The sequence below is a fragment of the Neltuma alba genome, unplaced genomic scaffold (genome assembly GCF_004799145.2).
Source record: "Neltuma alba isolate B1F8T4 unplaced genomic scaffold, ASM479914v2 tig00000769_pilon, whole genome shotgun sequence".
Taxonomy (NCBI): domain Eukaryota; kingdom Viridiplantae; phylum Streptophyta; class Magnoliopsida; order Fabales; family Fabaceae; genus Neltuma; species Neltuma alba.
The window spans coordinates 1-142,246 of NW_021632183.1; the positions used below are offsets into that span (position 1 = coordinate 1).

The following is a 142,246-nucleotide window of genomic DNA, read 5'->3' on the forward strand; positions in this document are numbered from 1 at the left end:
TTTTTTTACAAAATTACTCCAACTTGGGTATTTACTAACAACACATTACTGCTAGTATTTTTATTGCTTTCTATTTCCAGAATCCTTTTTCTTTTTCTTTTCTTTTTCTTTTTTTTTCAATTTTTTTTAATTTTGTTTCTTCTCTTTCTTTCTTTGTTTCTTTTTTTTTCTGTTCTGTTTTTTTTTTCTCAACACGGCATGCCTAAGTATGCTTCAAATGTTCATGATCCCAAGTATAATCCACTAAATTCAAGTTGATACACCTAACTCTTATTTAGACAAAATAAGATGCCATCAACTCAATTTGGTCAGTCATGTAGAAAGAAGGAGAATGAATGGCTCAAAGTGGTTAGCAAGGGATTAAAGTGTTTTTAGTTTGTGTTTGGGTCTGAATGGGTTTAGAAAAAGAATGCCTCTGTCATTTACACTTCATCAAATGTATATATGTGGCCTCAATCAAGAGTTGGGACAAGTTCTAGAGAAACTTAGTACTAGAGAGTGTCACTCAATATTTAAGAAGCAATTATAGGCCCAAAATTCCTTCAATGAAGGTTAATTCCTTCAGCCCATTAACAGGAGAAAATTGCACAATGGACTAACTTTCATGCTATGAATACTCACTCCTTTTGTACTAATTATACAGAATCAGACAACCAGTCAATTCTTCATATCCAAGACATGCTCACTTTGTAATAATCAATGAGAAAATGAACTCAAATGTAGCCATGTCAAAAATCAGAGTGCCCAAGCCAAAATGTGCAGAAATTTAATTCAAGTAATGCCATGATGTCCATGCAATTCACAAACTTTGCTGGTAGAACAGAATTGAATTCGCTATGCAAGACATTCACTAAGCCAATATGAGTGTTTAATAACAGCAATACATGGCAACCATCATTCAAAAAGAATTCACTCAGCTCACAAAAGACAGCAGCTATGAACATATGAAATCTGACAGCACTAATCAACTTCTCCCCCACACTTGGCTATTGTATTGTCCTCAATACAATCAATAAAGCCAAAGCCAAACAAAATCAAGAAAGGAGTTCACACAGATGTAATGATAACTATGTTACCTTCTACTAGTATTGCCTTTTCCCCCACTTATCTCCAGAAAAAAAGAAAACAAAACAAACAAAAAAAAAAAACAAAACAAAGAGCACAACAATTATAGAAATAAAGAAAAGTTAATGAGGGAAAGAAGCAACCTGATCAAGGAGGCTCCAAATTCTCATGGTACAACTTCAGCAAATGTCCATTAACTTTCATACTCCTGCCACTCTCTTCATCCAACAATTCAATCATGCCAAAATTGTGAACTTTAGTAACCTTATAAGGACCATCCCATCTTGTTTTTAATTTCCCTTGCTTAAATTTAAATCTGGCCCTAAACAAGAGAACTTTATCTCCCACAGTGAAATGTTTCCTTAGGATACCCCTATCATGAATAGCCTTAGTTTTCTCTTTATACAATCTTGAGTTTTCATAGGCTTCTAATCGAATTTCCTCTAATTCCTGCAGCTGGAGTTGTCTTTCTGTTGCAGCAGATTCAAAGTCCATGTTACAAGCTTTTACTGCCCAAAATGCCCTATGTTCAATCTCAACCGAGAGATGACAAGATTTTCCATAGATAAGCCTATATGGAGACATTCCTATAGGGGTTTTGTATGCTGTCCTATAAGCCCATAAAGCATCATTTAACTTGCTACTCCAATCTTTTCTAGAGGGTTTAACTATCTTTTCCAAAATTTGCTTCACTCCCTATTAGAAATTTCAGTTTGTCCATTAGATTAGGGATGATAAGGTGTAGACATTTTATGAACAACTCCATATTTTGCAAGTAATCCATCCACAACCTTATTACAGAAATGTGTCCCTCTATCACTTACTATGGCTCTAGGGACTCCAAACCTTGTAAATATATGAGATTTGAGGAATTTAGAAACTGTGGCTGCATCATCTTTCTTAGTTGGAATAGCTTCTACCCACCTTGAGAGGTAATCAACAGCCAATAAGATGTAGATAAAACCCATAGAAGAAGGGAATGGGCCCATGAAGTCAATTCCCCAAACCTCAAATATTTCACAAAATAACATAGGGTGAAGGGGCATTTCATGTCTTTTACTTAAACCACCAAATCTTTGGCATATATCACAAGTTTTACAATACTCATAGCAATCCTTAAAAACAGTAGGCCAATAAAAACCAGCTTCTAAAACCTTTCTGGCTGTTTTCTTACCACTGAAGTGACCACCACAAGATAGTGAGTGACATGCTGATATGATACCTTCAAACTCATCATCTGGAACGCACCTCCTGATAATCTGATCATTGCATAATCTCCACAATAAAGGAGGATCCCACACATAATATTTAGCTTCGCTTTTAATTTTTTGTACCTGAAAACGAGACAAAGAAGATGGGATCAGTCCAGTAGCTAGGTAATTAACCATGGTTGCATACCATGGTTCCTTAACTGCTAAAGCAAGCAAAACAGCATCTGGAAAATCATCACAGGTTATGTCAGGAGCATAAACTCCCTGAGTTCCAGGTGGTAAACGACTTAAATGGTCAGCAACAGTATTTTCTGCTCTACTTCTATCTCTAATGTCAACATCAAACTCTTGCAATAGAAGCATCCACCTTAACAACCTTGGTTTTGATTGTGGTTTCTTAAACAAAAATTTAATAGCAGAATGATCAGTATATATAACCACCTTAGAATTAATAAGATAAGCTCTAAACTTGTCCAAAGCAAACACAATAGCAAAAAGCTCTTTTTGGTTGTTGTATAATTCATTTGAGCATTATCTAAAGTTTTTGAAGCATAAGAAATTACTTTGGACAGTTTATCAATCTTTTGACTTAACATGGCACCTACTGCAGCATGAGAGGCATCACAAGACAACTCAAATGGAAAGTCCCAATTTGGTGCAGTGAGTATGGGTGGTGGTGAAACAAGCATATTCTTCAGATTATCAAATGCAATTTTACATTCCTCATCAAAATTGAAATCAGCATCTTTTTGCAAAAGTTTGGATAGTGGAGAGGGAATTTTACTAAAGTCTTTCACAAATCTTCTATAAAAACCACAGTGACCAAGAAAAGACCTAAGCTCTTTCAAGGTTTTAGGATATGGTAAAGATGATATAACTTCTATTTTTGCTTTATCTACTTCTATGCCATTCCTAGAAACAAGATGCCCTAACACTATGCCTTGCTCAACCATAAAATGGCACTTTTCAAAATTTAAGATGAGGTTCTTCTCTATGCATCTAGCTAAAATCTTATCCAGATTTTCTAAACAAGAATTAAAGTCATCACCATACACAGTGAAGTCATCCATGAAAACTTCCATGGATGACCCTAAAAACTCATGAAATATGGCCATCATAGCCCTTTGAAATGTTCCCGGAGCATTGCATAGCCCAAAGGGCATCCTTCGATAGGCAAAGGTCCCATAGGGACAAGTAAAAGTTGTCTTGTCTTGATCTTCAGGTGCTATAGGAATCTGGAAATAACCTGAAAATCTATCAAGAAAACAATAGTTAGTTTTTCCAGCTAGCTTTTCAAGCATTTGGTCAATAAAAGGTAAAGGAAAGTGATCTTTTCTTGTTGCATCATTTAATTTTTTGTAGTCAATACATACCCTCCATGAATTTTGCACCCTAGTGGGTATTAATTCATTTTTCTCATTTTTTATTACAGTTATGCCACTTTTTTTGGGTACTACATGTACTGGACTAACCCATTCACTATCTGAAATAGGGTATATAATTCCTGCACTAAGTAGCTTAGTCACTTCTTTTTTGACCACTTCAATAATTAAGGGTTTAATCTTCTTTGTGGCTGTCTTATAGGCTTAGCACCTTCTGTTAATAAGATTCTATGGGTACAAATGGAAGCATTTAAACCTGGAATATCAGCTAAAGACCAGCCTATAGCTCTCATATTTTTTTTCAGAACTGTGACTAATTGTTGCTCTTCAAATTCAGATAGTGAATTAGCTACTATAACAGGCAATTTATTGTTTTCAGCCAGAAACACATATTTCAAATTAGAAGGTAAAGGTTTAAGATCCAAATCTGGTGGTTTGATGACTGATGGAATAAGTTCTTGCGGTTCCAAAGCTCCTACCCAAGTCTTCATCTGTTCTGGAAACTTTTTCACCCTGTTCAGATCAGAAACAGCAAGTAAGTGATCTAGAGGAGAATCAAACTCAAATGAATGTAACCAATTTAAAACATTCAGGTCCTGTTTAGTTTTCTTATTGATGCCTCTGCTACTGATTTGCTTCTTAGAATAAACTTCATTAGAGGCAAACTCCAATTGCTCTTTAAACTGTTTTGGACCTAAAACAAATTCAGAAAGTAAATCATAAAATTGTTTAATAGTTTGAAATGAACTTTCAGAATTTAAATCAAGCATTAAATCAGATTGGGTTTTCTCTAAACACAATGCTAGAGGTAGCTACAATGTAGACTTGTCATTAACATCATCTCTTGTTGAAACAATTGCTTGCTTATCCTTATCCAAATCATCCATGACAGCATCTTTTGAAACTTCATCACAAGAGGCTTTTAAGTCTTTCAGCTCATTCTTTGCAATAGATTCAGCCTCTGCAAACTCAGCTAAAATTTGTCTTCCACAATCATCACTTGAAAGTAAAGAGTTAGTGGCACTAATAAAAGAAGTAGTATCAAAAGAAAAAGACTGCAAGATGGAAAGTGAGCTATCAACCGAGAGTTGGCTAATACTACACACGTCATCATTGCTGTCCAAAAAATAATCAGAGAAGAAGAAGGAATCAATCTCAGTTGTAGTCAATTCAGGTTCTACTATTTCCAAATTATCTTCATCACACAATGTCAATGCATGTTCAGCAGCAGATTCATCAATGAAAACATCAATAACCCTTAGATCAAGAAGAGAATAATCCTCAAAAGGGTGTCTCATAGCTTCATAGACATTAAATTTGATTACATGATCACCTACTTCCATTGTAATATACCCATCCTTCATGCTAATGACTGTATTTGCTGTTCGAAGAAATGGTCTTCCCAAGATTAAAGGTCCTTCAAAGACTGACTCACGTGACATGTCAAGGACATAAAAATCTACTGGAAAAACCAAATCTTTTACCTTTACTAATATGTCTTCTAACAGTCCAAAAGGTTTTCTAGTGGTTCTGTCTGCTAACTGAACAATCATGCTAGTATTTTTAATAGAATCAATGCCTAAAGATGTGTAGATAGACATAGGCATTACATTGATTGCTGCCCCTAAGTCTAAAAGGGCACTAGCAATGTTCAATTTACCTATGGTACAAGGAATACTAAATGCTCCAGGATCAGCACATTTTACAGGAATTTGTGGCTTGAATAAAGCTGAAACACTAGAACCAATCTGCACCATCTCATTAGGTTTACATTTTCTTTTATTAGTGCACAAATCCTTCAAGAATCTCATGTATTTAGGCATGCTTTTCAAGAAATCCAGCAATGGAACATTGACTTCTAGCTTGCTAAACAAATTCAAAGCTTCTTTTTCTAATTTTTCATTTGAAATTTTTTTATTAAGCAGAAAGGAATTAGGAAAGGGAAGTTCTGAAATTCTTACCTCTTTTTCTGGATTCTGGACAGCTCAGATGCAGTAGAGTTTAATTGCTCCTTATTTTTCCTCTTCAGTTGCTGCTCCTTTTCTTCTGTGACAGTTCCCTCATCCTTATTGAAGTGGTGATGTGTGCAAGTTTGACGTTCAGAATCTTCAACTTCATCCATATCAGATTGATTTATCATCTTTCTTGCCCTTGATCGTAATTGATTCTCCTTCCCACTTTCAGACTTTAATAAATGTCCTTGAGCACTATTCTCTTTCATACACCTTCTTCACAATCACTCTCTCCTTCATCAAAGTGGGCAGCATTTGAGAATTATAATCCTCCTTGTCATCAGTGGCAAATTTCACTTGCTTTCCACTTCTCAATGTTATAGCATTTAAGGACTTTGGATTGATTACAGTATTAGATGGCAGTACACCTCCAATTTTTGCTTGAACTTCATTGAGTGTATTAGCTATTTGTGTAACAAAAGTATTCAGATTTGATGACTTTGTCTCCCACTGCTCAAACTTATTTCCAAGGCAGCAAACCTAGAATTACTCACTGCATTTGTACAATCCAATTTAGACCCCAATTCTTCCATAGTTGACAATATCTTGGTCAAATTCTCATCATTCTTTGATGACGAAGCTCCTTGTAGAGGTACCACAGCCCTTTGATTTTCTGCAGAATTTCTACTCTCTTGAAACCTATTCAGCCCTTGAGATGCCCTTTCCCCTCCTTCTCTCCATCTCAAATTTGGATGATCTCTCCATCCTTCATTGTATGTATTGGAAAAGGGATTTCTTTGTTGAAACTGATTTGGTCTATTTGGATACATGGCTGCTAGGTCTTCATAGTGTGCAGGACAGGTCTCACTAGTATGCATAGGTGATGCACAGTGAATACAAGAAGGTCCCACTAGAGCTTGGGAAGTATTCACAGCATTACAAGCCTTCGGTTGCCTTTCATTTTCCAGCCTTTCTAGCCTTTTATCCATTTTTGACAACAGCTGAACCAACATATCTTGAGAGTTATCTGTAGTAACTTCACTAACACCTACAACATCTCTTGTGTAAAATTGTTGATTGCTGTTAGCCATAGTCTCCAATAATTCCCAGGCCTTATTAGGTGTAAGAGCAAAAATAGAGCCATTTGCAGCAGCATCTATACTCATCTTATAAGAGGGCAGTAAGCCTTCATAGAAATATTGCACAAGGTTTGACTTACTACACTGATGATTTGGACAGCGATTAATAAGAGTCAAATACCTTGTCCAATAGTCATATAAGGATTCTTGGTCTCTTTGTGAAATCCCATAAATGGCCTTTCTTAGCTTTGAGATACGTGAGGCTGGAAAATATTTGTCTAAGAAGGTTTTCTGCAATTGTTCCCATGTGAGTGTAGCATAATGTTGAGGTAGGGTATGAAGCCATTCCTTAGCTCCTCCCTCTAGTGAGAAATGAAAAACCTTCATTAGCATATCTTCCAGCTTAGCTTCAGGAGGTTTCATGGCTGAACACACTGAATATAAAGTATCCAAATGCTGATAAGCATCATTCCCAGCCAGGCCATAAAACCTTGGAAGAGCACTAATCAATGATCCCTTGATTTCAAAATTTGCAGCATTGGCGTAGAAACCTTTAGGAGTACAATGGGCAGCAGTATTGTTTATGTCTCTGATGCTTCTAGTATCATCCTCATTTGCATTGTTTCTTTGAGCCATAATGAAATGGTTGTCTATAAATTCACCTGCAGCAGAATCTGAGTCAGAAAAATTATTAGAATCACTTGATTGGCTAGTGGGTGTTATGTGAGATGTTTCCTCCCTATTTTCCAAACCTACAGTTCTTACGTGTTTGCTCTTTTTCAATTCCCTTAAAGTCTTATTAAGATCTGGATCTAAAGGTAAAAGTTCCCTATTTCTGGTCATAAACTTTTCTCCTCCTTTTTTTTTTTTTACGAAAAAAATAGCAATAAAACTAAATGACTGCAGAATCAAAATCTCCAAAATAATGCAACTCTAAGCAGAATCACAGCAAAACAGAAACAAATTTTTTTTTTAATAACAGATTGAAGAGCAAAAATTCTATATAAAAAAAAAAATTCAAGGCAGATTACAAAACACTCTAGCAACTGAGAACCAAGGAGACAAAACTCCCCGGCAACGGCGCCAGTTGATAAACTCTGTCGTAGGAGCTTATCAAAAATTCTAGTTTGCAAAAATATGTAGTAATTGTGCAAGTCCTAGGTCGATCTCTTGAGGAGCTAAGATTCCTTGAAAATCAGTTAAAAGAGTGTTCAACAAATTAAGTTGAAGAAAAGTTATCCTATGCAAATTGTTGGTTCAAAAATTCCTTTGAAGAGTAGAATAAGAAAGAAAATGATCAGAAGCAGAGTATCAAAAGAACAGAATTGAAATCAACAAGTTGAGAAACTTCCTTCGGAGAATTCCCTAGCCTTCATTGCTATTCATATTTCGTTTGCATTGATTAGAAAGATAAATCTGAATATGCCTTCACAGATTAAGAACATGAAATGCATTCAGAGCTCCTAGATGAATACTAACAGCATCCATTAAATTTTAATCAACTCAGTTACAATCTGATTTGAACAAATCGAAAATCAGAACTGAATCTACTCCGAAAAAAGAGCATTAGACACCTAAACACATAGCACATTCGAAATCCTGATTTAACAATCATAAAGAAGTACATAAACTCAGCTAATAAGATCAGAAATCACACGTTCTGAACAGAGAAGAGTATTTCCAAATCCAGAAAAAAAAAATCTGAACAAACTCCCTTTCAAGCTCCATGACTCAGGCTTCAGTTGAATCTCCAAAGGAAGAAGAGTTTCAGCTCCTCATGGCCGCAGGAATGGCTTGGGTAGATCTTTGGATTTGCTTCGCCATTGCAGAACTGATGCGAACGGGGAGGTGTGGCGGAGAAAGCGAGATAATCTGAAGTTGAGAGAGAGAAAAAGGTGCAAGCGAAAGAATGTATAATATCCCCCGTGTGTATCTCTCCTTCTTTAATAATAATATATCATTTTCATAGATCCTCCAGCCCCCCACTTCTTTCTTTAATTTCCGTCCAATTCCATTCGGTCCCCACACTTCATTTTCAACTTGAATTCTTGGTCAAAGAAGAACTACCCACGTGTCCCTCAATGCAAGTTGAATTTGTGTACAGTTGGCTAGCACAATTGGTTTCAGACTTTCTTCAAAAACTCCACATTTTGGTATTCTGAAGTTGGCTCTGTATTTTCCCAATTTGCCCCTAAAAGAAATTGCAAATCTGAAACAATATTAAGGCTCTCAAAATATCATTTTTTTCTATTAATTCCAGTTAAAATTTTTCTAAACTCCCATTTATTTTATACAAGCAAAATGTGATTAAGGAGTTTCATCAGTGAGGCTATGGGAGTCTTTGTAAGAATACCAACGTGGCTACGCAAGTTTTCATTTTAAAATAGAAAAAGGAGAAATAATTTTGGCCCAATGAATAATAAAATAAAAGTCCTTTTTTTAAATATATATGTATATATGTGTAATTTTAAAATGTTTTTTAGAGCCATGTGAGATTTTTAGAACTTCCGCAAACTTGAATGATTATTCTCCTATTTGAGGTTATAGGAACCTCCACAAGGAAAATAATCCAAAATTCTTTTCAAAAAAATATTTCATAAGTAAAAATACAAAAATATTAAAAAATACCAGCCCACAAAAATATCTTTTTTAATTGAATAAATATTTTCATAAAAAATAACAATCAAGTGACACGTATTTATCATATTTTTGAGTATGTAGAAAAAGAGGCTATTGTATAAAGTTTTCTCACTGTTTGTCATCTGCACATGCAATTCCAAGATTGAGAATGTCTCCCTGTATGTGCAGATTTGGGATACCGCTGGTCAGGAGAGGTTTTAAAGTCTTGGCGTTGCTTTCTACCGTGGTGCAGACTGCTGTGTCCTTGTTCATGATGTAAATGTTATGAAATCTTTTGATAATCTCACTGGCGTGAAAAATTTCTTATTCAGGTGGCTGTTAACTCAGGATAGTAAGAAATTTAGCTTAATGAAATAAAAATGAATGTTTCTGACAAGCTATTGATTTCACAGGCTAGTCCATCTGACCCAGAAAACTTACCGTTTGTTGTCTTGGGAACAAAATAGATGTTGATCGTGGTAATAGCCGAGTTGTAAGTTGCTTCTCCCTTCATGGCATGTTTGCTTCTTGTGATCCATGAAAATAGCCACCTAACTGAGTTATCTGGATTGGATAGACCTCCTGGCGGAGTTCTTAGAAGATTTGTGACGCTTCTTCTTCTTCGTCTTTGGAGAGTCTTGGTGGTGGTTGATTTTACTTCACAGCAATATCTTCCATATCTTTTGTTGTAGGTTTCTGAGAAGAAAGCAAAAGCATGGTGTGCTTCCAAGGGAAACATAACATATTTTGAGACCTCTGCTAATATCAGACAGAGAACCAGTGAATCAGTCATGGATTTTTCACCCTACAAACTGACTTGTCAAAAGATTAGCCATAGTAAAACAACTAATAAAATGGGTCAAAAACCTGTTTTGGTCTTCTTCATCTAATTATTGTTATGGCATTCTGTAATGAAGATTAATGATTTTTAGTTGACTCTACCCTACCATTTCATGCAGATAGATTTATTATTGTATGCAAAATGTTTTAATATTTGGTATCCAATTATTTAATATTTTGTATATGTTAATATAATTGCAAAATATGATGTATTTTTTTTTGGATACAATATGATGTATGTTTAGAAGAATGGTCCGTCCACAATTTCCTTGCTGTTGGACCATTGATCCGTGTACTGCTCCTTATCCTAGTTCAATAATCAGTCTGGTATTTTGAAACATTGAATTTTACTATGGGAGAATAACAAGAGTAAAGAGTTGGAGAAAGAGCAGACTGAGCAGGATATTTTAAGTGAGGGATTTGTTTCCTTTGAAGTACTCTGCTACTTTCAACTAGGTGATAAGGTCTGGCCTGTATATTTTTAACCGGAGCATTGGTTGTTCTAAAGGATTTTGTATAAAATCAGCTTTTCTGACGGTACTAGTTGAAGAACAAATAGCCAGACTAATATCGCCATGAACAATTGGTGGATTGCCATATTTTGGAAGTCATTAATTTGGCTTCTTCTCTGTAAATTGTGCAAATGCTCCTAATATGACCATAAAAGTCCATTTTGCCAAAAGCCGTACCAAGTTATATCCGCATTTGATTGCAAAAACATGATATTCATTTCTTTACGCCAAGAAGTTAAGGATATCAGAGTTCTTTTTATTTTTTGGGCCAAGGCATCACTGTTCAGCTTTCATTTGATAGTTGAGTGATCCAAGGTTGCAGAATAGTTACAACTCTGATGAGATGCTTCAAATGATTGCCTTTGCTGCAAATTGTGTGCGCCATTCAGCTAGGCATCAGCCTCGAATGAGCCAGGTCAGTTAACCAAGCGTAGAAATATGTTTTTAGTTCTCTGTTATTTTCTATTGATGAATTGCTTTGGACATTCTATTTCTACCAACTGTGTATGAACAAAGAATTCTCCCCAACGTTGCATCCACCTATTTCTCTGGAAAAAATGAGTCCAGTGTTGACTTGCAATATATTGTGAAGTTATTGCAAGCTACCGAGAAAAATCTGATAGAATGTCTAATGATATTTTGGAATGTAGAAATTCCGACATCCAATTTGACCGCTTGCAAATAGAATTCTAAAACCTAAAGATGCAGTGCTTGCTTGTAACGATTAAGATGTCTGGCATTGAGCAGGTAGTTCGGGCTCTAGAAGGCGATATTTCTTTGGATGATCTGAATGAGGGAAGCACACCTGGGCACAGCAGAGCACTTAGTTCCTTTGAAAGTTCAGGTTATCATACTGGCCAATACAATGAGGACCTAAAGAAGTTCAGGAAGCTGGCACTAGAGCAAGAAACTAGTGAATACAGTTGGCCCTGTAGTGATTGTGATCAATAACCGTCTGCCTCAAGCAGTTCAGGCCTGCAAAATATACAGGAGAAATAATGGGGAATGTAGAAGGGGAGATTTGCTGAGTTTTGGTCCTTGGACAGATAATTCTCATGAGTTGAAGAATGAGGATTGGTTCCTCATTTGTTGCTTCCTTCACAAAAATGAACACCTGAGTCGTTGGTAAATATAATTTGACTTTGTTGGTAGATGGTGCAGGTTCAGCGTACAAATTGGTTTGTTCGTTGATTTCAACAATCTAATTTTTTTCAGAAGTAACATTCTCTTGAACAATGTAATTCAAATAAGTGTAAGCCGGTTTCACCCTGGAAGCAAACATCTGCTGAACAAAAGAAAGCATTGACGTTGGGAGTCTTGAGACGAAAGGGTGGATCCGAATTTGGTTGGTTTATTTTGTAAGAAAGCATTTACTGATCCTAAGAGAATTACCAAATCTCACCTTCCAGCTGAAAATGCTCAAATTAGAATTGATGTCCCAGCAGGACAACTACAAAGTGCAAGTAAAACCAAATCACATCTGAAAGGGGGTAGACTAACAGATTCCAAATATAAAACTCCTTGAAAGAAAAAAGCAGCAAATAATCATGATAGTCAAATTGAGGAGGTAAGTCCTATAGGAGAGGAACGAAACATGACTAGTCAAAAGACCTCAGAAGAGGCTCAGGTACCTGAAAATAATGAAGAAATCTCGATAAGTTATGTTATTATAAGAAAAAGATGGAACCAAGAGAATACAATTGTTGACTATTTTTTCATATAATATTGTTGTCGAAATAATTAATCAATATGAGGATCTTGAACCTACATCGGCTGAAGAATGTAAACATACAGATGATTGATCAAAATGAAAAGACGCAATTCAAGCAAAATTAAATTCACTTTCAAAACGTGAAGTTTTTGGACTTGTAGTCCACATATCAAACGATGTAAAACTAGTTAGGTGCAGATGGATCTTAGTGCACAAGCGAAATGAGAAAAATGAGATTGTTAGATATAAAGCACGGCTTGTAGCACAAAGCTTTTCACAAAGACCTGGTATTAATTATGAAGAGACATATTCTCTTATGGTTGATGCAATCACTTTAAAATATATAATTAGTTTGGCAATTCATGAAAAACTTGAAATGCATCTAATGGATGTCATTACGACATATTTGTATGGTTCTTTAAATACTGAGATTTATATGAAAATCCCTAAAAGATTTAAATTGCTAGAAACATGTGAGAATTCTCAAGAAAATTATGCAATTCGTTTGCATAAATCCTTATATGGATTAAAACAATATGAAAAAATATGGTATAACCGATTTAGTGAATATTTGTTGTGAGAAGGTTATAAAAATGATCCAATTTGCCCGTGTGTTTTTATAAAAAGAAATGGATCAGAGTTTGTTATAATTACTATCTATGTGGATGATTTAAATATTATTAGAACTCCCGAAGAGCTTAAAAAAGCAGGTGATTGTTTAAAGAAATAATTTGAAATAAAAAGATCTTGTAAAAACAAAGTTTTGCCTTGGCTTACAAATTGAGCACTTAGCAAATAAAATTTTTATCAATCAATTAACTTATACTGAAAAAGTATTAAAGCGACTTTATATGGATAAGGCGCATCCATTATCTACTCCTATGATCGTAAAATCACTTGATAAGGATAAAGATCCTTTTTCGCCCTCAAGAAGATGAGAAAGAACTCCTTAGTCCAAAAGTACCAAATCTTAGTACTATAGATGCATTAATGTATCTTACCAATTCAACATGACTTGATATTGCATTTGTTGTTAATTTATCAGCAAGATTTACTTCCTCCCCAATAAGAAGGCATTGAAATGGCATTAAGCGTATATTTCGATATCTCCGAGGGACAATTGATATGAGATTATTTTACTCTAATAAATCAGAATAATAATTAATTAGTGCAGACGCAGGATTTCTATAAAATCCACATAAAGACAAGTCTCAAATAGGATTTTTCTTTATTTGTGGAGGTACAGTGATATTATGGCACTCAACAAAACAAATTTTATCAGCTATCTCATCAAATCATACAGAAATAATTGCAATTCATGAGGCAAGTCGAGAGTCTATTTGTCTGAGGTCAGTGACTCAATATATTTAAAAAAATGTGTGGTTTTTCCCTTGAACAGAAGATTCCAACAATATTATATGAAGATAATATACAACATGCATAGCTTAATTAAAGGGAGGATATATCAAAGGAGATAGAACAAAACATATTTCTCCAAAGTTCTTTTTCACTCAATCTTTTGAAAAGTGGTGATCTAGATGTTCAACAAATTCGCTCATGTGATAACCCTGGTGATTTGTTCACCAAGACATTGCTTACTAGAACATTTGAGAAGTTACTGTATGGTATTAGAATGCGCAGATTTAAAGACTTAAAATGATGCATTCATTAGGGAGAGTAAATATTATGTACTCTTTTTTTTTCCACTAGGTTTTTGTCCTAATAGATTTTTTTTAGTAAGGTTTTAATGAGGCACAATACTCGTTATGGACATCCAAGAGAGAATATTATAAATATTACATGAGTGGATGCCCATAACCCCTAACTCTTAGGATTCTCATAGGATTCCTTACTTTCAAGTGTCATAAACTACATAACCTTCCTAATGAATGACTTGGGAGGAGTTTCTGATTAATTGTTAATGTCATTATGATATTCTTTATTCCTTTGTAACCTTATTATAGGATTTTAATGATTGGAGGCCTATAAATAGAGGGCATGTACAAGGCATTTGGACCATGAAACAAAGTAAATGAAAAAAAAAGCCATTGTCTTATCTATCTCTTGTTCTCTTTTCTACTCTCTAGTCTTCTTATTTCTTGTAATTTTACAACACTTTACTTATTTTACCCTTATTTAGTTGACCTTTTTTGTTATTTTTTCCATACATTTTTTTTCTTATTTTTTTCTCACTCACTTACCTAGTTATAAATAAGAGAAACTTTGGGAAAAAAAAGTAAATTTTCTATCTATTTATTACTTTTAGGTGATTGTAAGAATTTTTTTAAATCATATAATTCAGTTAGTTAAATCTTATAATAAAAGATAGAAGAAGTAATTTTTAGTTATGTAAGGAGAAAGTAGGAGGTGAGTAATGACACTAAATCGTTGCTGTGCTTTACAGATCCATCCAAACAAATTGCCATTTCGCTAGTCAACGACCATTATCACAAAACAATTCCCAGCCATTACTCGGCACTATGCCTTTTTAAGCACAATTAGGGTGGAAACAAATTAGGAGCAGGCTAGATTTTGCTCTTAAAAAGTCAAGCCTCACTAGTAACAAGCCAACATAAGCTTGGCGTGTGATGTGTCATTAGCCTTTTTCTTGGCATGGGCCTGCTCTATACAAAAACTTGATTTAACCTAAGTCTGTTAAAAAAGTCTTTAATTTTAAAAATTTTAAAATATATAATAAAAAATACATGGACTAATGAAAAAAAAATATACATAATACATGATAATTATTTTTTAATCTTGTCTTTTATTTAATTTTTAATGTTATAAGTACTATTTTAAATCTTAATTATAGTTAATATTATTTAAAACAAGTTATAATTGTATGTAAAAATTTGGAATAAGACTAAACATAAGTATAAAATTAAAATAAAAATTAGGACAAATAAATAGGGAAAGAAAATGATTAACTTTACAACGAATAATGTGTATTATGATTTGATTAACATAACATATAAGTTAATTAATTTATCAATTCTTTCTCTTCTTTTTAGCTATTCTTCTAGAATAAATTTTTTTCACTACTATTTAATCTATATTTTTAGAATTTAAAGATCACGTTATTTATTGACACTACTATTTTAAATTATATCCTTATCTTTACATGCAGACTAGATTTCAAAATTCAATGAGACGTTAACTATGTGTAAAAAAAAAATTAAAATAGCACATTAAAAATAATGGAATAAACTAATTTTCTCATATTATTATAATTATAAACTTATAATAAACTCAAGTTGACCTAACAGGCTTATCAAAATACTTTTTAAGCTAAATAAGCTTTCAAAAAGTCCTGGGCCTATTTCTATTTTTAAACAAGTTAAGGCATAGGCTCCTAATAGGTTGTCTAGCCTGTTTCCACTTATAAGCATGATTAGTAAGGTTAAATCTTAAATTCATGAGAAAATTAGATCTTGTTTGTTTTCTTGTTTCATTAGATAACTCTTTTGCGAATATTAAAAAATTAATTAAGGTAGTTATTTATTATAAATAAGAGTAGTCTTTCTTAAAATATTTTTGTTGATAATGTGCGTTACAACACAAAGTCATTATGTAATGGATTAAGGTGCAAACTTACCTTTAAAGTTTTCACACAGGATACACGCTAGGCCCCCAAAAGTTTTTTTTTAAAAAAAAAAAACATATTTGCCCTTGAAGTTTAGAATCGTAGTAATATTGCCTCCTACTGTTAAAAAACTAACTAACCATTACAATAGTGATGTTAACAGTTAATATATTTAATGGTACAATATCGCCACGATTTTAAACTTCCGAGACAAATTTATTTCCAAAAAAAAAATTTTGAGTGGGCAGTATTTCTAAATGAAAACTTTCAAAGCAAATTTGTAACTTAACCTTTAAGCAATTCACGTAACTGATCGATTTCATTAGTGGGGATAAGTTTTTATTGTTGTTTAACAACAAATTCCTTATTACGATATGATGGATAGTAATATGTAATGGGGATAAGGTGCATTCAATAATCCAAACCAATTTTAAAGGTGTATCAGTATCTTAAACTATTTAATAGTGCGATTTTGCCCCAAAACTACTAAAAATGGAGCAGTTTTCACCCGTAACTAATGGAATCTTAACTCCGTTACTCTTCATTGTCTTCATCAGGGGACTGTCCAAGACCATGCGATTAGCAGCTGGGAAGTCGCAAAATAGTGCTTCACCACAACGACAGATCTCTGGCTTCTCGTCCCACCACTGTCGCCGACAAGCATATGGACTATAACTATGCCGTCTTCCATTTTGCGCCTTAAACTTCTCTCAAACTGTGGGTTCGAAATGCTGAGATTGCCTGAGATTGATATGGGTATAAGGGACTGTACAATTTTTCAAATTTTCATTCTCTCCAGGATCCCCAGAAAATAGAATTGTCTTGTTATAGCTATGGGGCATGCGTTTCATTGCTCTTTACATTAATTTCTTTTGGATGTTTCAACTAGGCAAGTCCATCGTAAGCAGAAGTCATCTCATTCTCTCATTTCATTTTCACTGCATAACTATCTCTTTCACCGCGCAATTTCATAGAGCTCGGGGTGGTGGTTGAGTTTCAAGCAGAGCGGTGAACAGGACTGTCTCCTGTAATCTTCTTGTCCCTCTCTGTGCTGCTCTATGAAGATGATAGTTTCCTCATTGTTCTGCAGAAGATGATGAACAATAACGGAGTTAAGGTTCTGTTAGTTAGGGGTGAAATAGCTCCATTTTTAATAGTTTATGAGCAGAATTGTACTACTAAATAGTTTAAGATACTGGATGTACTTTTAAAATTAATTCGGAGTGTTGGTTGCACCTTAACATTATATAATAACACTGATAGACCCTTCTTAAAGTGATTTCATATATCTACATGAAGAGATTACTAAATTTTGATGATATAAAGGAAAGGGAATTTATATGTTTAAGTTAAAATAATATATTTGTTAAGAAAATAATTTGGACCTTTCTAGAAATAAAAAAACGAGAAACAAAAAGAAATTATCCGTATTTTTCCTTTTCAACTGTTAATTAGCCTCTAATTTCAATACTGTTGTTGGAGAAAACAACGAAATCGCTGTTATGGCCGCCAACAACCCGCAGTCGCAAAGCCGTCCCCAGCCAGTAGACCTCGCCGTGTCTCTCAAGCTAAGGAAAATTTGATCCAAATATTTTTGAATGAGTTGTAATTTAATTCTTAAACTTTGATTCCATGTAACTTGAGCCTTAAAGTTTTAACTTGATTATAACTTAAACCCTGAACTTTAACTCAATATGAAGCAGTTTATATGGTTTAACCATTTAAGAAATTAGTTCCTGTATTTTTAAAAATAAAATGAATTTCAGTGACTAAAATTTTAAATAGTTAAACAAGAAAGCTTACCTCCAGTTAGTTGTATCAGTGCAACCAGTTTCTCAATAAAAAACTATCATATGGATTCATTAAATGACCCATTTAACGATGTTTATATTTTCTCCTCCCCTGTTCATGAGAAAATCAGTTCGTCGTCTTCTCCACCTTCGTTCAAGGGAAAATCAATTCGTGCTCTAAGATTTCACTGAAACAGAGGCGACCACTGTTACTGGACTTTCATCACGAGCCTCTGCCTCGCCTTAACCCTTAACGTAGCAAAGAGAAAAGCAGACAAAACAATCCAAGCTCTCCGACCATCTCCACCACCGAGCTCCGAGTCGACACCGCGACCTTCTTGCCTATGGCTTACATCTTAGCCGCCGCCACTTCCATCATGATCGATCTGGTCATACTTGCTCTGGTTTCGACTGCGTCCTTCTCTGTTCTGAGTCGACCATCCCTATTTCAAACGGCAATGGCTTGTCTTCAGCGAAGGTTTGATCTTGCTTTTTCTATCGGTTTGCGTGCTAATCTCATCTCCAAATAGGTCCGAATCATCTCCTTTGCCAGAATCAGACTCTTCCTTACACTCATTAGAATTCAGAACAATCAAGTTTAATTGAGCACAAACCATCCACCCTTCTAGTCTTGATTGTTGCCCTGATTCCTCTCGAGCTTCCCTTAAACTGGTGATGAACGGCGCCGTCATCTTGCTCCCTAGCGTGACCGTCTCTGGCAATATCCTATGCCTATGAGATAGAACGTAAGGCCGGCATTATGGCTCAGCATGGTGGGTTATGGCTTTTGCTAGGGATTTGTGCTCTTAAACGGAGATGGAAAAAGGAAACACCGTTAAATAATGACCTGTTTAATGAATCCAGAGGGCAGTTTTTAATTGGAAAACTGGTTGTACTGGATATAAGCAACTGGAGGTAAGTTTTCCCCATAGTCAAACTATAGGGATTACGTTGTTGTGACCTAAAGTGAAAAAATACAAGCACAAAAAAGATTAACTTTCCCAATTCAAAATTATCTGCTGCTTTTTAATTATATTCCCCCTCAAATTAGCCTGCAACTGATGATGACGCAGCACAAATGCAATCCTCTCGGGAAAACTTTACACCCAACTCGAGCTAGATTTGTTGGAATTTGTTTGCTATATCCAAAAGGAAATGAAAGTCTTGAAAAGTAACTTTTAATGAAGCAGGATAATCCCTTAGTTACAACTGTGCCTTGCAGAATCCAGTGTCGGGAATCCTTTGTCGGTCAACAAGCCACGGTTGCAAAACCTTGCAACACAGCTAGGTAAGGTTAAGTTCGAAAGTATCTGTTCCTACTGATGATGACACAGAGAAAAATTAGGAGAATACTATTGTTATTTGCGGATCGAATACTATCTTGTCCCGGAGTCCTGGACCTCCCACACTCACCAAGAATATTTGCATATGAAGTATTAGCATTGGCAACAGATGGATTCTCAGTGTCAAATAGACTCGGCCGAGGTGGTTTTGGCACAGTCTATAAAGGATCCCTCCCCCCTAATAATGATATTATTGTTGCAATTAAGAAGCTAAACTCCTGAGCCCCATCACATCAGAGGGATCGGAGGGGGAGCGGCAGCTCAAGACTGAAATCTATACCATTAGCCAAGCCAGTCACAAACATATTGTTTTGCTGGTTGGATACTACATTGATGTAGATGCAGCCCGTGGGAGAGACATGATGCTTGTTTATGAGTTCATCCCAAATGGTTCGTTAGAGTCCCACCTGCATGGTAAGACTTGGACCCATTTTTAGAAGGGAATAATTATAACATATATGGATATGTTCATCATAAATGTTCTCTAGAGGAATTGATATCTTGCCTGATCTACATATAATCACTCAGGAAGGGACACAGAAACTATAGACTGGGAAACAAGGAAGAAGATTGCTATCGGCTCCGCAAGAGGATTGGAATATCTTCATGATAGCTGTGAGTTTACCTGCTTAATTAACACTTTATTACTTTTGTAATCTTACCTTTTGAAGTCAATAATATTGGTGTTTCATTTTAGGTAAACCCAGAATCATACACCTTGACATCAAACCAGCCAACATTCTTCTTCTTGAAGATTTTCAGCCAAAGGTAGGTCTGTCTTGTAACTTTATAATTTCTGAACATGTGGAATCCACAAAAATGCAAGGAAGGTTTTCCGTTAACTGTTTGTTTCAATCTCCAAAAGGTTCTGCTATATATATCGTTGGAACTCAGATGTTTAGCTCCAGAATATACTCGAGGGAGAAAAGCCACTGAGAAGGCAGATGTGTTTGCCTTTGGTGTTGTGCTTTTGGAGTTGATCACAGGACGAAAACCCAGTGACTTCACAGATAACACGGTTAGTCTGTGTTCTTCGAATTTGTTTAGAGACGAAAGACCTGACCTCAGATATATAACAGAATTGGGCTGCATTATTATTAATGTTCATAAAACGTTCTTTCAGATTATAACTAGTTCAAGATATGTATCAAATTTTAACAAAGAAATGGTGCTCAACAAGATCATAGATAACTAATTATACTTGAAATTTCGGCACTAATACATGCATGTTACCGATCGATCACAGTCAGAACCTGAACTCTTAGCAGTCTTGAACTCGGAAGATCGAAACTTTGAGGCTCTTGCCGATCCAAGGTTGCAGAACCATTACAACCCGGAAGAGATGTTTCGAATGGTTTCTTGTGCTGCCAGTGGCATTCACCAGTCCTCCGCGCGTCGTCCTCAAATGAGCCAGGTTAGGGCACTTTGGTCTTTTATATATATATATTATATGTTATGTGTGTTATATGTATGCGCATAAAAGTGATTTTATGTCTATCCCAAAGTATCGGTGCTTTTATATATATATATATATATATATATATATATTTTTTGGGCAAAAGTAAACAGTGCTTATATGACTTGCTATAAATCTTACATATATACTGATAACTGAAACATAAATGGTTGAATTTTTTATTCAGTTTTGTTTAATTATATTTTGTTGGTTTCCGTACTAAAGAAATCTATTAGGATTGGATTTTTTCCCCTTAAATTGATTTTTTTAAAAGAAAGATACACTAAACATCCTTTTGTTTTACCTGAATTATAGAGATTTTTTTCTATTTTAAAAACATATATAAATCTCCTTTAAAATTAAAATGCATGACAAATATTTTTTTATTTATTTGACATTCCATTTCCATCAATCCAACTAGTTGATAGTCAAGATTGAGTAATTGACTTTTCAAATTTGTCTTCACTAAAATCCCTACCTTAATATGAGAATTATTTACACGTTTATATTTCAAATACCTTTTTTTTTTTTAATCATAAAGCACAAATGATGTAAGTATGAGAGATTATGTAAATCATTTAAATTTATAGTTTAAAATTTTCAAACACATTTTTTCCTACACATTTATAAACATATATTTAGTTAAGTATATTTTCATTAAGAGAACTAATTAAATTTCAAATCAAGTTTTTTATGTTCACGTTTTTTTTTTTACCCTTTTTATGTCCACTTTAACTAAATTATTTAAACTTCAACCCCTATATGATAAAAACATTATATTAAATAAATAAATATTTGCCAAAACAAATAAAATCAAGGGAATAAAAAAGAAAACTCTTAAATTATTATTTAAAATATTCTTAACGGATTTCACAGTTTGAATTTAAATATATGTTTTTAAAATAGAGATGGAGTACGATGGGGGCTAACGTATTTCCCGCTTTTTTAATATCATTTACCGTCAGTATATTTATTTTTTTAAAAAAAAATTGATTTTGGTTGATTAAAAACGAGGGAGTTGTTGAGGAAACATGGAGATAAAGATGGAGAATGTGTTAAAAATAATTTACTTGTAGATTATTTTGATAATTAATTAGATTAGCCTATCAAAATTATAAGCCAGAAGATGTGGTTATTTTCATTACACGCACCCCCAACTTTACGTCTTTACCCCCAAAAACTCCCATCAACTACCTCAATTAGTCAACCAAACGGAATCACTTTTATTTCTAATCTTAAACAAACGAAACGTAACGTGAATATCTGAGAACTGATCTTCTTGTTTTTTTTTTTTAACCCTTTGCTTCTTTTTGATAACAAAATCTTTAAAAAAAAAAAGACAAGGTTGAATATAATTAATTTGTGACTAAGCAGGTGGCTATGGCTTTAGAAGGATGGCCTGGCCTAGATAATGACCCGACCCAGAACATCGCCCCTAGACGTCAATTATCCGAGGAATCCATGTAGGGGGAACTCTAATCAGTATCACTCCCTCTAGTAGTGCTGCCTCCTAAATATTCAAATAGACATGAAACTTGAATATGAACGCCAGTCTACAATTTCATTCCAAAGGAAATAGACATGAGGTTCTGGTTAAACATTATATGTTTGAGTTGGATATTTTGCATGCGTGTGTTTCAAATAAAACCATATGGTACATTATTTATTTCAGGAGTGTAATATCTAATTGTTTTGATGGTTTCATTGAAATTCTGTAATTAATGGAATTAATGGTGGATTTGCCATAAATAATTATTGAGTAGTTTATAAGTTTAAGAAAAATTATGTAATTAATGTCCTCAGGGTGTTTGGATTTGCTTTTTGAAGACGGAAGTGTACGAGGTAAGTATGTTTAAAGAGTTTTATCTCAATTTATAAAAAAAATATTTTCTAAGGGTGTGTTTGGTATGAGGGATTTGGAAGGGAGGGGAGGGATTTTAATCATTTTTCCTTGTTTGGCAACAAACAAATTTTAGGAGGGGAAGAAAAATTTAAAAAAAATTTTCCTCCCCTCCCCTCCAAAATTGGGAGGATTTGGAGGGAAAGGGTAATATTTTGCCAGGTGTTGACCATTATGCCTATATTTTGTCATGTTGTGACCATTATGTTCATATCTTAAATAAAATGACGGCAAATTGTCTATGTCAAAATATTTTTTCCTCCCCTTCTCTCATAAACCAAACAAGGTAATATTAAAATCCTTCCACTCTCCTCCCCTCCCTTTCCCTCCATTAAAATCTCTCCCCTCCCCTTCCTCTTATTGAGCCAAACAGACCCTGAGTGTCTTTGGGTCCACCAAGAGTAGATTAGATTGGCCCGATGTGAATTTGCGTGTTTAGTGGATAGTGGGCCAATCAGCTACTTGGTCAGCAAGTTTTCTATAATGAAATTGAAACTGATAAAGTCAAGCTTGTGCATATGAGGATGCATGCTATGCATGGGTCAATTATGCATGTTGTACATATATCAAGCATCATAAGAGTTTTTTTTTTTTTTTTGATATGCAGGAAATACAAGGCAGAAAAAACAAGCAACCAATAAGAGAAAAACTGATCTCCCGTATCCGAGAGAAGAATCTGCGCCGTGGCCTCAGGGCCAAAAAATTGCAGGCCGTATCCCGCAGCTAACCCGCGCTTCGCAAGCATATCCGCTTTCCTATTGTCCTCTCTGTCGATCTGTTGAAAACTCACCTTCCAATCTCTTCGAAGCATGCTCTTGGCTTCGTCAATCAGAGAGGACTCCTCATGCAGCTCCGTTTGGGTCATCTGAATTAAGTTCAGAGCTTCTTGCGAGTCGCTCTTCAGGACGATCTGTCTGAATCCCCCTTCCCAGGCTCTCTTGAGGCCGAGGTTACCCGCTAATAATATTGTATGTGAATAAAACCATCAAGGAATATTCTCACCTTTTAATAAAAATATTGATACTCCTTTAAATATGAAGGCTAATAAGTGAGGTTTTTGCTGAACATCTTATTTGGGAGCTGATGCATACATAAAAAAAAATGTCAGCTGGAAAATCATATCTAATAGTCTATTATACAATATGAAGCAAGTATTATTTTATATAAATGGGTTCTAATAATGTTTCATGATTCCAATGTATACGTCATTACATGTTGAGGTTACATATGCAATCTGAATTGGATATATAAATTAGAATAATCTCATAATCATGATATGACTAAGGAGAGCGATTTGGTGGCCGGAGCTGCAGGGGTTCGTCAATGAGGATGTAGTTTCAACCATGGAAGGTCGAGTGGAGTTTTGATCGCAAGATTGTCTTCCTGCATAACGTTAGAATTAGTTTTGCATTTAAACTCCGTAGTAGATAAAATCAAAATTCAACTCAAGGGGCCTGCTTATACACTTTTTAATTTCAATTGAGCTCATTATATTAGGACTCAATTCTTAATTAGGAAGAATTCAAGGAAATTTGTGTTAATTTGCAAGGGGCTAATCTATGTTAGGCTTAGTTATCAATTAATTCTATTTGCATAAATTTACAGTTTACCCAAAATAATAATTATTTACATCAAATCAAATCCACACACTAATTCGTCAGAAACGCTTCGAACACACATATATAGAGCTTACGGAAGTTCAATATATAAATGAAACCATGGTCCTGTTTTCCATCACCATCAAAATAATTTACAAGCACGATTTATATTAGTCGAGATAAAACACCGTTTACATATGTACTTATTTTGTACTTCATAAATCATCATTGAAAAGTTAGTCATGAGTTTTTTCAAAGGGGCCAGATATCAAAACAACTAGAAATAACCACATACCATCTGTGCAACATTATTGTAGCAGATGTTCTGAAAAATACCAGAGCCTTAATTGATATCATTTGGACATTTTGGAGGCAGAACCCTGGAGGAGGTGATATTGATCAGACTCAGATTGTCACCAGCGCCATCTCTCTCTTAGCCTCCATGGATGCTTGCGGTTGAAGTCTTGAAGCGGCTTCCTCCGCGAGATGATTATCCAGGACAATCGCTCCTTCCAAAGCTTGAACCACCTGCTCCCTCACATTATAAGTTAATAAAAAAAACTTATTTACTAACTTATCCTTCATCATCCTACATTACTCCTAATTTTGAGTAAAACTGTTCTGAAAAATTTAAGCATTTTCTTTTTCTTCTCCTTAATCTTTTTCACAAATAGTTATTTGTTTAATATAATATTTTATCATATTGGGTAAAAATTCAAGTAATTTAGTTAATGTAGACATACAATACTTGATTGAAAATTTAATTAATTATCTTAATAACTCTTTCAATATCATATCATTTATATGATAAAGAAAAATATGGATTGGAAATAAGTTTCAATAAATATGATGAAAAATCAAAGTTATAATTATAAAAATTTATAATAAAAAAATAATAAATTAATGACAAAATATACATATTTACGACCGAAGATAGTAATATTTAAGATGAAACTCAATTCGTAACTAACTGTTAGCTTTTGCACTAGAGATGGAAGATACTTCTCCGGTTCTTAGAACCTAATTGCTAAGTTAGTCTTGATCCTAAATATAAGACCTATTTCTCATATTTATTAATTTTTTTTTAAATTATTCTTATAGATACTCCTCAACCATAATCAAATGAGTGAGGGAGAATATTAAGAAAAATGATTATAGTGTTTTTTAAAAAAACATGTCATATTTTTTATAATTGACTAACTTCATTAATCTAATCAAATTAGTCAAATAGATCTTATATTAATAACAGAAGAAGTAGTATGTAAGGTTGATAGTGAGGCAAATATATGCACCATTTAGGATAGACGTTGGAAATTTTAAAATCACGTTTATGCGCGGGACCAAAACTGTAGTTTGAAATGCGAAAACATATATATAGTACGTGCCTTGCTCATTCGTGGACGAGCCGCGGGTGAAACGCAAACGCAATTGGCAGCACAAGAAACCATCCGAAACATCTCTTCCGGGTCGTAATGATTCTGCAACCTTGGATCAGCAAGAGCCTCAAAGTTTCTCGATTCCAAGGCTGCGATGAGTCGAGGAGTTGCCTGTAATTTCAAATATTCATTATCATCAGTTATCCAAGATTTTGTTCAGCACCATTTCTACTGAAATTTGAGACAGCTATGCTTGATATCTTCATGAACTAGTTATAGTTATATTTCGTAACTAATCTGGGGAAAAAAAATATAGAAACAAAAAATCCAGAGTGAAAGAACCTTTTATGAACATTTAAAACAGCCCTATTCTGTTATCTAAGGTAAGATCGTTCGTCTCTAAACAAATTCGAACAAACCAGACTGTAAATATCGGTGAAGTACTGTACATACCCATTTAACCAAGGCCCCTCTGAAGTCACAAGGTTGTCGTCCTGTAATCATCCCTAAAAGTACAACACCAAAGGCGTAGACATCTGACTTCTCACTGAGTTTCCCTTCAAAGTACTCTGGAGCTAAATATCTGTGTTCCAACGATATATATACATATATATATAGCAGAACTTTTTACAGATTATTGAAATAATAAACACAGTTAACGGAAAACGGGGACAATCAAAAGGAAAAAAGCAGTATCCCATGGCACTCCATGTACTTCACATATATATAGTGGGATGAGATTCAAAGGTGAAGACTATAGATGACAAGACTAAGACTTACCCCACGGTTCCCTGGGCTTGCGACATAGAGACGTGGGTAACACTGTCAGATAGAAGCTGTGCAAGTCCAAAGTCTGCTATCTGATTAATTAATAGATACAAGCACAAATAATTATTTTGTTATAGACATAACATATATCGATGCTCAAAGCACCACGTTGGAATTCAAGATGAGCCAAGCCCAATAACTTTGTAGCATGTTAATATGTAATTGAATGGATTCTTTAATTTGGTGAAGGGAAAACAATTTGGAACTCCTCGTGATACTAGTTACGAAGCATCGAAACAAGACTGCGATTTCAAACCTTTTTCAATTACATTTTTTTGACCAAAAGCCATCTTCTCATCTATTTAATTTGCAATTCTATATATATTTCTATTTCATACAAAATCCAATGTGTTTGCAAGGAAAGTGAGGTTTGTTTTGATTGAAAATCTGAGGGCATAGGAACTTGCATCTGTGTGGATTCCACATATTCAGTAATTATGAAGTCACCACCAGGGAGACCTACCTTTGGCTGAAAATCATCAAGAAGAAGAATGTTATGGGGTTTGATGTCACCGTGCATGATTTTGGGTTTACCTAAAACGAAACACGCATATAATTAAAAGTAAGATTACAAAAATAATAAATTCAATTAATTAAGATTTCTACAGATTGGGAATTCCAGGTAAACTCACAGCCCTCATGAAGATATGCGAATCCTTTTGCAGATCCAATAGCAATCTTCATCCTTGTTTCCCAGTCTATAATTTTTGTGCCTTTTCCTGAATGATTTTATGTATTCTTAGTATTTTTATGACTTGTACCTAAGATCAGGCCAGATATCAATTCCTCTAGAACGGATAAACTTGCAGAAGATTTACAATATGCAACTACCATATACCAACCCACTCTTTTTTCATAACAGACACTGATGTACGTACTAAGAACATATTATAATCATGATTGCCTTTTGAAAATGGATCCAAGTCTTACCATGCAGGTGGGAGTGTAATGAACCATTTGGGATGAACTCATAAGCAAGCAACATGTCCTTCCCACGTTCTTCATCCTCATCAATGTAGTATCCGACGAGGGAAACAATATGTCTGTGACGGGCTTGGCTAATGACCTGGATTTCAGTCTGGAGCTGCTGTTTTCCCTGGTTGGCTCCAGATCTCGGCTTCTTAACTGCAACAAATTCATTATTGAGGACTCCTTGATAGACAGTGCCAAAACCACCTTCCCCGACTTTTTTTGACTTTGAGAATCCATCTGTCGCCAATTCTAATTCTTCATATGTAAATATTCTTGGTGCTGCGCGAGGGATATCCACGACTTTGGGACGAGATGGTGCCCGACCTGCAACGTGCACGTAACAAATTAAATCCAGATCGACTTAAACTGGATCCGTGTGAGAATGGGTGCAAAGTTCTTGCACTATACTAGCTCCGCTTCTTAATAATAAAGAACTGCTTAACTAATTTAAATAGACTAAAAAAATTAGTTAAGTTAGTTAGCTATTTATAACAAATATGAGTTAATTTTCTTAAAATAACTTTGTTCATCATAACTACATTGGATGGAAATCACCTTAACATATGTAATAAATAGGGATATTTTAAAGAATGAATTATAAATTTGATAGATAAAATGAATTGAGATCTTATATTTAAGACTAAATTGAACTCTCAACTAGGTAGCAGTATAAAAGTTTTCTCCCAAGGAGGATTGCATAGAAACAGATAATTTTGAATTTAACCTCACCTCGTACATTGTTTGTTGAGCGTGGGTTGTTGACCGGCAAAGGATCTCCAAAATTGGCGATTCGGTTGGATTCTGCAAGGCACACGGTAACTAACGGATTTATCATACTTCATCAAAGTTCTCCTAAGGACTACTGCATTTGTATAACCGCGCCATCATCAGCAGCAGGGTAATTTGAAGGAGCAACTTAGTTCCTACATTTTAATTCCATACAACTCAGATCCTATAGTTTTAATTAACTGTTTAAAATTTTAGCCCCTCAACTTTATGAAATATGTAATTTTATTTTTAAAAATATAGGGACTAATTTTTTAAGTAGTTAAACTTTATGATATTAAAGGTCAAGTTGCAACTGAGTTAAAACTATAAGGATTGAATTATATCAGGATAAAATTTAAAAAGTGAGTTACAATCAAGTTAAAAATGATAGGAACAAAAAAAAAATTTAATTTTTTCCCGAATTTGACCTTACCTGGTTTTGCCATGTTAACCGCGATTTGGTTGGATGGATCTGCAAAGCACAACAACCATATTGTTGAAGAGGAAAGATGATCTAACCTTATTGGTGATAATTTTTTGTTTTTCTTGTCAGGATCAAAGTTATTAAAGTTTGGATAATAATTTCGTATATACGAAGTATCCAAAGAAGGAGACGAACGAGACGGATAATTTTTATGTAAAATACGAAGTGATGATAAAAGTAAAATTAAATAAAAAAGGGGGGAGAAGAGCGGGGATATTTTCGTGTCTTTTTTTCTCTTGTGAAATCGATCCTGCACCAAACTCTCCCATGCAAAAGAAGTTCATTACCTCCGCTTTCGCTGTCCTTTTTTCCCGTCCTCCTTTTCTTCCCAAGCCATGCTAACAGCACCAATATCACCACCGAACCAATCACTGATCCTGCAATTTGCCAGATTGATGGAGACCCGGGGGATGACGGAGGTGGTTCAACAGAGAATACAAACTCCGGCATGGGTGCCGGTGAAGTTGGGGCAGGGACCAACTCTGTAGGCGGAGGTGAAGACGGCCTCCGAGAATAAGTCGGAGGCCGAGGCAGAGAAAGATGCCGAGGCCGAGGCGGAGACAGATGCCGAGGCGGAGGCGGAGGCCGTAGCGGTGAGCCATGAGCTCGAGGCCCAAATCCCGTCGGAGTTCCATCGCCACCCATATACGTTCGATTCATCGCCGGCGAGGAGTCTTGGCTTCTTAGGAGTTCGAGTATGTCAGTAAAGTAGCGTGGGCAAGAATAGAATACAAGACTAACAGAGGCTGGATATAATACAAGACGCGTTGGTTCTGTCTCAGTCAATATATTAATGAAATTTCACTAATTGCACATCAGTACAGTTATAACTAACACAGGTTGGAATTTTCTTCAACCATATGTCTGAGCTGGGCGCCACCTTCAAAGAGGAAGGACCAAAATATTATACTCCAAACCTATTTAACTAATTTGGATAAATTAAAAATATTAGTTAAATTAATTGAAATGATTTTTTTTAAAAAAACACTCTGAGTATTTTTCTTAATTCTCTGGCTCTCCCTCCTACTTGATTATTACTGGGAGAATATCAATATATTTAATTTAAAAAAATTAATAAATATGTGAAATACTGTACCTCCAGTTCTAATTATAAAATCTTGTTTATAGATTATAAACAAGGTCTTATAATTAGGACTGGAGACAATAGATCTTATATATAGAACTAATATCAACTCTCTAATTAGCTTCTATATTAAGGAAAAAAGCATTCTTAAAATGACTGTTTGATTAGTGAATAGTCATAGACATAAAAAGATCACGATGATCAGTTAGATATAGTGTAATTAAATTAAAACAATTCATAAACCAATTTTAACAGCTTGTTCATTAAATTACCCACATATAATTTATATATATATTGCACCGATGCAGGCATTCACTTGTTATGAGATTATTGTTTTTGAAATTCCTCCACCATGGTCCATGTCACCGGCGGCAATTAATAAAGAAAAAGAAAAAAAAAAAAAAAGAAACGGCAATGTGAGGGGGACGGCCCGTAAGAACGGTAATTCATACTCATAAATGCAAACTAATCCATGGTCCAGCAATAGTATTGATAACCCCACCATTAGCTAGTCTTCCGGCTGACAAAGTCGTCATTCCTCCCTTAAAATAATATGAAATATACTAATATGGGAAAAACTTTAAAAAATCAAAACTCTTTTTATCGGCTTTTTCATTGGAGCCATTGAAATTATAAAGTCCATGATGTTAATTTTTCGTACTCCATTATTTTCTTAAACCTTAAAAAATCTATCTTCATTTCACAATAACGATGGGAAGAAAAATAGCATTCCCTCTAATCCTCGTCATAAGGCATTTAAAAAAAAAATATTTTTGATGTTTTTATTAGATATTTAATAATTTCCATGAGTATTAAATTTTTTTTATATACACTCACATTTCAAATTAAATTCACACTTTCATTTTAAATATGGATTCAAAAGTCATCTTTCTAAATTGACAATTCGCACTTAAATATACAAGTGGCTATATCTCCATAATTTTTGCAGACTTTACATATGTATTTACAAGCAATTTCATCATATTTCATCAAATTCGCGTGACTCATCTATACACGATGAGCCCCTTATTTGGGACATATGAGATAAAATACAGCAATTGTTCATGCCTAACAATATAAAAGTCATTAAAAATTGGGGAAATCATTGTAAGGTTCCAACGAAAGAACGTACTATTCTTAAAAACATCTCAATAACAAGTAAGTAATATGAAGTTGTTGTTACTTCTTACACTGAAATTTGTTATTGAATGTTGTCAACTTGTTATGAGATTTTTTTTAATAATTACATTTTTTTTCAAAAAAAAACTCCATAATGATTTTTCAAATTTGAGTCATGCTTGGTCCCTCAGTTGTTAATTGTTGTCGGGGGTTTAATGTCAGGACCCCATTCGCTTTTTTTGTGCGGTCCAAGTCAAGCCATTGCACATGTTCATTCGAGCGCCCAAATTCTTTTTATTAATTGTGAAAGGAAGCCCCAAAACTATCATTTGGATCATAAGATCTAGTTAGTGAAAATATAGAAGATAGATACTGAAATTATGGGGGGCAAAAAAAGAGTAATTAAAAAAATTGACTCAAAAGATACCTTAAGATCAGTAAAATATTACATAAAAAATCACTTTAATTAGGACGCTGATCAGTGAGTGAGTGAGTGAGTGAGTGCCGTTAAGGAAACGAAAACGTATTTGAAGTTGCTCATTTCTTCAGGACAAAACCCTCATAACAGCATAATAAAAAACAAGAGACAGGACGCCTCCAGCCAGGATCCGCCAGTTGTAACCGTGCAATTAAGCAAATTTAATTAATATTCCGTAATTTTGACTGAGACAGAGTCAACATGGAGTCAATGAGTCTTGCTATATACCATGAGATTCCTTGCTTGCTGCTGCTTCACAGAGACACACTTGCACGAAGAAGCCACTACTCCTCGACGGCGATGCATCCACCGTCTCTGGAAACAACTCTCCCCTAATACAGACTCCAAGATTACGAGCCAGAGCCCCCACCTCCGCCTTACTCAGACTCACCGCCTCCGCCTTACCCAAAACATTATACTCCTTCAGTCCTAAATATAAGGCCCCTTTTGTAATATAAATTATACTATAAAATGATCTTATATTTAGGAGCTGAGGAGTAACATATTATTAATTAAAGAAACGGTAATATGAGGCCGAGGGTCAATAAGAACAGCAATTCATACTCAAATACAAATTCTTCCATGGTCCAGCTGTAGTAGTGATGACCCCACAGTTAGCCAGTCTTCAGCTACTTTGACAAAGTCCTTATTCCTCTCTTAAAATAATATGAAATATACTATATAAAAACAAACTTTAAAAATCAAAACTCTTTTTTTCGGGTTTTTCATTGGAGCCATTGAAACTATAAAGTCCATGATGTTAAATTTTCGTACTCCATTATATTCTTAAAACTTAAACAATCTATCTTCATTTCACAATAACGATGTAGGAAGAAAAAAGGTATTCCCTCTAATCCTTATTGTACGGAATTTCAAAAAAAATATTTTTAATTTAATGTTTTTATTAGATATTTAATAAGTTCAATGAATATTAAATAATTTTTTCATATACATTCATATTTAAAATTAAAGTCACACTTTTTTGGTTTTATATATGGATTCAAAAGTCATCTGTCTAAATTTACGATTCACACCTCTCAGATATACAGGTGGATAATCTCCCTAATTTTTGCAGACTTTACATACGTATTTACAAGCATTTTCATCATATTTTATCAAATTCGTGTGACTTATTTATACATGAAGAGCCCCTTATTTGGGGCATATTTAATTATTTAGATCTTAAAAAATACAGCAAAATAAGTCATTATTATATTTGCGCAATTAAATAATTATCTAGTTATAAAATATGAGATGCCCAAACGTTTTCTAATTTCTTGAGAAGAAATGTGGAGACCCAATTCGACCAATGGTTCAAACCTGACAATATAAAAGTCGTTAAAAATTGGGGAAATCATTGTAAAGTTCAAACGAAAGAATGTAGTATTCTTTTAAAAAAGATCTCAATAACAAGTAAGTAATGTGAATTTGTTATTATTTCTTACGCTGAAATTTGTTATCGAATGTTGTCAACTTGTTATGAAATTTTTTTATTATTACATTTTTTTTTGAAAAAAAAGGGTTAATTAATCTGCAAGTCTTTATTGTTTCAACTAATTTTGAATCAGGTCTCTGTAGTTTTTTTTCTTTTTATCAAGTCCTTATAATTTCACTAAATTTTTAATCAAGTCCATGTAGTTTTAATTTTTATTTATTAATTAAATATAAACTTAATTAAATACATTAATACTGAAATATAAAATATTGATAATGAAATTAAATTAACAATTATATAATAAAAATAAGTAATATAATTAATTAATTCAGGAAATTTTTTTAGAAAAATTAATATTTTCTTGCTGGCAAAAAATAAAATTATCATAATAATTCATTATTTTAGAATATTATTGTTATAAACTAATATTAAATAATATATAATATTTTATGTTAATAGGATAGTGCTATTAGAATTTATAAAATAAAGAATAAAAAATTCAGGGACTTAATTAAAAATAAGGTGAACTTATAAGGACTTGATAAAAAGAAAAATAAATACAAAAACCTAATTAAAAATAGATGAAAGTATAAGAACCTGATAAAAAGAAAAAAAACCTATAGGGACCTAATTCAAAATTGGTTGAAACTATAAGAACTTATAGATTAATTATCTCTTAAAGAATTCTATTTTATTTTATAAATTTCGGGAATGAGGGAGAAGTTTATTTTTATTTTTATTTTCTCATAGATACTAATAAAACATCACAATAATAACAAGAGGCAAAATAGTCCAAAAAAAATCTGGTTCCCTTCCAAAAATCCCTCAACTTAGGGTGAAGAAGGATAGCATCTCTCTTCCCCTCCAGCCAAACACATCCTATATATATGCTAATTAAGAAGTTTGTTTTAGTTTTAAAATGTAAGAAAAGTTAAATTCATTTTGTCTATCAAATATAAATTTTTTTTCTAAACTATCGATATTAATTGCATTATTAGAAGGGACTTCTATTAATGGGGAAATTTTCAATATAAAGAGCTAAGGTGGGTATTATAGGAGAATCAACTCATATTTTTTATAAATTACTAACTAATTAGTTTCTTCAATATACAGAAATTAGTTATTAAATCCCATATTTAGGACCTAATTGAGTACTGGTATGTTGTCATGCCCTTGATAGCACTACTATATTTATTGCAAAGTCTCATGGTACAAATTAAACCCAAATCGATGGGAAATTAAACAACACCGCTACTAATTAAACTCAATTAAAAAGAAAATGACCACGGTTAATTTGATCTGGCCTGTCAAATAGTACTATAACTGCCAAGTTAAATCTCGACGAATACCCTAAACTCATCAGATCTAGATTATCCATATATTTTTGGATGATCTGAATTTAATTTATTTTTTATTTTTATTTATTTACAATAATTATTTAATATGTATAAAATCTAAAATAGAAATAATCTCTTAACTATTATTTTTCAAAAAATAGTTTTTTCTATTTAAAAATAATTAGTTAAAAATCTAAACCGTTTAAATCAAATATAAATGATCCAGATATGATAAGTTTAGGAAGCTTATCAAAGTGATGAGCATTGAAACTGGTGTATTAATCGATAATACGAGTTCAGCGTTCTGATAATGTAACAGCGAGATGTTGGATGCACAAACTCTGTATTTATGACTTAACCATTTCACTTTATGCTAGAAAAGTTTAACCTGAATAAATATAATCTTAACAGTAGCTCGTCTAAATCTTTAAAGAATGAGAAAAAGAATTCTAACCCAACCTGAATTCATGATCTATGTACGCTTCAAAATAAGCAGGGGAATACAGCAATGCAATAAAAAAAAATATTTTAAAAATTTTAAGAGTAATTAACAAATAACAATACTCCTCCGGTCCTTAATATAAGACCCATTTAACTAATTTGATTAGATTAATGAAGTTAGGTAAGTTAGTTAATTATAAGAAAAATAACACATTTTTCCTAAAACACCATAATCACCTTTCTTAATACCTCATCTCCCTCTTCTATTTGATTATGGTTGATAGAGTATCCATAGGGGTAATTTAGAGAAAATTGATAAATATGAAAAATGGGTCTTATATTTAGGACCAAAACCAACTCAAGAATTGGGTCCTATATTAAGAACCGGAGGAGTACTATACAATGTAACACAGTTGAAACAATTATTGATGCCAGCTCTCCGCGTGATCAGGTAAAGTTGAAGTAGTTTCAAGTCCAGTGTCACGAATTGCTTCTGGCCTTGCATTAGGACCTCAAACATTTACATATCAGGAATTAACATTGGCAACAGATGGATTATCAAGGTCAAATTTTCTGGGCGAAGGCGGTTTTGGCATTGTCCATAAAGGAGTCCACCCCAGTATGAATAATAAAAGTGTTGCCATTAAGCAGCTTAAATCCACAATGGAAGAGGCAAAGAGGGATTTCCAGTCTGAGGCCGTGATCATTAGTCGAATCCATCACAAACATCTTGTTTCACTTGCTGGATACTGCGTTGATGAAGTTCACAAAAAGGTGATGCTTGTTTATGAGTATGTCCCAAATAGAACCCTAGCGCACCACCTGCATGGTAAGATTTGTAGCCTATTCCAATGCTCTACATTTCTCTGTCTACTAGGAAAAATCTCTCAGCGTTCGCTACTGCATAATTATTGATATTTGATGATTATTTTTATTCATATTTAACGGTTTAGAACCGTCGAATATGAAAGTATCATATATGGTTAGAATCATATATGGTTAGAGAAAATATTTATGTATTCAGATTCAGGAGAAGGCACAACACATGTAGACTGGGAAACAAGGATGAAAATTGCTGTTGGCTCTGCGCAAGGATTGAAATATCTGCATGAAGACGGTAACCTTTCTTGACCTGCCACTGTAGATGATTTGGTTCACTATGTGTTACTCTTTAAGATATTTGCTTCTTTCAATCCAATATTACACAAGATTAGGACACATATCCACATGTGGTCAGAGAACTTAACACAATTATTATAAGAAATTTAACCGAAGTGTTTTTCATTGTAATATACCTTAAGCTTTTCAATTAATAGGAAGACTTTCCTTGTTCAAACACCCTCTGTGTTTGTACAAGGAGAAAATTAATAATATGGTTCTTATATTTTTTTACTCAGTTAAAATTTAATCCCTAATTGAATATGATTTAATTCTTATAGTTTTGACTTGATTAAAATTATTCGGTCTCCAAATTTTGGTTTAAAGCAACTCAATCCTCATTATTTTAGCAGTTTAAAACATTAGCTCCAACAATTCAAGAAATAGCTTTAGTTCTTCTTTTCTTGTTGAAATATAGGTACTGAAACAACTATAAGGAATGGATTACATCGAGCTAGAGTTTAAGGGTTAAGTTTTAATGAAATAAAAAATTATAACGATTAAAATTTTTTGAGCCAAAGTTTAAAAATTAAATTTTAGCTGAGTTAAATCTATATGGGCCAAATGATTAATTTTTCCTTTATACTTAAAAACAAATTTTGATGTTGACTTAACAAGAAGAAAATTGTGAGAGTTCCCACTACTCTCTCTATCATTAAACCCTATCTTTAATAAGGCACATCAACTAAGTCAAATTAGTTGACTTTCTATTTATCAGATATTTTTCCTGCTCTAAAGTAGAATGAATTCAAGCATCAATATATGTAATATCGATGACGTATTAATATGTGCTTCTATCTATATATATTTATCAGGTTGCAGATTTTGGACTCGCCAGATTGCTATTAGAGGCCCATATCATGACTCAAGTGATGGGAAATCAGGGGTCAGTCTTAATCTTTTATTCTCACTAGCAATTATAAGTACATGGATTCGCACTGGATATATATATTTAGTAGTGCTTATTTCAATATTTATGAAATCCTGAAATTTCATTGAACACATGTACATTGCTCCAGAATTTGCTGTGAGCGGCAATTACTCTGAGAAGTCAGATATATTCTCCTTTGGCATTGTGCTTTTAGAGCTGATTACAGGACGACAACCTGTTAATGATCGTGAGAAGTACCCGAAATGTTTGTATGAGTGGGTCTGTACTGTACTACTTAAGAATATTTCTCTTTTATATAACATCGTACTATTATATGTTCTTTGATAGATAAGTTATTTTATTTCCTGACTACATCCAACAGCGTGATCTTATTTATGGATACACATCGAAAAAAACATGATCCTACTTTATGCGTCTTTTAATTTTTTTGTTGTGATGACTTCATTGGTAGGAGAGTGATAACTGTAGCGGACTGATACTTGCATATATGCGTTAAAAATCACAGGCGACAACGTTGTTGTCGGAAGCTTTGAGAAACAGAAACTTTGAGGAGCTTGCTGATGCCAGGTTGCGAGGAAAGTATGACCCGGGAGAGATGTTTCGAATGGTTTCTTGTGCTGCTAATTGCGTCCGCCATTCAGCCGAGCGTCGTCGTCGAATGAGCGAGGTTAGAGCACATAAATTATAAAATTTTTGTTTCCCTTTTAAAGAAATTTATTACGAAATTGATTTTTTTAAAAAAGTATGATAATATATGCTCTTCTGGTTCTATTTATAGGACAGAGAGAGAAGTTTTTTTGTCTTATTTATGGTGCAGAGAGAGAAGTTCTTTTATCCTATTTATGAGTCACTTCATTAAATTTTTACCATGAATGTACCATATTGTCCTTTATTTATTATAGTGTCGATATTTTTTTTAAAAGGTGTATATATTAAGTAGGAGTAAAGTTGGAAAGTTATTATATTTTAATAAAGAGTTAATGCAGTTTAAGATTTTTCTTAGTCTGTATGAAGCATATTGAAAGTGCCTTATAAATAGAATCAGAGGAGTATATATACAAGGGAGTCGTTGATGTAAAACAAATCGTATATGAAAATCATTAAACCAAAATACATATCCAATCCTACAATATACAGAGCAGTAGGTAGTGGATGACTTAAGTATATAAATATGTATCACCATAGTTATGTGATTGGGAGTTGTGAACCTCAAATCCCTTGTGATCTCTAATAGGGATAACTCACACATAGTTATCTTTTAGAAGGTATTCTTCATCCTTTTTACAAGGTATTTTTTTGGTTTCAAGGAGTATTAAATAGGAAAAATTGCAAAAAAAGACCTTAGAATTATAAAAACGCAGATAGGGACCCTTGATTTCACTTTGGGTTTTGACAACAATAATGTGTTATGAAGTTGTCAAAACCCAAAGTGAAGTTGTCAATGGTCCCTATCTTGCGTTTTTGCAATTCCAATGTCTTTTTTTGCAGTTTCCCCTATTAAATATGTCTTCCATACATGCCCATATTATAGAAGTAGCATGGGAGAGAATAAAAATTAATATATGATGATGGAGTTTGGTGCAGTTAAAAACTAAAATTTTTTTGTAAAGTTAAGGGACTAGATGTATAATTTAACTTTCTAGACAATATATATTTATTACAAATAATTAACAAATTTTTTTAATCTATCTAAATTAGTTAATTAGGTTTTACATTAGATATAAAATGTAGTAATAATAATATCTAACAGGTGGTTAAAGCTTTAGAAGGAGTGATTTCGCTGGATAATGATTTGACGGAGGACCCCACCGCAATACGTCAACGGGAAGCATACGCGGAGACGTTGAGGAGGATGGTAGCAGGAACAAGTGGCAATGTTAAATGTTCAAGCACAATGATGTCATAAATGACCTGGCCCACAACGGATAGATTGGTTTCAGGTTCTCCTTGTATATTTCACGACATAAAATGAGAAGAAAAGATATGACTTCTTTTCTTTCTATTTCTATTCTGTTTTAGAGGATGTTTGGTAAAGTACTTTTAAAAAATATTTTCACACAAATCGAAATAAAATTTTTCTACATATTTATTTCATATACTGTAATCATTTTTAAAATTATGGTTTGATTTTTAGTTCTCTTTATTATATATTTCACAAGATAAAATGAGGAGAAAAGATATCACTTCTTTTCTTTCTATCTTGTTTTAATTATATCTACTTTTATAATCAGTTACTTTACTTCCTTCGTTTATCCTGTTGTAGTCCGGTTTTTCCATCTGGCCATGCATATATAGTGCGGTTTCAGAAACCACCATGACTCATTTGGAGAGAGACACAGAATAGTCAACGGTAAAGTCAACGAATCTGGCCATCTAATCATCGCTTCCATGAGGCATTCTTGTAATTAAATTGAAATTTACTTGCTCTTTTCTCATTCTGAAACCCAAGAAAGACGTTCTTGAACGGAGCCACAACACTTCGCCGCCGGCCATATCGCCGCCGCGGTCTCCACTACGGATTAGACTATGATTACCCCATGCAGCCGCCTCCTCCACCTTCCCCGCCGCCACCTCTTCGAGCTTGGCCGGCGGTTCCTTCCTCGCTTGTAAAGCCGTTGCTGTATGGGAGGAGTTATTTCACAGTTCGAACTAATTACGATGACAGTGATTTGTTCGCTGCTAACTTTGGGGTTTTGCGTCATTTTCTTTGCATGAAGAAAGAAGAGAAGGCCGAGACGATCTTTGTTGAGCAATCAGTCTCCACAAGCACAGCAATCGCTAGGGAAATCATTTCTGCTTTTCTTTCTTTCAACCATTTTGCACCGAAGAGTTGGCCTAAGAAAGAAATTGTGTTATTTTTCCCAAAGCTTTTTTAAGATATATATGGACCTGTTTGTTTTTTTCTTTATTTTCTTATCCTTAAAACAATTTTATGAAATTTTTTTTTAGAACAAGTTTGAAAACCAAAAACAAAAGAATTTGTTTGGATAATAATTTTGAAAAATCATTTTGACAAAAAATTATAGAAGATTACACTTGATAGGTAATAGTTGTCACTGATAATAATAAGTGGAAAATAATAAGTAAAAAGAGAAGACAATTTCTCAAAATTGTTCAAAACAAAAAATAAAAAAACACAAAAACAAAATAAAAAAACGTGTAAAAGTTTTTTTGTTTTTTTAGTTTTTAAAAACATATTACTGTTTTTTATTTTTTAAAACAATCAACTAAAAACCAAACAAGTTTTTTTTAATTAAAAAATAAAAAATTGTTTTCAAATTTTTTTTTTCTCACCAACACTTTCCACCATGCCCGAGATTGTTGAGCATATCATCTCCACGAGTATCATCTTAATTAGCTTCTGAACGTTGGCTACCGTAACGAACACTCCCTTGACGGTATTGCCAGCTCCTCAATCCCAGCCAGCACGTGCTCATGTATCAATTGGGCCTCGAGTCTCATCTAGCCCATACACTGGGCCCTTATAGCCACTTGGGCCTGGGTCCATAACATTTCCCTCCCCATCGAATTTGACCGTCCTGTCCTCAAGGTCAAAGCTGTTGCAACAAAAGTTTCTTAAGCAAACCAACCCGTGTCACAATGTGGCAAACTAGTATTTGAATTTTTATTAGAAGATGTGCTCATACTTAGTGCTTGATAGGGCTTCGTATATGATTGCCTTCAATAAGAGAATTCTTATACTTAACTGAAAAAAAATTTTAGGAAAGAAATGTGGAGATTTGGCTTCGATCTAAAATGGGCCGTAGAACTTCATAGCCTCTGGTTTTGCCTGTTAAGTACGCTTAGCTGTCGGTAAGGTCGAAGTATCATCAACGCCTGGTCTCCAACTTCAAAATATAGATCAGTATGCTTCATATTAGCATACTTCTTTTGCTTTCAGTTAGATGAATTAAGTTTTTTTTATAACAAATGTATCTTGTCTAGAACCATTACTTGATTAGGCAAAAAAATTATAAATTTGAGAAGCTATGCAAATTTTTTTGATTCAGTAGAATTTCTCTGCTCTGCTGTGAGCTTGCACAGTCTTGCAGGTTGAAAGTGTCATTTGAGATAAAACTTCGCTATGCCCTTTAAGTTTATCTGTTTCGCCCAACTCGTGATTGTATGTTGCATTACTTCTTAAAAGTTAAACTTACTCTTTTTGATTCACTTGGTGTTCCTCAAAGAAAAGTGTTTTCAAATTCATAGTTAAATGACGTTATATGTTTGTACTCTCAATGTTTTTGGAGTGCCCGCATTTTTGATTTACTAGTGATTGGCAGCTCTGCGGATAAGAATTTCTTTGCATGACCTTTTCTATCCTTGCTGTAATGCAATCTTAAGAATGAAATTTTGGCTGGTCAGTGGTCAAAATTCTGATATAATGAAATCAGTGTTTCAAATATTGACCATTTTGTTTGATTTAGGATTCTAGGATGGGGATGCCTTGGACTGTGTAATGTGGAAAAAGAGACTACAGTATAAAGTTTTTCACTGTTTGTCATCTGCGTATAAAATTCCAAGATTGAGAATGTCTCCCTGTTTGTGTAGATTTGGGATACCGCTGGTCAGGGGAGGTTTCAAAGTCTTGGTGTTGCTTTCTACCCTGGTGCAGCCTGCTGCGTCCCTGTTCATGATGTAAATGTCATGAAATGTTTTGATAATCTGAACCACTGGCGTGAAGAATTTCTTATTCAGGTGGCTGTTAATTCAGGATAGTAGGCAATTTAGCTTAAGTAAATTAAAAATGAATGTTTCTGACAAGCTATTGATTTCACGGGATAGTCCATCTGACCCAGAAAACTTCCCATTTGTTATCTTGGGAGACAAAATGGATGTTGATGGCGGTAACAGCCAAGTTGTAAGTTGCTTCTCCGTTCATGGCATGTTTGCTTCTTGTGATCCATGAAAAATAGCCATATAACTAAGTTATCTGGATTGAATAGACCTCCTGGTGGAGTTCTTAGAAGATTTGTAACACTTGTTCTCCTCTGTCTTTGGAGAGTCATTGAATTACAAGTTGTTCTTGAAGTGTGCAAGTTTTTGACAACACTTTTCCTGCGAATACCTATTCAGGTCTTATGGACATCAAATTTGAACTGGTTAATTTTCAAACCTGACTTGACATTGAGTTACAAGATGCTACTGATTTGACTTGCAATATATTGTCAAGTTATTGCAAGCTACTGGGAAAAATCTGATAGAATGTCTGATGATATTTTGGAATATAGAAATTCCGACATCCAATTTGACCATTTGCAAATAGAATTCTGAAACCTAGAGATCCAGTTCTTGCTTGTGACAATTAAGATGTCTGGCATCAAGCAGGTAATTCGGGCTCTAGAAGGCAATATTTCTTTGGATGATCTGAATGAGGGGAGGACACCTGGGCACAGCAGAGCATTTAGATCCCGTTTGGTACGAAGCATTGAAAAGAAGAGATAGGGATTATGATTGCAATTAAAAAAAAATCTTTAGCATGAATAATTGCTTGTTATATAGAATTAGACAAACCAAAAAAAGTAGGATTGAAAATATCACTTCTCTTTATGGTATTCCTTGATCTCACATACATGAGTTTATCTAATCCTATGTAACAAGTAATCTCTTATGGTAAACATTATTTTTTTCAATCTCAGGCTCAAGTTCTATCCTTCAGTTTCAATACTTTGTATCAAACGATACCTATGTGCCTTTGAAAGTTCGGGTTATGTACAATGGTGAATACAGTGGGCCCAGTAGCGATTATGGTCAACAACATTCTGCCGCAAGCAGTTCAGGCCTGCAAAATACACGAGAAATAACGGGGAATGTGGGACGGGAGATTGGCTGAGTTTTGGTGGAAGCCTTTGAGTCTTTGGCTGATAATTTTTATGAGTTGAAGGAGGAGGAGTGGTGTCATGTGTGAATCCTAGTCATCTCGTAAAAAGAAAGAAAAGAGGAGTCATCACTAAAATTTTAAAGGATTAATTTTGAAAACTTAAAAAATATGGTCTACGAAAATCGAATAAGGTTCAGGAGTTGATTGTATATAGAGAAGATGTTAGGCATCCCATAATACCAGTTCAAGACAACAGTTACCATAAGTCAACTACTCAAAATTAATATGATCTTTTATTATATTTTAATTACCCTAAAAAATCGTTATAAAAAACATGCTATTAGCGAGGGAATTTAATGACGGAATTTTTTTATTTAGCGACAGAATTAGCAAAGGATTAGTGACAGAATTTGTTCTATTGCTAGTTCTGGATTAGCCACGGAATTGAAATTCTGTCGCTAATTAGTTACGAATTAGCTATGGAATTTTCCCTCACTAATATGATTTTTGAAAAAATAAAATAAAATGCCACGTGACGCTTCTACCAGTCGCCACATTCACGTGTTGTTGCCGCCTCACATATCACCTTGTGATGCCACGTGCTGCCACCATATAATTCCTTCCTCAAAGTGACTTCTCTATGGCTTAAACTCACAATCTCGTCTGTGTACATGTGCGGCTTTACCAGTTGAGCTACAATAAACCTATTGACTTATTATGTAAAATTAAATGTATATATAATATTCCTTTACACAAATAATTATATATACATATATATTATTAAAAACTAAAAATAAACTATATGATAATTTTAATCATAACCATTTTAACGATAAAATAATTTTTAACTATTTGTTTTACTATTTCTTTTAAAATGTTTTATTTTCTTAAAAGATATTTTTAATATAATTTTAATTTCTAATGACACTAATTTTGAATTTTAAGTCATAAATAATTTTTTAAAATTTATTTTTTAATTAACATTGATAAAATATACAATTTAATTATATACGTATTATACTACATTATATTATATTATCTATATGTGTTTTATACATTTGATGAAAACCATTTATAATGAGTCAAAAAATCTTGTTATTCATGTCACCCAAAAAAAAAATTTGTTATTCAAAAAATAGCTACTATAATAAAATCTAATAAATTATTCTACATCAAAAATTAAATGATTTGAATAGATTATGATAAACAATATTCTCCTCCTTGTATATGTATCCTATGTAATTTATTTTCTTAAAATTCTTTGTATATATCATTTATTTTTGCATTGAAGACCAAAATCAATCTATATCATGAGTATTAATTATATCATGATTAAATTTCATTGTTTAATAATTAAAATTTAAAATTCACTTTAATATTAGTTTGTTTTCATATAAATTCATTTTTCCGTTTTGAATTTCTATCATATATTATATCTTTCAATATATTATACATATGATAAAATTATTTCTTTCTTATATCAGTTTGTATAAGAAAGTTATGATATTCTTATTATATTTTTTAATTATTATTAATAATCAAGAGGAATTGATTTTCATGAAATATAAATAATTTTCTAAAAAATTGTCTTCCTATTCTCAATATATAACTAATCATGACAGGAATGATGACAATACCTTTATTGACACCAACTCCACAGATATATCAATTTATTTTGCAATTAAAAATATGTTTAAATCATTACATTCTTAATTATGTTATTATATAAATCATGTTATAAGATTATAATATAAAATAATAAAATTTAAAATTAGTAATGGATTAGTGACGGAATTAGTGACAAAAACTTCTGTGACAAACAATTTAGCGACAAAAATTTCTGATGAAAAAAATTATGTTCCTAATTCCGTCGCTAAATATTTACTGACGAAATTTTTGACTGAATTTAGCCGCTAAATTTAGCGATAAAATTTTTGTCGGTAACCTGTAAAAAATTAGTGACAGAATAATTTTCCATCACTACTTCCATCGGTCATGAACTTTTTTTTTTTTTAGTGTAGTAAAGATAGAAACAAAGAAAGAAATTTTTATTTACAAAAAGGGAAAAGATAAGTTATTTATAAAGCTAGACTTGACCTAGAATAAAAACCTAGGGCCTATGTACTCTTTAGAGGGATCAAAGCCACATAGTTCGAGAGTATCTTGGTTGGTATTTTTTAGAAAATATTTATTCAAAAAAAAGGTTTTTTTTGGGTTGGTATTTTTTAATATATGAAAATAATTTTTGTATTTTTATTTAAAAAATATTTTTTGAAAGAAAGTTTGGATTACCCTCTCTATGGAGGTTCCTGTAACCTCACGAGAGAATAATTGTTCGAGCTTGCGAAGGTTCCAAAAACCTCACACGGCTCTGAAAAACATTTTGAGATATATATATATAATATTTTTAAAAAACTTTTTGTTTTATTACTTATTTATAAACATGGGAACAAAATTATTTTCTTTCTTTTTATTTAAACAAAAATTTGAACGGTTTACCAATGAATCTAGATATCTGCGGAGGTTCTAAAAACCTCACATGATATAGATTTTAAAAAGGAAGTGCTTTTGAAAATAAAAAGAAAGAACACCCAAAAGTAATTTATCATAAATCTCAAGTTAAGCATAGTAGTAGGAATGAAAATTCATATTTGATATTCCCCTTATCAATTGGCTAAAAAAAAAAACAGAGAGAATACATTATAAAATAAGCCAATAATAAAAAAACTATATACACATATTAGCAAAATGACATGGACAAAAATAAAATAAATAAAATAAAAAGGAAGAAAGTGAGTATCGAAGTGCGTACATATGGGGATAATAGATAATGACATATTTCGAACAAAGCAAAGAGAAGGGGAGCAGTGAGGATTAACTAAAATGATGTTTGATTAAACCTTCTAGCCATCATTGGTCAAACTCACAATTTTGATAACAATCACAAGAGTATAGATTTTCTTTAGGTAGAAGAAAGAAAATAATGAACAATAGGTTTTTCTCTAGTCAGGCCTCCTGTCTCTTTCCTCAACCCAACTCATTATCATGAAATGAGATGATAGAAAAGCTCTCTATATGATGACCATTATTTTAAAACCCATTTAGATCAAAATTTTCAATTTATTCAAAAGATTAACAATGATAGAAAAAAAGAAATTTTAAAATTTTAAAATCACTATCATGGTTAAAAGAAATAAACTTATCACGAGCACATCGATACTTAACTTGGGTCTTGGACTTCCAAAGTCCAAAAATATAATTCAGCCCTCTCATCAATTAGTAGTAATCAAATGTATTAGTTTATAACATCAAGGTAGATGAGTGCTATGTGGCAATATATAATAATTTAGCACATAAAACAAATGAAGGGAGGCTATACAAGCTGTGATAGCACACTAAGCCTCCAAGCCTTCCCTGACAGATCATCACCTGAAAATGTTAAACCACGGGATGAGACAAATGCCTCAGTAACCAACTTTTCAACTCATCATACATATTAACACGTACTCATGAGGTGTCAAGTGGGATAGTTATTAATTCTCGAAAAACATATATATATCCATAGAAATATAATTTTAATAATACAAACCCTCACTATGGGGGCCAACACACAAGCCACATAAGTCTATCCCTTACTGTGGGGGATCAATCAGACATATAGGCTTATCCCTCACTTTGGGAGACGAATAAGAAGCTACAAAGGCTTATCCCTCACTATAGGGGAAGAAGGAAGAAGCCAACCAATGTGCACCAATGGCGGTCTTACCACGTGGTAGGATAGCGTTCAATCCAAAATCTAAATAACAACTAATCATTCACAGTATTACTAAAAATATCTCAATCTTTTCTTAGTATAATCCATAAGAGATAAATTATATATCTTTTCCAAACTTCTCAATCACAATTCCAAAAATCCCACGAGACAATTTTCATAGCTCAAAAGATATAATATATCTACTCGAATTCCAAATAACAAATATTATTCAAAAATAGGAAAATACTCACAAACAACATATTAACATATATAATAAGTGGAAAGTGGTCACCTCTCGCCAAAGTAATAGAATGATTACTGCGAGGTCAATTCTTTGCTCAACCAATAACTAATTTACACAATTAATATAACCACATATTAATATAAACTAATTAATTAATTAATTAATTAAGCTTATATATTAGTTAAATTCATAATTTAATTTAATTTTCATTCTAAATTCTTACAACTCTTATAACCTAAAATTAAGTACTTTAGAACTAATTGATAATTTTCTAACAAGCCAAATTATTTACTTTAATAAAAAGAATTTTTCAAAATTTCTAAATATGAAATTAGTATATTCTAAATTCTAAAAATCTCATTTGAAATTTAAACCTTAAAACTGAACCATTAAAAATTTAATAGTGTCTCAAATATTTCTATATATATATATATATAAATGATCTAATCAAAATTTTAATGGCATATATATTTTTTCATAAATAATAAACTTTAACTACAATAATTATTTTAAAACCTTCAGCCACCCAATAAATAAAACTAAACCAATTAAAATTTTAATAATATGTCAAAACAATCCAAATAAATTATTTAACTTAATTTTAATCGGTATAAATATGATATATCTCATAAATAACATATTTTCTTAATTAAAAATTAATTTTTAAATACTAAAATCAACAAATGGACAAATCTAAACTGGTAGAAATGATCTACTATAACAGATCTACAATACTGTGGTTAACACTTATCAAAACTAAATACTTGCTCCAAACTCTATACCAAAAATTTTTTTCTTAGCAACACAAAATTACTATTGTTAGATAGATCTGACTGAGTAGAACAATTTTCATGAAGGAAGTTTTGTAATTAAAAATAGTTTTACTTACCAAAATAGTCTGTAACGATGGAGAAAGAAACAGGAGGGAGAGAGCGATGCTGCAAGCCACAATGCCAACACCGAGAGAGAAAGGAGAAGGAGAAAAAAGGACGGGGGAGAAGGTAAAAGGAAAATACTCAGGATAAACTGAAATTAAAAACTTTAGGTAAAACGGAAAAAATAACAGTTTGAACCCCCTTTTTTTTAGTTTTTAAATATTTAAATCCTTGGAGTAGAATTTAAGATGTTACACTCTACCTTGCCTCCTTTGTTACTAAAAAATTCTGATTGTCTTCCTCCAACCCTTACTTTTTTATTTATAGGCTCAACTTAGGGTTTTCTAATTTTTCTCTAATTTTTATTTTTTAATTTTCTTCAATTATGACTTATAATGTAACTTCCTATTTAAACACCAAATCCTCATGAAATTGTAATTTTTTATTTTAATTTTAATTTTTTAAATTTTCACAATTATGACCCCAAAAGATATTTATGAATTGAGAAGTCAATCATCTTAAATAGGAAATTTTGATTTTGATTTTTGAATTTTCTTATTTTTCCTTTTTAAAGAGTCCACCCTGTATTTTCTAATTGGAAGTCAATTCACTTTTATTCTTATCTTTTATTTTATTGCCATTTATTGTAAGAGGAATATTCTTATTTAATTTTTCTTTTTTAATTTGCCATATAGAGGATTTCTCAAACCTATCTTTCAAAAAAGAATCAAGGAGGATATTAATCTTTTTTTTATTTGTTTCATTTACATTTAATATTTCTTGTGGGGTCCGGAAAAAATTGGGTGTTTACAATTAGTAATTCATTTGTTGCTTCCTTCACAAAAACGAACACCTGAGTCGTTGGTAAATATAATTTGTTGGTAGATTTTGCAGGTTCAGCGTACAAATTGGTTTGTTCGTTGATTTCAACAATCTAAATTTTTTCAGAAGTAAGATTCTCTTGAGCAATGTAATTCAAATGAGTGCAAGCTGGTTTCACCCTGGAAGCAGACATCTGCTGAACAAAAGAAAGCATTGACATTGGGAGTCTTGAGGCGAACGGGTGGATCCGAATTTGGTTGGTTTATTTTGTAATGATGCATTATACAATTAGATTAGGGGCATTGATTGTTCTTGTATTTATTGATGTTAATATTACGAGGAATGTTGGCTGCACGTGTTTATGATACTACGAATCCGCCTGCTACTTTTCATCGTATTTGTACATTTATGGAATTGCCAAAATTCTTGTTTCTTGTTGGAAATTACTCCTGACGTTATCATTTGGTGTTATTATGTCTAGACTCTGAATAGAAACCGAGATGAATTATTGCTATTTAATTTCTTGCTATACTAAGCTTGGTTTCTCTATTAAGCATGGGGGGCTATTTGTTTTATCTCTAATTAATTATATATTTCTTTCGTCTCTATTTTTTCACCTCATTTTTCCTCATATTTTTTTTTACTCATTCTCTCACACTCACACCCTCTATAAATAAGGATATTTTGAGAAAATAAGTTGCATTTTTTGCTTACATATATATTGTTTTTAATCATTTTAAACCTATTTTTTTTTTACTTTGTGTAATTTAATTATTTTGAAGCTTATTAAAAGGGCTGGAGCAATCAGTAAAGAAGCCTGAGGTGGAGGGCTCACAATAATAAGTAATGTTTTAAAGTTGGACCAAACCCCGAACCAAAGAGACTAATAGATCATGGTTTAAATAGTTAGATAGCGGTCAAACCAATAAGACAATAATTAAATAAGTAAAATACATTAATTGTCCTTTCAATTGACCTAAATCACAGAAATATTCCCCTTATTTTCAAAACATATATAAATCTTCCCAAAAATAGAAATGCATGTTGTACAAATCTCTCTCATATAGATTTGGGATTCTGTTTTTATTTATTAAAATTGTTAGTTAACTGTTAAATTTGACTTTTTAACTTTTATCTTCAGCAAAATACTCCTCTTTAACGCAAGAGTTATTGAAACATTTATATTACCCAAAAAATAAATTTTTATACAATATAAAACTAACTCTAATACATATATTTTCAAAATTTTCATATGTTATAAAATTTATTGATTTTGATTATATTATAAAATTTTATACTCTCTCCGTTCCTTATTATAAGAGACATTTGATGCTTATGGCATGTTCCTATATATAAGAGACACTTAAAAGTTGTCTCTAGTTTTTTGTATTGATTTCCTATTTTACCCCTATTTATTTTGTCTCCAACTCATACTCTCTCTCCCTCTCACTTCTCTTTCTTTTAATAATTTAATTGTTTTCTCTTATACTCTCTCCTTATTAATGGGGGCATTGTTGGAAAAAAACATTATACTTTTTACACATTAATTGTCCTCAACTAATTTTAACTGTTTTTTTGATCAACGTAATTTGGTTATTTGTCTCTTATAATAAGGAACGGAGGGAGTAATATTTAAAATTTTTAAATACAGAACTTGAGAATAAAAATGAACAAGCTCATATATAATAAGCCATTCCAACTCCCAACATATTTCATTGAAATAAATTTCTTTAATACCATTTCACCGCAACAACTACATGTTTTGGTTTTCTTTTCAATTTTCACTTCCCAAGGGCGCATAAAAAGTGTAGTCTTTTGTTTAAAATTTTTGATGCTGCTGCATTGGGTGTTGCTCAAAAATCCAAATACAGGGCGGCGGTTTGGACGACAACTCTTGCAAAACCAAAAGCGAAGACCAGGCTCCTGTCTCTCTTCTTCTTTTTTGTTTAGCTAACGAGCATATCTCTAGCCATGGTCACGTTCTAATTTTAATGGATTTTCCCTTTTTTTTTTATAAGAAGGCAAAATGAAATTAAAATTAAAATAAAGGAGGTTTTACTGACTACAAAAGCAGCTAGGAAAAAAAAAAGAGAATCTAAGAAACCAGATAAGTCTTCAAAAGAAAGAAGAAAAATAGGATTAACATAAAAATTATGAAGTAATGCAAGAATTTCCTGCCAAGTCAGTGAGGAAATAAGATGATTTTGCAGCCGCAATGTTGATGAATAGTTTGCCCCCAAATAATGTTCAGGGCAGGATGTGATCTTGAACTGCGAGTGGCTGAAGTTGATACCCAAAGCAAAGAAACTCTCAGATGGCTAGATAAGAAAGGATGTCCAGGCTTGGAAACGCATTTCCAATGAAATTCCATTAGTGGAGAGCCTTGCCAGCAAACAAGACAAAGACAAAAACATGTTTCTTGGACCTTTTTGAATTTATGCATGATGATGCTCCACCTATCTAAGATTCTGAGAAGATTGGCTGAAAAGATTGCTTGACAAGAGATCTTGAACTAGCAAAAGCTAACACAGAAAAAGAGAGTAGCACTATTTCATTTATAGTTGAACAAGGATCTTCCAATTTACCCTGATGATTTCCTCCAGATAGTACTCCCTCCGTTCCTTATTATAAGAGACGAATAACTGAATTACGTTGATAAAAAAAAACAGTTAAAATTAGTTAAGAACAATTAATATGTAAAAAGTATAATTTTTTTTCCAAAAATACCCTCATTAATAAGGAGAGAGAACATGAGAGAGAACAATGGTAATTTATTAAAAGAAAGAGAAGTGGGAAGGAGAGAGAGTGTGAGTTGGAGACAATAAATATGGGTAAAATAGGAAATCAACACAAAAAAATAGAGACAACTTTTAAGTGTCTCTTATATAGAGGAACATGCCATAAGCACTAAATGTCTTTTATAATAAGGAACGGAGGGAGTATAAATTAAGTTCCACAAGCCGTGTCCAAGAAATTGTCCTGATGAAAGCTGTGGAAAAATATTGGACTTTTTCCTTTCATTCTCTCTAATAATATAAGTTTCGATCCTATTGTTAGATTTTATTTTCTTTTATGATAGCTTCTTCCTCTTCTTTTCTTTTATTGTTTTTTTTGGCCTGACTTCTTTTCTCTTCTTCAATATTATTCGTTGTATTTTCATCTTTGCATCTGGCGGACACATCTTGAGTGGGCTTGCGAGAACATAGATTAATTTTTGAGAGAATTACAATAAGATCCCAAACAAGAAAAACAATTAAAAAACAAATCCCAGAGGTTGTCATTCTCACCATAGAACTTGTTATTATAGGCTGTTGAGGTTATTATTGAAACCTTTTGATAATTATTTCTTTTACATGAAACTTGAGTGTAATTCCTCCTTAATTTTTTTCCCTAGCTTTAGTGGGTGAGACTGTTTGACCGTTTGGTTTTTTAATAACGGTCTTGACTCGCGAGTTAGTGCCGGGATCCAGTCCAAAAGGGTGGCTGGAAGGAGCTGGATGCCACTCGAATGATAAAATTTGACTGACTTCTCATTGACGAAAAACTGGTATATATAACTGAAAATATAACAAACTATACAACTATTATTTTACTATAAAAACTAATTTAACTTTGATTTTTTACTTTGTTTCTTATTTATCTATTTTTTTTAAATTATTCTTTGTAATAGTTTATAAACAACATTTCAATTATAATTTACCCTATATGAGATAAATACCTAAGAACAAGAGTTTTGTTTAAAATATGCTTATAAATAGTTACGTGAATGATTCCAAAGGAGCATTAACAAATAATTTGTGACGACCGGTGGAAAAGCGGGGCATTTTCGTGGAAAAGCAAGCTTGAGCCGAGTGAGGACAAAAAAGAAAGGCTGTAAAATGGTTGTAGGGAGATCGACGTCTCCTTTGTTGGTTGCTGCCTTGCTGGAGCACTAGTTCAGCAATTCCTCGCTCTCGGCCTCCGGCTACAGAGTATTGCTTGCGCCGGGATAGTCTCCGTTCCAACATGTATTCTTGGGAACTGGCGCCCCTTACTCTCGTTCTCGCACTCGCTGCTTCGGATCACCTCATTCTCCTTCACAGTCAAGAAGTACCTCCGTACCAGACCGAGCCGCCGCCGACTCCGTCCAGTTCTTCTAAGTACGGAGCAATTGGAGCAAGTGTCTTTCTTTCGGTGATCGTGGTGGTGCTTTGTGCGATTTATTTTAAATGTAGAAAGAGAAGGACCAGATCACTCAGAGGTAAAGCCTTCTTTGCTTTTCTTTCTTTTAAGGATTTAGCTTGAGGTTTTTGTTGCAGGATCTATTTCACAAGAGAGAGAAAGACAAGAAAATATCTCTACTACTCTTGCCTCTTCTTCGTGTTACTTAATTTTACTTTTACAATCAGTATTTTACATAAAAATGACCCATACCCTTTCCTTTCCTTCTTGGATCATTTTAAAGACCAGCACCACTCTCGGTATCTCCTTCAAGTATAATGCTCTATAATACATGATTATTTCAGAAGAGGGAGGTTGCAAGTTCTACCTTGATAAAGGTGAGTACCTCGTGGAGGGTAAAGGTTGGACTGATAGCGTGGAAATGGGTGGCTATGAAATTGGGGCCTGGCGCTTGCGGAGTTGTAATGTGGGAGCACATTTCGGAAAGATTTTGGAGTTCCGCATTTAATTTAATCTCATTTTATATTTTGAGATTACTATTTTGCATAAAAATTATCCATACCCCTTCGTCTCATTCTTCGATAACTTCTTAGGTTCTAAGAACCAGGCCAGCACTGCTATGAGTATCTCCTTCAATTAGAATGCCATATAATTCATGATTATTGCATTCGTTGGCCTGATTGTGTGAAATAATGTATCTGCATGCGGAAATATTTTTTCCCCTTAATTGAAGGCAGGGGGTTATAATGTAACCTTCCTCTGTCCCTGGTTCATCAGATCGATGGCTAATGGACATATAGGTTGGGTCTGTTCGGGTTGGCCCACTAGCTCATTGAAATAGGTGGAATGGGCTGAACAAAATCCTTGTTCCGATCTATATATATAACTGATCCTGATTTGAACAGAGATACTCAGTGTTTAACAGTGCATGGAATATGATTATGTCTATCTGAATGGCTGTGCATTGCAAAACATGTTTTTGTTGTTTACGCCACACTACAATTGATCTATGTAATATATAACAACAGTGATGGACCCTTCTTAAAGATTATATATATCTACGTAAAGAAATTGCTAAATCTTAATTAAAAAGGGAAAAAAAAGAAAAAATGGGTTAATGACCAAGTTTGCCTCGAAATTTTGTGTGTAGGAATTGTGGATTATTTGGAAGTTTTTTCAGATTAATATTACCCTAGCAGTGTTAAAAAAAAAAAAAAGCTGTGCCACCCTTGGCCGTTAAAAGTTGTTAACTGTAAACGTTAATTTTTAATAGTCAAGGAAAATTTGCTCCTTCTTTTAACACTTATTCCAAACACCCACAAATTTTATGTGAAAAATTTCTTGAAAAAATTAGACCTTAACCCAAAATCAAAAGCATTTACGTTTTGAAATAAAAAAACTATACTTATTAAGAATATAATTTGTACCTTGCAAGAAATAAAAAACTAAACAAGTAAAGAATGAAAAACATGAAAATTAACTTTCAATAAAGCAAGATAAATTTGTTAGCCTCCTTCAATATGGTTGTTACTGTGCCTTGCAGACTCCCACCAAATCGTCAATGATAGGAATCTTTTGCCGGTCAGCAAGCCACCCTCAAGAAGCCGAGGACAACCAGGTAAGGTTAAATTTAAAGTTATCTGTTACTATGAATTGTGAGACGCCGTGGCAAGCCATTAGCTAGTATTGTGCCTTCTCAAGCACAACTAGGTCAAGTTAAATTCAAAATTCTATTGATTGTGACATATTCAAATGCATTCCAACAATAGCCTTTGGATAGACTAGATCTATATTTGTTGGTCCAAAAGATTTCATGGTTTATTGCCACCTAATGTGAAATTTCTGAAAAGTAACTTTTAATGATGTACGATAAATCCCTTAGCTTCTTTCAATATGGTTGTTACGTTGCCTTGTAGAATCAATCCAAAATGCCAATAATGGAAATCAATTGCCTGGCAAAAATCAACACTCAAGAGGCCAAGACACGCGATCAGCCCGCACCGTGCCTCCTCAAGCACCACTCAGTAAGATTGAATTCAAAATTATTTATTGACCATGACACAATTCAAATGCAATAGAGAGGATACCATTTCACCTAGCTTGATCTAGATTTATCATATTTGCTTGCTATGTGCTAAAGAATTCACTGTTTATTGCTATCCAAAATGAAATTCTTCAAAAGGAACTTTTAATGAGGTGTGATAAATCTGTTAGCCCCTCTATGGACGGTTGTTATTAAGCCTTTTGAGAAGCTATGTTAAGACTTTAGCTTGCATTGTGCCTTCTGAAGAGTAAGTAGGTTAGGTTAAATTCAAAATTCTGTTGAGTTTGACACATTCAAATGCATTCCCAATGATAACCTTTGGACTGACTAAATCTAGATTTGTTGGTCCAAAAGAATACATGGTTTATTGCCACCTAAAGTAAAATTCCTAAAAAGTAACTTTTAATGATGTACGATAAATCTCTTAGCTTCTTTCAATATGGTTGTTACATTGCCTTGTAGAATCAATCCAAAATGCCAATGATGGAAATCAATTGTCTCACAAAAATGAAAACTCAAGAGCCCGAGACAAGCAATTAGCCCACACAGTGCCTCCTCAACCACCACTAGGTAAGGTTGAATTCAAAATCATCTGTTGATCCTGACACAATTCAAATGCAAAAGAGAGGACACCATTTCATCTACCTTGATCTAGATTTATCAGTATTTGCTTGCTATCTGCAATAGAATTCACTGTTTATTGCTATCCAAAATGAAATTCTTGAAAAGTAACTGTTAATGAGGTGTGATAAATCTATTAGCCCCTCCATGGATGGCTGTCATTGTGCCTTTGAGAAGCTATGTTAAGACGTTAGCTTGCATTATGTCTTCTCAAGTGCAAGCAGGTCAGGTTAAATTCAAAATTCTGTTGATTGTGACACATTCAAATGCATTCTCAAAGAATTTGTGGTTTATTGCTACCCAAAATGAAATTTCTGAAAAGAAACTTTTAATGATGTATGATAAATCTCTTAGCTTCTTTCAATATGGTTGTTACATTGCCTTGCAGAATCAATCCAAAATACCAATGATAGAAATCAATTGGCTGGCAAAACTGAACACTCAAGAGGTCGAGACAAGCGATCAACCCACACCATTCCTCCTCAAGCACCGCTAGGTAAGGTTGAATTGAAACTCATCTGTTGATCTTGACGCAATTCAAATGCAAAAGAGCGGACATCATTTCACCTACCTTGATCTAGATTTATCAATATTCGCTTGCTATGTGCAAAAGAATTTACTATTTGTTGCTATCCAAAATGAATTCTAGAAAAGTAACTTTTAATGATGTACGATAAATCTCTTAGCTTCTTTCAATATGGTTGTTACATTGCCATGTAGAATCAATCCAAAATGCCAATGATAGAAATCAATTGCCTCATGAAAATGAAAACTCAAGAGGCCGAGACAAGCACCTAGCCCACACAGTGCCTCCTCAACCACCACTAGGTAAGGTTGAATTCAAAATCATTTGTTGATCCTGACGCAATTCAAATGCAAAAAAGAGTATATTATTTCACCTACCTTAATCTAGATTTATCAGTCTTTGCTTGCTATGTGCAAAAGAATTCAATGTTCACTGCTATCCAAGATGAAATTCTTGAAAGGTAACTTTTAATGAGGTGTGATAAATCTGTTACCCTCTCTATAGATGGTTGTTATTATGCCTTTTGAGAAGCTGTGTTAAGATGTTAGCTTGCGTTGTGCCTTCTTAAGCACAAGAAGGTCAAATTAAATTCAAAATTTTATTGATTGTGACACATTCAAATACATTCCCAACGATAACCTTTGGACTGACTAAATCTAGATTTGTTGGTCCAGAAGAATTTATGGTTTATTGCGACCCAAAGTGAAATTACTGAAAAGTAAATTTTAATGATGTACAGTAAATCTCTTAGCTTCTTTTAATATGGTTATTACATCGCCTTACAGAATCAATCCAAAATGCCAATGATGGAAATCAATTGCCTGGTAAAAATGAACACTCAAGAGGCCAAGACAAGCGATCAACCCGCACCGTGCCTCCTCAAGAACCACTAGGTAAGATTGAATTCACAATTATTTAGTGATCGTGACCCAATTCAAATGCAATAGAGAAAACACCATTTTACCTACCTTGATCTAGATTTATCAGTATTTACTTGCAATGGGCAAAAGAATTCACTGTTTATATCTATCCAAAATAAAATTTTTGAAAAGTAACTTTTAATGCGATGTGATAAATCTGTTAGCCTCTTTAGGGATGGTTGTCATTGTGCCTTTTGAGAAGCTGTGTTAAGAAGTTATCTTGCATTGTGCCTTCTCAAGCACAAGTAGGTTAGCTTAGATTCAAAATGATGTTGATTGTGAGACATTCAAATGCATTCCCAATGATAACCTTTGGACTGACTGAATCTAGATTTGCTAGTCCAAATGATAAATCTCTTAGCTTCTTTCAATATGGTTGTTACATTGCCATGTAGAATCAATCCAAAATGCCAATGATAGAAATCAATTGCTTGGCAAAAATGAACACTCAAGAGGACGAGACAAGCGATCAGCCCATACTGTGCCTCCACAAGCTCCACTAGGTAAGGTTGAATTGAAACTCATCTGTTGATCTTGATGCAATTCAAAAGCAAAAGAACGGACACCATTTCAACTACCTTGATCTAAATTTATCAATATTTGCTTGCTATGGGTAAAAGAATTCACTGGTTATTGCTATCCAAAATGAAATTCTTTAAAAGAAACTTTTAATGAGGTGTGACAAATCCGTTAGCCCCTTTATGAACGGCTGTCATTAAGCCTTTTGAGAAGTTGTGTTGAGGCTTTAGCTTGCATTATACCTTCTCAAGTGCAAGCAGGTTAGGTTAAATTCAAAATTCAGTTGATTATGACACATTCAAATGCATTCCCAATGATAAACTTTGGACTGACTGAATCTAGATTTGTTGGTCCAAACGATAAATCTCTTAGCTTCTTTCAATATGATGTTACATTGCCATGTAGGATCAATCCAAAATGCAAATGATGGAAATCAGTTGCCTCGTGAAAATGAAAACTCAAGAGGCCAAGACAAGCGATCAACTCGCACAGTGCTTCCTAAACCACCAGTAGGTAAGGTTGAATTCAAAATCATCTGTTGATCCTGACGCAATTCAAATGCAAAAGAGAGGACACCATTTCACCTACCTTGATCGAGATTTATCAGTATTTGCTTGCTATGTGCAAAAGAATTCACTGTTTATTGCTATTCAAAATGAAATTCTTGAAAGGTAACTTTTAATGAGATGCGATACGTCTGTTAACCCCTCTATGGAAGGTTGTCATTGTGCCTTTTGAGAAGCTGTGTTAAGACGTTAGCTTACATTATGCCTTCTCAAGCGCAACTAGGTCAGGTTAAATTCAAAATATTGTTGATTGTGACACATTCAAATGCATTCCCAACAATAACCTTTAGACTGATTGAATCTAGCTTTGTTGCTCCAAAAGTATTCAAGGTTTATTGGCCCCCTAAAGTGAAATTTTTGAAAAGTAACTTTTAATGGTATACAAAAAATCTCTTAGCTTCTTTCAATATGGTTGCTACATTACCTTGTAGAATCAATCCAAAATGCCAATGATGGAAATCAATTGCTTGGTAAAAATGAACACTGTAGAGGCCGAGACAAGCGATCAACCCGCACCATGCCTCCACAAGCACCACTAGGTATAGTTGAATTCAAAATCATTTGTTGATCATGACCCAATTCAAATGCAAAAGAGAGTACACTATTTCACCTACCTTGATCTAGATTTATCAGTATTTGCTTGCTATATGCAAAAGAATTCATTGTTCATTGCTATCCAAGATGAAATTCTTGAAAGGTAACTTTTAATGAGGTGTGATAAATCCTTTAGCCTCTATATAGATGGTTGTTATTATGCCTTTTAAGAAGCTGTGTTAAGATGTTAGCTTGCATTGTGCCTTCTTAAGCACAAGTAGGTTAGGTTAAATTCAAAATTTAGTTGATTGCGACACATTTAAATGCATTCCCAACAATAACCTTTAGACTGATTGAATCTAGATTTGTTGGTCTAAAAGTATTCATGGTTTAATACCCCTCAAAGTGAAATTTCTGAAAAGTAACTTTTAATTATGTACAGTAACTCTCTTAGCTTCTTTTAATATGGTTATTACATCGCCTTACAGAATCAATCCAAAATGCCAATGATGGAAATCAATTGCCTGGTAAAAATGAACACTCAAGAGGCCAAGACAAGCGATCAGCCCGCACCAAGCCTCCTCACGAACCACTAGGTAAGATTAAATTCACAATTATTTGGTGATCATGACGCAGTTCAAATGCAATAGAGAAAACACCATTTTACCGACCTTGATCTAGATTTATCAGTATTTGCTTCGAATGTGCAATAAAATTCACTATTTATATCTATCCAAAATAAAATTCTTTAAAGGTAACTTTTAATGCGGTGTAATAAATCTGTTAGCCTCTTTAAGGATGATTGTCATTGTCCCTTTTGAGAAGCTATGCTAAGATGTTAGCTTGCATTGTGCCTTCTCAAGTGCAAGTAGGTCAGCTTAGATTCAAAATTCTGTTAATTGTGAGACATTCAAATGAATTCGCAATGATAACCTTTGCACTGACTGAATCTAGATTTTTTGGTCTAAATGATAAATCTCTTAGCTTCTTTCAATATTGTTGTTACTTTGCCATGCAGAATCAATCCAAAATGCCAATGATGGAAATCAATTGCCAGGCGAAAATGAACACTCAAGTGGTCGAGATAGGCGATCAGCCCGTACCGTGCCTCTACAAGCTCCACTAGGTAAGGGTGAATTCAAAAGCATCTCTTGATCATGACGCAATTCAAATGCAAAAGAGAGGACACCATTTCACGTACCTTGATCTAGATTTATCAGTATTTGCTTGCAATGTACAAAAGAATTCACTATTTATATCTATCCAAAATGAAATTCTTGAAAAGTAACTTTTAATGCGGTGTGATAAATCTGTTAGCCTCTTTAAGGATACTTGTCATTATGCCTTTTGAGAAGCTTTGTTAAGATGTTAGCTTGCATTGTGCCTTCTCAGGCGCAAGCAAGTCAGCTTAGATTCAAAATTCTATTGATTGTGAGACATTCAAATGCATTCCCAATCATAACCTTTGGATTGACTGAATCTAGATTTCTTAGTCCAAAAGAATTTATGGTTTATTGCTACCCAAAGTGAAATTTCTGAAAAGTAACTTTTAATTATGTATGGTAAATCTCTTAGCTTCTTTCAATATGGCTGTTACATTGCTGTGCAGAATCAATCCGAAATGCCAATGATGGAAATCAATTGCATGGTACAAATGAACACTCAAGAGCCCTAGACAAACGATCAGCCCGCACCAAGCCTCCTTATGAACCACGAGGTAAGATTGAATTCACAATTATTTAGTGATCGTGACCCAATTCAAATGCAATAGTGAAAACACCATTTTGCCTACCTTGATCTAGATTTATCACTATTTGCTTGCAATGTGCTAAAGAATTCACTGTTTATATCTATCCAAAATGAAATTCTTGAAAAGTAACTTTTAATGTGGTGTGATAAATTGATTAGCCTCTTTAAGGATAGTTGTCATTGTGTCTTTTGAGAAGCTTTGTTAAGATGTTAGCTTGCCTTGTGCCTTCTTAGGTGCAAGTAGGTCGGCTTAGATTCAAAATTCTATTGATTGTGAGACATTCAAATACATTCCCAATGATAACCTTTGGGCTGACTAAATCTAGATTTGCTGGTCCAGAAGAATTTATGGTTTATTGCTATCCAAAGTGAAATTTTTGAAAAGTAACTTTTAATGATGTATGGTAAATCTCTTAGCTTCTTTCAATATGGTTGTTACATTGCCCTACAGAATCAATTCGAAATGCCAATGATGGAAATCAATTGCCTAGTACAAGTGAACACTCAAGAGACCTAGACAAGCGATCAGCCCGCACCAAGCCTCCTCACAAACCACTAGGTAAGCTTGAATTCACAATTATTTGGTGATCATGACCCGATTCAAATGTAATAGAGAAAACACCATTTTACCTACCTTGATGTGGATTTATCAGTATTTGCTTCGAATGTGCAATAAAATTCACTGATTATATTTATCCAAAATAAAATTCTTTAAAAGTAACTTTTAATGCGGTGTGATAAATCTGTTAGCCTCTTTAAGGATGGTTGTCATTGTGCCTTTTGAGAAGCTATGCTAAGATGTCAGCTTGCATTGTGCCTTCTCAAGCACAAGTAGGTCAGCGTAGATTCAAAATTCTGTTGATTGTTAGACATTCAAATGCATTCCTAATGATAACCTAATGACTGACTGAGTCTAGATTTGTTGGTCCAAACGATAAATCTCTTTGCTTGTTTCAATATGATTGTTACATTGCCATGCAGAATCAATCAAAAATGCTAATGATGGAAATCAATTGTCTAGCAAAAATGAACACTCAAGAGGCCGAGACAAACCATCAGCCTGCACCGTGCCTCCGCAAGCTCCACTAGGTAAGGTTGAATTCAAAATCATCTTTTGATCATAACGTAATTCAAATGCAAAAGAGAGGACACCATTTCACCTACCTTGATCTAGATTTATCATATTATCTTGCTATGGGCAAAAGAATTCACTGTTTATTGCTATCCAAAATGAAATTCTTCAAAAGTAACTTTTAATGAGGTGTGATAAATCTGTTAGCCACTCTATGGATGATTGTCATTAAGCCTTTTGAGAAGCTGTGTTAAGACTTTAGCTTGCATTGTGCCTTCTCAAGTGCAAGTAAGTCAAGTTAAATTCAAAATTCAGTTGATTGTGACACATTCAAATGCATTTCCAATGATAAGCTTTGTACTGACTAAATTTAGATTTGTTGGTCCAAACGATAAATCTCTTAGCTTCTTTCAATATGGTTGTTACATTACCATGTAGAATCAATCCAAAATGCCAATGATGGAAATCAATTGCCTTGCGAAAATGAAAACTCAAGAAGCCGAGACAAGCGATCGGTCCGCACAGTACCACCTCAACCACCACTAGGTAAGTTTGAATTCAAAATAATTTGTTTATCTTGACGCAATTCAAATACAAAAGAGAGGACACCATTTCACCTACCTTGATCTAGATTTATCAGTATTTGATTGCTATGTGCAAAAGAATTCAGTGTTTATTGCTATCCAAAATGAAATTCTTGAAAGGTAACTTTTAATACGGTGGGATATATCCGTTAGCCCCTCTTTGGATGGTTGTCATTATGCCTTTTGAGAAGGTGTGTTAAGACGTTAGCATGCATTGTGCTTTCTCAAGCGCAAGTAGGTTAGGTTAAATTCAAAATTTAGTTGATTGTGACACATTTAAATGCATTCGCAACAATAACCTTTAGACTGACTGAATCTAGATTTGTTGGTCTAAAAGTATTCATGGTTTAATACCCCCTAAAGTGAAATTTCTAAAAAGTAACTTTTAATGATGTACAATAAATCTCTTAGCTTCTTTCAATATGGTTGTTACATTGCCTTGCAGAATCAATCCGAAATGCCAATGATGGAAATCAATTGCCTGGTAAAAATGAACACTCAAGAGGTCTAGACAAGCAATCAGCTCGCATCGTGCCTCCTCAAGAACCACTAGGTAAGATTGAATTCACAATTATTTAGTGATCGTGACCTAATTCAAATGCAATAGAGAAAACACCATTTTACCTAACTTGATATAGATTTATCAGTATTTGCTTGCAATGTGCAAAAGAATTCACTGTTTATATCTATCCAAAATGAAATTCTTGAAAAGTAACTTTTAATGCAGTGTGATGAATCTGTTAGCCTCTTTAAGGATAATTGTCATTATGCCTTTCGAGAAGCTTTGTTAAGATGGTATCTTGCATTGTGCCTTCTCAGGCGTAAGCAGGTCAGCTTAGATTCAAAATTCTATTGATTGTGGGACATTCAAATGCATTCCAAATCATAACCTTTGGACTGACTGAATCTAGATTTGTTAGTCTAGAAGAATTTATGGTTTATTGCTACCCAAAGTGAAATTTCTGAAAAGTAACTTTTATGATGTATGGTAAATCTCTTAGCTTCTTTCAACATGGCCGTTACATTACCTTGCAGAATCAATCCGAAATGCCAATGATGGAAATCAATTGCCTCATGAAAATGAACACTCGAGAGGCCTAGGCAAGCGATCTGCCCGCACCGTGCCTCCACAAGCTCCACTAGGTAAGGTTGAATTCAAAATCATCTATTGATCATGACGCAATTCAAATGCAAAGAAGAGGACACCATTTCACCTACCTTGATCTATATTTATCAGTATTTGCTTGGTATGTGTAAAAGAATTCATTGTTTATTGCTATTCAAAATGAAATTCTTGGAAAGTAACTTTTAATGAGGTGTGATAAATCCATTAGCCCCTCTATGGATTGTTGTCATTGTGCCTTTTGAGAAGCTGTGTTAAGAGGTTAGCTTGCATTATGCCTTCTCAAGTGCAAATAGGTCAGGTTAAATTCAAAATTCTATTGATTGTGAAACATTCAAATGCATTCCCAATGATAACCTTTAGACTCACTAAATCTATATTTGTCAGTCCAAAAGAATTCATGGTTTATTGCCACCCAAAGTGAAATTTCTGAAAAGTAACTTTTAATGTTGTGCTATAGGTCTCTTAGCTTCTTTCAATATGGTTGCTACATTGCCTTGCAGAATCAATCGAAAATGCCAATGACATAAATCAATTGCCTAGGAAAAATGAACACTTAAGAGGCCGAGGCAAGCGATCATCCCGCGCCGTGCCTTCTCAAGAACCACCAGGTAAGATTGAATTCAAAATCATCTATTGATCATGACGCAATTCAAATGCATTGCCGAGAAAAAATTTTCCCCAAACTTGATTTATACATATCAATATTTGTTGGGAAAATTGCATTCAAGTCCTAAGGAAGGGATTTAATTATCCTAAAGTCAGTTAACAACTGAAGAGCATGCAATGACAAGTTCTAGTATAGGAAATGATAACTAGTGTATACTTCTCACTTGTCATCAAGGCTTTAGAGTAATTAAATCCCTTCGCTGGGACCTAATTGTAATTCTCCCATATGTGTTTGCTATATCCAAAAGAATTTGTTGTTTATTTGTTTCAAAAATAAAATTCATGAAAAGTTACTTGTAGTGAGGTGTGATAAATTTGATAGCCTCTCTATAGGGCTATTGTTGCGCCTTGTGAGAGGCCGTGGCAAGCCATTAGCCCACATTGTGCATTCGCTAGCATAACTAGGTCAAGTTAAATTCAAAATTTTCTGTTGATCATGTTACAATTCATAATAACTTTTGGAATAATTCAATCTAGATTTGTTGGAATTTGTTTACTATATCTAAAAGATATCATGGTTTATTGCCATCAAAAACAAAATTTTTGAAAGTGTCTTATTTTTTTCAGTGAAAAAGCAACTTTTATAAAATATAATAAATCTCTTAGCTTCTTTGAATATTGCTATTACTGTACCTTGCAAAATCCATCCAAAAAGCCATTGATAGAAATCAATTGTTAGGTGAAAATAAATGCTCGAGAAGCCAAGACACCCCATCAACCTGCGCTGTGGCTCCTCAAGCACCACAAGGTAACATTAAATTCAAAGTTTTCTATTGATCATGAAGCAATTCAAATGCAATACAAAGGACAACTTTTCCCCTAACTTGATCTCGATTTATCAATATTTGTATCCTGTATGCAAAAGACTTCATTGTTTATTTCTATCAAAAATGAAATTGTTGAAAAGTAACTTTTAATGAAGCATGATAAATCTGTTAGCCTCCCTATACGGTTGTCATTGTGTTACAAAATCCAATGAAATTGCTAATGATGGATATCATTTGCCTGTCAAAAAGTCACGCTCACAAAGCCTAGCCTAGCCATTAGCCCCTAATGAGCCATCTCAAGAACAACTAGGTGAGGTTGAGTTCAAAGTTATCTCAAGTAGCCAAGCCTAGCCCTTAGCCTCCGTTGTGCCTTCTAAAGCACAAGTTGGTATGGTTAAATTCAAAATTATCTGTTGCTACTGATGATGATGCAAAACAAATGCAATCCTTTCAAAAAATTTATTATTGGGAGAACTTTATACTCATCCTATATGATTCAATATAACTTGATCTTGATTTGTTATGCTTCTCTTTAACCCATCGCAGCTTTACCATCTTTCTCCAAAGTCTTGGAACTCAAACACATACCAAGAATATTTACCTATGATGAATTACACTCAGCAACGAAAGGATTTGGTGATTCAAATTGTCTTGGCAAAGGTGGGTTTGGCACCGTCTATAAAGGAGTGCTCCCTTCTAATAGTAAGACTGTTGCGGTTAAGAAGCTAGAAGCTTGTGCCAGAGAAGGAATACAACAATTCCTCACTGAAGTAAATGTCATTAGCCAAGCCCATCACAAGCATATTGTTTCCCTGGTTGGATACTACTGTGGTCAAGATGAAGCCCCTGTGCCGGCCATGATGCTTGTTTATGATTTCATCCCAAATAATTCCCTAGGCTACCAGTTGCATGGTAAGACTTGGACCCATTTTTAAAAATGAGACATTCTATTATGTTGGCATTCTCACAAAGTAGTTGTGAAAAACACTCTTTTTTGGGTAGTGAGAGATTAATCTTTTTCCGTTTAATCTCTTAAATTTGTTCTTTTAAGTTACTACATGTAATGGTTTCTGATGTGATTTGCTTCCACATGAATTAATGCATCAGTGTCTATTATAGAAAAAGAGTAGATATAGTAGTTGCGTAGTATAAATCTTCTTTAAGTTTATCCGTTCAAGAGAATTTGATATCTTCTTGCTTGATCTTTCGTCTAAGTCATAAAAATACTATGGATACATATCATTCAGGAACAAGTACAAAAACTATAAACTGGGAAACAAGAATGAAGATTGCTATTGGCTCTGCAAAAGGATTGATATATCTTCATGAAGACTGTGAGTTTACCTGATATAACTAATTTCCACAGTATGGAAATCTTAATTAGTTGATTTTATTACTTTTGTAATCTTTCTTTTTCACTCCAATATTGATGTTTCGTTTTAGGTGAACCCAAGATCATACACTGTGACATCAAATCAGCTAACATTCTTCTAACTGATGATTTTCAGCCAAAGGTAGGTCTCTCTTGTAACTTTACAATTACTAATTAAATATGTAAATCCCCAAATGCAACTTTTAATGCCTTTAGATTTTCAATTGAAGAAATCGGTTGAGTAATTAATTCTCTGGTTCTCAGCTTCCAATTTTGTTGGAAGCTTTTAGTTCATACATATAGGAAGGGAAATAACAAAAAAAAAATCAAATCTAGATACAATCAATTGAAAACTAGATATAATGAGATTATATTTGATTTGATTTTATTATCCTAAATATTCTAAGAATAATAATAATAATAATAATAATAATAATAAAACTTTAATTAACAATAGATTAGTGAGCCTTAATGGGCTTGGGCTTATGGCATCATTCAACTCTCCCCTTAAGCTAGAGAATAGATATTCATCATTCCCAATTTGCTTGTGAAGCCATTGAACTTTGTTATAGATAAGGCTTTGATCAGTACATGAGCAACTTATGTATTTGATGGTGTATACACGACCTCAACTTTCTTGTCCTCTATATTTTCATTAATAAATTGCGATCTATCTCAACATGTTTCATCCTCATATGATGTACGGGATTTTTCAAAATCTTAATACTAGAAGTATTGTGGTAAAGACTTCCACTGGACCGTCTCTAGTGATTTTTAGCTCCTTGAAGAGTCTATCTAGCCATATGCCTTCACATATTCCTTGACTCAATGCTCTGCTTCAGTGCTACTTCGTGAAATATCATATTGTTTTTTCCTCCTCCAAATCACCCAATCACTCCATATAAATGAGCAATAACCAAAGGTGGATTGTCTATCTTCAACAGAACCTGCCCAATCAATATCTGAATAGACTTTTCCCCTCTAACTTCTTTTCCCAAAGAATAGGCCTCTTCATGGTGTAGCTTCATATGATCCTTGTCGGGATTACTAGAGAATTGACTCACTACTCCCACTTTATAGGAAATGTCTGGCCTTGGCTAAGTAAATTAACTCACCCACTAATCATTAATATCTCTTATTATTAACAAGTGCACAGTCTTTCTTACACCCAATTTAAGATTCATTTCCACGGGCATCACTACTAGACAACAACCTAACACACTTGTTTCTTTCGACAGATCAAGTGTGTAGTTCCTCTGTGATACAACTATACCTTGTTCAAATCTAGCAGCTTCCATCCCCAAGAAGTATTGTAGGGATCAAAGATCCTTGATTCCAAATTTTATAGTTTAAGTTTTTCAAGTTCTCCAATTTGTCAACGTCATCCTCTGTAATAATGATATTATCAGCATACATTATAACCCTTCTTTTTGACCTCATTAATAAACTTTTCAGACCAATTGCGTGGAGATAATTTAAGGCCATACAATGGCTTTTTTTTTTTGGCAATTTGCAAACTCTATTCTTATTTTCGCCATCACTGACTTTAGGGAATCATCTATATAGATCTCTTCCAAATCACTATGGAGAAATGCGTTCTTCACATCAAGTTAATGCAAAGGCCAATTAAGATTGGCCACTAATGAGAATAGTACCTTAATTGTATTAAATTTTGCTACTGGAGCAAAGGTCTCTTCATAGTTGATTCCACATTGTTGAGTCAAGCCCTTGGTAACCAATCTTGCTTTATACTTACCGACTGAACCATCTGGATTGTATTTCTTTGTCAATACCAATCTACATCCCACTGTTGACTTTCCTTTAGGAAGCTTAGTTAACTCACAAGTACCATTCTTAGCCAGTGCTACCATTTCTTCATCAATGGCCTCTCTCTGTTATGAAATTTCCAAGGATTCATGCACAATTTTAGGAATATCATCATTTGAAACTCTAGGCATAAAAGCTCTCAAAGCAGGGAATAATCTTTCATAAGACACAAAATTACCAATAAGATGCTTAGTAGTGCAAGATCTTTCCTCTTTCCTCAATGTGAAAGGCCAACATAGGTCATCATGTAATGGATATGAGGTTGGGTAGATGATTAGAGTGAGGTATGTGTCTCCTCAACTCTGTGCTGATTCTTTGGTATAGTGATAGGATTTGATTGTTCTTATACTTCTTTGGACAACATGATTTGTCCCCTAAAATTCATTATTTATGTTCTTCTCACTACTAGAACCATTGCCAAATTAGGTGTGATCTCTGTTGCTTGTCCTATAGTTCACCAAGGTTCAAATTTATGGTCAGCTGAGTAATTGATTCTTAACTTTATATTTCATTAGAGGCTTTCAGTTTATACATATAGGAAGGAAAATAATAGAAAAATCAAATCTAGATACGATCAATCAAAAACTAGATAAAATCATATTATATTTGATCTGATTTTATTTTCCTGAATATTCCAATAATAATAATAACTTTAATTAAGAACAGATTAGTGAGCTCTAATGGGATTGGGCCTCAGGTGTCGTTCGACGTTAATCAAAACAAACTTCACTTTCCTTGCAAACCCCTCTGGATATTGTATGAAATAGAAGTATAGAATTGCAATTGCTCTAATATCATATAGGGAAACAGAAGGAAATAATATGAATTTTTTATATCTATTCATGATTAGACAATGGGTATATATACAGGAGGGATGAGCCTCAGTATTAATGGCTCTTAATGACATAATAATATCCCCAGAAATAATATCCGAATCTATACTATTGCAACTAGTACTATTTATAAGTTTCAAATTTAGGGAGGGGTGTGATTCATTTTATAAATTTCAATTTAGATTTGTCTTAACATTTAATGTGTTTTTTTCCAACTTTATCCTTAATTATTTATTCTCTTTCCTTTGCCATAATCTCTCTCATTAGATTTTTCTATACATTCTTTTTCATTCTTTTTCTCATTAATTATAAAGACATATTTGAAAACAAAAGTATATTTCTTGCCTATTTATTGTTTGAACTAATTTTAATTGATTTTTCATTATGATCAAATTAGTTATTTGAAGCTCATATATAGTAAGGATTGGAGGGAGTATTTATATCAAGGGAGAATTGCAACAAAGTCCCAAGAAACAAACATAATTGCTAAAAAGCCTTGATAACAACTGAACAACTTGTAATGATAAGTTTTAGAGTAGGAAGTGACAACTTCTAACTTGTTATTGGGACTCTTGGATAATTATGTTTTTTACTTGGGACCTAATTGTAATTTTTCCTTATATCAATGATAGAATATCCTAATATCTAATAGACGGCTTTGCATCAAAATGATGTTATTGAAAAAGGTTTGAACTCACATTCCTGTTTCCATATTTGGTAAAATAGCATTGCGAGGAATTCCAAATTGTTTTTTCTGCGCCAAAGAATCCATTCAATTACCATATAACGAATTGCAAAGTTGCTGGGCTTCGCTCATCTTGATTTCCAACATGGCACTCTGAATACCAACATACGTTATCTATAACAAAATAATTATGTGTGCTTGTATCTGTTAATCAGATAGCAGATTTTGGACTTGCAAAACTTTTGCCAGACACTGCTACCCACCTCTCTGTGCAACAATTCATGGGAACCTTTGGGTAAGTCTTAGTCGTATGTTCTTTTATAATCTTCTCTTTTGAATCTTATCTCACTGCATATAAAGTATATGAATTGCCATTGGACTGTACTTTTTCTTTGTTGTTATTTTTTTAATTGCCCCCGTTTTCAGTGAACTGTTTATTTCAATCTCTAAGAAGTTCTGCCATCGTTGGAATACAGATATTTAGCTCCAGAGTGTTTAGTTGGTGGGAAAATCAGTGAGAAGTCGGATGTCTTCGCCTTTGGTGTTGTGCTTTTGGAGTTGATTACAGGACAAAAAGCTTGTGGGTCTTTCTCAGAGGGCATGGTTAAGTGGGTGTGTACAGTATTCATCAATGTTTTCTCTAGTATATAGTCTGTGATTTGGTGGCAAGAAGATCAGTATTGTTCTGGATTTTTTCGTTTCTATTTTTTCTTCAATAGGGATTTTTGTTCCAAAAGGAAAAAATATCGACTGTTGATCTAATGGTTTTCATATTAGTCACGAAAGACAGCTAGTTCAAGATATGTCAAGCATGCATTCACCGAAATGGGCAAACCTTACTCGTCTATCAGCTATTTGAAATTTTAACAGAAATAATGCTGAACAAAATCTTAGATAACTAATAATGAATACCTGAAATTTCTGCACTGATACATGTTACAAATTACAGGCAAGACCTAAACTCTTCGCAGCTTTAAAATCGGAAGATCCGAACTTTGAGGCTCTTGCTGATCGAAGCTTGCAGAATAATTACAACTCCGAAGAGATGTTCCGAATGGCTTCTTGTGCTGCAAATTGCGTGCGAGATTCAGCCAATCTTCGTCCTACAATGAGAGAGGTTAGCGAACCATTTGTTAAAATGTGTGTCTGTTTTTGTGTGTTTTTCCCCCCAAACTAGTTCTTTGATTTTTTATTTTTTTTTAAAAGGAGTCAAATTATTTAGGCCACTCGTAATTCTAACAGGTGTGAAGCCCCAAGCCTCTATAACAGTTGATTTACCTATTTCTGCAAAAGAAAAATTTGTTTGTTGAAATTGGTCATGCTGTATTAAGACTGAAAAAACGGTTGGGAATTTCGACATCGATGAAAAGTTTTAAGTGCATTTTAATTTAATAATAGTTAAACACAACATCAACAAATCTTATTCCATTAAATGATATCCACTATATGGATCGCAGGTGCACAATGCCATTACACTGTATCCCTAATTAACTCTTTAAGTATTATTAACTCGGATATCTTGTTTGATAATTTTCTAAGGGTGTTTCTTGAATTACCTTGGCTTCCTTTTATAGGGCTAAAACTTTTCTGCCCAACTCTCCTCACTAACACCTCTAGTAGCTTTGTTTGCGTACGTCTATGTTAGAAACTAGATGGAAAAGGATAGAATAAGTAGAAGAAATAATAGGGCCATACAAGGGAGATGAGGATCCTCTAGAATCAGAAGCTAATCCTAGAAGTGGGAGAATCTAGAAAATAGTAGTAGAAATAGAGGAAAGGGGAATAAAGAGAAGCGAAAGTGTTAGACAAGGAGAGGAACTCTAGAACCAGGATTTGAATCTTACAAAGTAAGGGGGAAGAAATACATTTACTGAATAATACTCCTTTCGATCCTTCACATAAGACCTAGTTTGACTTTCAATATATTTTTAAATATAAGATGCCAATCCATCCCATCTCTCATGGTTATCTATTTTTTTTAAAGTAGTTTTGTAGTACTACCTTCGGTCTTATAATTAGGACCAGAGGTAGTAATTATACATGTTAAAAATTCTATCAAATAGTAGTTCCAGCTAATACATATGATTAGCAAAAGTATTAGAAAAAACATCACCTATTTATTACAAATAATTAACTTAACAAACTTTCTTAATATATTCAAATTAATCAACTATCTTTTATATAAAAGATAGGAGGTAGTACTTTTCTTGCCCACATAATAAGTACACGAGCTACACATGGTCTAGCACGATAACTGATTATAACCACCCTATTTCATGATAAAAACTGAAGAGTACCTTTGTACCCCAAAAAAAAAAACTGAGAGTAACTGATTATAATCACCCTAATTCCTGATAAAACTAAAGACAACAACCTCCATATGTTTCTCCTTTTCAACCATCCAACTAGTATCTTATGCACAATGCTTCCATCAATTTCAATGTTATTTTGCATCGTATACCGATCTCAGGTGCCTGAACGTTGACTTTTTTGGTATGGTGAATTCTCCAACGTTTGCTTCTAAATTATTTCTAACTTGCCTCTACTCGAACAAAAACGTTTTGATTTCAAAGTCTGACTCCATAGCTCAAGTTTAGATTTGACCTCCTGTTTTGACTTGTCAATCAAAACTATATTATCTACAAAGAGTATACACTTCAGGATTTTCTCTTGTTTGTGCTTGATCATAATGTCAACAATCACATCAAGCAAGTGAGGACTCAGATAATCTCTAATGTTGAATCATCCTTATATTGAAATATTTTGTCTTGCTCTAGGAGGCGTCACTAATCTCTCCTTGTTTCTTTTTCTTTTTTTTTTCTTTTTTGGTTCACTCGAATATATCAACACAAACCCCCTTTTCTTCCCAGGGCTTTCCAGAATAATCTTAGTATTTGATTTGATTATAAGTTATTTTCAAGTCAATGATTTTCATATATAAGTCTCTTTCTCCACTAACATATTTGTATCAATTCCCATGGAAGTCAAATAATCATTCTTGCACTGTATTAGCATAGATTTTAATTGTTCTTTTTTTTTTTTTTAAATACAAGCCTTGTTTCTTATCTGCACTACTTTTTGCGGCAGTTTCATAGGATGGCTCATAAGTTTTATCTGTCTTTTTCCCGTAAGTTGTGCACAATTCTATATGCATGTGCTGCTTGTTCTTGCATCCCACTAGAATTTTATCGAACCTTAAAATCTAGTTAAATTGCTTAGTGAGAAAAGAGGGAAAACTTTTTCTCCTAAAATACTTCCAAGCTTCAAAAATAAAACCATATGGATAAATAGCTATACCATTATCCATGTTCTTAATATAGCTTCTTTTTTACCTCTCCATCCGGAATCCTGCGATAAAATACAAATTTTTTCACCTTCTTGGATTGTTAATTCTTCCATCTCACTAATCATTTCCCATTCATAGTTGAAAAGCTTGTAAAAGTAGTCATCCATCTATCTTTGATATCTTCATCTAAATACAAGACTTTATCATTCTTAATACATATCTTAGTCCAAAAATCTTTCATTTCCTTTCCCTATGCTTGGCAATCTTGAATCTCTCTCTGAATTTGAGATTTTTACGAGCTCATTGTTGTGATGATATTGTTCTAGGATTTCCAGTGGCTCCTTGGAATTTGGCAATTCCTTGACCATTTAGGGAATTGATTTTCTAAAACAAAATAGCCCGCGCGCGGGCACATATAAGGTTTAATTTAATGACATGAAGCTGCAGGTACTTGATGCTTTAGAAGGAAAGATTCGTCTGGATAATGAGGCCGAGGTGAGCCCACAACTTGACGGGTACATGATGAAGGCGTGGGAAAGACTACAAAACGGAGTTTATGACTGGTCAAGCTCCCTAAATGCTTGAGAGGACTTGGACTGTGAAGACTGATTGGTGATTTAAACTATGTAAATTTTTTTCAGAGTGGGTGCATTTATCAATTGTTTTAATTCCGGGAAACTTAACATTGTTGGGTGTATGGCTACGAACCCTGGAATTAAGAAAATGCAAAATATTGGGATTCTAGCCTGGGACTTGTAATTATTTATTAAAACCCAACTCGGTTGGAATAATGTTTGGTTTATACATGAATATTCTATTTATTTGTGAATTAATATTTTTTTATTTAAATATTTTTTAAGAGTCGTATTTGAATATTTTATATATTTTAACTAAATTATTTTATTTAATATCTTCATTGCCTTTCCCTCAAACACAAGCCTTTTCTTCCTTTCTTTTTTTTTTTTTGATCAGCAGCGTTTTCTTCCTGTATCTTCCACACACATATTATTTAATCACAACTGACTATGACTTGAACCACTGTTTCTGATGACGAAGGGCACTCTGAATATCTTGTACTGATGTATTGTATGAGCTTCCCCATAATACTGCGGATTCAAAGGACTTTTTCTTTTTCCTTTCCGCTTCTATAATTATTTTTGTTTTAAAAAATTCTTATTTCGTGTGGGATCAAATGAGTGTCAAGTATATATATCATTATTTTTTCAAACTAAAATTACTTCTTGAAATAATTATACCTTTTAATCCATGTAATTTTTTTAAAAATATAACTTGATCAAGGAAATGTATAAGATGCCGTGATAAAGATTCCAGGGATATAAATATTTTCTTATCCTTTGTGTAACATCCCGAATTTTCTGACTCAGGATGAGCAGAAAAGAGAAAGTTCATTAAAATTATTTAATAGCTCAATCAATTGGGAAAAATTATGGAATATTGATTTTCAAGGTTTAGAAATATTTTGGAAAGGTTCATTCCCCAAAAACTGGCTTAAATGATTTTAAAGCTATTTTCATAGCAAAATGGGTTATTTTCTTAGGAAATTTATTTTATGGGTCAAAGAAGCTAATGGATAAGAAAAATCCATTTATGATATTTTGGTTTAATTTCTGGATATATCTTATATTTCAGAAAAATAGGAGAAGGGATAGGATTGGAGGAGTAATTATTTAGAAGGGCAAAATGGTACAGCAATTATACAATATACGTGCTGCCTTCTCCTCAAGACATCTGAATTATTTCTCCATTCAACAGCCGGTCATCCACGTGTCTGATTCACTCCCTCAATTAACAACTGATCACCCATGCGTTTTATTTTACTTCATTCGGTGTCCGTAGAGAAAAGAGAGATAGAGACGGAGAGCGAGAGAGGGAGAGCACGGGAGAAACAGTGTTCGGCGGAACTGGAGGAGTGACCCGAGGTGGTATCCAGTGCATGCAAACCGATCAAACAATCCAGGTGAGCTCCCTAATCCTTCTCGCACCTTTATTGTCATTGAATAGGGGCTGTTTGAGGTGTTGATGAAGATAGAAGTTTGGCTTTAGTGAGAGAAAGTTAAGGAAAGGAGAGAAGGATCGGTGGGTTCATGTTATATGGCAATATTGAAGTATATGATGCTGGTTTTTGAGCTTGCATGTCATTAATGCCTCTGTTTCATGGATCTCCGAACAGGGCATGATATTTTTAGTTGATAGGCGTCGGGTTCACGGATAAAAGGAAGGAAATATGTGTGTGTGTCTCTTTCGGTCTGAAGGTTTTCCCTCTTTGTCTCTGTTTATGATTACCGAAACAGGGGTTAAGTTTTGAAGCCTAGGACATCGGGTTCTAATGAAAAAGAGGGGAAATAATGTGATTTGCCATTGCATGTCGGTTTTGGGGTGTTAGCCACTGGTTTTACGTGAAGTTTTTGCTGTTGAGTGTATGGAAAATTGATCTGTTTTTGTTGACTGAAACAGGGACCGTAGTTGCTGCTATAATGCTGTCGGGTTTATGCGTCAACGAAGGATTGATAATATAAACATATATATGCTGGACTTTTGCGGGTTAGCTTGTTGGTGCTCATAAACACTAAAACCGTAGGAGTTAACTAGTGATACTTTAAATGTGAAGTAATGGTTATAAGCTAATAACAAGTGCAAAGTATTCAAGGATTGGATGGTTAGAGCATGTATTAAAGATGGAGGAATTTTTCAGATTATCAGTAAGGATGCTAGTAGCTTGGCATTTGTTGTTTAGAAGGTTGTAAGGAGTTGAATAGGGAAGTAATAGAAGGATTACATAAAGTTTTATATTAATGGGAATGAGAGTGTGATGCTAGCCGAAAGAATAAGGGAAAAATTAATGTTTGAAGTTTGGGGCTTTGAGTCTAAGATTGATTGAAATTGAAATTTAGAATCAAGTTGATTACACAAGAATTAAAGATGAAGAAACAAAGTTGTCGATATACCTATATACTTATGCATATCTTTTGGTCAAGCTTGTTAAGAAAGAGGTTGAGCTTCTTGATTTAAATCCAAATAATTGGGGCTAAGGGTTAATGATGGAAGGTAGTTAAGTGTTTAAATGAATTCTGAATGATTTAGTGGGGATTCAAATGATTGAGTTATTGACTAAATTTCTAACAAGGGAGATTGAATGTGTATTTATAAATGGGTACGTGTAAATCAAAGTCATTCGGACTTTTTACTGAATTGAAACTCAAGTAAGTAGACTTGAAAGCAAACGCATGTGAGACATGACATTGTCCAAATAGTATTTTTGACCAAGATGACTAGTTACTAGCAAAGTAACTATATGGGTTGAGATAAGGAAGGAAACCCTCCAAAGAGAATAGTTTAAATAAGAAAAATTATCCAAGATGACCAACTATTATGTAAGGGTAGAGATTAAAGAAGATTTGGGATTTAAAGAGAATTATTTAATTTATGAATTACAGTTGGATCAAATATTGATCTACCCTTACAAACATGATAGGTTTTGATCTATTCTCAAGCTCACCAAGAAGAAGAAAGAATGGAGAACGGTAAGGTTTGGTTTGGAGGGAAGCAGACCAGGTAGTAGTTCTTTCCTCCCTTACACTTGTGTATGATTGCTGCATGTCTGTTTGTGCCATATTGCTATTCAAAAAGCATGAGAACATGTAATCCTTAATTCCTTGCATGGATTATTTAGCCGTGATCATGTGCAGCTGATAGACATGGGGCAGTGATTGCCAATTATTTGCGCGGCAGTGATTGCCAATTATTTGCGCATTATTTATTCAGCTTGTCTATCTGTCATTGCGCATAAATGCTTAATTGCATTAGCTTGCAAGGTTATGTTCCACTTTGGCTTGTTTTGCATGCTTTATGTAATCTGCACATTTGTTTGATGGAAATTACTACTACGGGGATTCTTCGGAATCTCACCCTCCAATTTATGATAAACAGTGAAAGCTAGTAGCCCGAAGGACAAGGAGGTTGTTTAAGAAGAAGGTGAGCTGGTTGAAGAGTAGAGATACCTGTTATAATTCTGTAAATTTTATAGCAAAATATTTGGGCAAGTAACTTTACTTGCTTTATGGAAATATTATTTTGTATCCTCTAGAAGAAAGAGGTGAGCATTGCCAGGTGCACGTATATGCTGTCAACCAAAAGCGTTGCCTTATTTTTAATATATTATTATAAGATGGTATAATATGAAATTATTTTAGGTGATAATAGATTAAGTTGAAAGTAGGGTTGATATTGGATCACTCATCAGTTATCTGAAGGTTTGAAATATTTGATCAACGGATTCCAATGTTAAAAGGGAAAAAAAAATTCCCTGTCTTTTCCCAGGACGGAAACCTGGCGTTAGTGATTCACAGACGTTAAAATGATCCTATTAGTATATAAAAGTGAGGTGCTGCACTTCGCAAATTAGACGAAAATTTTGTTTGACTACTTTGATGATTTTAGGCCTTTAGTTATAATCAGAAAAGTTTAGAGCGGATTTTTATAGCTTTTAGGACAACTATTCTAATATTAATTTGCATTTTAACCAAAAGGGTTTCCAAACACATTGCACATTCTATACTCATCAAAAAGATAAATATGGAATGCTTATATTATCTTAGACCATTCAAATTAATTTTGAATGGTTCAAATTCAATTTAACTTTTTTTCTCAATTTTTTAAATAATATGTGTGTGGAAGATACAGGAAGAAAAGGCTTGTGTGTGAGGGAAGGATTGAGCTTCGATTGTGAATTTTGTTTTAGTTTTATGCAGTTTTTTCTTCTTTTAACAGTTATTTTCATCTACACACACACAAACACAAACACACATGGTTAGTAAACCACCAAACCAACCAGCGGTTAAACCTTTTCTGCTTTCCTGTCTTCTAAGCATTTCGCTTTCCAATCCAAAGAGGGTCAGGTTCCACTTCCACAATTCTAATATTCTCCATTATTGGTTTTATTTAATTTTACATTTACAGCTAGTTAGTAGTATTATACTACCTCTAATCTTTAACATAAGATTCAATTGACTAATTTGAAGGGATTAAGAAAGTTACTAAATTACTTTAAGGTGTTTTCATTTGTCATTTTTCTCCCAACTAATTAATTTGCTTTACTTATAAATTAATATATAATCTAATTTTATATATATAACACATTAGTTTGTCACTTTGTTGGATCATTTTTGGACAATCATAAAGAAATCATTGGACGCTAATTACAAAATGTTCATGGATGGTAAAGCTATAAGCCTATAACGAACATGACTCTCGGACAACACCTGGACGGAAAATACATACGACATAAATCATAATCAAGTAACAAGAATAATTCATCCTCATAATTAAATCATGGGTTCTCTGGATAAGGATTTTTTTTTTGGTTCACAAATAATCATGTATGGTTAGAGGCCTAATTAACCTTGGAGATTTAATTTTCAGATCGTGTGTGCGTGTGTTGCACAGACTGTAAGGCCGACGCCTTTTTTTGGGGGGGGGGGGGGAGGATGAGGAATCAATTATTTTTTGCTTTTTAGGTAGATGTTGGGTCGATATTAGAAAAGGAGAGGATGAGCATGGGTAAAGGCTAGAGAAGTTTGTTTCTCTTTTTAAAGGAAAAACCCTAATATATCTATATTTTTAGATTTTTTTTTGTCGTTGTTGCTCCTTGCTTCACGTTTTTTTCCCCTCATCACTTTCTTTTTATCATATGGTTCAGGGAAATAACTGGTTAATTTTTATTTGCTTTTTATTGCCCAACATTGTTTAATGAGCTTTACAACATGAACACAATTTTATAATGTGCTTTTTAACTTTTTTAACATTATTTTTAACCATATCAAATTATATGCGCATATATTTCGGACAAAACTTATGCCCATCTACTTATATCCACTAGGTCCAATTGCTTTGTGTAATTTTTACTGTTAATAATATTTGACCAGAATTTTGAAAATTTCTCCACGTGAATTTTGTTATTAGAAAACAAGTCATATGCTATGATTTGATTAGAGAATTGGACATATAAACAAACGGACCCAAATTTTATGTCTATTTTAGTCATTGTTCATTTAAACCAACCGATAACTTATATCAGACAAATTTCAGTGAGAAAATGACATTGAGATCTCATGAAAGATAAAATACTGCAAAAAGATCCCTTAAAACGTGCTAATTGCATTGGAATCCCAAAAGGACTTAATTGCGGTAATAAAAAAATGAATAGACTATGATACACTTGCCAAGGAAGATAGAAACATCGCTGAAAAGAAATTTGGAGCCCTACTGTGTTGGCTTCTTCACTCTTCACAACCCCGCCAAAAAACAACAAATTAAAAATCTCCTACCATCGCCAGAGTTGAAGTCGTCCTCATCAACGGAGTAGTTGCAATGGAGAAAGTGTCATAAAGTTTTGTTTGGACCTTGAAATACCTGATACAAATTTATATATCATGCTACTGCATCCGGTTCTTAATATAAGATTTTGTTTGATTTTTATTTTGGTCCTAAATATGAGATTCCAATCCACTTTGTATCTCATATTTATTCATTTTTTTCTAAAATAGTCTTTCTAATAATGATAATTTTAACTAATATATTTGATTAGCAAGGATATTAGAAATATAACACCTATTTATAACAAATAACTAATTTAACTTATTTCTTTAATATACTCAAATTAGTCAATTATCTCTTATATTTAGCACTGAAGGTACTATAATACTACCTCTAATCCTAATTATAAGAGCTAGTTGACTAATTTGAAAAGATTAAGAACATGAGTTAAGTTAGTTGTTTGTAATAAATAGGTGTTGTCTTTCCTAAAATATCCTTGCTAATCAAATGTATTGGTTAGAACTACTATTATTAGAAAGATTACCTTAGAAAAAAATACATAAATATAAGAGACAAAGTGGATTGGGGTCTTATATTTAGGACTAAAATAAAAGTCAAATAAAGTCTTATATTAAGGACTGGCAGTATAATGTGCGATTTCATTACAAGCACCATCAACCTCGTTGCAGCTACAAACTTGAAAACAATGTACGTTTGCTTCTCCAATAAGGTACAAAGAAGTTCATTCCTAGTTACAAGACTTTAATACAATTCGCTGTTGCCTTTGACCTTTATATATTGGCCTTTTATTCATTTTCCTTAAAAGGATTCATGAACCCAGATTTAAGGAAAAGAGCCTCCTCTTTGTTCATTTTCCTTCTCAGAAATTGTTCATCTCCCACTCTGAAGAACACCATCAAATTAGTCAGGATCCAAAGATGTATGGTTCAACATCAAAAACTCTAGACCGTGAATTTAAACAATATGAAATTACAAAATTTAAGCACTGTCAAATTACAAAACTCATTTGCAAGATGTTAGCTGTATTTAATAAATAAATTAGACCACAGGCAAAATATAATTAGAAGTAATAAAATCTATTTTCATGCCCATAGTGGAAGCCAAGTATAAAAGATATATAAGACAAAATCTAACACCTAACAATAGATCAATTATTGATAATGTCTGGAAGAATCAATACCAAACCAATAATGACCAAAATGGCCACAAAATCATTAGTTGTATAATCAGAAAATTACATGGCTTACCAAAGCTTTTGAAAATCAAGTTTCTAAGGATATATATAAAATAATGTTTTAGGAAGGTCATTTAAAAATTCAAGCTTCACGTTACAGCAAGTATCTTATGGCTGCAATTACCTCCAATTATGGGCCAATAAAAACTTGACAAAGTTGGTGCTGAAGAATGTCGTATGCATATGTGTGTCCTATGAAAGAATCTTTTTAAACTTATCTTCGCTAGTTGATGCCAATGATAAAATCAATCAGTTCTAGTGCTTCTCTATTTTAAGGTTTTATGAGACACATCTTCTCTGAAGCTGGTCTCAATCGTTCTGATGCAGCAGCTAGCATTTGACACTCTTTATCATAATATTTAAATATAGGAAACCATGAATTTTTTAGGGTCAGCACAACAGCATGTTCAAGTCAGTGATACTTAGATGCATGCTTTTTTAAAAGGAATATTTGCTTCCCTTAAAAAAAAAAAGGAACTTACGATCTTGAGAGTACTGAAATTGTCCAGGTTTGCAAAAAGAAATAGACCAAACCCACATCCAAAAACCACAACCAACAAATCAATGAAATTCGGATGAACAGAGCCAGGACAAGCATGGATAGAGACAGAAACGAGCACCAAAAGAAGATTAACACGAAAATGGAGTGTCCAACTACTCACCGTGACAAAGATCACAAGCCCACTTCGCTTTGAACGCCATGAACAGAGATGAGGAGCTTCGTTCCAATCACTTCAACGACGCTTTCAACGACTTCGACTATATTCTTCACTGCAACCACTCTGAACTCCACGCGACGAGGAAGACTTCGATGACTTTGGCAATGGCAGGAGATTTTAGGTAAGTTTGTGAGTGGATTTCAAATGTAAACTCACAAATTTCTTGGTTCCAGTTAGAGAGAGAAGCAGTCGATGGGTTTCAAATGGAATAGGGTTTCAAACTTCTTCTCGGCGATTTTCGCGTCTTAATAGCAGGGGTAATAGAGTCGATTCACCTTTTTATTACTGCAATTAGGTTTCTTTGAGGCTCTTATGCACTCACCAAAGTTTCAAGGAATTTTTTTATAGTATTTTGTTTTTCATGGGACTCCAGTACAATTTTCCCAATTTCAAGTTGTAAAATTAATTTTTTAAAAAATATATATATACTCGTATTACATTATAGTAATTGATTCATACTCTAATTTCAATGCGTAGAAATTGTAATTTTACTGACGTTAATCGAAACATACATTAAGTTGGATGATTAGGTTGGACAAATTATAAAGATAAGATGGGTCTGCCCTTCTAATAAATAAATAAATAAATAAAATGTTAACATCCTGCATTTTTGCGTGAAAATAATTATTTATTTTGATGTTTCTTTTTCACAACTAATGGAAATGATAATAGTTTGATTTGGTGAGCTAATACCAAAAAAAAGCCAAATTAAATCCACAACGTTAAGAGATGTTGGAGACTCAAACTCTTTTAACCTCATGCTTTATGATTAATGACAAACAATTACTCTTCTAATCCTATTTATAAAACATTCAATTTGTAACAACGAAACTACTACACTTATAAAGTAATCAATATCAAAAAGTTAACCATGATAGAAAAGAAACTTTGTAAAAATATTTAGAAATACTATCATGGTTATATAAACATCCTAAATCATATGAGATTAATCATAATAGAAAAAGAGTTAAACCAATCCATAAATATGTCTATCATGGTTAAAAGAACTTTCCTAAATTAACTACATGCAAAAAGATATTCATAATGGATAGGGCTTTGGGTATTATAAATCTAGAATATCATTTTCAACCATAAGCCCATAACACGATTTTACTAAATAGTACCTTTCATAACTTTCAACAAAATCAAAAGTCATTTCATGTCAAAGATCACTGTGGATTCACCACTCATATCAAACAAAAGAAATCACATGCAAATGCCTAAAGGCCTCCGGCCTTCTACCAGCATACAGTCCAGTAACAGTTCTCAAAAGTACATTGTCAAAATAATCAATCTCAAACATATCAGAGTATGTGGAATGGGCCCTATCATGGCAATATACATCTATCCAACACAATCAAAAGAGTGGAAGCGCTACAATTTTGCAATAGCAGCTCAAGCTTCCGGAGCCTTCCCTGACTGACCCGAACGGGAACTATCACCTGGAAAAGTGTTAAATCAACGGGGTGAGACAAAAGTCTCAGTAACCAACAATCCTACTCATCAAGCATACAAGTAAGTGCTCGTGACGTGTCAAGTGAGACAATTGCAAATTCATAGTATTCCAACAAATTCCATATTGTCAAAGCATATAAAAAGTACAATCAATATTCTTTTCACCTCCCTTATATCCACCCACCTTATATCCTCTAATTAAACCCATGGGCTAAATCCTCATCCATGTGACAGGTAATTAGACAAGCTCACCGATCAAGTGATATGGACCGGCTAAAATCCACAGAGCACAAGACCGGACCATGGGTTCCCCCTCTAGTCTACTAGTAGGGTGTCAATGCCCTATAATGAATAATTGGGCCAAAGGACCAATCAGTGTACACCTGATAGCCCTACCACCTTATATCCTCAAATATACATAATTCACCCCCTTATATCCTCTTTGTTATAGTACCCATCATTAACATCTGCCACCCCTCATATATCAACACTCAAAATATTGCATTCATAAACAATCATCAACATGTAAAAATCAATTGGGATTTTCCATTTTTCAATTAACTCATAATACCTGAGATCATCATAATAGTAAACATATATCTTTTGCAACAAAAGTCTCACAAGACAATTTCAATAACAACATACTTTCATAGCTCACATCGTAATTCAATAATATTTCATAAATTTCTTATAATTCAAAATCAATCACAAACAACCTACGAGCATGAATAATAAGTGGAAAGTGGTTACCTCTTGTCTAGAACAAGTATTACCACAAGGTTAACCCCGTGCTCATACCAATAGCCCAAATTTAATCTACACAACCAATACACAAGCTATTTAATTAATTACTTAAACTAAAACATATATATATAAGTTAAAGTTTCTAATTCTATGCTAAACCCAAACCTCTCATAACCCATAATTAAGTCTTTTAGCACAAAATTTATATATCCTCACAATCCAAAATTTTCATTTAAACATTTCAAAGTATTTACTTTAATACAGATTTTTCTCAAATTTTTAAATCTGAAATTATCATATTTAAAATTCAAAAATCCTATTTTAACTTTAAATCTCAAAAACCAACCATTAGAAATTCACTATACATCAAATGCATCTAAGTAAATAATTTAATCAACAGTTTCATGGTATAAATATCATATTTTTCATAAATAAATATCTGTTTAACTAAAATAATTCATTTAAAAATATTAGGTCAGTCAATAAATAAAACTAAACTGATATAAATGATCTATTAAAATAGCTCTACAATACTATGCTTACCTATCATCAAAACTCAACACTTGCTTCAAACCCTAAACCCAAAAATTATCTCTAAACAGTACACAACTACCATCATTAGATAGATTTAGATGAGTGGAAAAACTTTCATGAAGAGAGTTTAATGAAAAGAAGTCATTTGGCTTACCAAAATGATCTGCAAAGTTGAAACCCTACTGGAAAAATGAGAGAAGGCGCCGGAGAAGGTGAAAAAGAAAGACGTCGAAATGTTTCTCTCTCTTGCCCCCCGACGGTTAAAATAATATTTTGGCATAAATTCCAGTTAAAGACCCCATATTAAAATGGGACAAAATTATAGTTTGGTACCCCTTTTTTTTCCATTTTTTTTAATCCGTTTTATTATTATTATTATTCAGTAATTTCCATATACATATTTTATAAATCTTATTTTCAATAATTCTCTTTTCTTAAATAAATAGAGAATAAAACTCATTTATCAAGCATTAAACTCCTTCTAAACTTAACTAAACACTAGGAATAATAATAAAAAAAATTGGGATTTTACATCTAGCATGTTTCATATAAACTAAGAAAAACTTTAAAATTTATTAACTCTCATTTAAAATTTAATAAATTTTTAATTTTATCCCTATTTAATATAAATTATACCTCACGCAAAGAAAGTCAACACAATAATAAATTAGAAGTAAAATTATACACCCATATAAAAAATTTCTCTCAGTGCCGGCCCTATAAATAAAAACAAAAAATGTCTTCTCTCTTTACCCCATAAATAGAACCAGAGGAGTAAATAAGTGGTGCAGGCTATATATTCCGTGATACCTTAAATATGCTATCAGGGTCATTTAAAATAATTACAAACCACTGAAAGTCATGTTTCATCTTGAGAATTTTTTTCTTTTTTAAAACATTAAAAATATTTTCTAAATACAGAGTTCGATTTTGTAAAAAGAATGAGATTTTGTGAAAGATTTCAAACTTTTCAATGAAACTGTTTAGAGCATGTTTAGATCACCGTTTAAAGACCCAAACATGCCTAGGAATTTGTGAAACGAAGGTTTAAAGCTCATTTGTGATTTTTTGCTCGTTTGGATCAACATTAGTAGAAAAGCTCAAAACCAACTTATCACCTGATAAAGCCAACGCTACTTTTTGCTACTTTTCCCACGTTAGCGTCACCATCCGGTGTTAAGAATTTTCACATGCCCATCTTCTCCTTCACACATATCATTTCTCTCTCCCCCTCTCTTCATGAATAATAAAGTTCCTGTTACTATTTTTATTTCATTTTTAGTCACTATTATTTTTATAATTAATATTCTATCCCCAAAAAAAATAAAACAATTCACTAATTAAAAGTTATAATTTTATTTTCATTTTGATTTTTATGCTTGACTCATCAAAATAAAAAATTATTAAAATTAGCTTTTTAATTAAAATATGACAAGTTATATTTTACAAATTTTTCAATAATACTTGGACTCCTTTTAAGTCATTCTCACAATTAATTTTAGTATTTCTCTTAAAATTATTACATTATATACATATAATATAAATATGTATTATTTAATATAATTCATATCCTTTTAAATCATTTTACATCTAAACTTACTTTTTCATTAATCATCCAAACAACTTTTAACTTTTCCAACTGACTTTTTATAAGCACCTATCCAAACATAAATAGCATTACACTAATCGACTTTTACTCTAATTTCAGTTATAAAAGTCAGTTAGATTAGAAGTCAGTTTTACCCACCGTCAATCCAAACATACCCTTAGACATCACTTCCACAGCTAGAATGAATGAGTAAGTTGAGAAATCTGCTGTTGCTCAAACTTAAAACTTCAATTAATTATTTAATATTTAACTTTTATATTAAGAACGGGTTGTATGTAATATTATGACAACTCAACACGTGGTCCTATCTATTAATCAGGGTGCAGATATTGGACTCGCCAGATTTTCATTAGAGTCAAGGTCATGACTCGAATAACGTGAAGTTATTATAAGGTAAATCTTAGTCTTTTATAATATTTGGTTTTGAATCTCACCGTTAAGTACATTGATACTTCCATTTAACATATTCACTGTTTATTTCAATCTACAACGAATTTGTGAAATTTCATTGAACACATACTTAGCTCCAGCATATGCAGCTAGTGGTACACCCACAGAGAAAGCAGACGTCTTCTCCTTTGGTGTTGTGCTCTTGGAGTTGATTACTGGACGAAAACCTGTTGGTACTACTGAAACTTTTCCAAACGGCGGTATGGTGGAGTGGATCTGTACTTTATACTTTATGGCGCTATTTTCTAACTTTAATATAAGAACTAGCTGAGTAATTTAAGTATATTAATAAAATAAGTTAAGTTAGTTATTTGTAATAAATATGTATTGTCTTTTCTAAAATATTCTTAACAATTATATGTATTAGCTAGAACTATCATTTGATAAAACTTTTAGTATGTACAACTACTATAAAGACTATTTTAGGGAAAAAATATATAAATATAAGAGACAAAGTAAATTGAGGTCTTATATTTGAAACTAAATTAAATATCAAACTAGCTCTTATATTAAGAACTGGAGGTAGTATTTCTCTTTGATATAATTCCATCTTTCTTTAATTTTCCCTCTTACAGAAACTGACCTCATTGATACCCAAGTAACCTGTGCTGCATTAATGTTCATTAAAAACTCTTGGGACAAGCATAGTTTTTGGTCAATTTGGATCAAGGGTATGTAGTTTTTTCACACCGCTACAAAAGCTTTATCTGACGCCTCAGCGATTAACTGAAAAAACATCATTTAAATTATTATCAACTTTGATTAAATTTCATAGTACGTAGCAGGTCATTATGAAATACGAACCCATGAAGTTTGAGGCTTTGAGAATACAGTTGGGCCAACTTACAGTATGGTTGGGGCTAATTCATGTCGACCAATCACATACACTTTTCAAATGAGTCCCAACACCTTCGCTTAAGTGCAAATGGCAAGTCATTCGTGGCTCTACTATACAAAAACATGGCTCATCATTAATAAAGAGTGAGAAGGTGATTTCACAAGGCATTTCTCTTCGTCAAGCCAAGGAAGATGCCACCTACGAAGATTTTTATGAATCTTGGCCAAAGTTACCATAATTTTCGAGTTTTAATTCATTAATAATATAAAACCACAGGACCTTGATCCAAATTAACCAAAACTTTAGGGAACAAAAACCTTGTTTTCCCCGAATTTTTCACTCTTCAAAATTGGAATTTTTTTTTTTCTTCGGCTTCTATGCTTTCCTGTAATAGAATTTTTTGTTCATAAGCAGAACCATATCCAGAGGAGGATGTTTACCGCTAACTAATGATTATAACAAGTTGAGATAGATTTCAAATGATAACTGGTTGAAGATACCAATTATGCATAGACAGATCGAAGTTGGCAAACCTTACTTGCCGAGCTATCAGCTGTGTCTCAAAATTTAACAGATAAATCTGATATAACTGTGGTGTAGTACACTGAAAGATATAAACGCTATAAATCACAGGCAACGCCCTTAGTTTCCAAAGCTCCAGAAAACAGAAGCTTTGAAAGTATTGCTGATTTAAAGTTACATAATGATTACGAGGTTGAAGGAATGTTTGGAATGGTTTCTTGTGCTGCAAATTGCGTCCGCCATTAAGCCACGAGTGGTCCTCGAATGAGCCAAGTTAGTGATACACACACACACACACACACACACACACACACATATATATGCTTTCAAGCTAGTATAGTTAAATTCATATAGAAATTAATTAGAATGCCTTATAACTTTTGGGATTCAGTGATTCCAACATAGAAGCTGACCATCCGAGAATTTTTTTTTTTTAATTCTGAAAAGAAAAGAACAAAGTTGAATGTAATTAATGTGACGAAGCAGATGGTTCAAGCTTTAGAAGGAGTTATTTGACTGGATAACAATGATCTGACGGAGAACACAGCGAAGACCTGAAGAAGGTGCATGAGGAAGATGGCCGGAGAGAAAATTACAATAAGGTCTCACTTAAGAAAATTAAATATAAAAAAATCTCTTAAAATCATTAAATTAATGTGAAGTCCAAGGGACCTCATTGTAAGAATTTCATTTATTTAATTAGCAAATTGTCTTTATCTTTTTTTTTTTTTTTTTAAAAAGTATGTCTTGAAAACTAAAAGTGTAGTCATTTACAACTTAAGGCATAACAATTAACAACTATCGCTAGCTATTGACAACTCACGCATTATATTTTTATGATGTGCTAAGAAAATATGTTGTTAATACTTATCACAATAATTGTTAATTATTATACCTTAAATTATTAATGATTGCTCTTTCAATTGTCAATACATACGTAAAAAAAAAAGATAATTTGATAATTAAACAAATAAATCTTTTGTAATAAGATCCCTTGAGATTTTAGAATAATTTGATAATTTCAAAAAAAAAATATTTAATTTTTTTAGATGAGACCTTATTATAATTTTTTTCTAATATTATATGTGCGTGTAGACCAGTGAGTATCAGCAACTTCACTCCACCTCCACTAGTTCTGCCACCAGAATATTCAAATACGCATGAAACTTGAATGAATAGATCTAATGTACAGGTTTCCTTTTCAAACATGAGGTTCTGACATAAACATTATATTTGAGTGCTACCTCCACCCAGTAATTTAAGAGTTAATTTATCATTGAATTTGGTTTTAAGTACTACCTTCAATTATTAATATAAAAACTAATTGAAAGTTAAGTTTAGTTCTAAATATTAGATCTCAATTTACTTTATCTCCCATCTAATGCACATGATTGAAGATGATAGTTTAGGGAGATCAACACATATTTGTAACAAATAACCAACTTAACTAATTTTCTTAATATTCCCAAATTTATTATCTAGCTCTTATATTAAGAATTGGAAATAATATATCATTTTGTGCCTCATGTGCCTCATACTTATCATTCCTATTGATTGCACTGTTTGCACATGTTAAGAGAGTTTGTATCTAGGGATATCAATAATATCTTTTTTACAAATAACTGATTTAATTAATTTTTTAATCTATCTAAATTAGTTAAGCAAATTTTATATTAAAGACAATAATTAGTAATATATAACTGATATATATATATAATTTGTTTGGAAGATTTTCGCTGGTCCATTGTACAAGTGTGATTTTTTAATTGTTTTGGTTTTCTATGAAACTATGAATCCTGAAAACTCACCAAAGAAAATATTACTCCATAAAAATAGTCTTATCCTTTCTGAATAAAAATTAGTTTCAAATCCAAAATGAATTGGAGAGACTCTGGATATACCCAAAAAAAAAAGTCTTGCCCTTTGTAATATAATTTTCAAATATAAAATGAGAAATAGATTGATGTCCCTTTTTTTTCCGCCAATACGAAATAGATTAATGCTTTGTCTTGTTAATCAATAATTATATTATGAATAAAACGATCAAGGATTTTTTTTTTTTTTTTGACCTTGAACGGTCAAGGAATATATTGTCACCTCACAACTATTTAAAATGTTAATTTTGAATGAGATACGGTGATTCTGATTCTAGGCATATACAGGTATGCTTGCCGACATTATTACTTCAAATAAATTTATCCTCGACAAAAGCACTTTGAGTAGATTAAATATGATTAAGTCAAACTACAATTTCAATTATACTACTTGATACTTATAAGAGCCGTTTGACTTTAATTTTGATCCTAGATATAAGAATTCAGTTTATTTTGCCTCTCATATTCATCTATTTTTTTCATAGTAGCCCTTATAATAATAATAATAATTGTAGCTAATACACTTAATCAATAAAGATATTTTAGAAAAGACGACAGTTATTTATTACAAATAACTAACTTAAGTAATTTCTTTAATCTATTCAAATTAGTCAACTAGCTCTTGCTATCTCCAGTCCTCATTATAAGAACTAGTTAACTAATTTAAGAAAATTAAGGAAAGAAGTTAAGTTAATTATTTATAATAAATATGTGTTGTCTTTTCTAAAATATCCTTGCTAATCAAGTGTATTGGCTAGAACTACCATTGTTAGAAGGATTATTTTAAGAAAAAAATGCATAAATATAAGAGACAAAGTGAATTGTGATCTTATATTTAGGACCAAAACAAAAATCAAACAAGATCTTATATTAAGGACCGGAGGTAATATATTAAAAATCAGATATACTAATTACTAATTAAAATTTGTTTAGATAGTTCAACACCTATTTCAAATAAATAAGGTGTGAACTGTGAAGTATAGGCCTTGTGAATGTTAAAAAATTACGCTTATAAAAACTTTACCCTTATGGGAACTGGTCTGGCTTAATCCGATTAGCCAGAGCCTAAGCTAGTGTCACTTTTTGAATTAAAGTAGTAAACTTAAAAAAATAAAATTATAATTGGGTTAGCAAAACGAACCAAATTCTTAATTTAAAGATATTTTTCTATCCTATCCACTAGAAGAATCCAATATATAACAATAAAATAATTTAACAAGATTAATTTACTATTAATTTATTATTTAATTTCAAAGCATATTTTTTTTATAAAATGAATGCTATTGGGAAATCAATGAATGAATGACAAAAATGTAACAATTGAATATAAAAAAGTATATATAATTGTCTAAAAAAAGCATACATACTCTCAAACTTAATTAGAAAAACATTTTAACCATATGTAGAAATTAAAATTAAAAATTATACCCGAGAACATTTTGATTATAAATAAAAACTAGCTAAAAGGAAATTACGTTTTTTCCCCCTTGGTGGAAACAAAAAGGTCGTCAAAAGCGTGATTATACTCAAAACGGTGGGCATTTTGGGGAACGAACAGTCCTGCTAGGTCGTGGCGTGGCTGGCAATGCATAGATTGTTTGGTACAATGATTTCCATTTAAATTCATCTGCTCCCCCTGTCCATCAAAAGATTTCTTCTGAGGCACAAATCCCAATTTCTGTCTTCCAATTTTTCGGAGTAATTTATTCTTCTTCAGGTAAAATTTCCACTCATCGTTTTGATCCATGGCGTCTCGCCGGCGAATGTTATTGAAGGTCATAATCCTCGGAGACAGCGGGTAAGCCTCTGTTGTATCTTTCAATTTAAATGTCATTTTGAATTTGGTCGACAAATGGGTGGTTGCATGAGCGATAAAGAAAAATGATTATTACAATTATTTTGTTTTCCTGGGGTGCATAATGTTATTGAATCCTCTGATATGGTTTGTTTTGGCAAGTTTGTGCTTGTTGCTCATTTGTGAGCAAAACTTAATCGAATTTGCTAGACTGCACCTTCTTATCGTTTGCGATTCCATTTGAATTGTGATAAAACAATGAGTAAATACTTGAAGATCCTGAAATTATAAGAACTTCTCATTGGAAACCAGTTTGTGTTTGGCTTATAAAATTTTGTTTGAGGAAATATCTTCTAGGATTTAGTGGATATATAATATCAGAAAAACGGTTTATTATATATCATTGGCGGTAAGGTGCTGCATACCGATGTTTTATAACTGACGACCTTAGTGGGATTCGATTGTTTGTTGAGGTAATCACCTCGCTTTCTTTGCTAATTGGGATTTCCTTGACTTTGGCAGGGTTGGTAAAACATCACTGATGAACCAGTATGCCCGAAACCCTTTTTCCTAACTGTTGGAAGTATTTGATTAGTATTCCTTTTATTTGAATTGTACTTGTATTGGTACGATCATTATTTGTTTTTGTATCTAGGTATGTGAATCGTAAGTTCAGCAATCAATATAAGGCCACCATTGGTGCTGATTTTCTCACCAAGGAAGTTCAATTTGAAGATAGGCTGTTCACATTGCAGGTGAGGAACATGGAAATGCAAATACCTTTTTGAATAACAATATGAGAAACTTTCTTGACTCAGTAGAATTTTTCTTGCTGGGAGCTTGCACAGTCTTGCAGGGTGAATGTGTCATTTGGGAAAAAATGTTACTATGCCCTTTAAGTTTATCTATTTGACTCAGCTTGTGGTCGTATGTTGAGTTAGTTCTTAAAAGTTAAAATTACTCTTTTTGATTCACTGCGTGTTTCTCAAGGAAAATTGTTTTCTCATTCAAAGTTAAACAACTATATGTTTGTGCTCTCAATGTTTCGACTTTTTCCTCCTTTGTTCACGTTCTTTTATCTTGCAATTGTTTGTGGAGCACCCACATTAGTGATTTACTAGTGATTGGCAGCTCTGCAGATAAGAATTTATTTGCATGACCTTTTCTATCCTTGTTGTAATACAAGCTTGAGGATGAAATCGTTTGGCTTGTCAATGGTCACAATTCTGGTATGATGAAATCAATGTTTCAAATATTGACTATTTTGTTTGATCTAGGATTCTTGGATGTATGTAACTTGGACTGTGTAATGTATTAATGACTTGTCGTATTCTGACCTATGATGTATTTTTAATCATATTTTGGAGTATGTAGAAAAAGAGACTATTGTATGAAGTTTTCTCACTGTTTGTCATCTGCATATAAAATTCCAAGATTGAGAATGTCTCTGTACGTGCAGATTTGGGATACTGCTGGTCAAGAGAGGTTTCAGAGTCTTGGTGTTGCTTTCTACCGCGGTGCAGACTGCTGTGTCCTTGTTTATGATGTAAATGTCATGAAATCTTTTGATAATCTCAACCACTGGCGTGAAGAATTTCTTATTCAGGTGGCTGCTAATCTTCGGGCTTCAGGATAGTGAGAAATTTAGCATAATTAAATTAACAATGAATGGTTCTGACGAGCAATTGATTTCGCAGGCTAGTCCATCTGACCCAGAAAACTTCCCATTTGTTGTCTTGGGAAACAAAATAGATGTTGATGGTGGTAATAGCCGAGTTGTAAGTTGCTTCTCCCTTCATGGCATGTTTGCTTCTTTTGATTCATGAAAATAGCCATATAACTAAGTTATCCGGATTGGATAGACCTCCTGATGGAGTTCTTAGAAGATTTGTAGCACTTTTTCTCCTCGGTTTTTGGAGAGTCTTGGTGGTTGTTGATTTTACTTGACTGCAATATCTTCCATATCTGTTGCAGGTTTCTGAGAAGAAAGCAAAGGCATGGTGTGCTTCCAAGGGAAACATACCATATTTTGAGACCTCTGCTAAAGAAGGATTTAATGTAGAGGCTGCTTTCCAGTGTATAGCCAAAAATGCACTCAAGAATGAACCTGAAGAAGAAGTGTGAGTATTTCTGATATTTGAATCTTTATGTTTTGCATGTGATTATTTTGTGACATGCGCATAACTTTACCATGGTTAAAAAATCAGACAGAGAACCAGTGAATCAGTCATGGTTTTATCACGCTAAAAACTGACTTGTCAAAAGATTAGCGAGAGTAAAACAACTAACAAAATGAGTAAAAAATCAGTTTTGATCTTCTTCATCTGATTACTGTTTTGGCATTCTGTAATGGAGTTTAATGATTTTTAGTGGACTCTACCCAACCCATTTCGTGTAGATTTATTATTATATGCAAAATGTTTTAATATCTGGTATCCAATTATTTAATATTTTGTATCTGCTAATGTATATGCAAAGTATGATATATATTTAAAAGAATGGTCCGTCCCCAGTTTCCTTGCCGTTGGACCATTGCATCCGTGTACTGGTCCTTATCCTAATTCAATAATGAGTCTGGTGTTTAGAAACATTGAACTTTACTATGGGAAGAATAATAAGAGTAAAGAGTAGGAGAAAGAGAAGAGTGAACAGGACATTTTTAAGTGAGGGATTTGTTCTCTTTGAAGTATACTTTCTTACTTTCAACTAGGTAATAAGGTATGACCAGTATATTTTTACCGGAACATTAATTGGTCTGAAGGTGCTGCATAATATCAGCTTTTCTGAGGGTGCTAGTTGAAGAACAAATAGCCATACTAATATGGCTATGATAAAGTGGAAATCATCAATTTGGTTTCTTCTCTGTAAATTATGCAAATGCTCCTAATATATGACTACAAAAATCCATTTTGTCAAAAGCCGTACCAATCTATGGCACGGTGTTGGCAAGGAGTTGGCATTTCCGCATTTAATTGCAAAAATGTGATGCCCATTTCTTTATGCCAATAAGTTAAGGATGTCAGGGTTCTAATCTTTTTTGGCCTGAAGACATCAGGGTTCAACTTTCATTTAATTGTTGAGTGATTTAATGGAGACTTTTATCTCCGTAGAACTCTAGCTTTCTCACTATCATACCAGAATTTTCCGGAGGGAGAAAGATTGGGGTGGATTTCACTTTTGTGGGATCTAGAAGGGTAGAGGTGGGACCTACATCAGCCGCTCCTGTCCTTTCGTTATTTTAGTTGAAGCGATATCTTAGAAGCTCTGGGTCGCACGTCGTCAAAAGCACTTTAATTCCCGCTCTTATGTTTTGATTATTAAAGTGAGAATCTGCAAGTGCATATAATGGCAAGAGAACTTAACCATTCAAAACAGTAGCACTCTGCATAAAATTACTCTCGACAGTTTTAATTTACTCATTATTGGGGTCCAACTTATTTGAAGATTTAAATGGATGTTCTAAATAATAGGGGTAGTGAATGCCATTGCTGGGTACTCGTTTTGATATGTTGTTGATGATTGTGACAGATACTTGCCTGATACAATTGATGTTGGCGTTGGTGGACGACAACAAAGGTCTACAGGCTGTGAATGTTGAATTGAGAGCTCTTGGACCTGCTCCCTCTACCTGCTTCCCTTGAATTTATTCAATCATTAGTCAGCTACATTGTTTACTGTGGAAAAATTTAGGACAAGTTACAATTTCTACTTTTGTGTTTTTAAATCATTAGTGATCTAAATTTTTGTGTTGTTCAGTTTTCTAGTATCAAACTTGATATTTGTACTAAATCCCTTCTCTACCACATTCCATCTATTTATATACCGAGAATTCTGTGGAGTTGGGCTTGCTTATTATAATAGATTCGAGTATATATGTTCCTAACTGGTGCTGAAGCAGGATGTTCCATATTGTCGTGTGCCTTTTTTTTTTTTTTTGAAAAAAAAAAAAAATTTCTTTTTCGCCTTTTGGTTGTTCATAATATTTTCTTTTTTTAAAAAAGAGTTCTTGACTGGAAACTGTTTGGTGAAAATGATAAGACTAAATTAATGGGAAATATTTGTTTAAAAAAAGGTTCTTAGGCGGAGATTGTTTAATAAAAATAATTAGACTAAATTATTGGAAAATACTACTGAAGTGGGAATATATTTTTAAAAGGATTAATTTAAATTTTGGTCCATCAAATTATTTCTTATTTTGGTTTTGGTCTCTCAAATTTTAAACTATAGGTTTTGATCTCTCAAATGGTAAAATAGTCTATATTTTTATTGAATTATAGGAACCATATTTTAAATGAAAAGAAACTTGAGAGACCAAAATCTCTTGTTTAAAATTTGAGGAATCAAAATCAAAATGAGAATAAATTTAAAGGACAAAAAATTATACTCCTCCGGTCCTTATTATAAGACCCCATTTGACTTTTTATTTGGTCCTAATTATAAGACCCCAATCCATTTTGTCTCTTATATTTATGCATTTTTTTCCAAGATAATCCTTCTAATAATGATGGTTTTAGTCAATATACTTAATTAGCAAGGATATTTTAGGAATGACAACACTTATTTATTATAAATAACCAACTTAACTTACTTCCTTAATCTCCTCAAATAAGTTAATTGGGTCTTATAATTAGGACCGGAGGAGTACTAATTCTTTTCAGAAGAATACTTCTTCCGACCTAACGGATGAAACATTGAGGAGAGCCTTCAGCCTTTCACAGAGGAACCAACTGGGTATTAAAAGAAGATGGCCCTTTGTGTATGGGCTGGATCAAGCTGGGTCCAATTTATTTTAGAGATCAAAACCCAGTAGGCCTAATGTATGCAGTCCAAGCCCAACATACAGCCCATGACATACACAGCACCGACCCGGATCGCCCTCATGACCGCACCGTCTTTTTCTGGAATGACCACACCGTCTTTGGAAAATCAAGGGTTTTCAGCAACGAGCTCTGATTATGGAATCTGCCCAAGAAAACGCCGGCCTGCTGCACCAAATCCTACCGCCACGGCTAGAAGATGCTGGTCTCGAAGAATGTGCTCTTCCACCGGAATCCATCAAAGAAGCCTTCTTCAAAGCCGCCTCCGCCGTGAAATTGCAAGCGAGCTCCGTTTTATTTGCTGACGACGAAGATAACGATGCAACTTGTGTCAAGGATCCTTGGCCCACCGCGAAGGATTCCTCCGACGTGATAATCGGAATCAAGCCAGAGAGCGAGCCAGAGGGACCCTGCGCTGTCGATAAGGGGAGTGAAGCTGGTGCTGACGAAGTTAAGATTGGTGGTGGTGACGAGGCTGATGAAGAGGAGTTGAGAGACAAGCTAATCGATGGGGAAGAGGGAGAGAAATTGGGAGAGGAGGGGAAAGCTTGTGTGGATGGTTTGAAAGGATTGGATATTGAAGGCGATAAAAAGAGCGGTGATGACGTTGATGAGGAAGAGAAAGAGAAGGAAGGTAAAAGACCAACTCTGGTTGAAGGTTTTGTTTGAAATCCGTGATCTTAGTTTGTTCTTGGTCTGTATACTTCCCACTTCAATGTGATGCATAACTGTAAGTTTCAAATTTCACTTTTGATGAGGAAGCAGTGTATTTCTGGGTTCTGAATCCTGCGTTGTACAAAATACAAAGGAGTTGGTTATGCAATGTAATAGTTTTTCTCTAAAGTGCCTGTGATTTTTAAGTTCAAGATAAACCCTCTAATTTTCATGATTATTATCAACGGAAGAGTTTCTTCTGTGATTGAGGTAGGCTGGTAAGAATCCCATAACTTGTTGATGAATCGAGAGAGTGGGTACTAAATCCCAGTTCTGTTAAGGCTATTACAGAATAATATTTACTGTCCTAAGAGGTGTCCCTTTCACTACTTTTACTCCATGTTTTGGTACGGGATTTTTGTTGGGGACTCTCCTTCCTTGTTTGGCTGGTGTAATTTTTTAGAAGGGAAGGGGAGCCCTCCCTTTCTCTCGTTTGGTTAAGATGTTTTTTAAAGAGGGGAGGGATTTTTCTCTCCTCCCCTTCCTTTCTAGCCTCCCCTCCAAAAGTGGGGGTTTTTGGAGGGGAGATGAGAGATAACATTTCAATTCTTTATATACCCTTTTGATTTGTTAACCTCTAATCAGTCGTAAACATTTCTACATAAGAGAGTTTTTTTGAGCATTTAACAAGAGGTTATTAAGATAATTGTCTTTAAAATTAGTGAGCATTTGTAAACTTTTTTTTTTCTCTTCTTCTAATTCCAAGAGGTTGATGGTATTTTCTTTCACTTTCAAGGTCTTTTCTCTGATTGAAATCTATCACTCGTGACTTTTTATCTTGATATTCTATAAATGTGTGACTATGTCTTGTAAATCAAAATTGGTGAATTGTATTATATATATAGTTATATCTTAACAAAATAAAAAAGTGAGAAAATTCATTTAAATTTTATGAGGCTAAAATAGTTAATTTTTTATTAGAACAAAATAAGGTATTATTAAAATTGCTCCCTCCCCTCCCTTTCAATCAATCCAAACAGGAGATCATTAAAATCCCTCCCCTTCCTTCCCCCTCCCTCCCCTCCCCTCCCCTCCCCTTTGTAACTACCCTCCCCTCCCCTCCCCTTGATTAAAATCCCTCCCCTCCCCTTCCCTCTATCGAGCCAAACACAGCATTAAACGCCGTGTTATTTAATTCTCATATAAAACTTGACACACAGAAACTTCCACACTGCTTCTAAATCACTTCTAATTTGAAATCTCTTTCCTTTTGGTAAAGATTTGTGGAAAAAGAAAAATAAGATGGTTGAATCCCGCATAAGTACGAGACGATACGTAGAAACTCTCCCCTTTTGTCCTGATGGTTTATTGATGAAAAATGAGACAATGGATTAATTTATTAGATTCAATTTTGAGAAATCAGCCTTCCAATATTTCGTCACATCGTTACAAGAACGCAAAATGGTTCAAGCCTAAGGCCACTTATATGGACTTCGACAGAAGCTAGATGATAATGACATCGTATTAACGCTCAGTTCTTAAATATATGTATTCTTGAAACAGTCTAGCTTCTGCATTTTGGCAATAAGCTAATTCTTACAATAGATTGAATGTTACATCGGACCTAATCACACAGAACTCAGGGTGAAAAGGGAAAAAAAAAATTTTTTTTTAAAAAAAAAAGACTTAAGCAAGAGCCTTAAATTGTCTAAGTAAATTTCCATCATTTCCTCCTTTTGCTTGAGTTTTTCATGCAACTACTTCCCCCTTTTTGAGGGAAACTTCCTCGTACAAAAATATTTGCTATCTTCTATAATTCATCCTTGACGGTTTGATCCTTGACTTTTAAATGCTTGTTGATGGATGCAGCCAATTCTTTCAAACTAGATTTTGTAGAAAGTTTAATCTGCAGAAAAGAACAGAATTATTTTAAGTCACAGATCTTCAATTCATGAACAAAAATTCTAACTCTAATAAACGAAATAATTACCGGCTTGGTCTTATCACTCGCTTTGTAAAGTAAGAGTGTTGGATAATCATTCACCTAACATGCCAAACAAATGAACAATCCATTTTCGGTAAAGATAGCCTTTGCATTGTATTAATCATCTGTCTTAGATCAAAACGAATTGCCCAACCAGCATTGTAGATTTCCATCAGAAGTTCTTCATTGTCTTTTCATGTCATCAAATAAACTGAGAACAAAAGAAGTTTTGTTGATACTTACCTGCAGTTTTGGGTGTTCATTAGCGGAAGCATCTATTCTTGCAAAAATTAGATTACTTGATCCTTTGTAGTGCTTAGCCAACTTCTCTACGTGTTTGGTTGTGGTCTCACATTTGATGCACCAAGGGGTAAATACCTATTTTACAGTCATAATAAGTGAGTACAAGTTCCATCAAGAAGCCGATTAGTACGGGCCTTATTATATTGTGGGGAAACCAAAACTCTTAAGAATTCTGAATTTTTGACCATCAAATTGAAAGTCCTGTTCTTATTGAGCATCAAGTCAGGCATATAACTTAGCACATCAAAGAATAGGGTAGTTGGTTTCATCAGCACCAGTAGAATTGCATGAGTTAAAAGTCACATATGGCTTACAGAAAATGACACCTCTTAGTTTACAGCAAGTATTTACTTTTTCTTGTTTTCTGAAAACATCTGAAGCTTAATCATAAGTAGAGAGTATAAGTATGAGGGTAAGACTTTGCAAACCTCTAGAAGCACACTTTTGTCACTGCTCAGAACTATGTCATCAAAAGTTTTCCCCACAACAGCATGGACGCTAGCGTTTGTCTGCAATTTTCAACAGCATGGGCAAGGAGATTAGTTAAAGAGATCGACCCAGAGTAAGTCTTGGGATAAAACTGACCAAGTTTTCAATACGCTTAATATTTATAATCACAGGAATAGAAACATTTTACATACAACACAAGGAACACCCTTATTTGTTTAAAGGAACTACAAGGTTATAAATGATGTTAATTGCTTCACTAACGCACCCGAATTGTTTATAAAACAAAACTAGGAAGGACAAATGAGATGCAGATAGAAAATCATCTAATAAACGTACGTTATCTGGTATTGGCTGTGATTTGAAGTAGAGTGACAGAGAACCATCCACAAGTTTGTTGCAGAACTCCTGAGAAGAGACAAGAGAAAGAAGGGGAAGCCATTTTGGCATGTAGCTTAGGCTCCCTAGAAGTTAATCATGGAAAGGAAAAATCATATTGACAGAAACTTACTTCAATATTGCTTCTCGTTGGTTTTGATTCCAACAAAAATTTTGAAGTCCCTCCATTTTCAAATGCAGCAATCTATCGGGCACATGAGAAACAAATTGCATAAATTTTAAGTCGCTAGAGCATACCTAAAACAGTATTCCCAACAAATACTTGTTTTCAACATGCAAACTAACCACTGTTTGTTTTGATTCTTCTAGACCAAGCAACGTTAGGAAGGGCTTAGCAAGATTCTCATTGTTAATATCCACATGTATAAACATGACCTGCATTTGGAAGACAAATTAGACACCAAAAGATTCATAACCAAGATGAAGGAAATTGTTTCAGGATTCAAATATGGGTCAGAGCAATTACCTTTGACTTGAAAGTCCTTGCAACATCTTGAAGAGGCTCAAGAAGATTCTTGAAGTCATCAATGTCCGAGAAGACATAAACCTAGACAATAACAGAAACTAAGTTTGACTCTTCTTAAGCTTGGACAACAATATTGTGATTAAATATAACAAGCTGCATCCAATACAGACTCCGCCGAAATGAAGTTACTATGCGTCAGCTGCAGCACTATACAGATGCATTGGTAAATGTTTCATAAAAGTTTCACCACATCCCTGAGTGCCTCAAAATTTTCCTAAACTTCACTGTAGGCATTTATCCAGATGTTAAGAGACTTCTTGAACTTTGAGGGGAATAAACAATTTTGATCTGTATTTGGTTGTTCAGACTAATCTTGCTTCTAAGAAGTTCGTCCCAACAAGTTATCAAAATTGCATTCATCCTTTTCACCCACTGTTAGAATCCTTTATTACCTATCAAGCATCCTAAGGCCAAATCCGTAGCAACAAATTAACATGAGAATTTTCTATTTTCACGGGGGCAAATAGCTCTCGTCTACTTTTTGCATTGTTATTTAGGCTACGTTTTCCTTTCTATTAATGTCTCTATTCTTATATGGAACTAAGAAGACAAAATTTGTTTGCATCTTGGGGTCTTGAGTTGTTCAATTTATTGCTCCAACTAGTATGCTACATGCTCACAGATTAATTTAGAGAAAAGGTAGCCAAAACATAAAAATAGAGGCAGCTTCACTGGCTACCAGTCAGCAAAGAAAATTCACTTGCAAAAGAACCTGAAAGAGATTATAATAGCTAATTATCATGATAGTTGAAGGCAAAAAATCTTAGTCCATATGTAATGCAATGTCCAAATAATGGAGTGCTTAATATCATATGAAAATTGCATTACATGACTATCAACATGAAATTCTAGCGAAAAGAAGAAAATGCCCAAAATCGAATGTGAAAAAAAAAAACGAAAAAATGATGAAAAAATCCATGTTAAAAGGGAATTTAATGATAATTGCAACCTGAAGCTTGACTGGGCTCGAGTAGATTCTCATAGAATTCATCTCTGTCAGTTTTGTAACTAATGGAAACTTATTGTAGTCCAAAAACTCCAATATTTTGTCCACGCTGAAGGTTCCATCTACAGAGTTAGAATGCCTCACTGTTAAAGTAAGTTCTGAAGAATAACTCGCAGCAAAAATTGCAAGCATTAAATATCTAGTACTTCTGATTCTCAATATAAGAGCTAGTTTAACATTCAATTTAGTTCTAAATATAAATCCCAATCCACTTTGTCTCTCATATTTATCTATTTTTTCCCAAAACAATCCTTATAATAATTGTACATGTTAAATGTTTCATCCAATAATAGTTTTAACTAATACACATAATTAACAAGAGTATTATAGAGAAGACAACGCCTATTTATTACAAATAACTAACTTAACTAATTTTCTTAATCTATTTAAATTAGTCAACTAGCTTATATTAAGGACTAGAGGTAGCATATGCTTCTCAAGAGAACCAGAATATCTGCGCTTCTACTTTTTTATGCAAAGACACCAGAACCAATTTGGAAAACAATCATTGAAACCATTACAAACTCACCATATGCGGTATATCTTTCAGGCTCACTTTTAACAATGCCAAGAAAAAGATCAGAATGTTTGAGATCTGGAAAAAGTACTTTGGCTAGCTCGGCCTTATTCACTTCAACAAACTGGGTTTCATTATCAGACTTCGCAGCTTTCACAAATTCTTCATAGTGAGGTCCCTGAGATTTTTAATAAAAAAGATTAATTATTGCAGTACAGCAATTTTTTTTTTTTGGGTGAAAGAAAAACAGCTTCTTCTGATCGACACACTGAGCCAACAATAAAATGATACGAGGCTCCATATGATATGGAAAATCCATGAAATGACTAAATATAAGGATTAACGATATAATACTAGTTCTTTATTAGTTTATTTGCATCAGCAAAACAACTATTAATTAGACTAGAAGCCATCAAAATTTAAATTCCATAGCTGATGTTGACCAAAGAAAATGTGAAGAAATAAACACCACTAAATTCATCCTGCATATATTTAAATGATACGGTAAGCTATTGCATCTACAAGCAACAAGAAAAATAGAAAAATAATTGAATGTAGACCATGAAAACATCCTCAGTGCAACCTAGGGCTATTCTGTTTGCAGAATGAAAAGGAATGGAAAAGGGAACAGAATGTAAAATGTAACTTTTTTAATGTGAAATGTCAAATGTGTCCTAGATTAAAATTAACAGTAAAAAGAAATAATTGTTATTCCTCCGGTCCTTAATATAAGACACATTTAACTAATTTAATTAGATTAAGAAAGTTAGATAAGTTAGTTAATCATAAAAAATATGACACTTTTTCCTAAAATACTATAATCATCTATCTTAATACCCCCTCTTCCTCTTCTACTTGATTATGGTTGAGGGAGTATCCATAGGGGTAATTTAGAGAAAATTGATAAATATGAAAAATAGGTCTTATATTTATGACCAAAACCAATTCAACAATTGGGTTCTATATTAAGGACCGGAGGAGTATTACGTAATAATTGCAAGGATATAATTCATATTTTACATCTTGCTTGTCATGCAACGGAGAAGGCTTCCTTCCTTAGTGCTAACCAAACAGGGCCCTAGAGAAGCAACCCAACAACAACAGTTAGAGACCATGTGAATACAAAATTTTGGCATTTCTTTGTCATCTTCGTTCATTTTTCACCCTTTATGATCTGAATCTTTTCCCGCTCAACCCAGGCAAAACTGTAATTTAACTTCTTTCCCTTTTTTTGCTTGCTCCTATTATTTACAATATAGAAATAACCAACAGATTTGGTCCTCATGGACATGGTAAGCCCATGAAGATTTTATTGGAGTTCCCGAACTCAACTGCTAGTTCAAGCAAAAGATATAGAAATGACAGAGTAACTCATATAAATGATTAATGCGGTATTAGAAATACTAGCCAAGTTATTCCCATTCTTGGAGCAAACAAGATTTACAATATTTCATTGGTTATTACTAAGTTGAATAAATTATTCAATTATATACAATTTTCAATTACTTTATCCTCTTCTTAATCAGTGTCACTAATCTGTTAGCCTCAGAATACTTCATAAATTGTTGGCAAAAAAAAAAAAAAGAATACTTCATAAATTGTTTCACTTACCTCAAATTTATCAAACAGACCAATAACAAATGCATGATACTTCTTCAGAAATTCTTCCGCCTCTGCCACAGAACTTATTCTAATAACAGGTGTGCCAGTCTTCTTTCTCGTCCATAACACTATATCATCCCTGAAAGCATCACCAAAAAATCACTAGATATATATTTTGAGTTATACAAGCAATTTGATTGACCAATAATTATGTGTGTGTGCGTGCGCTTTGAGAATATCATTCCGCATAAATTGACCAGTCTACATTGGAGAAGCTTCTAGATGATTATGATTGTGTAATTCAGAATAAAGACCTGTATGGACACACCAATTTGAAACATTGGGGGGGGGGGGATACTAGATACACATTTCAAGCGGCATAAGTAATTTGATAGGCCAAGCAATATATAGTTATTAATGCTTTGAGAACATCATTCCAGATGAATTGATCAGTCCGCATGGCAGATAACAGGTATAATAAACCACAAAGATACCGGGCTGATATTTCCAGCACAGCCTATTATTACAATGGTATAATTAAGAACAAAGACCTGACTGAAATATGCAGATCCAGAGCTTAAAAACATGTAGTTTCAGTTAGCTTATTTAAGTGACAAGGTTAGTATCTTGCACAGTAAAACCACCGGAGTACAAGTGGGAATGACCAATGGCAAAGAGAAGCCATGCATCCCAGGCATATTTTCCCAACCCAAATCACTCTTAAAAATATATAATTCATCATTCATAATAAAAATAAAACCTGTTTATACACCTAACCATCGAAATATGCAGATTCAAAGTTCACGAACACAATGGGTACAGCAAGCTTATAATGATAAAATTAACATCTTGTCCTGTAACACTCCGGGAAGAGGCATTGACACAGGAAGCAGACATAAATTTTCTAAATTGGTTAAGCTTAAAGATTACATAAAGCGCACAGATACCAGGCAAAAACCTTCAGAACAAACCATAGTTAAAAGGGTTAAATCCAGAATAAAGACTTGTCTGTACAGCTAACTAACTGAAATTAGCAGACCCTGTGTTTAGGGGAGATATTGATACAATGAGCCTAACTTAAATGATAAGGCAAGCATCTTACGTTGTGAAACCACCAGAGTACAGTTGGGAGCTGCCATTGACAAACAGAAGCATAGTGGGAAAACCTTTGATCCCAAGGAACGAAGCAGACTTGGGATACCTATCAGCATCAAGCTTCGCCATTTGAAGAGGGCTTCCCGATTCCTTCAGTGAAGTCGCAGCCTCTGCAAACTGGGGCATTAACTCAGCACTCCTAGGACACCAAGGCGCATAGCCCAGAACCAGGACGAACTCAAATCCATCAATAACCCTCTTGGTGTTGTCATTGTTGAGCTCAATAACGATTCTTTGAGCCTTGGTTAAAACGTCTGCTTCCGACGACTTCACTCCATTACCCCCTTCTGCTTCCTTCTCTACTTCCTCGTCCACTGCTAGTAATTCTTCAATGCCCTCTAAATCTTCGGTGTCCTCGGCATCTGGGGCAACCTCGGAGGCCTTTACAACATCGTTGAAACTTAGTACGAGGAGGATGGTGACAGCCAAATAGATGAGTTTTAAAGTGGGTTTCTTGGTAATCATACTGCTAATCCAATATTGATGATCGAAGAAGATATGAGACCAGAATATATATGGGGTTTCGCGACTTTTTGTGAAGATCTAGTTCTTAACAGTAGAGCAGTGTGAAATGAGGACAGAAATGAAGCCCTGACGTTTGCAGAGTGATAGTAAAGAAAGGAAACGTGGGCATGTCGCACGAACTTTAAACACGCCGAGATTTCAGGGCCCCGATGGAATAAGATGTGGGGGAGTGATCCGTTGAGCCGGTTGAGGAAGTAGACGGGTGCCACTATCTTTGACCGACCGACCATGATTATAAATTTACGATGAATTAATGAGCACTTAAGCACAAATGACAATATGCTTTTTTCCCATCAAAAAGGCAAAAGCGCAATTTATTTTTAATTTTGCACCAAATTTTATTTTAATTTTATAAAATATCTTTTAAAAACCTATTAACGTTAATTTCATTAATAAAAATATCAATATTAAAATTTTAAATGTTGATAAATTATTATTCTTTTTAATGTTCAAGAATTTTTATAATTAAAAGAATACAAGTAAGATGTATTTTTTGTTTCTTTAATTCTTTTTCAAATTTAAAAAAATGAAAATTTTATATCAAAAGGTTTGATAAAGTGGTCATGATGCTTGACAAAATTGAGAAAATAAATTACATAATTCTTTAACTTGATGAAATTTTTCTCATTTTAATTTTGATTTTGACTGGATGAACATTCTTAATAATAAGTATCATTAGCAGAAAATTAGAAGGAAAAATGCTTTTACCTTTGCAAATAATGAATTTTCCAATTATTGGATTATCATGTCAAAATAGACTATACGGTCATTTATCTTTCCTTTTTTTAGGGGGCTGTTTGCTACTAACAAGGTATTCCTCTAAAGATTCAGTATTATTTATTCAACAGATATTTTATTCCATGTGATTAATGAGGTAGATCATAACTTGATGCTCTCAAAATTACTTGAAAATTTACTTGAAACTAGACAAGAGTCACGCATTGCACAAACTATGAGTAAATTATCCATAACTTATAAAATGAACGCCTTCATAAAATACTCAATTTTGGGTCAGCTTTTTAATCCAGACAAATATTGAGAATTGACGTGAATCCAAATTCAACTAACTCATGGTTTTTTTTTAGCTGCAAATTTTGTTGTATTTCTGCACACGTACAACATATTCACATTTACACGCATGCATTTGCACAAAGCTCACAAGAATAAATTAACATCAACAAACAGAGAAAACAGAGGAAGGCCAAGCATTTTCTGTATCCACATTGTAGCTTCTTCCCCTGTAAATAAGCTTCACCGTCATTTATATATATATGCGCATGAATTCTTCTTGAACTTGATTGGTTTTGATGTGGAAGAATCAATTATGAGAGGGCAAGTTATTTCCTTGTGGTTCTTGGCCCTTACCAGTTTGCCCACCACATTTCCCACTGAAAGGATTTCAAATTTCAATGTCAATGAAACTTCAACACCGGTTTGGGATTGTTTTATTGTTGAACCAGCCCCATATAGAGGAACCTTGTTGCCTTCCAAGTTCACTGATACTACTCGGTGGCTCTTTCTTGGCTGATAGTGTTTCTTAAGCTGCACAAATCAAACGCATAAATGATGGTCATGCTTATGAATTTGGATTCCTTTCTCTCTTTTTTTCTCTTTTATACAATTTAAGCACACACACACACAAATATGTCAATGTCAAACTTGAGTTTGAAACCTCATCCAAATATGACAGGTGACGCTGTCACTAGGACAACTTGCTGTTGATAAATGGATTCATAATTAATTAAGTGGTAAAGCAAATTTTTAACATTCAAATCTTAGAGACAATCTTGTACTAGGCTAAGCTAAGTTAATGTGAATTCTTAGTAAGTTTTTGAAGTAAATATTGCAAAAAAATCAAATCATACAATATAATCATAGATGAAATCAAGTTAAATTGAGCCCAACCGTGCATGTTTCTATGTTGCATTACTGATTATGTTATTTCATATGGTAAAATCCAAAGTCAAGTCAATTCAATTCAGCTTGATCACCTTTGACGTTTGCATGCATTCCCACACATGTAAATGCCAAAACAAACACACTTTTAAGTTTAGCGTTATATAAAAGCTCTAATGAACGTTTAATGCCTTTTAAATATTAGATTTAGGATAAGGCCCAAAGCCAACCCTCTTACAGAAAAAGTTTAGGAATAAACTGAGAGTTTAAGCTACTAATTTGAGCAAAGTACGCTTATGAACTGAGCTTTAAGTCATGAGCACTTGAAGTGAAGATGAATGGGTTATTACCTGACCAGAAGCAACAATGATGTCGGAGAATACAAGGTTGATGGGCTTGGAGTGTACATGGATGCCAAAAAAAGTGGCAGGGTTATATATGTTCATTCTCAATGTGCCATTCACAGTCATCAACTTTGTTGGCACACCTGAGAAGTCTGATCCCTCTCCCACATACAGATTTTGTACTTTGAAGCTCTGCAAGAATCACCATATCAAAAAAGCACAATATAATGACTTTACACAGTAACAATTTATTTGCTTAATCACTTGAGACAAGTAGCTTTAATACTTTTAAACATTAGTCTAATTTCCAATGTGATGTGACACAATTTGTTAAATCGAAACAGACATTAACGTTTAACCTAGAAGCCAAACATACTGATATTCTTTGTTCAATTTATTGCATATACTACTGTGTCCTCATTACCACTGTTGTTCTGCATTTGACATGGATAGGTTTGTCTTTTTGGTTTTCTCATTTTTCTATGTCGTTATGTATACTAAAACGTGACGACTGACGAGAAACCATATCAAGCAATCCTAAAATCCTTCAGAATGACTGCATCATTTCATTCCAAACATAAGAAGTCAACAACATAGACTATGAAAATAGACGAACATTAGGCCCCAAAACAATCCAACATAGCAGAAACAACCAATTCACATTTGACTGGGAGAATAACAGAAAAGAGTAACAAGAATTTTTACGAAACACCTAAGCTTAGCTTACCTTGACTGTAATTTCTGGCTTGAAAGGCCTGCTAGCACCCCAAATGATCAAGCAAAACACAGTGAAGAGAACCACAAAACTCAAGATACCAATAAATACTTGGCAACTCTTGATGAAAGCTTGTTCTCCATCATAAGACCCTTCTTCTAAAATCACATCACACTCAGGCCAGCCTTTCTCGTTCCTCCTTCTGTTACTATTACCCTTCCTTCCTGAAAATGACCTGAAAATACCAGAAAACCTGCTTGCTGAAGAATTCCTCGAATGGCGTCCAAATAATGAAGGATGTGAAGGTGACTCCATAGGGCTGTTCGATATTGGAGTCGCTTGCATCGATGATGACTTGTATCCATCGTGAGAGTCCCTTGAAGGGCTCTGTACGTAGTACACTGGTCGCTTTGGAGACCTCGAAGGTGAAGATGGAGCTAAGCTCGTGGTGTCCGATTCAGATTTTGCAGAAAGCATCATGGGTATGTATGGAATCCTTACAAGAAGATAAACTTTGAAACTTTATGAGAATTCAAAAGTACCCAGGAAAAAAAAAAGGTCTGTCAAAAATCTCAGTTCATATTTTCTATACTACTGCTTCTAGACTATCCTTAAAATGAAGCAGATTTTGCAGAGACGGATGACTTTGAACTAGAGGAGAATTCAGAGCTGCCTAGAAAATGTTGGGTGCTGAAACTGTATTAGAGGACAATCTTGAGAACTTGTGCCCCTTAGTTCTGAGAGAAGAGAACCACAGAAAAGGAGGGTGGGCTGTGTTTTAACCAGCAAAATGAGAATGTAAAGCACCCAAAAAGTGAAAAAACATATAAGATGCCAAGTTCCAACAAAGATAATGGTATTCCAAAAGAGCTGGTTTGATGAGGAAAAAGCACGCTATGTTTAGTGTGTGCGCGCGCGCGCGTTATAGCATAGTGATAGTGGCTGGAACCACACCTATGGCTATAAGCATACATTAATAGAGTAGGTTCAAGGATTGCATGTCGGCAGAGTTGTCATAGTTGGGGAAAAGATCGCAATATATAACAATGTAACCTTACATCGCATCTTATTATTGAGGACACAACAAAGAAAATTAATGGTTGGACGTCTTTATATATTCCATCAACTTGACAAGCTATCCAATTAGATTCTGGGTGTTCATGTCCTTGTCCCTGATAGCCAACATTTCATTTTATTCATACACCACAAAAATTTCTGGGTACACCAACTGCGTCAATAGTTCAACATCCCCAAATATATCATATTTGACTTTGTGGAAGGGCTTGGTTTTGTTGTTCCTTTTTTCACCCCTTCACGAGGATGCATGAAATTACGGCAATGGCATGGCACAGATATGATTTTCCGCAATTTAGGATGCCAACCAGTGCCTTTTAACGTCTTGAAGATGATAATATACTACCTCCGTCTTTAATATAAGACTCTGTTTGATTTTATTCTAATTTTAAATATAAGACCCAAATCCACTGTGTCTCTCATATTTATACATTTTTTTTCAAAGTAATCTTTCTAATAATAATAGTTCTAATCAATATACTTGATTAGTAAGGATATTTTAAAAAAAAACAACACATATTTAGGACAAATAACTAACTTAACTTACTTCCTTAATTTCTTCAAATTCGTCAGTTGGCTCTTATAATTGAGACCGGAGGTAGTACCAAACAATCAAAATTTAGTGTATAAAACATTTCTTGAATTTTAAGTTTGGCTCCTCAAATAAAGACTACCTTATCCATGATGAGCTTTTTAAGGTCACTCTTAAACTTACGGGTGCTACTTGCTGGAAAGCAACCTTCATGTGAGTGGTGAGAAAATTTTCAGAACAGGGAAAATTCGGAAAAGGTTGATGCGAAAATTTCAAGCCGATCATGATGGTTCAAAATATTTGGAGCAAATTGGATGTAAGATTGGGCCTCAACTCAGATCGTCCACAGAAGTTAGCTAGCCCGTACTCATAGTAAAGCCCATTGACTCCTCTTACATGCAGATCCACAACACAATTTAAAGAAACCCAAAAAAATAGCCCAAATACAAGTAAGGGGGAAAAAAATTGCGGAAAGCCTTCTCTACATATCAGAGCCAGGTTTCGATCCTGGGACCTGTGGGTTATGGGCCCACCACGCTTCCGCTGCGCCACTCTGATTGTTGAAATGCATTTCTCATATTTGCGTATTTGACAGTAACCGTAGCTTGGCACGACTGGTATTATTATTGGAATTCTATTCGAGAAAATGATATCTGTCCCTATTGCAGGAGATATTCCCATTTTTAGGTAGGGTTCTTCACAAGGTTACTTTTATTCTCATTCTCCTTCCATCCTAAGTTGAGCTCATCTCCTGCAAAAAAAAATTTTAATTTTAAAGAGCAAAAAAATAAAAAGGGAGTGAATATGATCCGAAACAGGTTGAGCATGGGGGAATGAAAGAAAAATGAAAAAGGGAGATATGTGGGGTCCACAGAGTATGGTGAGGGAGGGGGCATACGTGGGATAAGAAAGGATATGGTGTGGAAGGCTTATCTGTTCCCATTGTTGAAATTAGTTTACTTTGTCAAAGGCACCCATGATATTCAAATTTCAAAAAAAACTCATAATTAATTGCTTTGAAACTGAGCTTTGTATCTGAATATGATTGTTTACTTGTGCTTGCTTTAACAATAAGATTCTTCGGCGTTAATCAGAGATGTATCAGACCGACACATTTGGCCTTCACCGTCTCGTGTCTCAGACAGACTCAGAGGATGCTGCGTTAATTACTAGTCAGCATAACACGGCAAGGCAACCTAAATATGGAGATAGATAGAAGAAATTGACGTGGATACAAATCCTCGCCAACCTGGATAGTGCCTCCCATCATTATTTGTTTATATTCTTCTTTTGTCTTTCTCCAGTTTTTGCTCTTTTTCACTTTATCTTTTTGCATACGTCTTCCTCAGGCTAAAAATCGTAGCTTGACTATATTTTCAAGCCCTTTATCTTCATTTTTTTTTTTTTTTTTTTCTAAGCATTTATTTGCCAATCTTCTGCTCTTCTTCCAAGTGATTAATAGGAAAATGGCATATAAACTGAGTTTACAATTACATGCATTTGCTCATTATACTACTTGTTCTTTCTTGTAATTTTGCAGTCTCATTCAAGCATGTTAGGCACATATTGATTCTAGTTTTGTCGCCTTCTAAATTTGAGCTCTTCAGCCTGTTGCCTTTTTTTTGGGTAATTGTTTTTCTTAAATTTATTGAAGAAAGATAATAGAGCTTTTATAACAACAATTCAGCTAGTAGCTTCAATTTATGAGTTGTATAAAATACTAAAGTGAGAATCTATACCTACTTTATTTATAAAAGTACTACAGTTTATTTTTGAGACAATATACAGCACAGTATTTCTGAAAATAATATCTATTTCGATATAAATATATAAGTCTTTATTTCCATCGGGGGAAAAAAATCCCATTAAGAGATCTTTTTCCCCAATGTGAGTACGAAAAAGGGAAATTCAGTGAAGTGGCGGAGGCAGAAATTGGAAAGGCAGATAAATTCAGGGAATAGATGATGCGAGAGGGAACTCTCTGTCCTGTTCCTATATAAAGCCTTATGTCTTCCTCGTTGCTAGAGCTTGAGATCCTTGTGGTTGGCCAAAAGTAAAGGAAGAGGAGAGAGAGAGAGCTTGAGATCCTTCTGGATTCTGCAGGTAGGCCGTGAGGTGTATCAGGGGAAGAAATGTTGGAAGGTAAAGCCTTGATAGAGGACACAGACATGCCTGTGAAGATGCAGATCCAAGCCATGGCTTCTGCTTCTGAGGCTCTGGATCTCTTTGATGTTGTTGATTGCAAATCCATCGCTGCCCATATCAAAAGGTATTAACTTTCTCTTTCTCTTCTCTGTCTTTTTCTGAACCTGAAGAATTTGATAAAATTATTGTGTTTTGTGAGTTGCAGGAGTTTGATGCCAGATTTGGGTGTGGATGGCAGTGCGTGGTGGGTTCCAGTTTTGGGTGTTTCTTCACTCATTCACAGGGAACTTTCATTTACTTCACACTGGAGACTCTCAATTTCCTCATCTTCAAAGGAGCTTCTTCTTTCCCTTTCTGAAAATGACCTAAGCTTGCGTTTCCTTGTTAAAAAGGTTCCATCAAATTACCTGAGAAAAAGTGCTGTTCTTTTTCTTGTCTTTTCTTCCCCACCCCCTTTTTCTCTTCCCTATGTTGAGGGAAAACTTATGCTGAGGAAAATCTCAGAGGAAGAGGGCAGAAGCACCAACTTTTCCTGCGATTGGGATCTTAATGGTTTGAAGTATGAGATGAAGTTGCAGTGTCCGTTTGTACATATAAATTAGTGCTTAGCCCAGTACATATTTTCTTCTCCAGATCATTCATTCTTCATGTTCCTTTTTTCTCTGGTTCATGCTTTGATTGATTATGGTACCCTTATCCCGTTTCCTGGACATGATCTGTTTTGTGGGTCGCCTTTGGTTGCTCAGTCAACATTATCTAGAAGAGTATCAGAAGGGGGGAGAAAAAGAAAAAAATGCCCATTATCACCGTAAATGAATAAACAATGTTAGTGGGTCTGACAGCGGATGTTATCATAATCATAATTATTTTGTGTTTAAGAAAATAAAATTAATTTGTATTACACACTGAAATATTTTAAAAGAACTGAATGTGATATTTGAAAATAAATATACATCCAACATGCATGCATGGCTAACGACATTATATGTAACTGACAGTGTAACTCAATTTTTCAATTTTTTTTTTTCCAAATTTTAAATGGACGCAAGGATTGCATTAGTTTCGTATTATTCTTGTCTTTCCGGCAGAGGATCATCACTGTTAGAATCAATATTAGGTAAATCAGATACGATAAGATCTGCGATTTGATTGCATCACACCAATTTATTGCATACAAGAAAAGCAGAGAAGTGAACTTGGTTTCGCTTGAGAAGATACAACAAATACTAGAAATAATGATCTCAATTAGATGTAACCTCTTCTACAAATCTATGATGAGCACAAATTAAACCAATGGAGTTAACAGTGGCTTGCCCTGGAAGTACGCCTCTAGATTTCCAAGGACAAGGTCAGCCATGGCAGTGCGAGTTTCAACAGTGGCGCTTCCAATATGAGGTAATAACACGACGTTTTCTAGCCCAAACAACTCTTCTGGTACGTTAGGTTCATCTTCAAACACGTCTAGTCCGGCACCACCCACTCTGCCTTCAAGAAGTGCAGAGACCAGTTCTGGTTCATCAACATGCTTACCTCGACCAATGTTAATAAGAATACCCTTGGGACCAAGAGCGTTGAGCACCTCGCGGTTGATTATATGATAGGTTTCCTCTGTAAGAGGACAGGCAACAACCAGAATATTACAGTTGGATGCTAACTCTACAACGCTTGGATAGTACTTGTAATTTGAGCCTGATTTCTCTGTTCTAGAGTAGTAGCTTATTTTACAGTTAAATCCTTCAGCTCTCTGGGCTACAGCCTGGCCAATCCTTCCCAAACCAATAATCCCAACTGTTTTCCCGGAGAACTGCAAGGGGAAAAAATAAAAAGAAAAATCATATGGCAGTTGACAGAGATTTTCGTGAGCAGAATTTGATAGACTTGCATCAGAAAGAATCATAATCACTTCACATGGGATGTGAATGAAAAATGACAAGTCCAAGTTTAATTTAATTTAGTGTTCATCTGTATGTTTCAAGTCTTTTGGCCAAAACAAGTTTCGGACCCAGCGATTTTAGTATGTCCATGTAAATTGATAGAGAAGAGAAAACACAGAGTACTACTAGGTTCACCTCAATGGAGATTGAAGTCTTAAAGAACTTGTGTTATACAGGGTAACGTCGAATGTGTAATGAAGTCTAAAAAACATCACTCCAAATGAAACGTAATCCGGATTGTGACAGGCCAAAGATCCATATAAAATAAACGGTAATCACAAAAGATGAATCGAACATAGAAGTGGTGTGAGATAAATGAATGAATAGACCAGGCAATGAACATTACATGTCACTTTGGGGAATGGGAAAAATTAGATGTCTAAACTCTGAAGCCATTCATAAAGCTCAAATTCTCAAATTCTTTTTGGGCCATTGCAAGTGTAGCAACTCAACAATCAAATATAAAGGTTTAGCACTTAGGGAAACAAGCTATCTGCCAGGGCTGCAACTGAAAGGGAAATAGGATGTTTTATACAGAAATAAACAGAGGGAAGTAGGATGAAAAGCATCTTATTCAAAAACAAGACAAGACGCTCCTGTTCAGACAGGAGACAAGAAAGCTCATCATGCTCAAACATAAGTAGTTCACATTTCATTCCTTTTCTTCTTGTTTTCTAAGGGACTCATAAATTATAACGAACTACTGTACAATGACCAAATTTTATCCAGATAAGGGAACTGATAAGGTTCAGAATCTGACCAAAAGAGAAGATAAATCATTCCAGCTCCAACAAAAAGGTTCAGAAATCAGAATAACTTGAGAAATTATACATTCATCAAAACCAATGGTGGATCCAAGGGAGCATAAGGGAGTGTTTGTCCCCTATGAATCCCACCTCCTCCTGTGAAAATTACTTGAGTTCCTTGGTAGAAAATGCTAAAATAACTCCCCCCCCCCCAAAAAAAAAGTAATATTTCTTATAGTTTCAGCGCCAGTAAGTATTGGCCTGATCCGTCAGTGATCAAAACCAAAGGCTATACAGATTTTCACAAGTCAACCATAGACGCGACTACGCTGCAACAAAAGCGGATGACAAAAATAGTGTCCGACTTTCAAATGTATAGTGCAACAGAGCATATAGAACATCAATAAAGGAACTGACCTCCGAAGGAGAAGAGTTACTGTGGCGTGTAGAGTGCAAGTTATGAACTCAATTTCCCAACAAATGGTTCGAGAGCATGTCATTAAATTACACACTACACTAAGCATCAACCATTTGACACGACAACATTAACATGTCTAAAGGGGGTCACCCGCAACAACTCAGGACACTTACAAAAACAAAAGCATTAGATTAAAATATAATAAAGTTAACGTCAATCATTGAAAATCCACAAACATCAGAAAAGGTAACTTCAATTGCTAGCAGTGCAAAAGTCAACAAACAAAATCACACTTGCCTTAGTGGTCAACTTGTAGTCACCCCTCTTCCATTTCCCGCTCCTCACATACCGATCACACTCACAGAGCCTCCTCAACACAGCCAGAATCAAGCCGATCGTCAGGTCGGCGACTTCATCGGTCAACACATCAGGTGTATTTGTAACCCGAATCCCCTTTTCCCTGCACTTGTTCAAGTCAATCTTATCGACTCCAACGCTGAAGCTAGACACGATTTCCAACTTGGGTAAGGCGTCGATGCGCAGCGTCGGCGCCGTAGTTGGAGTTACCAACGACGGCGCGAATGGAATTGGCGTGTTCCTTGAGGAACTGAGCGCTTTGCGGGTAATTCCAGTACCGGTAGAGCTTGTAGCGCTTATCGAGCTCTTGCTCCAGGTAGGAGAACGCTGGGCAGAGCATGAGGACACCGATGGATTCCATGTCAGAGGAATTAGGGTTACGGATCTGAAGAGAATGCGGCTCGTGAAGTGAGTCACCCGACAAGGACGGAGCGCTTCGAGGATTTAAGCAGGGCTGGCCAGCTGGGTATGTGGCGTGCAGTGATCTTCAGAGAACGCTGAATGTGTTTTCCAGATAAATCAGCAAATTAAAAGGGGAAGAAATGAAATTTCCTTGGGCTAAGGTGCGCCAGCATCCTAAACTATTTAACCAGATGTATTCAGTGGTCTAAAGTAATTTTATATGTATTTAATATCCTAAACTAATTAAAATAATGCGTCTATATCTCAAGCTAACAAAAATTTTATGTTTAACTGTTACTTTCCTGACTTAGCTTAAAGTTGACTCCAGATTTTCTAAATGGTAGACATATAAACATTTGATATGTATTATTCTTACTCAAAATTGAATTTATTTCCTTCCTCTTCTTCTAAATAAATTGACTTTTGAAAAGAATATACATATCGGGTGCCCATGTGTTTACCATGTAGAATATCTGGGGTTAACTTTAAATTGAGCCATGAAAGTAACAGTTAAACATAACATTTCTGTTAGCCTAGGGTATGGACGCACCATTTTAATTAGTTTAGAACACTGGATGCATCCAAAATTACTTTAGGCCACTGAACGCATCTGGATAAATAATTCGGGGTGCTGGGCGCATCTTAACCCAATTTGCTTTTTAACTTTTCATGGTTGCCTCATCTTTTTTGTCTTCCTTCGACGTGGAGTGGCGCCAGGATAGTAAAAAAAAAAAAACAGCTTTTTTTGGGTATTGAAAGGATTAGAAAACACAAAACTGTGGCAGCCAGTCGTTGACAATGATATACTAACAGAAACAAAAGCCTTACATGCTTCATGCTTGTTTGGCCCAAAAAAACCCCGCTTCATGCTTGCAAGAAGATTAAAAAAAAAAAAAAGTACTAGCTCTCAGATTTAATAACACTTTTTGTTAATATAATAACTAAATAACTAATACTACTTCCAGTCTTAATTATAAAAGTTAGTCAACTAATTTGAGAAGATTAAAAAAATAAGTTAAATTAGTTATTTGTAATAAATATGTATTGTCTTTCATAAAATGTCCTTGCTAATCAAGTAGATTGTGGCTACAACTAACATTATTATTAAAAGGACTACTAACATTATTAAAAGGACTAATATGTGGTTTTATATTTATGACTAAAATAAAAATCAAACGAAGTCTTATATATTGGCAAAAAAAACTAATCTGATATTGATAAAAAAGAATAATTAATTTAAAAAAAATAGTATAATTCGTTAATTGTAACAAAGTGCTCGTACTTTAAAACTATCCCTGAAAACCCTTAATAATTAATAGGAATATTTTTAAAAAAATTATAAATTTGAGAAATAAATTGAATTGATGTTTTATATTTAGGATCAATTTTAATCTCTCAACTAACTTTTATACTAAGGATAAAAAGTTGCATAAGTTTGAGATTGAATTTGATCTTACATATAACTTTTTTATCCACTTTTCATATTTATTATTTTTCTCTAAATCAACCGACTAAACTTATTGTTTTCCTTTCTAATTTATTTAATTTATAAACTACTCCTCCGGTCCTTAATATAAGACCCATTTAACTAATTTGATTAGATTAATGAAGTTAGGTAAGTTAGTTAATTGTAAGAAAAGTGACACATTTTTCCTAAAACACCATAATCATCTTCGTTAATACCCCATCTCCCTCTTCTACTTGATTATTGGTTGAGGGAGTATCCACAAGGGTAATTTAGAGAAAGTTGATAATATGAAAAATGGGTCTTATATTTAGAATCAAAACCAACTCAAGAAGTGAGTCCTATATTAAAGACCGAAGGAGTATTATATAATAATCTAACATTGTAGTAGGATATTTTTAGAAAAATTACATTACATTAATTATAATTAAATAATTTATTAATTTATCAGGATTAATTAATACTTTTATATTAATAATCCGAGGGAATTCACTTTTGTTTTGACTATTAGGAATATAATGATGCGAATTAACTGGCTCATCAAATGTATTATCTGGAAACCAACATAGGAAATTCTTTTCGGATGAGTTCTGCATTGGGCTACATGCATGTTTATCTCCTTATTTCTTTTCGTGCTGTTTGTATTTTTCAAAAAAAATTCATTGCATCTTTTATAATATTCTCGAGTATTTTTGTAAAAAGGGTTTTTCTTTTAGTGTTTTTCTCAAAAATCATGCAAGAGACGGCGATCACATTTGGATTGAATAAAACAAGATAATGAAGATATGATAACAGCAAATAATAAAGGACTTAAATTGTAGTAATTACATTACATTTGCATTCTAAAGTAGCAAATGAAATTTTGCAGGACGTCATTCTAAAAATATTTTGTGGTGAATTTAATAACTTAAAAATATTTTTAGGTGTGTCTAAATTTTTTTGATATATCAATTGTCAAGTGTAAAATGGTACTAAAAATATTTTATAAGTGTTAGAACACTTCAAAAACTGTTAGATTTGCTGATTAAGCATGAGATTTTGAGGTAGAGTCTATATGACTAAAAAATGGCTTTGACAAAACTACCTCTAATATACTACTTGAATTCAACCCAATCATCAAATAAACATACTCCTCTGATCCTAAATATAGAATCTTTATATACACTAGTATAAGAGTCTTATATTTAGAACCACAGGAGTATTAAAATATGAAAATAATAATTAGAGAAAATAGCAAAAAAATCTTAGAAATAGAAAATTTGCAAATAAAACCCATTACAATCTAAATATTGGTTTTGACAACAACTGATAAACAAATAATAACAATTTATGTAAATGAACTGCTCTACTCAATTTTTTTTTTAATTTTTAAAGTTTTTTTTTTTGCTATTTTCACTAATAATTATCCCCAATGAACAAGGTTACCGTTGAATTTTATGGAGCATATTATTGAACTTAGAACATTTATAATATAAATTTAAAACATAACAATTGTATATAAAAGAAGAGTGACGGGGATATGAAGATGCGGCGCAGAGGCCTCTTTGTTTCTGAGACACATTGGCCTGTATTTTTGACAACTCGTGGGGGTAATGAAACCGCAGATCACTTAAATTGTTAAAAAAAAATAATTAGTAGGATTTGTTTAAAAAAACCCCACAAATAAAAATGGTTAAACTGTGGGATTTCATTCCATTCAAATACTACATGAGAAGGACAAAACTGCTATGAATAACCTTTTTATTTTTAAGTCAGGGATTGGAGATAATAAAACTATATGAAGATACTCATATTCTTTTTCACCCAATAACACCTTGAATTATATCATATACAAAACTGATTTTTAAGCAAAAAGCTTTTTTTTTTTTTTTAATGCCAGATAACCTAAAAGTTATTATTAACATAATCTATATTTTAATCAATGGATCTATCTATAAGTTAATGTGCTAGGCATTACATGTCTGTCATCCTGATCTTTAGCTACGTTTGACCTGGGAATTACAACCTCAACCATCCAATATCTTACATCATAATTCATGTACCACAACAGATTCTTCCCCCAAAATTATTAAAATAAAATGCAAAAAAAAAAAAAATTTGTTTTTCTCTAGTTTCTCACAACATGCACCCCACGTTCTAAGAAACCCAGCTCAAAATTGGAAAAAACTGACACAATCCCATCAAACAATTGCCTCCACACTTTCTCTCAATCTCCTAAAAAAGATTTTCATTCCTCATTATCCTTCTCTTTCTCTCTCTCTCTCTCTCGATCTCTTGCACCACAAGCAACGAACGAAAGTTTAGTTTCTTTCTGAAACCCATGCTTGTTCTGTTCTTCCTTGTTCATCTTCCGTAGGTAGGAGAGCTTCTTCTTCTTCATTTGGACATGGTGGAGCAGGAAGGTTACATGTCGAAGCTTTTCAATTTCAAAGGGAGGCACAAGAAGAGCTTCAGCGTTGAGACTGGATGCAATTTAGAATCTTCAAAAGAGGAAGAGCCATTGTCTTCAACAAGCCAATCAAACCCTCAGAATGAAGAGTCTGCTTCTGATCAAAATGGATGTCCTGATAAGTCAAGCTCAATCATTGAAGAAGCTGCAGCAGTCAAAGAAGTTAGAGAGAAACTGCACCAAGGTAATTACGAAGATATAATAAATATCATCATTTGTAATTGTAATGCAAATCCATTTGGTTTGAATCAAAGGATCAAATTGAAATCCATGTTTGTTTGGTTTGGTTGACACTCAGAAATAGAACAGATGAAGGAGAGATTTGCAAAACTGCTCCTGGGTGAAGATATGTCTGGTAAAGGAACTGGTGTTTCCTCTGCTTTGGCTCTGTCTAATGCATTTACAAATTTAGCTGGTAAGTTCAGTTTTTTCTTTCACCTTCCTTCACACATTGATGAAATAAATAATAATAACAAAATTAAGGGTTCAGTTTTCTTATGTTTTAATCCTAACAATATTGGATGTACAAATCATAATAAGATTGCACTTAAGTCTTTTTTGGCCCCTGAGGATGCAGCTGCTGTGTTTGGTGAACAAAAACGACTAGAACCAATGCCACCAGAGAGAAAAGCAAGATGGAGAAAAGAAATTAACTGGCTTCTTTCTGTTACTGATTACATCGTTGAAATGGTCCCATCACATCAAACAGCTGATGATGGCTCCCAAATGGAGGTAAATTTTTCTCTCTCTGAGCCTCTCTGAGAATTTGAGTAAGATTATTCCTGACACTGAACTTCATTAAACTTGATCTTTGATTGAATAGATTATGACGACGAGACAAAGAATTGATCTCCTCATGAACGTACCTGCATTGAGAAAACTTGATGCTATGCTTATTGTAAGAATACTGAGCTAAAACTTTGAGTGACCATCATTAGTTTTCTTTACGAGGCAACACCTGATTAGAATTTTCTGAAACAAATGGGGATGATGATCAGGATTGTCTGGACAATTTTGAAGGCCCAAGTGAGTTCTACTATGTATCAAAAGATTCAGAGGACTCGAATGAAAACTCCAAGAGAAAAGATGATGATAAGTGGTGGTTGCCAATACCAAAGGTTCCCCCGGAAGGTCTATCTGAAAACGCAAGAAAATTTCTGCAGCATCAGAAAGATTGTGTCAACCAAGTTCTTAAAGCAGCCATGGCCATAAATGCTCAAGTTCTATCAGAAATGGAGATCCCAGAAAATTACATTGAATCGCTTCCAAAGGTAAGAGGAAAACAACTACTAGGATCAGTTTGCTCTCTCAATTCTTTGTTTGAGTATTGAAATGATGGTGATCATTTACAGAATGGGAGGGCGAGTCTAGGGGATTCAAACTACAGAAGTATTACAGTAGAATATTTTGATCCTGATCAGTTTCTGGTGACCATGGACTTGTCATCAGAGCATAAAATCTTAGACCTCAAGAACAGAATAGAGGCATCCATAGTGATTTGGAAGAGAAAAATGAACCAGAAAGATGGGAAATCAGCCTGGGGTTCTGCTGTGAGTTTTGAAAAAAGAGAACTTTTTGAAGAGAGGGCAGAAAACATCCTGCTTCTCTTGAAGCAGCGTTTTCCTGGCCTTCCTCAATCTTCTTTAGATATCAGCAAAATCCAGTACAACAGGGTAAGGCACTAATCTATTTTCTTACTTATTCCTAACCCCTTCATTAGACATAATATAAGCAAAATCCAGTTCCAGTGACAAGGTTTCATGAAGAACAACATATTTTGATTGTTAATGCGTTTCATCAGCTTAAATTAAGGATCTCTTCTGCACTTGGCAGGATGTAGGGCAAGCAGTTCTTGAGAGCTATTCAAGAATACTAGAAAGTTTGGCATTCACAGTTCTCTCAAGAATAGAAGATGTACTCCATGCAGATTATCAAACTCAAAACCCATCAAAGAATGCGAGAAAAAGCGCACTAAGAGGCATTCCTAAGTCACCGAGTCCGACTCCTATCAAACAAGACTCGGATATGAGTGCAGAAGAAACAACTGTTTCAATGACACTTTCAGATTTCATGGGTTGGGAAGGTGATACAGGTGACTCAGACATGAAGAAGGACCCTCAAGCTGTTACAGATGACTTATGCAAAGACACGGATGGAAAAATGCAGAAACTTCCCAACATAGACACCAACAAGAAGGTGTCTTACCTTGAGAATTTGGGTGGCATGAGGAGCCCAACATCACGCCATTGAACTGAAAAACAGAAGATGACGCCGAAGATTGAACATGAGAATAGCTGAGTGACTTTTTTAATCCTTGGTCTATTCTTGCCTTTTGTAGATAGGATGAATATGCAGAATCAGCCCGTTTGAAACATTGTTTGATATGATATCCCCTGTACAATAAGGATTTGTAGTCTAGTAGCTACCATAATTTGACTTTTTTATGAATTCAGACATCGCTCTTATGCCCTCTTCATCTTTATTTTCCCTCTACGCAGTGATCAGCTAAGCAAGGTAATATCTTGTTCAAGCCATAAAGTCTTCTACAGCGTGCACAAAAACTTGGGGTTGATTCAATTTCGATTTAAACAAAACCTTCTTTTCCCTTCTCTTGGGGTTGATTGAAGTCACACATGCTCTGTGGTAAGACGAGATTGATAGAAAAGACAAGAGCATCATAATCAAATAGGCCAAACATATTGGTATCTGCCTCAGTTTACATACTTACACAATATACACATAGAGGATTGAGATATATTCAATTTTATACATTAACAAAACCCCAATTATGGATCTCCAAAATTAGACCAGATTTTGCCACGAGGACCAGGCTTCGGAGGCTGTTGTGGGCCCTTAACAATGGGAAGAATATCTCCTGAAGCTGTGGCACTGAAGTAAGCAAGTGTGGAGCCACCTCCCAGTATCAAGTACTCGAGGAGCAATCCTCTCTTTGTGAATGAAGCAGCAAGTGTCTCAAAGAACTTGCTCTGCAAATCCACATCACTTCAAGAGTTATTAACTTTTTGTGCTATTAGAGAGATAAAGAACAAAGAGTACAGATGACTAACATGTTATAGCTGCTACTTTTGACTCGCTGCTGACACATTGACAGGTCAAAGTTTAAAAAACATAGGACAATTCTTGTTAAGGATGGTGCAATTATACCATACCCAAAATTCCAAATGTTTCTTACAGTCTCCTATGATTAATACTGCAGTTATCACTACTGTTATCGATACATCTACCGCAGAGTCATAATGGATACCACAAAACGATTTGACAACCTTGACATGGTTGCTTTCATAGCTCAGTTGGTTAGAGCACCCGTTTAGTAAGCGGGAGGTCTTGAGTTCGACTCTCAATGAAAGCAGTCTTTTTCTTTCCTTAATTTTTCTTACTTTTCTTTTGTTTCAATATGATCCTTAATTTCAATTAGCATTAAATTAAAATAAAAAAGAGGAAGCTAGGGCCCAAAGAGATCAGAGAAAAGAACCTGAAGAGGGTTATAAGGTGAGGGTGCATCAGAACCATATAAATCCCACTGGCCCGTAGTGTTGCCCAGATCTTCCAAATCAAAGTACACACTCTTGTCACCGTACTTTGCCACCACAGCCCCACTTCTTCACAATAACATATTCAAAATGCATCAAGCAACCTCATAATAACAAAACATCGTAATATACAACGAAAGGAAAACAGAGGAAACATGATAGGCACCTTAATTTTTTGAGTCTGAAACTGAGGCGGACGGAGAGCTTAGTTCCGGTGAGCGAACTTCCGGCGAGGCACTTCGGGCACCCGGCTGAGCAGCAGCTACGGCTGCCAGAGAAGCCATGATTTCTCAGTTTTCGGCTGTCGGTTTGCGTTGGTGTGCGTCGGTTTTTGTCTTTTTGATCTGTTAATTGCATCTGTGAGAGCCACGTGTCCTTTTGGGAAGGATAAGCCTATCTGAATTGATATTAAAGAATAGGGCAAACCATAGTGGAGGTACCTATACTTTTTTCAATTTTCAATTTGATACCTATGTGTTTTTTGTTCTTAACTAAATCTTTATTTTTCCTCTATTAACATCATTAATCCTTATGTAGAGACTAAAATATCAATAGAACAAAGTTATAAGAGCTAATGTTGCTAAAAAGATAAAATTAAATGTTTAATAATGAGAAAAAAACACATAGATACCAAATTAAAAATTGAGAGAAAGTATAGGTACTTTAATATGGTTTTCCCTAAAGAATATAAACTCTAAAAACTAAAATGCATTTTCTCATCATTAGTTTTTTTCCAATTGACATTAATACTTTATCAACTAAATTGTATTCCTTGTAAGTTATTTTCTTATTCAGCTCATTCTAGCGGTTATTGAGATACTACCTCATCTTATAAGCACTAGTTAATTAATTTAATAGATTAAAAAATTAGTTATATTATTTATTTGTAATAAATATATTATTTCTTAAAATATCATTGCTAATCAAGTGTATTGGTTATAACTACCATTATTATAAATACTACTTTAAAATAAATGAATAAATATGAAAGACATAGTATATTAAGGGTGTTATATTTAGAACAAAATAAAAATTAAACGAATAATAAATTTTTAGAAATAATTTTATGATATTTAAAATAAATATGCAACAAAAAATTTTAGCACAACTTATGTAAAGACATTTTTTAAAGGAGTATTTGGGAACAACAACAAAAACATTAAAAAATATTTTTATATAAATTGAGATGGCTCCTCTTGTATTTTCAGAATATGCAAAAGCTAATCCAAATAACAGTACACCACTATGAGAGTTCTCAAACACCTCTAGCCACTTTTTTTTTAATAATAATTTTACGAGTGTTTGACTGTCTGCAAATATAATTTGTGCAAAAAATGATTAAAAAATGTATTTTCCCCTCCAAAAAATTGAAACTGTATTTGCAGCCTCAGGGCAAGGGGCGTCCAAAATTGGGATAGAGTAGCTGGGTGTTATTTATCTGCTTCGCCTTATCCTTTTGCTTCGGCTCCATAGTCCCAATCCTCAATGTCACTTCTGCAACTTCCTCCTTTACACTCCCTCAAGCTCTCCACCCCTTCCTCAATGGCTCCTCTTCTCTCTCCAAAACTGCGCCACCGTCGCCGTCGAAGACCGTCGCCGTCGAAGTGGTTCGATTGGCGCCTCACCCCAAGTACAAGAGGCGTGTCAGGAAGAAGAAGAAGTACCAGGCTCATGACCCTGAGAATCAGTTCAAGGTAGGGGACCTCGTTCAGCTTGAGAAAAGCAGACCTCTTAGTAAGACCAAGACTTTCGTTGCTGTCGCCGTTCCACCCAGGGGTTCCAAGAAGGATGAAGCTTCCGGGGAGATTGGAATTCCATTGGAATCGCAGCAGGAGCAGCAGCCAGTCGCTTAGGGTGATGTGTCAATTTTCTGTTTAATTTGTTGATTGTGCTTTACCTTCGTTGAAATTGTTTCGGATTTAGAGTTCTCATGATGTGTCCTTGATGGATATGTATGGCATACATTTATTTGAGCTTGTTCAATATTCAATATTTTGAATCATAACGCTTCTGAACTTCTTTAGTAAGGGTTTTAAGTAGAGCTCAATAAATACACTTTTGAAAGTTTTTTTTTTCCTTTCCATTTTATATATTATAAAGAGAATGTCAGTTATTTGTCAATTTTTGTGTAAGTTGTAGTTGTCTGGCACAGAGTGGTAAATTGAGATGTTCATGAATTGAAAGGATGACTAAAATTTGGTCCAGCCAAATTTTGTTCTTTGTGGTTATAAGTGTTACCCTGAGATGTTTAGGGTATCATTGGTGCTGGACAAAATATCAGTGAAATTGGTCTTCGTATGTGATTGCTCCAAATGCTTAGTTACAGCACTGGTTTTCAAAGCTCTGTGTCAGGTGTTTGATGAAATGCTTGTGGAGGTTCTTAATGCTCCTCTGAGCCATTTTGGATTCCATGTTTATGTAATATGTTCATGATAAAAGGAAATTACTTCTGCATAAAGTATTCACTTCTTATTTTATTTTCAAATTTCTTCTAGGTTGCAATTGTATGACCCTGAGAGAGGAATTTAGATTCTCATGATTTTGAGGATTGTGAATCCCGCCAAATTTTTATTTTGTCTCTCCGAAGTCAGAACTCTTTAGACGAGAAGTTTTTTTAGTGACAGACAAAAGTTGAAGAAATTAGAGTGGGCTGTTGATAACGTTCGAATGCAGTGTTATGTGACAGTGAATTGCACTTTCAATGCTTATTGTGCCAGACAAGTCTGGTGAAATCGTTGGTGCTGATAGCAAGATTTATTCATAAAATCTTTTGGCTTACTTACCTTTTTCGATTTACCTCTTTATTTTTTCTTATCCTTTGTGTGTTTTCTCGTCAGTGGCAAGGGCTCAACGCACATGGTCCAGAATTTTTTTTTTCCCCATCAAAAAAAGTTTAGACGAGTTGAATTCCAAAATTAACTAAGAAAGGTCGTATAACTTAGAGTACTTGCAAAAGTACTTAGAGAACATTCACTAATGAAGTACTCATGTCCATGGTAAGATCTTAACCCACATCTTTGTGGGGGTATATAGTATATTATCACCAATTGGAACGAACAGTTTTTATTGGTCCATAAGATCTATTATTTTTGTCTCACTGCCATATTTATTTTTCAAGCACGAAAGAATTGCTATTTCAAGATTTTAATTGTTGATCATAACTTTGTTTCTTCTTCTCTTTACCTTTTTATTCATGATTGGTGCCTTTCGCCTTTCTCACATTTCTGTCCACCCCCCTAAGATCTAAATGCGCTTGACCTTAGTCTATAATCACAGGTAAATAAATCCCTGTATTACTATTACTATAGCGGGAATATGATGATAGTTCTTGGTGATTACAAATTCTGCATCTTTTTAATGAAATTGACAGAATTAATTTGAGAGGTGAGAAAGGCATAACTTAAACATACTAATGAATTAGTGAAGTTTCATTTTCCTAAGATATGTGTTCTTTTTGTATGTGCGTGCAAGTGTATAGGCGAAATTGACACAGTACACAGTGCACATGCATAAAATTGCATACTTCGATGCCGTGAAAACTTTGGCTGATGTAAAAATGTGTAGAATTTTCTGAAAGCTGAGCCTAAACATTCGTTTTCTTAGCCCTACCCTTGAAACATGATCTGTGTTTGTCAACTTCAAACAGCTCGAATTGTTTTTTGGATATCAGTTTGGATGCCTAAACTCAATTTTTCTGACCCGGTTTTCACCGAATGCTGGTTTTTTTTGCTTTACTAAAATGAACAGGGGTTATCTGTTTGCTCCTATTTTGATACGTGTCCGAGTAGTCTGCGAAGTGCAGTGGACAAGGATTGCTTGGGATTTAATCCCACTCTAGTTTAGCTTCCTTTGGACTAAGCCCTGTTCTGTACCCAAAAAAAAAAAAACAAAGTAGAGTTTTGCTCCTCAATTCCAATGGAAATAGTGTTACTTTTACTGAACTGCATTTTCTTGAGTTAGTTTTCAAAATACCATTTTCTACAAACTGATATCTGAACATGCACTTAATGGGCACGTTTAAAATTTTTGTTGCAAAGCATTGCAATCTTGCTTTATGCATTGTACTGTACACATGCGGTTCACAATGAGTAGACCATGGAATAAAAGATAAGAAACTTGCTGAAATCATACTTGAAGTATTGTTAAACAATACTCATCCGTCCATTAAAGCAACCGCGCGAGACATTGTAGAGTTAGGTCTATCAAAAGAGATAACATCTCTCCGTGTCGATAAGTACAAGCATCGAATTTAATTTTGGTACACTTTGAAACAATAAAAAGCCACATTTCATTAATAAAATAATAATGCTATACATGAGACATCCTTAAATATCTTGGTTCTAAAAGCTTTGGTGGCTCCTCTCTATTGAACGCCAGATTCAGATGTACATTTACTGCAAGACCTCCTTTCAACAAGAACAATGAATGAAAAAACCCAGAATAAGGGATGACTGAAACGCAGTTAAGCTATATTTTTGCTGAACCAAACACTAGCTCTAACTAGGAAGAAAGCCTATGAGTATGAAAGCTAACTTAAGTCTACCTATCTAGCTAATATTATTAATAATATGAATTTCATGTTTGATCAACCATCCTCACATTGTAAACTGGTTCTGATATTTCTTAATGTACAAGATACAAGAGTGTTGACAGATTCCACAGACTCCATTGTTAGCTTAGCTGTAGGAGATGTATTAGTAAGGGCCTGGAAACCCACTGTGAGCAAAGATCCTCCTTCTGTGTTTCTCTCTTCCTCCCTCGAAGTTATGACCAATGGCCTAGCGTCCAACCCATCAGGTAGAATTGAGAAGCCTGAGGGAAGTACGGCTAGATTGCTAGAGTCACATCCTGTCATCACAGACTGAATCCCAGTGATATCAACTGGAGCATAAACTACCATTGATTCGTATGCATTTGTGCAGCTATCTTGTAGTACCCACATGCTGTTTTCTTTAGATTTAATTGTCTGCAAGATGTGAAGAATCCACAATTCAGGATTAGAGCTTGTTAGGAGCCAGATTATGTGTGATCTGCTATTTAACAGAGGACTTACTTGGATGGTCACTGAATTGCCTCGATCTTGTCCTTTGGCTAAGTTCGCTATAGATTGCACTGAGGCACCATTGGACATGATATCCCACTAGAACAAAGAGGATGAAGAGTTAATCCCTAGTTCTTGTTGTCGTGATAACTTACCAAATAGGCTAAAGAATTTTCAGGGTTGTTACCTCAGATCTGCGAGCTTCATCCCTCAAGAAATCGAACAGAACATTAGGAGAAACTGGCAGCCACACAGAAGAAACTGCACATAAGATCACCCCTAGAGGTTCCCCAGGATCATTCAAATTCTTCCTAGAACTTATTCTGATGTCTTCCCCTGTTTTGCTGGTGACCTTAGTCCATGTATGGAAGCTCGAAGCTCCAATGGCATGGCAGAAACTACATGTCATTCTCTGTGCTAGCTTCAAAATGCTCTTCCTTCCTGCTAACGTTGCAACACCTGAACAAGTACAAATCATCATATCTGGTTAGTATCATCCGGGACAATCTTGAGATATACTTTCATACAGCAAATTTCTAAAAGGCCTTTAGAGTAATAAAATTCATGTTGATAAAGAGAGCTATACTGTCTTCTTTGAATGCTTACTACTAAGTCTCACCAGTTGAATCCTTCATGGGAACATTGGTGGCCATGAAGAAAACCAGACGTTCACATTGAAGTTGGAGGGTGGCAACCCAGTGCCTTGCACCAAAAGCCATGCCACTGTTCACAATGGTGCGGTACATTGTGTGGACTGCGCTCTTCTGGCATTCCAAGTGCTCCACCCACGTTACCTGATAACAACAATCAGTGGGTCTTAGCTTCCTTCTACTAAACTAACAACTTAGCATTTCTATCCTTGAAAAACAGAAATCTATTTCGGGTCAATCTTTCTGGATCAACATTACTTTGGTACTATAGTTATGGTATTAGTATATGCTTAAATTTTGCTTTAATCTTAATTTCAAGTTATTTAAATATATTATTTTCCTTCTTATAGTTCAAACTAACTCCTTTGATCAAATTTTGCAAATTGCATTAAGAAAGTCACTACTAGTTTTTCTTTAAAAGAAAACCTTACTTAAAGTTAAAGCGATAGTAACTTTCCTAAAATAAGGTAGGAGGACACCAAAAGTTTGTTTTCAACTTGAATCATTAAAAATGATTATAATTTGACAATGGTAGGAGTAAAACCAACCAAGAAAATTAAAAAAGTCAAGATATTTAACCTAAATTTCGAATGATCTAGGCCCCTATATGTAATTTTGACAAAGAAGCCTGTGAAAGTCTGAAACTTGATGATGGGGATTGTAGAAAGAAATGAAAGGAAGAAAGAATCTTATGATGCTGCGTGCGGTGTTAGTTAAGGAAATACCTTGCAATGGCCATTAGACTTGTCTTCAATAATGCAGCCAGAGGGTCTTTTTCGACATTTGACAAGTGAGGCATCTATGTTGTCTTCAACCTTGTCCACTGACACATCCACAATTGCCCACTGCTCTGCACTGAGTTGCTTGCAGTACCTCACGAAATAAACTTCTCTTGTGGCCACCATTGGCGTTAGCATTTGTAGCTCAGCGAACATCTGCAGATTTTGAAATTACATCCGTTCATTTCATTGTTCACGTTTCGTCTTTATCACTGTTTATTAACTACTCTGTCCCCTTCCCTTCTTTTCATTTCCAAAACGACAATGCACATGTGAATGTCACCATTCTCTTTTACTTTTCAAAGGTTAGAAATTGGGTTCTCAATTTGAAAACAGACAAACAGACCACTCATAATATAGATTTTTTTTTTTTTTTGAGAAAACTACTGTAAATTTCAAAGTTACGAATAGTGCAAAATTTCATCTACTGATGTTGATTTTAATGGAAGGAATTTGAACCACTTAAATACAAGATCTCGAGTTTGTACGAATGTAAAGTGCTACTCCTAATTAAACTCAACAATGCTCAGATTTCTAAAGTGTTATTAGAACTAACTCTCTTAATGCGATTTTTTTTTTCATTCACACTATTCAAAATGATCTTAACCTTGTTTTGAAAGGAATTAAGTTCCTTTCACTCAGTCGATTCAATCACTATTAGTAAATTCTAGTTTTTGAAATGTGTGACTCAAAATTGATGTTATTTTCTTTTTTCTTTTTCTTTTTTTTAACACCCTCCCAATTTAATTCTTACAGAGAAAGTGATGTAAAACAGGAAGAAAAAGAAGGGAGAGAAGAGAGAATGGAGAGGAAGCTGAGAAAATTGGAATTCAATTCAATACTCAAATCTGATTATAATTTATAATTAGAACATAATCAATTAGATATTGTTCAAACATAAAGTTAATTATTTCGAGTAAAATCATGTGTTTGGACCAACTAATTTACATATATTAAGAAAACCACTCTATGAGTCCTAACAAGATGTGATGACAAAAGTAATGTATATAGTACAGCCAAAGAAATAAAGAGAATGCGGATAAAGTCATGTAGTCATTTTTACACATAATTAATCATTATTTTTATCCATTTTAATACTACCTTCGGTCATTAATATAAGACCTTGTTTGACTTTTATTTTGATCCTAAATATAAGACATCAATCCACTTTATCTCTCATATTTATACTTTTTTTTTCAAAATAATTCTTTTAACAATAGTAGTTCTAGTCAATACATTTGATTAGCAAGGATATTTTAAGAAAAACAACACATATTTAGGACAAATAACTAATTCAATTTACTTTCTTAATCTCTTCAAATTAGTTAACTAACTTTTATAATTAGAACCGGAGGTAGTATATAATTGCATGACTGAAAAAATTAACTTAAAGTCTGATATAATATGTAGTAGAGATATGGGAAAGGGAAAGGAAACTGCTGAAAAAGAGTCGGTGAATGGGATTGGAACTTTTGTAAATATTCTCTTTAATGCTTTTTTTGTATCTTTATATCATCACTTTCTGATATCCAAACAAAAGGCTGTTTTAAAGTCACAAGCACCCTTTTATTTTTTTTCAAAGAAAAAAAATTAGAAAACAAATGGCTTATTATAAACCACGTATAACTTCTATTATAGTAGTAAAATTCGGCAAAAAGAATATCTACTCTGAAATTAAACTTCAAGCCATCTTTTTTCTCAATCAACCACGTGGAAAGTTTGACATTTCAAAAAAGGCCATCATTTTCTCATGGATGGACCACAACGCTAGGGAAATACAAAATACCTTAATATATTAAAAATAATGAATATATCTATGATTAGGTTGAAACATGAAGCTGATATTGAAGATAATTGAAACGTTTTTTTTAATTAAAAATTTTTTAAAGCTTTTGATTATATATGTGGGCCCCACAGACTTTAATTAGTGTCACCGGGGGTAAAAAAAACTAGCAAAAAGTGATAATGATTCTTTGTTAATTTAGTTGTTTTGTTTGGTAACTCACCAGATGAACGGCACCGTTTCTGTTAGCTCCTTCTCCACTGCATATCACATCCACAGTTGCTGCTTTTGATATCAAGCATGGAAACATTTCCTTCCATTGATTCTGCATATATCACACAAAAATATATTTTAGATTTGAGTTTTGTTAAGTCTAATTTTTTTTTCTCATTCACAAACAAACTTTGAGACAAAACTCTTATCACATATTTAATCGTCAAATTGATTAGCTAATGGAAATATCCACTAAGCTTAGAGGTGATTGAGTCAATTATTCCTCTCAACATAATCATATTTTAATTCTGTCCTGCAACTTTATTATGCTCTTATTTAAGTTTTCTACTATCCTCTTGTGGATATCTAGTACTATAAATTTGACTTTTAATTAAGATTTGCTAGAACTCGAAATATTTTTTCTCCTCATTTATGGGAAATTGAATTCTTTCCATTTAACTTAATTGTGGCTTTTCTCCATATAGCATATCCTCTGCAAAATTTATGTGTGTGCCTGTTTCTCCAACACATAAAGGAAGAAAATGTGATATATTGCAGAGAAAAAGTGATTCGTATCTGCAGATTTGTTATGTGTAACGTAAAAACAGTTAGCTTGAATATGTATTGTAATTAATCAAACCAAAGTGGCTTACCACATCTAAGAATCTGTGAACGAGACGAGGGAGATCAACAAAAACAAGGCCAGTTTCTCTGGAAGCTTCAATGGATCTTTTGGGTCTTCCTCCACGGCTGCTTGAACTTTCAACTTTGTTGTTCCCAAACTCCTTCACATACTCATCATAGTTCAGAATTTCCCGATCAGTCTCTAAACTCCGAACCCACAATGGTTCTCCCACGGTCGCCATTTTCACCAGCTCCTCCACGGCTTGATTCACAATCTCCATTATTCTGGACTTGTCAAGCCCAAATATACCAGTGTAGAAATCCAACGAGCTCCTGCACTCTTGTTCATTCCCTCCCGAACACGACGGCGACGCTGTCCCTTGTGGGTACTTCCCTATCACCGCTCTTAACTTCTCCACCTGCACAAGATGGTCTCAAGTTTCAATCTTTAAACATATAGAGAGAGAGAGAGAGAGAGTTTAATTACTGTAACTGTAATAACTGATTCAACTGCATGCATGCATGCATTCACAAAGGCTCGCAACAGTGTTGTGTGTGGAGGCGAATTACCTCGGCTTTGAGTTTGGCATTTTCGATACGAAGTTGTTGTTCTTCGGTGGACATGAGGGTGTCTCTGCTGGTGGTGGCCATGCCACAGTTTGGGCAGCAAGCTTTGTTGATGGTCTCTCTCATTTGCTTGTTTTCGTCCCTCAGTTTGTCGATTTCTGTCTTTAACAATGAATTCTCATGACGCTCTTGGATTGCCTGCAAATGTTCATTATTAAACACTGACAAATTAAAATGCAAGCTTGACAATGAAACTCCCTAGAACTCTATAAATATATATATATATATATATATTAATAATTTTGGATTATTGTCTTTGTCTTGGAAAAAAGAAAGAAAAGAAAAGAGAGAATGTAATTATGATACCTTGATTTGGGTTCGACGATTCTGGAACCAGAACTTGACTTGTCGAGGAGCAAGGCCTAATTGTTTGCTAAGTTGTTGCCTTTGCTTTTCATCAGGGTGGGGTGACTCTTTGAAAAGCCTGAAATATTTGTACCTTCTTTTCAGTCCCTTTATTTTCCATTTTTTGCCATCAAACATTTGCTAAAATCTCCTGTAACTAGTAATAAGAAACTGCAGTGGACTAAAATAAATAAATAATGGGGTTCACTTAAAAATAGAGTTTATCGCTTATATATCTCATTACAGCTAATTGTCTTTATATAGTTTTAAAAAAATTGAAAAAAGGAAAGCTACTCGGGCCTGTGAAAAATGGCGCTTATTTCCTTCTTTCTTTCTATTATATAGGCTTTTACTTATCTAAACTTGTTACTCCTCCGGTCCTAAATAGAAAACCCTTATATTAGTGTGTATAAGGATCTTATATTTAGGATCAGAGGAGTATATAGATTTTATTTGGAGCACTTATATTTTGTTAATTATTTAATTTTCCCCATAATTTTGATTAAAATAAACATTTTATTGCGTAAGAATCTATAGTCAAAAAATAATCTGACAACAAAAAAGAGAGTAATTACTAATTAGTTCCTTTATGCAAAACCGCAATCATATAAAGCTCAATATAATCCAAATGGGTATCCTCCCAACCAAATTGCAAAGCTGTACTCAAAATTAAAGATCCATCATCACATATCACTATTTTTTTACACATAACTAGACCTCACTATTCACAACTTTGTGAATAAGGCGGCTTTCAGTGATTCCCTACATATATAGCCAGCTACTTTGATGTTAATATTTTTCCTTTTAATTTAATAACGTTGGCATGCAAATTACTCTTTTTTTTCTTTCTTATAAGTTTCAAATAACTAATTCATAAATAATGAACCATTAGTTAAAACTGGTCAAACATAATAAATAGGTTAAAAATATAGTTTTTTTTCAAATATGCCAGTAAAAGAAAATGTATGAAAAAAATGTAACAAGAGATATTACGATAAGAAGAAAGAATAAATAATTAAAGACAAAATTAAAAAAATATATTAAATATTAAAACAAACATTAAATTAAACCTTGGACTGCGTCTCTTCCCAAATTTAAAGCTTATAAATAGTAGTGGAGGAGTATATATATATATTAACTTCACAAAGACCCATTTTCATTTCGTTGGTTTAAATTCTCTCCTCATTAGTGAGTGACGACTAGTTGACACCTAACATGCATGTGAAAACATAAAAATTGAAAGCCTAAAAAGAAAAAAAAAAAAACTTTACCTCAACTTTAACAATGCCAATATAATACTCTTGACAAACTTCAAAAGAAAAGGTGCTTAAAAAAGTAGATTTTATGCTCAGCTAATCGCCTAGGATCAATGACACAATGTATAGCATTCTAATTTAATCAACCCCTTTGGAATACATTAATATATTGTTTTGTTTGGTGTTATCTTCATAATGTATTTGAAACATTATTTTTGAAAAAAGGGGGAAAAAAACAATGAAAACCGAAATTGATAATAAGCAGAGATGAGTATTAAAAAATGAATTTAAACCAAAAAAACAAGGAAAAATGATTGACGTACGCTTCCATTTCTCTGATTTGTTCAGCAGTGTGTCTGTGATACTTCTTCCTTTTCTTCTTCTTGTTCTTATCTCCGTCGCCGCCGTCATCGTCGTCATGCTCTCCTTCTCCTTCAAAATCAATATCGTCCGATCTGGATCTCGTGTGGCCGGAGTTCTCGCTGCTAATCTCCACTGTTTCATCTCGTCGGCCCCCGCCACTCCCTTCATCCCCCTCCTCCACCTCTCTGCTGGACGTGGCGGCCCCCGCCACCGCAGCCGTTTCCCCAGCATGCCGGAAAATCCCAGCCTTGATTCACGGCACAGAAAAAATCAATCAGAGAATCGGAAATATAAAAAATAGACGAAGTTCAGAAGCTGGGGATGAAGAAAGGTGAGAACTTTAATGGAATATTTCACTTACGAGACTGAGAGAAAGAGCCGGAGAAGCGAAGAAGTCTTTAGTGTGAGAAGATGGAGGTGGGTTATTGGACATGTCCACGCCCATTTGCTTCAAAAACAACAACGTTGGATGTTGTGTGTGACGACGAATGCTCAAGTTTTTTAAGGAGCAAAAATGGTGGATGAGAGAGAGAGAGAGACAGACAGACAGAGGGAGGGAGGGGTAAAGGACTGCTCAATTTAAGAATATAAAAACAAAAGGAAGGAACTCGCCAAGGATTATTTTAACTATTTTTTATTCTATTTTGGTTTTGTTTATGAATTTTGAGTTTAATTGCTTTTGGAACGTAATGGAAAATGAGGTAAAAATAAATATACAGGGGGAAAAAAAAAAGGAGGGAAGGCTGGTAGGGTTGACTGTTAGATATTGGCGATGAGAGAGAGAGGGAGAGCCAACTAACGTTAAAAGCAGTTGAATTTATGATTCCAACGGTTTTTTAAAAAAAATAAATAAAGAGAAAAATTTAAGGATTCTTTTGTTCGGGGCTTAGCCAGCTTATACGGCTTAACGGCTCTGCTGATAAGGCTTTGTTTGGATAGTTTGAGTTAAAAAAAATCTTTTTTCAGTTGACCCATTAACTCGCTTTTTCTAGTGGCTGTGGACTCTCTGGTTTTCCGTCTGCTTCTGCCTGCGGACCCAGTCCCAAGTCATAACTTGTGCTGGTCTTCCTTTGGATTTATTACCGTGTCATAAATTTTACACAGAATCGGAGTTTATAAATAAAAAATAATTTAAAATTGATTAATTATATCTAAATAAATATAATATTTATGTTTATCATTGGATACGTTTAACTTAGCTTTAAAATTCGTTGGCAAAAAAAAAACTTAGCTCTCATATTCAACATATATTTTGTTGTGCGCTACAAAGTATCTTCAAAATCAAGTGCATTTACGAATTAAAAATAACAGACTACATTCGATCCTTAATATAAAGCATAGATAACTAATTTTGAAATATTACAAAAATTAAGAAAAAGTAATTAAATTAATTATTTGTGACAAATATATGTTAACTTCTGTAAATTATCACATTTAATCATGTACAGTAGAGCTATCCTTTATTGGAATTCCCTATAATCAATATAAATATTTTGAAAAAATAATAAATTCGAGAGACAGACTGAAATTTTATATTGAAAACCAAATGCAATTCCAACTTGTTTTTATATTAAACATCAAATGTAGTCATGTAAAAAGGGGAAAAAAAGTTAATTATTTTGTCATTATAGTTTTGACGATTCATAACTCAGTTATTAAAATTAATGGACTCATATCCAACTCAATTCCTTAATCTCTAGTCTTTTAATGATTTGATTCCCACAATAAAGAGAGAAATAGGGGAAATAGGCCGTGAGAAATGAAGAGGGTGGAAACAATAATGTTAGATAGATGGAGTGGTTAGTTGAATTCACAAGAATGAATACACCTAACACTTATAACACAACATATTAATACTTAATATTACTGCCCCCACTGCCCCATATATAGTGCAATTAATAAGGCACTCCTATCACTCCACTAATCCAAGTTGCTGGGAGAGTTTGGTAAATCTAGTTGCACAATGTAGTTGGACATGTGTTCCTTCTTCCTTGTCATTTCTACTACTTTTTGATAAGGAGGCACACTTTGAATTTCATGTGTAATTTCGGCTTTTTTTTTTATCATAAGTCACATGTAATTTATTCTCAATATTAAAAAATATATTAAAGTGATACAATTTTTTTATTAATTTTATTTTCTCTCCAAATTTACAAATCATCCTCACATATCTCTTTTTCATCTTTTTTTTCTCTTCAGGGTAAAATTGGAAAATGATCATTAATAACCATACAAATTGCTTATATTTAAAACAAAACTTTTCTCATGTAAGTAACTTATAACAAGGAACAGAGTGGTAATATAAAAAAAAATGCATGTGGTTTTTTATATATAAATTTTAAAAAAATGATCATATGGGATTTTTTCATAAACTTTGTTAACATTATATATTTTTAATTATTTTTCATTTTAATCTTTAATTTTTAATAAAATATGTTTCATGGTTTCAGAGTGGTCGATAGAGGACCAAAAAGATGTTAATTAGATTCAAACGTTTGCACTGCTTTGAATTATTATATTTGAATTTAAAAATGAGGCTTTTCATATAAATTAATTCTTAAGGCATTTGTATAACATTTTTTTTCACCTGAATTTGTATAACATGTTTAAAACATGTGCCATCAATATATTCCCCCTTTTTTATCACGCAACATCATACCAAAGGCAAAGGCAGCTCCTATTATTTTTTTGTTTTTTTTATAAAAGAGAAACCGCTAAACATGGCATTTCTTTGTAACAATGAAGTGCCAAGAGCCGTTTAGTATGAAGAAGTGTTTTGGAAGGAAAAGGAAACTAAAGAGTAGAAATAAAAATAAAGAAGGAAATGAAAATGAAAATAAGATTTTTTTTTTTGAAAAGGGGAATAAAATTTTAAAACATACTCATCTGGTCCTTAATATAAAACCTAATTAAATAATTTAAGTAGATTGATAATATTATTTAAATTAGTAAATGATATGTTTTTTCTAAAATATTCTAATAATTTTTCTTAATTTCTTCCATTCCTCTCTCATTTGATTATTGTTGAAGGAATATCAATAAGATTAATTTGCAAAAAAATTGATAAACATACATATAAGACTAACATCAATTCTCAAATTAAATCATATATTAACAACTAGAAGAGTATTTAATATGTTTACGAATATTTGGTAAAATTGACTTGGCTCTGACGGAGTCATTTGTACTTCTGGCTATAGTTGTATAAACTCATGTCAACACTCCTCGTTATTGTTGAATTGTTTGAGGTCATTAATGGGTTCCAATTAAATTATGTTGGTCTAAAAGATTATAGGAATATAATTATTTTTTTCCTATTGTATATAAAGGCAAATTAAACTAATTTATGGGATACGGAATAAAGATCATCTCTTCCTGATCACACTTATGTTTTACCAATTATTTAGCTAAGCTTGGAGGAGACAACTTTTATATCCTTATCATTCCCTATCTATTTAGATAAAGGTGAAGTTTGATGATATTCTTCTTAAAAAAAAAAAGATATTCAACATTATTAAAAAAATTGGTAAATTTTTTTATTACTTTTTATTAATGGGTTGAGAGAGTGAGAGAAAATGAGAAGAAAAAAATTTAATTTCATATAAATTTGAAAATTCCATAGTCACCTTAGAACCCTAATTAATTTAAGCATATAAAATAGGAAAAGAATGAATTTATTTAATTCTATTTTTCATTTCCATCTGTAAAATTCCAGCACGTCAAACAGGCTCTAATGGTCTCAATCTTGCATTGAATTTTAGTTATGAATTCAGCTTCCACAAAGCTCCACCATAAAACAAAATCCAGACACATGACACGCGCTATAATCGTATAAGCCTAAATAAATGCTGAAAACTACAGGTCTCTTGCATACACAAATTATAATTAATTGCCTCCTGTCACTAAATTTATTGCAATAATTCCCCCATCTTGTGTTTATTATAAGTCATTTTTAATTAATTTATATGTATTAATAAAAACAGTTAAAAACATTAAATTTATCATAAAAATTTAATTAATTTTTATATTTTTCTTATTAATTATATCAAGTTCCATCATCATATATTATCTGTTATTCTCCCACTACCTTTATTAAATATGGGCATATACAGTTAAAAAAAAAAGTATTTAATGCTTCTTGAAGCTTAGCAAATGCCTTATAAAAAAGACAAAAAATACTGGTTAGTTAATACACCCTTTGATTTTATTTATAAGCTTTAAATTTGTGAAGGGGTGTAATCCATTTCATAAGCTTTAATTTGAATTTATCTTAAAATTTAATGCATTTTTTCAATGTTACTCTTAATTATTTTTTTCTTATCACATTTTTCCACACATTTTCTTTTATCTTTTTTCTCTTATGTTATGAGAGCATATTTGAAAACAAAAATATATTTATAACCTATTTATTATTTTTAACTAATTATTTGCTATCTGCAAATTAGTTATTTAAAGTTTATAATAAGAATCAAATAGATATCTTATAATAAGGATTAGAGTGAATAAGTTTATTGGAGATTTTTTTCCTCTAGTTGCCTGCCATCAAAATTTTAAGGGAAAATGACACAAAAATGATACTTGAACTTGAAAATACCAAAATGGTCACTTAAATTTACAAAATCCTAATTTTGTCACAAATGACCAATTTGACATTTTTAAATTTGCTGAAATGACCATATTGTCTTTTATTTTATTTATTGTTTCTTAAAAAACCAAATGCCCCCACTGGCCGGCCGGTCCCTGGAGCTCCGGTGCCAACAGCGGCCGCTAGAGCTTAGGTAGCCACCGTTACTGGAGCTCCGGCGACCACCACCAATTAGTCCCCAGAATTCTGGCGACCAGTAACAATTTTTTTTGAAAATTTTCACAACTTAAGTAAAATGGTTAACAACTTTTATAACGCTATTAATAAGTTCTATATAGCAATTATAGCAGTTAATAACATTTTCAGTTCAACAAAACTCTTTTTCATAATTTAGCAATTTTCAAAAATTCAAAAAAAATGACATTTTTATAACTTTAGTAACTATTTTTTTAAAAAAAATTTACAACTTCAGTAAAACGGTTAACAAGTTTTATAACGCTATTAACAAGTTCAGTATAGTAGTTAATAACAGGTTTTTCATAAAATCCAAAAAGTAGCATTTTCACAACTTTAGCAATGATGTTAACAAGTTTCGTAACTCTATTAACAACTTCGGTATAGCATTTAATAAAAAATTTTCTGAAAAATTAAAAAAAAACATTTTTACAACTTTAACTACTTTTTTTTTTGAAGATTTTTACAATTTCAGTAAAGCATTTAACAAGTTTTGTAACGTTATTAACAAGTTCAGTATAACAGTTAATAATAGGTTTTTCAGAAAATTTAAAAAGTAGTATTTTTACAACTTTAGTAATGCCGTTAACAAGTTCCATAACTCTATTAACAATAAATTTTCTGACAAATTCAAAAAGTGACATTTTTACAACTTTAATAACGTTGTTAACAAGTCATATAACGATATTAACAACTTTTATGATTATAATAGCTGCCTAATAAGTGAAAATTTTTTATTGTACAACTTTCATAAAAAAACTAATATAAAAAAATCAACCTTTATGAGAATTGTTAATATCATTACATAACTTGTTAACCTTTTTACTAAAGTTGTAAAATGTTATTTTTGAATTTTCAAAAAACCTATTTTAAATGCTATACCGAAGTTGTTAATAGAGTAAGACTTGTTAACGATATTATTAAAGTTGTAAAAATGCTACTTTTTGAATTTTCTGAAAAACCTATTGTTTTTTATTCAACCCCAATGATTAGATTAGCTTGGCTGAGGCTATTCTATCTTAACCACGGGCCTCATGTTCGAGACGTGGGAACACAACATCTTAGGGGCCAGGAGCTGCTATACTGAACTTGTTAATAATGTTGTAAGAAGTTGTTAACTATTTTACTAAAGTTGTAAACACTTTTAAAAAAAAAACAGTTGCTAAAGTTGTAAAAATGCCATTTTTTTGAATTTTTTAAAAAACCAGTTGTTAATAGAGTTACATAACTTGTTAACGGCATTATTAAAGTTGTAAAAAATGCTATTTTTTGAATTCTCTGAAAAACCTGTTGTTAACTACTGTATTGAACTTGTTAATAACATTATAAAAATTGTTAATCGTTTTTATTGAAACTGTAAAAATTTTCAAAAAAATTGTTGCCAGCCGCCGAAGCTCTAGTGACGGCAGCCACCTGAGCTCCAGTGGCCGCCACTGACACTAGAGCTCCAGCAATCGCCGGCTAGTGGGGACATTTGGTTTTTTTTAAAAATTAAATAAAATAAAAGGTAATACGGTCATTTCAGCAAATTTATAAATATCAAATTGGTCACTTGTGACTAAATTAGAATTTTGCAAATTCAAGTGACTATTTTGACATTTTCAAGTTCAAGTGTCACTTTTCCAAATTTCAATCACCTCCAGTTTCAAATATTTACGCATTGACAAGACACTTTTAATATGTCTGCAAAAGTAAAAATATCTTAAATTCTTTTAATTCTATCTTAAAATTTGATAACCTTTTTATTTTATCTCTATTTAATATGAATATTTAAAAAACCATTTATTGAATAATAAAATCTTAGTAAAATTGTACTTTATATAATAAAGTTAATGAGACAATTTATATTAAAGATAAAAGAAATCAAATGAGTCATTAGTTTGAGACCGTTAAGCTAATTAGTTTTGTAAAAAGCATACCACTTTGCTTCTTATTATTTGTTACTTGTAATGAGAAATTTTAGTCCTTTTTATCTATCACTTATATCTTTTTTAATGTTTTATTTTCAATTCTTCCCTACTAATTATAGAAAAGGTAAAAAGAAAAAATGTGTGAGAAAAAAATATATTATTATTTTATCACTTTTTTTTCTCAATATCCACATCTCTTTAACAACGGTAAAAGTAAAAGATTTTATTTATGCAATACTCTTCTTGGTATGTCATGAACTCCTACAAGTAACAAATAATAAAGACCAGAGTAGTACTCACTCCGATCCTATTTAAAAACTTTAAATTTGAAGAGAAGTGTAATTCGTTTTATAAGTTTCAATTTGGAGTTTTTATAAATATTTAATGCATATTTTTCAGTTTTCCTTAATTATTTATTCTCTTGCCTTTGTCATATTTTCTTATCACATTTTTCCATACATTCTCTTTTATCCTTTTTCTCACTTATTATAAAGGTGTATTTAAAAACAAAACTATATTTTAATATTTATTGTTTTAACTAATTTTAACTAATTGTTCGTTGTTTATGAATTAATTATTTGAAGTTTATAATAAGGACCAGAAGGAATATTTCATTATTTCTTTAGATTTGCCTTTAATAAATACCAGGATATAGGCAAATTTAAAACAAAGGTTTTGTTGTCCCAAATATAAGAAAAAATGAGTATATTTTCATTTAATTACCATATACTCATTTGATTCTATGTATAAGTAATTTTTAACATGTTTGGCACATATAAAAAAATTAAATTTCATTTACTCTCATTTAAAATTTAACAACTTTTCAATTTTATCTCTATTTAATATACATTATACCATATATAATAACAAAGTCAGTATAATAATAAATAAGAGGTAAAATTATACATTTATATGAAAAGAAAGATGTGTAAACGTAAGTCACTTATAGGAAAAAGTCTTGATTCTAAATGTGTGTCACTTAGGATATATTTAATGCTTTGATTCGATTTTATCCTTATTTAGATTAAAAAAACTTCAATAATAATAATGATAATAAATTTTTTTGTTAATTTAATATATTTTTAATTATGTGAGAATATGATTACAATTTATAGGTGACTTAATTATATGGTATTAAAGACATTCTTCTTAATTTGCCTTTTATCGAACACTAGTTGTTGCGTCGGACAGTTCTATAATAAATGAGTATATCATCATTTAATGAGTAAACATAATAGCACCAAGAATATTTTAAGCGAAAAAAATCAAATTACTAACACAGTTACGATAAATAATCACTTTTATATGAGACTTGAAGGAGTACTTTATTTAATGAAAATCATTTTAATTTAAAAAAATATTTAATGACCCAAAGAAATAATAAAAACTTTCATGAATGTCCAAAGTTATTTTTAACAAAATATCCAATGTTAAAAACTAAAATATTTTATTAATATTTGAGTATAACTTTTTTTTTAATACAATTTGCGTGCACAACTTTAATTATCTTTTTTGCTATGCATATGTATCCTCCTATTAGAAACAATCTTATTTAAGGCATTGTCAGCTACTAAATATCAGTACCTCTCCTAATAAAAATTTGTTCTTTAATTCGTCACTTTGTATGGAACTAACCTCTTATGTTAAACGTAATCCTGTTGGTTGTGCGTAACTCTAATTATTGTTTATGAGTATTTGGTATTTAGTAGAGTGCTAGTAGCGTGCAGTTTCCTTTTTATAAGAAATAACTACTCCTCCGATCCTTAATATAATACTTATTTAACTAATTTGATTAGATTAAAGAAGTTAATTATAAAAAATGTAACACATTTTTCTTAAAATACTATAATCATCTTTCTTAATACCCTATCTTCCTCTTCTACTTGATTATGATTGAGGGAGTATCCATATAGGTAATTTAGAAAAAATTGATAAATATAAAAAATGAATATTATATT

At 33.5% G+C, this 142,246-nt stretch overlaps 15 protein-coding genes, 1 long non-coding RNA gene, 2 other non-coding genes and 2 pseudogenes across 19 annotated transcripts; 10 read left to right on the forward strand and 10 right to left on the reverse strand.

Annotated features, from left to right (window-relative positions):
- Positions 1-5,865: 5,865 nt before the first annotated feature.
- On the reverse strand, positions 5,866-7,325 carry LOC114745071 (uncharacterized). The gene is made up of 2 exons (XM_028933211.1): positions 6,161-7,325; positions 5,866-6,074 (listed from the first exon to the last, which is right to left on the reverse strand). The coding sequence occupies exons 1-2, from the start codon at positions 7,323-7,325 to the stop codon at positions 5,866-5,868; spliced, it is 1,374 nt and encodes a 457-aa protein (XP_028789044.1).
- A 1,090-nt stretch (positions 7,326-8,415) lies between these two features.
- On the forward strand, positions 8,416-11,611 carry LOC114745080 (ras-related protein Rab-7a-like; annotated as a pseudogene).
- Positions 11,612-18,504: 6,893 nt separating this feature from the next.
- On the forward strand, positions 18,505-23,361 carry LOC114745088 (putative proline-rich receptor-like protein kinase PERK6). The gene is made up of 10 exons (XM_028933227.1): positions 18,505-18,517; positions 18,967-19,032; positions 19,427-19,501; positions 19,616-19,702; positions 19,785-19,855; positions 19,953-20,105; positions 20,334-20,501; positions 21,918-21,984; positions 22,347-22,385; positions 23,051-23,361. Exons 1-10 carry the CDS (start codon positions 18,505-18,507, stop codon positions 23,359-23,361), a joined length of 1,050 nt encoding a protein of 349 aa, XP_028789060.1.
- Positions 23,362-24,446: 1,085 nt separating this feature from the next.
- Positions 24,447-28,054, reverse strand: LOC114745096 (proline-rich receptor-like protein kinase PERK3). Its single transcript, XM_028933240.1, has 8 exons — positions 27,947-28,054; positions 27,176-27,541; positions 26,878-26,964; positions 26,709-26,779; positions 26,198-26,277; positions 25,871-26,000; positions 25,427-25,588; positions 24,447-24,569 (listed from the first exon to the last, which is right to left on the reverse strand). The coding sequence occupies exons 1-8, from the start codon at positions 28,050-28,052 to the stop codon at positions 24,447-24,449; spliced, it is 1,125 nt and encodes a 374-aa protein (XP_028789073.1). The 5' UTR covers positions 28,053-28,054.
- A 226-nt stretch (positions 28,055-28,280) lies between these two features.
- LOC114745103 (leucine-rich repeat extensin-like protein 3) lies at positions 28,281-29,114 on the reverse strand. The gene is made up of 3 exons (XM_028933248.1): positions 28,757-29,114; positions 28,419-28,457; positions 28,281-28,309 (listed from the first exon to the last, which is right to left on the reverse strand). The coding sequence occupies exons 1-3, from the start codon at positions 29,112-29,114 to the stop codon at positions 28,281-28,283; spliced, it is 426 nt and encodes a 141-aa protein (XP_028789081.1).
- Positions 29,115-34,179: 5,065 nt separating this feature from the next.
- Positions 34,180-42,246, forward strand: LOC114745113 (proline-rich receptor-like protein kinase PERK1). The gene is made up of 9 exons (XM_028933258.1): positions 34,180-34,195; positions 34,815-35,192; positions 35,394-35,480; positions 35,680-35,738; positions 36,337-36,407; positions 36,527-36,671; positions 36,919-37,080; positions 41,742-41,826; positions 42,053-42,246. The coding sequence occupies exons 1-9, from the start codon at positions 34,180-34,182 to the stop codon at positions 42,244-42,246; spliced, it is 1,197 nt and encodes a 398-aa protein (XP_028789091.1).
- Positions 42,247-51,934: 9,688 nt separating this feature from the next.
- LOC114745121 (putative proline-rich receptor-like protein kinase PERK6) lies at positions 51,935-69,988 on the forward strand. Its single transcript, XM_028933268.1, has 26 exons — positions 51,935-52,169; positions 52,435-52,551; positions 53,634-53,708; positions 54,007-54,114; positions 54,597-54,704; positions 54,896-54,979; positions 55,144-55,251; positions 56,067-56,174; positions 57,126-57,233; positions 57,718-57,825; positions 58,309-58,416; positions 58,839-58,946; positions 59,430-59,537; positions 60,021-60,128; positions 60,551-60,658; positions 61,080-61,187; positions 61,671-61,778; positions 62,261-62,368; positions 62,852-62,959; positions 64,331-64,696; positions 65,032-65,118; positions 65,228-65,298; positions 68,717-68,796; positions 68,978-69,113; positions 69,451-69,618; positions 69,959-69,988. The coding sequence occupies exons 1-26, from the start codon at positions 51,935-51,937 to the stop codon at positions 69,986-69,988; spliced, it is 3,069 nt and encodes a 1,022-aa protein (XP_028789101.1).
- A 16,810-nt stretch (positions 69,989-86,798) lies between these two features.
- On the forward strand, positions 86,799-93,805 carry LOC114745395 (ras-related protein Rab7). 2 transcript variants are annotated; one of them, XM_028933558.1, is made up of 8 exons: positions 86,799-86,809; positions 89,838-89,918; positions 90,438-90,464; positions 90,571-90,670; positions 91,375-91,521; positions 91,613-91,693; positions 91,890-92,035; positions 93,444-93,805. In XM_028933558.1, exons 2-8 carry the CDS (start codon positions 89,866-89,868, stop codon positions 93,511-93,513), a joined length of 624 nt encoding a protein of 207 aa, XP_028789391.1. In that variant the 5' UTR covers positions 86,799-86,809; positions 89,838-89,865; the 3' UTR covers positions 93,514-93,805. The 2 variants fall into 2 exon arrangements, with proteins under 2 accessions (XP_028789391.1, XP_028789382.1); XM_028933549.1 differs by lacking the exon at positions 86,799-86,809 and having other exon boundaries at positions 89,739-89,918.
- A 1,020-nt stretch (positions 93,806-94,825) lies between these two features.
- LOC114745412 (uncharacterized) lies at positions 94,826-95,570 on the forward strand. The gene has a single exon (XM_028933569.1). The coding sequence runs from the start codon at positions 94,871-94,873 to the stop codon at positions 95,399-95,401; it is 531 nt and encodes a 176-aa protein (XP_028789402.1). The 5' UTR covers positions 94,826-94,870; the 3' UTR covers positions 95,402-95,570.
- A 1,351-nt stretch (positions 95,571-96,921) lies between these two features.
- Positions 96,922-103,919, reverse strand: LOC114745302 (protein disulfide isomerase-like 1-6). Its single transcript, XM_028933459.1, has 12 exons — positions 103,273-103,919; positions 102,180-102,309; positions 100,581-100,746; positions 99,995-100,113; positions 98,986-99,066; positions 98,805-98,894; positions 98,632-98,703; positions 98,460-98,528; positions 98,102-98,182; positions 97,614-97,748; positions 97,377-97,430; positions 96,922-97,292 (listed from the first exon to the last, which is right to left on the reverse strand). The coding sequence occupies exons 1-12, from the start codon at positions 103,788-103,790 to the stop codon at positions 97,197-97,199; spliced, it is 1,611 nt and encodes a 536-aa protein (XP_028789292.1). The 5' UTR covers positions 103,791-103,919; the 3' UTR covers positions 96,922-97,196.
- Positions 103,920-104,883: 964 nt separating this feature from the next.
- Positions 104,884-107,668, reverse strand: LOC114745316 (uncharacterized). The gene is made up of 3 exons (XM_028933479.1): positions 106,818-107,668; positions 106,097-106,282; positions 104,884-105,392 (listed from the first exon to the last, which is right to left on the reverse strand). Exons 1-3 carry the CDS (start codon positions 107,283-107,285, stop codon positions 105,108-105,110), a joined length of 939 nt encoding a protein of 312 aa, XP_028789312.1. The 5' UTR covers positions 107,286-107,668; the 3' UTR covers positions 104,884-105,107.
- A 1,229-nt stretch (positions 107,669-108,897) lies between these two features.
- TRNAM-CAU (transfer RNA methionine (anticodon CAU)) lies at positions 108,898-108,969 on the reverse strand. Its single transcript has one exon. It is a non-coding gene; the product is annotated as a tRNA-Met (tRNA).
- A 1,380-nt stretch (positions 108,970-110,349) lies between these two features.
- Positions 110,350-111,266, forward strand: LOC114745334 (dynein light chain 1, cytoplasmic). Its single transcript, XM_028933496.1, has 2 exons — positions 110,350-110,679; positions 110,760-111,266. The coding sequence occupies exons 1-2, from the start codon at positions 110,544-110,546 to the stop codon at positions 110,912-110,914; spliced, it is 291 nt and encodes a 96-aa protein (XP_028789329.1). The 5' UTR covers positions 110,350-110,543; the 3' UTR covers positions 110,915-111,266.
- Positions 111,267-111,683: 417 nt separating this feature from the next.
- On the reverse strand, positions 111,684-114,519 carry LOC114745308 (hydroxyphenylpyruvate reductase). The gene is given in 3 exon segments (XM_028933468.1): positions 111,684-112,360; positions 113,952-114,192; positions 114,194-114,519. Coding segments are annotated over 3 exon segments (939 nt in total). The 5' UTR covers positions 114,373-114,519; the 3' UTR covers positions 111,684-111,841.
- A 3,357-nt stretch (positions 114,520-117,876) lies between these two features.
- On the reverse strand, positions 117,877-119,277 carry LOC114745356 (uncharacterized). Its single transcript, XR_003740195.1, has 2 exons — positions 119,194-119,277; positions 117,877-118,472 (listed from the first exon to the last, which is right to left on the reverse strand). It is a non-coding gene; the product is annotated as an uncharacterized LOC114745356 (long non-coding RNA).
- On the forward strand, positions 118,433-137,196 carry LOC114745346 (rop guanine nucleotide exchange factor 11-like). Its single transcript, XM_028933503.1, has 6 exons — positions 118,433-119,059; positions 119,151-119,225; positions 119,326-119,598; positions 119,680-120,000; positions 120,161-120,691; positions 137,182-137,196. The coding sequence occupies exons 1-5, from the start codon at positions 118,637-118,639 to the stop codon at positions 120,575-120,577; spliced, it is 1,509 nt and encodes a 502-aa protein (XP_028789336.1). The 5' UTR covers positions 118,433-118,636; the 3' UTR covers positions 120,578-120,691; positions 137,182-137,196.
- On the reverse strand, positions 120,991-122,162 carry LOC114745325 (photosystem I reaction center subunit VI, chloroplastic-like; annotated as a pseudogene).
- TRNAT-AGU (transfer RNA threonine (anticodon AGU)) lies at positions 121,624-121,697 on the forward strand. Its single transcript has one exon. It is a non-coding gene; the product is annotated as a tRNA-Thr (tRNA).
- Positions 123,065-123,943, forward strand: LOC114745131 (30S ribosomal protein S17, chloroplastic). Its single transcript, XM_028933279.1, has 2 exons — positions 123,065-123,076; positions 123,297-123,943. The coding sequence occupies exons 1-2, from the start codon at positions 123,065-123,067 to the stop codon at positions 123,729-123,731; spliced, it is 447 nt and encodes a 148-aa protein (XP_028789112.1). The 3' UTR covers positions 123,732-123,943.
- Positions 126,147-134,004, reverse strand: LOC114745292 (homeobox-leucine zipper protein GLABRA 2). The gene is made up of 11 exons (XM_028933448.1): positions 133,921-134,004; positions 133,520-133,806; positions 131,902-132,019; positions 131,539-131,733; positions 130,998-131,387; positions 130,355-130,456; positions 128,295-128,504; positions 127,539-127,713; positions 127,107-127,378; positions 126,932-127,018; positions 126,147-126,844 (listed from the first exon to the last, which is right to left on the reverse strand). Exons 1-11 carry the CDS (start codon positions 134,002-134,004, stop codon positions 126,464-126,466), a joined length of 2,301 nt encoding a protein of 766 aa, XP_028789281.1. The 3' UTR covers positions 126,147-126,463.
- Positions 137,197-142,246: the final 5,050 nt, after the last annotated feature.

What these genes read in the sequence shown, in the direction of transcription:
- LOC114745071 (XM_028933211.1), bottom strand. Translation starts at nt 7,325, where the DNA reads ATGGCTCAAAGAAACAATGCAAATGAGGATGATACTAGAAGCATCAGA. An exon ending in GGATTGTACAAATGCAGTGA is followed by an intron (nt 6,075 to 6,160) that starts GTAATTCTAGGT and finishes TTACACAAATAG; the next exon opens with CTAATACACTCAATGAAGTT.
- LOC114745088 (XM_028933227.1), top strand. An exon ending in AAACCTTGCAACACAGCTAG is followed by an intron (nt 19,033 to 19,426) that starts GTAAGGTTAAGT and finishes ACATTGATGTAG; the next exon opens with ATGCAGCCCGTGGGAGAGAC. An exon ending in GTTAGAGTCCCACCTGCATG is followed by an intron (nt 19,502 to 19,615) that starts GTAAGACTTGGA and finishes ATAATCACTCAG; the next exon opens with GAAGGGACACAGAAACTATA.
- LOC114745096 (XM_028933240.1), bottom strand. Translation starts at nt 28,052, where the DNA reads ATGATAAATCCGTTAGTTACCGTGTGCCTTGCAGAATCCAACCGAATC. An exon ending in ATTACACTCCCACCTGCATG is followed by an intron (nt 26,965 to 27,175) that starts GTAAGACTTGGA and finishes AAAATCATTCAG; the next exon opens with GAAAAGGCACAAAAATTATA. An exon ending in CAAGCCCAGGGAACCGTGGG is followed by an intron (nt 26,001 to 26,197) that starts GTAAGTCTTAGT and finishes GTTGGAACACAG; the next exon opens with ATATTTAGCTCCAGAGTACT.
- LOC114745103 (XM_028933248.1), bottom strand. Translation starts at nt 29,114, where the DNA reads ATGGGTGGCGATGGAACTCCGACGGGATTTGGGCCTCGAGCTCATGGC. An exon ending in AAAGGACAGCGAAAGCGGAG is followed by an intron (nt 28,458 to 28,756) that starts GTAATGAACTTC and finishes TGTGCTTTGCAG; the next exon opens with ATCCATCCAACCAAATCGCG. An exon ending in GGTTAACATGGCAAAACCAG is followed by an intron (nt 28,310 to 28,418) that starts GTAAGGTCAAAT and finishes CAATCCTTATAG; the next exon opens with TTTTAACTCAGTTGCAACTT.
- LOC114745113 (XM_028933258.1), top strand. An exon ending in AGGAGAAAATTAATAATATG is followed by an intron (nt 35,739 to 36,336) that starts GTTCTTATATTT and finishes TATATTTATCAG; the next exon opens with GTTGCAGATTTTGGACTCGC. An exon ending in GTCGTCGTCGAATGAGCGAG is followed by an intron (nt 37,081 to 41,741) that starts GTTAGAGCACAT and finishes GGCATCAAGCAG; the next exon opens with GTAATTCGGGCTCTAGAAGG.
- LOC114745121 (XM_028933268.1), top strand. Translation starts at nt 51,935, where the DNA reads ATGTATTCTTGGGAACTGGCGCCCCTTACTCTCGTTCTCGCACTCGCT. An exon ending in GCCTCCTCACAAACCACTAG is followed by an intron (nt 60,129 to 60,550) that starts GTAAGCTTGAAT and finishes ATTGCCATGCAG; the next exon opens with AATCAATCAAAAATGCTAAT. An exon ending in ACCACCTCAACCACCACTAG is followed by an intron (nt 61,188 to 61,670) that starts GTAAGTTTGAAT and finishes ATTGCCTTGCAG; the next exon opens with AATCAATCCGAAATGCCAAT.
- LOC114745395 (XM_028933558.1), top strand. Translation starts at nt 89,866, where the DNA reads ATGGCGTCTCGCCGGCGAATGTTATTGAAGGTCATAATCCTCGGAGAC. An exon ending in ATAATCCTCGGAGACAGCGG is followed by an intron (nt 89,919 to 90,437) that starts GTAAGCCTCTGT and finishes TGACTTTGGCAG; the next exon opens with GGTTGGTAAAACATCACTGA. An exon ending in ATGGTGGTAATAGCCGAGTT is followed by an intron (nt 91,694 to 91,889) that starts GTAAGTTGCTTC and finishes TATCTGTTGCAG; the next exon opens with GTTTCTGAGAAGAAAGCAAA.
- LOC114745412 (XM_028933569.1), top strand. Translation starts at nt 94,871, where the DNA reads ATGGAATCTGCCCAAGAAAACGCCGGCCTGCTGCACCAAATCCTACCG.
- LOC114745302 (XM_028933459.1), bottom strand. Translation starts at nt 103,790, where the DNA reads ATGATTACCAAGAAACCCACTTTAAAACTCATCTATTTGGCTGTCACC. An exon ending in CACAGCCAATACCAGATAAC is followed by an intron (nt 98,183 to 98,459) that starts GTACGTTTATTA and finishes TGAAAATTGCAG; the next exon opens with ACAAACGCTAGCGTCCATGC. An exon ending in ATGAACACCCAAAACTGCAG is followed by an intron (nt 97,431 to 97,613) that starts GTAAGTATCAAC and finishes TTGGCATGTTAG; the next exon opens with GTGAATGATTATCCAACACT.
- LOC114745316 (XM_028933479.1), bottom strand. Translation starts at nt 107,285, where the DNA reads ATGATGCTTTCTGCAAAATCTGAATCGGACACCACGAGCTTAGCTCCA. An exon ending in AGCCAGAAATTACAGTCAAG is followed by an intron (nt 106,283 to 106,817) that starts GTAAGCTAAGCT and finishes TGATTCTTGCAG; the next exon opens with AGCTTCAAAGTACAAAATCT. An exon ending in TCATTGTTGCTTCTGGTCAG is followed by an intron (nt 105,393 to 106,096) that starts GTAATAACCCAT and finishes TGATTTGTGCAG; the next exon opens with CTTAAGAAACACTATCAGCC.
- LOC114745334 (XM_028933496.1), top strand. Translation starts at nt 110,544, where the DNA reads ATGTTGGAAGGTAAAGCCTTGATAGAGGACACAGACATGCCTGTGAAG. An exon ending in CATCGCTGCCCATATCAAAA is followed by an intron (nt 110,680 to 110,759) that starts GGTATTAACTTT and finishes TTTGTGAGTTGC; the next exon opens with AGGAGTTTGATGCCAGATTT.
- LOC114745346 (XM_028933503.1), top strand. Translation starts at nt 118,637, where the DNA reads ATGAAGGAGAGATTTGCAAAACTGCTCCTGGGTGAAGATATGTCTGGT. An exon ending in ACATTGAATCGCTTCCAAAG is followed by an intron (nt 119,599 to 119,679) that starts GTAAGAGGAAAA and finishes GATCATTTACAG; the next exon opens with AATGGGAGGGCGAGTCTAGG. An exon ending in GCAAAATCCAGTACAACAGG is followed by an intron (nt 120,001 to 120,160) that starts GTAAGGCACTAA and finishes TGCACTTGGCAG; the next exon opens with GATGTAGGGCAAGCAGTTCT.
- LOC114745292 (XM_028933448.1), bottom strand. Translation starts at nt 134,004, where the DNA reads ATGGGCGTGGACATGTCCAATAACCCACCTCCATCTTCTCACACTAAA. An exon ending in TCCCATGAAGGATTCAACTG is followed by an intron (nt 127,379 to 127,538) that starts GTGAGACTTAGT and finishes GTACTTGTTCAG; the next exon opens with GTGTTGCAACGTTAGCAGGA. An exon ending in ATGAAGCTCGCAGATCTGAG is followed by an intron (nt 127,019 to 127,106) that starts GTAACAACCCTG and finishes TCTTTGTTCTAG; the next exon opens with TGGGATATCATGTCCAATGG.